We start from the raw sequence: 144179 nt of genomic DNA, 5'->3' as shown, positions 1-144179 counted from the left end.
AATAGCAGGAACCCTTCTTTGTACAAAGCATTCACTTTTAAAAATCTATAAACACTTACAAGAAAACAATACATTAGACAAAGAGCACAATGAGTCTGCCACAGAGTCTCAGGTATATAAATAACGTCACCAATTCAGTAATTATTAAACAAGTACCATGATGTTTATACTGCTTCTGTTATTACCACAAAGCCTTTGACTCAGACCCATACTCATCACTTATTCATGTACTACAAATAAAATGGAGCCAAGTATGGGCTCCAGATTGATGTGTACGTGGAAAACTATTCTAGAGGAACACTTTGTGTGGGAGAGGGTGCAACACGGCATCCCGCAGGGGCCAGTTTTAAGCACGTGAAGGTTAGTTTTATCAGAAACCTAGGACTGTGAATTGCCCTGTATGGGAGGAGGCAGGGATGCTCTGAGATCTAGCTCCCGGGGAAATCACAATCAAAGGGGAGGGAGTCAGGAAGTGAGTAGCAGGGAAAATAAGGAGGTGGGGAAATGACTGAAAGTACCAAAGATTTCAGGGAAAATAAAACCCAAAGACTTAAAATATAAACAGATGAATCAACAGGAAGAGCAGTAACAATACAGGGAAACATGGCCTCCAAATCTACTAAACAAGCTCAGGCTTTTATGACCAAGTACTACAAAATGAAGGAAAGCGACCCAGCACTTAATGAGGCAGACAGCCCTGTGGAATTTGAGAAGTGGAGCTATAACATGCTGTCCCTGAGTGGTTTAAAAGAGGAATGAGAATTATGAGAACAGAATTTATATTCTGCAAAGTAAAAATAACAAGCAGGATAGAGAAATCCACAAAGGCCATTTGCTAAGAAAAAAGCCCCATAAACTCCAAAATAGCTGTAACAGAATTTTTATGGTAGCTAAAAATGAGAAACAAAGTAGCTGCCCATTCTTTGGGGAATGGCTAAACAAATTGTGGTACATGGATGTAATGGAATGTGACTGGACTATAGGAATTGATGGATGTGATGACTACAGAGAAGCATGGAAAGATCTATATATAATTATGCAGAGTGAAAAAAGTCTGAGCTTGTTGTAGTAAGGATATTTAGTTATTAAATACACAAGGCAAATGGAAAGAATAATGTTCACCCAAAAAAAAAGTAAATGTAAATTTTCACCAAAGAAACAAAGAGAGAAAAAAAAATTGGGAATGTAAATACTTACTTGAAAAGCAATGTGGAAGAAAAGAAAAAACTTTAAATAAAAATATTCTTACTATATAAGCAAAACATACTTCTCTCAAAGACAGAAAGCATAAAGAAACCTAAGAATCCTAGGTCCCCCAAAACATGATGGGACAAAAACCTAGCCATTATAATAAAGAAAATCATGAAAGAAAATTGCCTGGAAAATTTAAATACAGAAAATGAAATCTAATTGAAATAATTCACAGATCACCTCCAGGAAAAACCCAAAGGTGCAAACACCAAGGTATATAGTGGTTAAATTTAATGATTCAACTGAGAAACAAGTTCTACAAGCCACCAAGAGAAAGAAAGATCTTCAAACACAAAGGAAAAAAAACACCGAAAAATTAAAAGACTTGTCTGCACAAAAGGAGGATGGAATGGAATGATGTGTTCCAAAGAGCAAAGGAGGTCAGGATGCCGCCTAGGGTGATCTGTCATGCAAGTCTGAGCTTGACCATTTAGAACAAAAGATGGACATTTAATAATAAAGAAGAGTTTGAAACTTTTTAGAGAGAAAACCAGAACTAAGATTATTTGTCTCTTAGACATCTCAAGCAACAGAAAAGCAGAAGCAGCGAATAAATGCAGCAGGCAAGGACAATAACAGGAACAGACTGACCACAGAGAGATCAGTAAGGGACTTCTTTCTATATATACACAAGCAAATAGGGTAAAGGCAGAAATCTGGTACAAGTAACCATGAAGAGGCAGATGGAGGGCTTTATGGACCGAACCTGGCGGCACCTTGCCTATGAGGAAATGCTTCTTTTGGGGGGGACTATATTATGACATGAAAGGGAGATAAGGACAGAGGAGGGAATGATGGCCTAGGGTCATATCAAGAGCTAGCAATGAGAGGAAAGTGATCTTAGTGATTCCAGAAAGAAAAAAAGCCAACATGAGCATGTGTGAGGAAGAGAAGGAGTGAAAAGAAAGGGAAAGAAAGGAAGCCTTATTTTGGAGATGGGAGTGAGTTCTCCTGACAAACATTCCTATGAAGGAATAGAGATGGTGTAAAGGAGGCTTTACATTGGAAGAGATCTGGGGGAATCTAATGCTCAAGAAGTCCACTTGTCCTTAGGCAAGAGGAGTGAGAAAGCCTGGACACATGGAGGAGATTTCCAGGCAAATGCAGGAAGAAAAGATCTATAAGAGACAGTATAGATCAGTGGCCAACTGCATAATCAGGTACATGGTGGGGAAAGGCCTTACCACTGAGCAGTGTTAGGTGGATTAAGCATCAGGTCTAGAGTCAGAAAGGCACTTCACCTCTTCTTGCTTCCTTTCCTCATCTGTAAAATGGAGATAATAGTTGCATATACTTACCAGAGTTATGAGGATCAAGAGAAGGTAGTTGCAAAACTGGCACCTAGTAAGTTTTATATAAAGGTAGCTATTATTATCTGTGTTAGTAATGATAATAATAATAGTAACAGTAATAATAATAATAAATAAAAACAATAGTAACAACCTGACATTGTTAGGTAAAGGAGGAAAAAGAATGCTCAAGACAAATCCTCCAAAGCACCAACAGAAAAAAACATTAAAGAAAATCTGACAACAAATATCTGAAAGTTTCAATGTTCTGAAGAATACAGAGGAAGAATTCATTAAGAATAAGGAAGAGTAGATAGTTTCAAGAGACATAAAGCAGAAAATGAGGGACTAAAATAAACAAGAAGAAATGATGGATAATGAAGAGAGTGAGAGAAATTCTTTTAAGAGATTTAAGATTTAAAGAAGAAGAAGAAGCACTCACAAAAAGAAGTTTTCAAACTATAAAACAGGACTAGCTAAAGGGAAGAGAGGAAGAGGAGATATAAAATGAAAAGAAGGGAATAGGATGAGGGGATGGGAACCAGTGGGAAAAGGGTCATCTATAAAAAAAGATTAAAGTAGAGTAATTGAAGTGACATGATATTGTACCTATAACAGAAGAAGAAACTTGAAAATGAAAAGTTTCTGTGTAAATAGCATCAATGCATCTAGGAACAGTTCTAGGTGGTAGTCCAAATTGGGGGGGGGATCTTTTTCTCTCTTTTCCCCCTACCCCCTCCCTAGATGGCAAGCAATCCAATATATATCAAACACCTGCAATTCTTGCACAGATATTTCCACAATTATCATGCTGTACAAGAAAAACCAAATCAGAAAGGAAAAAATGAGAAAGAAAACAAAATACAAGCAGATGACAATAAAAAAGTGAAAATACTCTGTTGTGATCCATACTCAGTCCCACTATCCTTTGTCTGGGTGCAGAGGGCTCTCTTCATCCCAAGATCATCAGAACTGGCCTGAATCTTCACATCACGTCCATCAGAATGGATCATCATATAATCTTGCTCTTTTCAACAATGAGGTGATTGAAGGCAATTCCAATAGTCTTGTGAGGGAGAAAGCCATCCACATCCAGAGAAAGGACTATGGAGACTGAATGTGGATCGTACCATAGTATTTTTACTTTGTTATTATTTGCTTAATTTTGTTTTCTTTCTCGTGCTTTTTCCCTTTTGATTTGATTCTTATTGTGCAGCATGACGAATGTGGAAATATGTTAAGAAGAACTACACGTGTTTAACCTATATTGGATTGCTTCCTGTCTTGGGGGGGGAAGGATAAAAGGGGGAAAAATTTGGAACATAAAGTTTTGCAAAGCTAATTGTTAAAACTATCTTTGCATATATTTTGAAAAATAAAATGCTATTTAAAAAAAATGATTCCTGCCCTCAAGGAGCTTACAAGTTAATAGGGGATACAACATATAAGAGAAAATTAAATACCTTATTCCCCCCAAATGATTACTTGGTATGTATTCGTGTATTTTTTTCCTTTACTAATCTGCATGCATATTGTTTTTCTCCAATAGAATGTAAGCTCCTTAAGACCAGGGCCCTTTTATTTTTGTCTTTAGTTATATATTTAAATACTTTATATACTCAGCCCCTAAGATAATCCCAGGCTAGAGGAATTGAACCACCAGAAAGTACTTTGAGGAATACAACAGAGATGAAGAAGGGGCTTAGGTCTAAGCTGGGTTAAAGGTTTTCCCTCTACTTTATCTTGGGCCCCTGTTACCAGCATCTCCTGGAGTTTACGGATTCCTTAGAATAATGTATTTAACTACATAAAACAAAATTCATAATATTATAAAGAAAATCAATTCCATGGAAATACAGTTATCAAAATAATTGGAAAAGAAAAAAAAAAAAAAAACAAGGTCACGGACCACTGGTTAAGAACCCCTAGTGAAAGAACTAAGAATGTCTGACTGGAGGCTGGGTGGAGGTAGTTTGGAACATGACAGATTTCTTCAATTATTTGAAAGTAGGAGTCTGCGGGTAAATATTTAACAACTGCTTCTCTGGAGAAAAAATAAAAATACCAGCAGCATACTTTATTCCAACCTATTTCTCCCAGCTTTCTCTAATTCCGGGGGGCCTGGCTGGCGGTAGACGGCCACTGAGGTCCCTTGCAATGCCAAAATTTTGTGATTCTGGGAACCGGAATGGAAGAATGGATTCTATGCTATTAGTCTTATTGCTACAAGCCTCTCAGAAGCCATCTATTCCCTTTTACAGAGGGGGAAACTGAGGTCCAAAGCGGCTTGCCTAAGTCCACACAGCTAGTAAATGTCTCTGGCTGCCCAGAGCCAATTATTGTAAAAAAAAAAAAAAAAAAAAAAAAAAAAAAGCACAAGCAACAATAGAAGAGACAGCCTCCTCTGGATGCAAACATGGGAGTGTTCGTTTCAGTCATTGGAGAATCCAGGGGAGCACCTGCCTTCCACCGGGTGTTTTTATAAAACCGCCCTTCCCCTCCCCGTCTCTCATGTTAACCTGGCACAATTTCCCAGCTGTGTTTTTCCCAGGGCCCAAAGAGAGTAGAAATCCCCCAGTGTTTCCCTAGTTCCCCAGAGGTTCCAAAGCCCCCGATGAATGCTTGGGCTTTTCCAGGACAGGAGACAGTCCATTAGTGCCCTCCCAGCATTAGCCAGAAATGGGGCAGGGCTCCCTGCCCCTCCCGGGTGGCAAAGCCCAGGCCCTCTCCCAACAGGAACAAAGCTCAGTCTGTCCCACCCCTTGGCTTCTTTCTTCCTACTTTTTTATTTATTTATCCAGCTCCAGCAGCCTGTGGGCTGCCAAATATGTTTGTTTACCTCTGGATTTCCTGGTGCTGGAGAAGTCACAAGCAGAGAGGGGGAAGAAGAAAGGTATGGAGTCGGGGTGACAGAAGAGTTGAGAATACTCAACTCTTTATACCCCAAGGGGGCCACTCCACTCCCCATCTAGGACCACATCTGGAGGCCGCATCTGGGAACAGCGACTTCCCTTGCTTTTTCCAGGAAGGAGGGCAAGGCTGGATGTGTGTTGGGGAAAGGGTGAGAGAAAGGGAGGGGAAATGTGTGATTCATCCCAGACCACCCAGGAGGCTGCAGTCCAAATCCACACAGAAACTGGCCCCCTTCCACATCGGTCACCTACTCACTCTCAGATGGTAGGTGCCCATCCAGGGCTGCTGGTACCCATTCTCTATGTGATGAACCCCTTTACGCGCTGTTCTTCTCCACTCTTGACCTCAATATCACAGCATTTTTTTTTTATTTTTCTCCTTACCTCTCTAATGTCTTCTCTGTCTCCTTTATTCTCTGAAGTGAAAATAGGTCTGGATTTGGAGCAGTTGGTTCAAATCCCAGATCCAGCATTTCCTAGCTCAGTGAGATAGGGAAGTGGCCAGGGAGCTTTCTGAGATCTTTGTTCCTGAACAAGTGCCCATCTCTACTGGTAGAGGGAGAGTTCTCATTGGGAGCTCTTTCTACCAATGAAATAACATTTTTAAAAAATTAATTGGGCATTGCTAAAGCTTCTCTGTTCTTTACCTTGGAGAGTTATCCATTCCCAGTCTCCTTGGGGCACAGCATTAAAGTTTGGGCTAAGAATCCCAAAAGAGAGGCTCGGTAAATGCTTGATTCCTTCCAACCCCAGCTTCTTCCTGCATTGCTATCTTCTGTCCCAGCAGCTGATTCTCCAGACCTTTGAAAAGTTCTTCACCTAAAGTCAGGGAAGAAGAAACGCAATAGAAACCAAAACAATAGAAGCTTCCCACTCTATAAGTCTCAGTTTCTTCAACTGTGAAATGGCAACCACAACGTTTAAATGTTGCTTCCAACACTCTTTATTTGTCTTCCCAGTTTTCTCTGTGTGTATCTATTTCCATGTTCTCTCTTTCTATTGAGTGAGAGCTCCTTGAGAGATTTTGGCCTTGATTTGCACCTTCTGTACTTAATAAATGCTTGTTGACTGACTGACTTCATCTCTATGAATCTTAGTTTCTTTATTTTTATAAAAGTCTGCAGTACATTTCTCCCAGGGTGCCCACACTGAAGAATCTCCATGAAGAAAGCCTATTCACATCATAACAGGGGTATAGAAGTGTGAGTGAAAAAATTAGAATTGGACAAATGGAAGTGAATGACTCAAGGAGACATCAAGAATCAGTCAAACAAAACTGAAAAAATAAAAGAAAATGTAAAATACCTCATTGGAAAAATAACTGACCTGGAAAATAGACCCAGGAGAGATAATCTAAGAATTATTGGACTATCTGAACACCATGATGAAATAAAAAAGAGCCTAGACAAGATCTTTCCAGAAATCATCAAGGAAAACTGCCCTGATGTCTTAGAACCAGAGGGTAAATAAAATAGCCATTGAAAGAATCCACTCATCATCCTCTGAAAGAGACCCCAAAATGAAAACTCCAAGGATGATTGTAGCTAAATTCCAGAATTATCAGGTCAAGGAGAAAATACCACAAGCAGCCAGAAAGAAATAACTCAAATATCAAGGAACCACAATCAGGATTACCCAGAACCTAGAAGCTTACACATTAAAGAAACAAAAGGCCTGGAATCTGATATTCCAGAGTGCAAAGGAGCTTGGATTGTAAAAGTGTGAGTGACATTCACCTACTTCACAGCCAATATATATTATACATAGGTCAAATAGCTATTGAAAGAATCCACCTATCACACCCTGAAAGAGACTCCAAAATAAAAACCCCAAGGAATATTGTGGCTGAATTCTAGAATTATCAGATCAAGGAGAAAATACTCCAAGCAACCAGAAAGAAACAATTCAAATATGAAGGGATCACCATCAGGATTATCTAGAACCTAACAGTTTCCATACTAAAGGAATAAAGGGCCTAGAGGGCAGAGGAGTTTGGATTGTAAAAATGTGAGTGACATTCACCTACTTTACAACACATGAACCAATGTATGCTGTACATAGGCTTTGTAACCCTAAAATCTGATATACACATTTATTAATAATAACTACATATATTTATACATGTGTGTGTGTTGTTGTTGTTGTTGTTGTTGTTGTTGTTGTTGTTGTTGTTGTTGTTGTTGTCAATATCTCAGTAGCCCAGCATCTGAATGGTGACTGAAGAAATTCAATGGTAAAACGTGGGTCCTATGTCTCAGGACAGGGTGGTGGACCACAGGGATAGAATGAGTTATACCTTTTCAGACACGGTCAATGTTTTCTGTGGCTCAGACACACCTCCATTATTGTGTGATTCATCTCCTGGGTAAGCTTCCATAAGTCTCCCACTAAGCTGATCAAACTTCAGGCTTTGCTGAATAATATGTAAACTTCAAGGACACACACCTGTCCCCCACCCCCTCTAAGTAACTAGTGCATTGTCACAGGCACGTTCTGGAGACCCTGTCCTGCCTTTGCTATCAGACCCAAGACAACTATTCTAATGGGAGATAATTCCAGGGGGAGAAGAACAATCCCAGACAGGTAAAATAGCACACTCTGCCTATGAGGAGGGTGATGAGGAGAGGGAGAAAGAAAGAGGATCCCTTTAGTTTCACCATTTTCTTGGGACTCGGGGATCTCTCTGACTTGCTGTCCTGAAAGTGGTTTTCCAACAAAAGCTCTGGGAAGCAAGAGGCCGGACGAAAGCAGGAGCGGGCGGGATGGGCCGATGCCCGACTCTCCCTCCAAGCTGTGGAAAAAGCCGTCCGGGTCCAGTGTGACTCAGTCCTCCAGGGATCAGGGCGCTGAAGGCGCCAGATGAGTCCCAGACTTCTGGCTGAACAGTCCCTGAGCAGACCCTGGATCTCTCTCCACACTTTCCTGGCCTGGGAAAGCCCCCCAAATGGTGTGCTCTCCTCCACCCTTCTACGGTTCTGGCTGCCCCTCAGCCTTCTCCTTTTCACTTTAATTTGTCTCTCTCCTAGCAAGTCTGTCTGGATGAGCCCCAGCTCATTCTGCAATCCATCTTCCCCGGCTCTGGTCTCTTCCCTGGCTCTGGTCTCTTCCCTGCCTCTCGATGAATTCTTGGGACTCTGACGTTTGTTCTATGGTTTCCTGCCTACTATCTGGCCCAGAAAAAGCTCTAGGGCCAGAAGGAACTTCAGGCTCCTGGACCAGCCCCTTCATTTCACAAATGGGGAAACAAAGGTCCAAGGAGCTCAAGCTTTTTGCTCAGCCTTGCAGACAGTGAGCCCAGAGGCGGGATCCGAACCTGGGTCCTTTGTCTCTAGAACTGGTCCTCTCTCCACTGTACTTTCCCACCCCAGGGATGCCCGAGTCTTTGTCCCCCACCGACCCAAGACCAGGCAGGGCCAAGGGACCTGCTCTCCACTCATTACTATATAACCCACAAAAGGACTTTATGTGAAGTCATCTTTGTCAGATAATTTGAAGAGGAAATGGAGGAGAAATAAATTGAGGAGAAAAATCCAAGGCATCCCCCCATGGGGATTTGGGGAGACGGGCAGACAGGGTACCACTCTCCAAGCTTGAGGGCTCAATGATGCCGAGAGTGGCCCAAGTGCCAAGCGGTCCCATCACAGCTATTGGATCTGAGGCAGAATCCAAGGGGTCCCTACCAGTCTGCGCCCTTCTGGCATCTTCCCCCACCCTGGCTCCCCAGGGGCATCAGGAAAAACACCCTCCCCCACTTTGGGGCAGTCCAACCCTGCTCTTGGCTCTCCCCTCTGCCTCCCCCACCCCTCCTGACTTGATCCTTTCCTACCCAGAGGCAAAGCAGCCTGGGGAATGGGCAGAAGTATTACCTCTCCTGGACAGCTTCCTCCAAAGCCGCTGCTGCTCCTGGATTCCGTGGATACCATCCGAGAGCACTTCCAGATGTGGGGGTGGCTGGGCCCGCTTCTTGGCCACAGTCTCGGGGATCTCACATGTATTTCACATTCCCACTGCTTAGAGAGTGATGGCAGCCACCTTCCCAAGTCCCACTTCCGGACTACTCAAAGGTGGCAGAAATGGTCTGATGGGACAGACCCCCGCCCACCAAAATAGGCGGCTTTCATCCAAAACAAAACCCTGACTCTACTGTTCCTCACACAAAACTTCCATCTTCCAATTCTCGTTGTTTTCACTGGCTGCCCCCCATGTCTGGAACGTTTGCCTCCTCTCCATCTCCTGCCTTCCTTCAGGGTCCTGCTAAAATCCCCCCTTCCCCAGGAAGTCTTTCCCAGTCCCCTTCATTCCAGGGCCTTCCCTTCCAGATTTATCTCCAAATTATCCCCTAGTTAATTTGTTAATTTGCATGATGTCTGTCCCAGTAGACTAGGAATTGCTTGTGGGCAGGGGGCAACTGTTTTTGTCTTGCTCTGTATCTTCAGTGCTTGAACACTTGGTACATTGGGGACGCTTAATAAATGATAGTTGGCTGATAGCCTGACCGTTAATAAAAATAACTCTAATAACAATGACTCACTTTTATAGCCTGAATGCTATCACAAAGAATCATTTCTTTTTTTAATTAAAGCTTTTTCTTTTCAAAACATATGCACGGATAATTTGTCAACTTTGACCCTTGCATGGCCTTGTTTTTCAGATTTTCCCCTCCCTCTCCTAGATGGCAAGCAATCCAATATATGTTAGATATGTTAAAATATATGTATATGTAGTATATTTAAATATGTATCATATGTAAATATAAGATATATTTAAATATATATTTAACATACATATATGTTAAATCCAATATATGTAAACATAGTTATAAAATTATCAGATCAAAAAGGAAAGAAAATGAGTAAGAAAAAATGCAAATGAAAAACAACAAAAAGTGAGAATGTTAAAGAATCATTTCTTAAAAAAAAAAAAAAAAAAAAAAAAAAAAAAAGGCTCCTCTCGTGCCTGTCTTCATGCCTGAAATCCAACCATTACAGCTTCGTTTTTTTGGACTGCACACAGTCTCCTCCTAGGCATTCTTTTAAAGGCAGCATCTCCCCAAGGAGTCAGTTTGATGGGAAAAAAAACATTAGACTGGGCATTCGATGCCCTTCACTGGGATCTTGGCTGTTATTTACCAGCTACCCTGACTTTGGGGAAATCCCTCCACTTCCTTGAGTCATAGTTTCCTCCTCTGGAAAATTCCAAGGCTCCTTTAAGTTCTAAATTTGAGGATCTTAAGATATTCTACTCTTAATTGCAATACAAATGTAAACTGTCAATCTAGAAAGTATTTATTAAGCTCCTACTGTTTGCAAGGTCCTGAAGCTTTCAGTAATCAAGGAGAATAAACATTGAAGGAATGGGACCTTTCAGAGGGGAGAAGCAAAGGAACAGATCATCTCAGAGGTTTTTGGGAGGGGGGATTATTATTCATTATTATGATTATAATGATGATGATTATAGTTTGTATACTGCCAGTATTGCTGCGTGGCAGAGACAGTGCCTGGAATACACTAGAAACATTGTGGGGAATACAAGTGTCCAAAGAAGCGTCCCAGAGAAGAGTGGTTTAAGATTTAAAAGCCCTTTCTTCACCACAGCCCTGTGGGTTGGGCAAGTATTATCTTGCTCATTTTTCAGAGAAGGAAACTGATGTTTAAGAGGGGAAGAGTTTTGCCCCAAGTTAGTAGGAGAAGCAGGTTCTCTTTCCTCCTAAGCCCAGTGAACATTTGCTTCTTGGATATTTTTAAAGAGCAATAAAAGGAGTATTTTAACCAGTGAAGGAAGCAAAGCCCAGTGCTCTGGGCTGGAAAGAGTTGCCAAATGCTTTCTCTCTTCTGTCCTCCCATCCAGTCGTCCCTGAACCACCTGGGTGATCAATCTGGGCCCTTTCTCCACTATCCCAAATCCCAAAGGGTCCATTATTGTTGTTCTTGCATCACAGCCACATTTAGAATCGATTGTAGCCATGGGAGACATTGGCACAGGACCACCCAATGGGGTGTGCCCTCATCAGAGAAGGTATCGTGCCCTCTGGGCAGGGCAGAAGTGAATTAGCCCAGCAGAAATGCAATCTGTGCCCCCAAAATGTTCGAGGGACTGTTTGGGTCCAACCTGTGCCAGAGCATCCCGAGCTCCTATTGGTCTGACCCGCCACAGTCGGACACGCTGTAATGGGACTCTAACCTAGGAAGTCATTTTGGTCTCTTCAAGAAGGGCAACAAGCCTTCCAAATGGCGGCACTGTCCTAGGTGCTGGGAAACTGTCCCCGACCTTAAGAAGCTTACAGTCTGAGGAAGGGAGGGGATGGAGACCAAGAGAGACAATGCAAGCTATGTACAGGATAATTAGAAAATAATTAACAGAAGAAAAGCAGGAGAATATTTAAATTCATTATAAAGGACATATGAAGAAAAATACTACCTGCCTCCAGAGAAAGAACTAATAAATAGAAAGATGTGCACAGAATGTATAGAATAATTTTACATATATATGTATATATACATTAAGTCCAATTAGGTACATATATGTATATGTATGTATCTGTATATTTATGTGCCTAATCACAGTAATTTATGAGGAGAAAAGTGGAGGGAAGAAAGAAAAAAAAGGAAATTTATATAACTTTGTTGGATATTTAAAAGAAATAGCAAGTTGTGCATAGAGAATTTATGCTTTTAGATATAATTATCTTTTTGTTGCACCATATTGTGGAAATTCTTGTTTTATTCCATAAATTTAAGAAAAGAAAGATCAGGATGGCTTTTACAAAGTGAAATTTTAGTAGGGAGTTAAAGGAAGGCTGGGGAGGTCAATAGAGCAGAAGAGGAGGAGCCTTCCAGGAACGGGAACTGGGCAGGGTGAATGCCCTGGGCCAAGAGGATGGTCTTGTTCACGGAACAGCCAGGAGAACTGCCAGTCTGTCGGGCAGTAGGGAGTAAAGAGACTAAAAAGGAGGCGAGAAGGGAGTTAGGAGGAGCTCTGAAGGCCAAACTGAGCATTTGGTGTTCAACTCCCAAGGTGACAGGGAGTCGCCGGAATTTAATGAGTTAGGAGTGAGTGCTACATCAGACTTCGGTTTATTAGTGGCTAAAAATGGAGGGGGGAGAGACGTGAGCTTGGCAGGACCCCCACCCCACAGCCAGGGCAGTAAGTCCAGGTGTGGGGTGCACCAGGTTAGGGGCAGGGGCAGAGGAGAGAAGGGGGTACGTGGGAGAGATATTGTAAGGGTGATATCGACTGGCCTTGGCAGCAAGTTGGATGTAGAAATAATGCGGAATCCAGGCGACTCCCAGGCCCTGGGAGGATGGGGTCCTCTCAGGAGCAGGGAGTAGGACGGGGTGCTTGAGGGGACAGATAATGTTGTCTGCTCCAGTGGGAGAGGTCCGAAGGCCGTTTTATTGCTGTTTGTCCTTAGTTCTCGAAAAGGGCCGTGACATGGGCGAAGTGATCCACGAATGGCCTGAATCTAGAACTGCTCCTCCCTTTCCCCTCCAGAGCCATCTGGGTCCAGTGGCCAGAGAGAGATGGAGATGACTAGAGATGGCCCTGCATGAAATGGGAGAGCTTGGGCTTTTTAAGCTTCCAAGGGTCTCAGAATAGGTCACAGAGAAGAGACCAGGGGAGAGATTGGGGCAGAATCACCCTCACAGAAATAATCATTAAATGCCCGGGAGCTGAGGGGGTCCCCAGGGGAAGCAGAACTGGGGAGGGAGGAGAGGAGCCAGAACGGATCCCCGAGGGACCCCTATGATTAGAGGGTGGGATCCGGGAGCAGATCCAGGCAAGCAGGCGGAGGAACATGAGTGAATTTGTTACTGTTGTTGATGTGTTGTGCCATTGTGTCGTGTTGTGGTTGGGATGCTGTTTGTAAAATGCTTAGCAAAGTGCCTGACTCCTGGTAAATGCTAAATACTGATAGTAATTATTTTATAATGAATACTTAGTCCCTTTCCCTTTCCTTCCATTACAATATAACTATTAGGATGATTAATTATGGAATATTTTATTAATTATGAAAATTTAATATGGAAATATTGCTCTAAGTTTTTCAAAGCACTTTACTATGTTAACTTATTTGCGAGGATGGCAGTATTTAAAGCTGGAAGGAACTTGGAGATCCTCCCCTGTAACCCTCCTCGCCCCACTCCCTTCCTCCATCACACGCACAGTACCAAGGCAACGGCCCGAATGTCTGGCGGACGCCCAACGCCTCCTTGGGGAAGAAAGCCAAGAAGACAGGAAGAAGAAACCATTGGGGAGAAAAGCCACTTTTTGAGGCTCCTGAAGCCCTTTATTCTTTTGAATATGGCGGTGATGGTGTACATGCCCTGTGGCCCAGGGAGGCCTGTTGGACCCCCACTCTGGGAGACCCCCTGATTTTACAGAGTTCTTTTTCTGGGGACAGAAGACGAGGGGACAGGAACCTTCGCCAAAGAGGTACCAGCCTCCAGGCAAGCTGTTGGCTCAACATGGTGTTTTGACAAGATTCTGGACTCAAAGCTGTGTCCAATCTGGCTGGGTCCCCTTTGGAACTCGGGGGCACTCAAAAAAGTTCCTGTTCCAGGCTGTGAGAGGCTATGGGAAAATGATGTTATATCGGCCGACTCTGGGGGTGCCACGGGCCCTGCTGGGAATTTTTAAGGGTGCTATTTTTAAAAATACTCTGCTGCAGAGTAAGAGAAGTCATGAGGCTTCGGGGAGGCTGTACAAATCCACAGGAAAATAAAAGCCTTCCCCACGGCCGACCTGCCAGGTGTGCCAGTGTCCAGACTCAGGACCAGCCCGAGATTTAGCAACGGGGTGATTCCCGCCGGCCTAGAATCAGGAGGTCCTAAGGACAGACTCACTTTACCAAAACGAAGTCACTTCCCCTCCCTAAGACTCAGTTTCCCCAAGTGTAATGTGGGGGATGTGGGAGAAAATCTCTAAGACTTCTTCCCCAAATACATCTGAAGTATTTGAATGAGTGCACAACCTGACCAGAGGCTCGATTCATGCTATAACCCTTCCCATAATCTGCAGTCCAGTCAAACTGCCCTGGTTGCTCTTCCCTGAGTTCCACCCCCACTTCCCATCGCCTTCCCTAAGCCGGCCCCCTTGCCTGGCGTATATTCCACCTCTCAGAAGCCTCATCTCCATCAAGGATCAGACCAAGGGTCGCCTCCCAGAGGAAACCCGTCCTGATTCCCTGCTTTCAGCAGGCATTTAATAAGGGCCGTCATCCTCCGAGGGACCAGGGGTCTTGCTACCGGAGACACAGCTGGAAGGACCTCCGTATCCCCCAATTTTGTGGACCAGAAAACAGGCCCAGAAAGTCCCAGCTGGCCCTGTCCAAGCTCACCCAGGCAGTACATGTTAGGGTCAGAATTCGTTCTCTTCTAACTCTGAAGCAGCTGGATGACTGTGGGCAGAGGCTGGGCCTGGATTAGGAAGCCCTGAGTTCAAGTCTGGCCTCACACTAGCTATGTGACTCTGGCAAGACACGGCACCCTGCTTGCCTCGGTTTCCTCCTCTGTAAAATGAGCTGGAGAAAGGAAAGGCAAAAAACTTTTACAAAAAAAATCCACAAAAACTAAATGGGGTCACAAAGAGTCAGACACAACTGAAACATGATTATATATGCCAGCACTTGGAACCGTGCCTAGCACACAGTAGGCACTTAATAAATGTTGATTGGCTGATTTATTGTTAATAGAATGGAACCTCCTTAAAGATAGGATTATTTGGGGGTTTGCCTTTGTATCCCTAATAGTTTCCACATACAGTAGACACTTAATAAATGCTTGCTGTCGTTAATGTTTGTTAGATTTCAGTTCTAAGCCCTATTAATCTTACAGACGTAAGGCTCTCAATCAAGCGACTATGTGATATTTTTTAGAATCAGAAGAAATAATTTTAAAAATTTCACTGGAAGAGTAAGAAGTCTCAAATTTCAAGGGACATCATGAGAAAAAAAAAATGTGACTGAAGGAGGAATGGTATTGCATCACTAGGCCCCAGGCTCTATCATAAAGCTGGGCTACTTTAATACTACTGGAGATACAGATAAGCATCTTGGGGTAAATGAAATTTAGACCGTCATCTTATACTATATACCATATATCCATATAGTACATGTATACCATAATAAACTCAAAAAGGATTCAGATTCAAATATAGTCACACTATTTTTTAAAATGAAAAGACATGACGATCAAGAACTTTTCACAACCATAAAAAAAATCACTAAGAATGCCTTCTTTTCAGTGGTCTTTTCATTTATGCCATTGTAGTCATTGTATAAATTCTTATTCTTATTCTTATTCTCCTTCTCCTCCTCCTCCTCCTCCTCCTCCTTCTTCTCCTTCTCTTTCTTTTCCTTCTTCTCCTCTTTCTCCTCCTCCTCCTTTCTCCTTCTTCTCCTCCTCTTCTTCCTCTTCCTCTTCCTCCTCCTCTTTCTCCTTCCCCTTCCCCTTCTCTTCCTTCTCCTTCTTCTCCTCTTTCTTCTTCTTCATACTGAAGAAGAGAAAATGAGTCCTTCCTCCTCATGGCAGAGAGATCCAGGGACCACTGGCACAGCGGGGCTCATGCTGTCAGATGCATTCATTACATCAGAGGTAATGGTTTATTATTTGCCTTTGTTGCCCAGGAACGATAAATGTGAGGAGAGAACGGGGAGCTCCCAAGAAATTACTGACAGACCTGAACCATGGGGTATTCAGGAGAGCCACACCTCTGGTGTAGGGGCTGCTCCCCCACCTTTGGTGCCCCCTTAGCCCCCACATCTCACCTGGGGCTCCAGAGGCTGCCCCGTATGCAGGGACCACACAGATTCAAGGGACCTTTTTACACTCCTTAACGAGACGAAGCAACAGCCCTTACCTCCATTGGTGAATTAGAAGCGTGTGGGCGAGCAGGCTGTTGAGGACAGTCTGCTCCAGGGCCACGAGCTTAGAGCCCGGCCCACTCCAAGGTCATCCCCCCACGGCAAGGTCATCCCTCCACCCCCCGATGTCACCCTTTGCTTTGCCTCCGGACTGGGAGCCGGACACCTTTGCACAATCCTGCGTCCCTTAAATCCAATTCACACACAAGTCTGGGCTTGGCCAGTGATGTCCCTGGTGAAAATGAAAGGCAAACAACACATGATATACCCCAAAAGGCTTCCCTTGAAGAGGAGTTTTAAGAAATAAATACACACAGAAATGAGCCTGAAACAGAGCGACTGTGAGCTGCTTTAAAGTTACTCCTTTCACCTGTGTAACAGTTGAAATAGATGACCTTCTGTACACATATTGCACACTTTACATACAATTGCATCTATTATTATGAATATCTTCAGAGCAGGGACTGTTTTTTGCCTTTCTTTAGGACAGAACGGGAAATATGACAATAATAATAATGATAATAACAAGAACCACAACGAATCGAGCATTTACAGGTACGTTAAGGCTCACCAAGTGCTTTACAAAAATGATCTCATTTCATCCTCACACCTGAGAGGTAAGTGCCATTGCTATATTCCCATTTTACTAACGAGGAGACTGAGGTAGGCCGGAATTAAATGTCCAATGTCACACAGCTTGTATTGTCATAAAGAAGGGGAGAGGGTCCAAAAGACAAACTTCCCTGTTTTGTCTCGTGCCCATCTTGCCAAGCAAAGCCAGAATAAGGCACTGGCCTGCCCAGTGCAAGGTTGTGAAAGCCTCACTCCCATACTTAAGATAGAACACCTCGATTTACCTCGGAATCACTTAACCCCGACTGCTGTGGAGAACACTGTTGTTTTGGCAGGAAGCCACATATAATTTCAAAAAAAAATCATATTTAAAAATGACCAAACCTAATCCTAAATTCACATCCAAGAGCAGAGAATCGGTCGGAGCCATAATTCACAATTTTTGCATCTGAAATAAAAAAAGAAAGAAAGAAAAAATGCTCAGGGCAAAGCAGCAGGGAGTGGTGGCGTAGCATCCTGCCAGGGAGACGGATTTTTGGGGTGGGGAGAAGGGTGAGGCCTTGGAGGAGTTCACCTGGGGTGAGGCTGCTTGAGGAAGGAAGGAAGGATCATCTGGGAGCTTCCAATTTTAATCAACTCCTCTTTAGTAAGGCCAGTTTCAGTTGTCTCTATTTACGACTCCACATACTATTAGCGTTATCTAAATGTGAGTGCTCTGGGGCAAAGCCCTGGTCACCCTGACCTAGTTACGGATCTGGAAATTGTAGGCACAGAGGCAGAGGCAGAATATCTTCAGGGCTCCCAGTAGCACAGCCCGACAGAGCAAAGGGCCTTGGGAAAGGCGCCTAAGATAAGGCAAATAACCCAGGGTCTGTCTGAGGGGCCCTGACTCTCACGGTAAGCAGAACAGACTGTGTGTGGCAGAAAAGCAGAGTCATCCATGGTACAAACATATCAGAATTAGCACCAGCCGCGGGACAGGGACAGGGACAGGCCGATTTCAAAAGAAGAACTGCCATCATCGACAAGCAGGTGAGAGGTTTGGGAAGGGCTTTGTTTTGCTCGGGGAATCCATTGGGGAAGAGGGGGAGGCTAGAAAGGAGAGAAGGCTGATCGGGGCTAATTGGGACAAATTTTAAACCCCAGGAGAGAGTGCTCCAAGATAAATACAAATCAAACCATTCTGAGGTTTTCTTCTTACCAGCAAATTAACAAAGCGGATAAAAGAGAGGAATAGTCCCCATGGAGAGCAGGAGGACGGGATGACAGACACTGAATTCTAAGTCATGGAGAGGGAATCTCCCACTCCCTGTGGAAAATAATATGTAATTAAGCTTTTGAAAAAGGCACTAAATGGTACGTGCTCTTTGACTCAGCTGTCATAAGTAGGTCAGACAGATGTGGAATGAAGGGAGCAGAAGTAGGGAACGATCTAGATGATGACATGGATATTATAAAAAAAAAAAAAAAAAAAAGGAAAGACTCTGACAGACGTAAACACCCATCAACTCAAAGATTGACAGTGATTCCAGGGCCTTGGTGATGAAAAATCCCGCCCACTTCTGGCAGAGAGGTGGATTAATATTCAGAATGAGAAAAGTATTCCCAGACATGACCACTGGGGGAAGATGGTTCACTTGACTGTGCTCGTGTGATGTGAAGGGGTTTGCTTTCTTTTCAATGGGTAGAAGAAGATTAATGACAAAATTCGTAATAATAATGAATAATAATAGCATTTATCTAGTGCTTTACAGTTTCACAAGCACTTCACAAATATTATCTCATTGGATTCTCACAATAACCATGGGAGGTAAGGGTCATTATTAATCCCCTTTTTACAGATAAGAAAACTGAGGCAGAAAACAATGCTTGATAAGTAAAAAAAAAAAATTGTTAAAAGTGGAGAAAAAGTTCCCAAATATACAAAAATATTTGTAGTAGCATTTTTTGTAGGAACAAAGAACTGGAAGAAAAGTGGCCATTCTCTGGGAAATGGCTGAGCAGATTGAGATTCATGAATGTGATGGACTGTTCCTGAGCTGTAAGAAGAGATGGATAGGAAGCGTTCAGAATTTGAAAGGGAACCCAGACAGAACAATTAAAATTTAATATATACTTTTAAAATTTAATAGAAACTTAAATTTAATTATAACATATTATATTTTTCATTTAATATATACTTTTTTAAAAGCCAATCCACACAAATTCATGGTTTTCTTTACATTTTTCTTCTTGGTATATTGAAAGGACTTTTTAAACTTGCCAGTCATTAGATTCATTTTTATAAAATCAATTTTATGTTTTCACGTGTAATTAGGGGAAATAAAATATCATATATTAGAAAAAATAAAATAAAATCAATTTTAAAATAATTCAAAGAAACTTGGAAGGACTTGCATGAACTGATACAAAATAAAGTAAAGCAGCATTTAGGTAGAGTTTCTGCCCTAGAGTCAAGAGGACCTGAGTTTGAATCCGAGATGTTTGGATTTGGGCAAATCACTTCATCCTGTTTGCCTCGGTTTCCTGACACTCCTGACAGATGTCAAATGAATTGGAGGAGGAAATGGCAAACCACACCAATATCTTTGCCAAGAAAACCCCAAATAAGGTCACAAAGATTGCACACGACTGAAACAATTGACCATGACCAAAACCAAGTAAACAAAAGCCAAGATCCAAGACAGCAAGTTACACGAAGAGCCTGAAAATGTACAGGAAATTAACATTGAAAGAATTCAAAAATCTAATCAATGTAGTGATCAATATTTGACTTTCAAAGATTACTGCAAAAGCTTGCCCTCCACCTCTTGGCAGTGAGGGATGGCCTCTGGATTCAGAATGAGCCATACCTTTTCAAACAAGACCAATGTGATTTCTTTTATTTTACTGTATTTATTTGTTACAAGGGAGTGTTGGAGAGGAGATTATGGGGAAGTGTTGGTAAAGCCGAAACAAAGAGCATCAATGATCTTTTAGATCACTTAAGGCCAGGGTAGACCACACCACAGGAAATAAAGGGCAAACAGCTACGAGTGCTGGCCAAGTGCCGGTCCGGGTGGTACATAGCCAGTAGGAGATGAGGTAACCAGGAACATGAAATCCAGACCAGCAGGCCAGAACAGAAACCAAGCATGGTTCGGGTCCAACCGGCCACCAGGCGGAGAAAAGCAGCCCAAACCAGACGGACATCATGGGAGACACTGGAATGCAGTGGCCACGAATTAAAAACCAGGAAGCAGCCAGAAATTTTGTAATTGTAAAAAATTGTACCAGAAAACTGGTACAAATAGAGGTCATCGGCTTGACTGGGAGCTGGGCTGTGCCCTCCACACTTTCTCTGGGTCTCAAAGGTCCACCTTCTTCATCAGATCCATAACCTGGAAGATTAAGCTGATGGAATTACTGTGTTAGAAGGTTTGGAGGGATCTCCTAGAGACAAAACAACCATTTATTCATTCGATAATTCAGTTGGCGTTTTTAAGTCTCCATTGTTGGGAAAACCCTATCCACCCCTCAGGATTCAGAAACCATCTGCCATCGCCACCCACTGCCAACCAACTGTCACCCACAGGGCAGACAAATAAGCCTGGAAGGGAAAGTGCCAGTCAAGTCAAACCCACCACTGCCATCTTGACCCCCTTTTCCTTCAGGCCCTGATGGAGACAACCCAGGGTCCTTGGGGACAGCACTATGCCCCAAACCCTGAGTCCTGCTTCTATCCCAGCCCCTGCAGCAATCACTGAAGGGGGGAATCATCATAGAGAAGGGGCCACTTTCCTCATCAGCACCAGCTACAACTGCTAATCCACTGCCACCCAAACACCATGTAACCTCTCATACAATAGTGGGGAGAGGGGAGGTACAAGCTAATTTTTTTTACCTAACAGAGCTACATGGTCCAACTGCTCAAATTGAATTTTCTAATTTCTAATTGAAAACATGTAATTACAAAAACAATCTAGAGAGCTTTCCATCAACATCTATATATCTTGAACAAATGAGTAGTCTTCAAGCTTTTATTAAGCATCTACTGTATGCACTGGGGATACATAGAAACCTTAAAAAGGCAGCTCCCATCCTCACAATCTCACAGAAGCAATGACATGTGAACAACTATGTGCAGACAATTTAGACAGAGGATAAACGGAAGATAATTCACAGAGGAAATGCAGGAGATTTAAAAAAGAATTGTGGATTGGACCCAGAATTCCACACAATCACCCAATCTGTCAATCAACAAACATTTTTCAAGCATCTCCTGTGTGATAGGGCCAGAAAGTACAAAGGGAAAAAACACCTCCATTTGTGGCTAAATGTCCCTCAGGAAACTGCAAAGCTCCTTCAAAGAGTCCAAACTTCTCCCAGAAACAAAGACTCATCCCTTTTAACACAATTAATCCAATTTTCACCCAATTCTCTCCCTCCTACCCTATGAGCAGGCTTCCAGTTACAGAACACAACCATCTCAGAAGAATTAAGAAGGAGAACCATGCAGATGGAGAGGCAATGAGGGATGTGAACAGATCGTAGCCCAGAATGAAGAATTTCAGAGAACAGCTCCAGAAAAAGGGAGTAATCAGGAAATACATGATGATGAAAAGGAGAAAATGGACTTATCAGGTGACAAAGCAAGCAAAGGGATCATAGGGAGATGACCTGAGTGCTCCCTGAGCTATCAAGAGAAAATGACTCTGTGTTTGAAGGAGACTCCCTCTGACAAGCTCGTGGGAGGACAAAAAAACAAGAACCATTCGGGATAGGAGAGCAAGGATAAGCTGCTATGTTCTTTTCTGGAGACAAAAGTCAAAGTAATCATGGCTACATCTGAGTGTCTTAGTATAAGAACAGCACGTTCAGAATTATGCAAACACACTATTTAATCCTCATAAAAGTCCAGTGAGATAGATGACAGCTACACAAGCAGATTTTAAAAAAAGATATCCAAGGGATATAAATGCAAACAAACAAGATGGTATCTGCCCTCAAGGAGTGTACATTCTACTGGAGAAAACAAAAAGGTAAGCTGGGAAATAGAAGATGTTTGGTGAGGAGAAAAATTGTGGACAATGTGAAACAGGGTAAGAGAGTCCCTCCTAAAATAGTAGTCCCAGCAAACAGTTGCTGGATAAGAAGAATGGGACTTCAGGGCAGAGATATCTCCTGAATGGAAAGGCAATTAGAAGAGGAAAAATCCAGAGAATCAAGTCATGAATGGGCAGTGCATCAATCAGCAAACACTAATTAAATCCAATTAAGTGCTAGACAACAAGCTCAGAAAAGTTCCAGAAAGAGATGAGAATCATATACACAGATGTGGGAGTAACTTGTACATAAATGAAAAGTGAAACCATTGGAACTAATGAAGTTACCAAGAAAAGAACAAACAGAGAAAAAAAGATGGAAGAGGATTTGGGGAGAGGGGGGGAAACTTCGATGAGAGGGAAGGATGTGGAGACTTATCCAATAAAAGGGACTGGAAAGTAAGAGAACCAAGAGAAAGCAGTGTCAGAACCCTCAGGAAAAGGCTCCAGTCCCATGTGACAAGGCTTCAGCGGGCTGCCTATAAAAAGGGAATGACATAGAATCCTTATGGTGAGGAAAGACATATTGTTTCTAACTTCCCAGTATTACATTATTTTAAGAAGGGATAAGGCTTGGTCGAGCTCACAGGGCTCAAAGAATCCAGAATGAAATGGAAAATTTGAGAGGACTCAATGGATCATCTGGGGCAGTCACTAAGCTCTGCCCATTTTAGAGAAGGACATTTAATCAGCTAGTGTTCGAGCTGGCAGGAGGATCTATCATTCCTGTCTCCTCGGAGTGGGGAAACAAGTGTGTAAGTTCAATGTCGGTCTTCAGGAAGAAACAAGGAAAAGCAAAGAAGAATTAAATGGCAATGAAAAGGACCAGGAAAACAGGGAAAGGGGAAATCTTTCCCTCCAAAGGAACACCCTTCCCCCCAAAAAAAACAACCTAGAAGTTATCTCCAATGGGGGGGAAAAGAAACAGCCTGTGCAGCCCCCGGGAAATGTGGACAATTTCATCTTTGTATTTCTGTCACATACATAAGCCCAACACCTAGCCTGGTAACGCTTAATCAATGCTTACTGATGATCTGATTGATTGAGATCTATAGAGAAGTAGGAGAACATTTATAGAGAAGTAAGAACATTTAAACAAGGGAGGGACAAGGAGAAACAGAGATGTTAAGGGAGCCCAGTTGAGAAATCTCCTGAGATCTCTATCTAGGGAGATAATGGTTTTTCACTTCAATCAATCAATCAGCATTTATTAAATATGTTTAACTTATTTATTAAATATTAATATATTAAATGTGCCCATGAATCATCTGACCAAGATGTAGTGAAAGAATGGAAAGAATTAAATTAGGAGTCAGAAGCCATGAGTTCAAATTTTATTTGGAATGTGCCACTTGTGTAATCTTAGGCAAATCATCGCCCTGTCCTGACCCAGTTTCCTCCCCAATAAAATGAAAAAGTAAAGAATTTTTAAGTTCCTTTCCAGCTCTAATAATCTATGCAGTGCAGCTTGGGAGGTAGAATGGGAAGCACCTTAAATGCTCACTGAAGGGTCAGGGGTAGAAAGACCAGGTCCTGATCCTGGGCACTGGCAAAGTGATTCAGGTTGGTTCTGGTCAGGACCACCCAAACCCACCCATTAAGTGGATCAGCAGCATGACAAAATGGAGAGGGGGCTGGACTTGGCAGCCAGAAGAGTCTTCCTTCAGATAGCTTACCTCAGTTTCCTTGGCTGTAAAATGATTCTCATCATCTCATGTAAAATGAGAATCATACAGCACCTATCCCAGAGGGTTGTAAGGATCACCAGAAATGAATATGTGAAATGCTTTCAGATTTTAAAATAGTTATGGAAACGTTAGATCCTATTATTGCTATTATTAAGCCAAAGGAAGAGTCAGGATTTGGGATGAGGACATGAGTCCTTGAATTTAGGAACAGGGGATCAGGACTTAACAGAGGTCATGAAGTAAAGAACATCTAGCTTTGGTGTCCAAAGACCTGGATTCAAATCCTGCCTGACACTCAATATAATCTCAAGTAAGTCAACTAATCTCCCTGAGCTTGTTCCTTCATCTGCCATAACACTGATAATAACAATAGTTAATTATAGAACTTTATGGTCAGAAAGATCCTGACATGTATTATCTCTCCTGACCCTCGTAGTAACAACTGTGAGATAGGTATTATGGTTATCCCAATCTTACAGTTGAGAAAGCAGAGGGAGTTGGACTAGACATCCCGGATCAGAGGTTCCTTCCAGTTCTGTCTAGATCCATGACTCACTGAACATAGCTCAGTTAGAAGGGCTCTCCAATTCCCTGACTAGAAAGAAGTCTTCATAAAGAACAAAGGGTGGAAGCAAGAGCCAGAAGGGAATTTTTTTTTAAATGAGTTCAGAGGGAGCCACCAATGAAATCCACTCAAACTTAGTATGACAGACCTCAAAGGAGGAACACGCAGCAAAAACCGGTTAGACTAGATGGCTCCCGAGGTCTCTGAAACATTGACATTCTGAGATTCTATAAAAGTCTGAGAAGAAATGGAATGGGCTCTGGGGAAAGGGGCACAAGAGCAGCAGAAAGTGGGAATGAGACCTGGAACTCACTAGGCTTGTGAGGGTAAAGGTGGACTTGAATGTAGGGAAGGGAGTTTGCCAGCAGATGGGAGGAGAATTGTAGAAATGTTTATGCTAACACTCTTATAAAAACACACCTAGCATCAAATTGATCAATCAGTCAGCCAGAATTTATCAGTTGTATACTGATTGCTGGACACTGTACTAAGCACTGAGAATCCTAACTATTATTTAATATTACTACTATTACTTCTACTACTACTACTACTATCACTACTACTTCTACTACTACTACTACTATTACTACTGATACTACTACTAATGTCATTACTACTACTGTTACTATTACTACTACTATTATTTCTACTATTACTACTACTTCTACTACTATTGCTACTACTTCTACTACTACTACTACTACTACTACTACTACTACTTCTACTATTATTTCTACTACTACTACTACTACTACTACTTCTATTACTATTATTACTACCATTAGTACTACTACTTACTACTGATACTACTACTAATATTATTACTACTACTGCTACTACTACCACTGTCATTACTATTACTATTTCTACTACTATTACTACTACTGTTATTACTATTTCTATTACTACTATTTCAACTACTACTACTACTACTTCTACTACTATTATTACTACTACTTCTACTACTACTACTACTACTACTATTTCTGCTGCTACTATTACTACTACTTCTACTACTATACTATTATTACTACTACTTCTACTACTACTGTTTCTACTACTATTATTATTACTATTACTACTACTTCTACTACTACTAGTACTTCTACTAGTGAAGTGAAAAAGCACCCCAAATGGGACCATGAGAAACATAATCTTGAATCTTTGTAGGTAGAAGTCTATTACTCGTTTTTCACTCCCTAATGCAGATGGTATTTTTAACAACCCAGTTGGACTGTCCTGACAAACCCGAGACCTTGACAACCTGATAAGCTTAAAGAAATACTGCTTATTGCTGTCTGGAATGACCCCCTTAGAGTGATAACTTTTTGCCTCCTGTTTAGAATAGAAATTCCTTTATTATGACAAATATATCAAGAAACATTTTGATGTCTCTCTTCTTTCTATAAATATGTGGCCTTGAGGCCACTCATTACTGACCCTTCCCATCTTGGTGTTGGGGTTCAGTCGCTAGCTAGCAATAAACGCTCTTAAAACTTCATTATTTTGGTTGCCCTGTTTTTCTCTCACCTGAGTACTTCACTACTACTATTATTACTACTACTTCTACTACTACTATTACTACTATTTCTACTACTATTATTATTATTACTACTACTTCTACTACTACTATTGCCACTACTACTGCTACTACTACCACTGTTGAGTACTATTATTACTACTGATACTACTGCTAATGATGCTATTACTACTACTACCATTACTACTACTGCTACTTCTACCACTGTTGAGTACTGCTATTAATTACTACTGACCTCACTGCTGCTACTGCTGGTACCGTCACTACTACTGCTTATGTAACATTTTAAGGTTTGAAAACTTTAGCTTCACTTACGTTACCTCATTTGATTCTCACTACAACTCTGAAAAATATGCATTCATTTTACATCCAGGGAAACTAAGGCACGATGTCAGTGACTTGGCCAGGATCCCGTGCTTAGTGTCATAGGCAGGGCTTAAATTCAGCTCTTGGTGAGTCTCAAGCTCATCGAAGTTTTCCCACTCTATCATCCCAGTGGGTGTGGATGTCATCGTGGAATGTAGTTGGCCGACTGCTGTTTGGTGCTCCTTGCTCCCTCTCTCCAGCTCAATACAGACAGAACTGACTCCTTCCCAAGCCTTTCCTGTGTGCTCCCTGGAGGACAGTTCAGGACAGCATTACCAAAATCAAATAGAAATGGGACCGACTTCATTGCCAGAAGCATCCCTACAGGCCACGTGTTGACTCAGAAAATGAGGATTAATATTATCTATGTTCTGTTGAATTTGTATTTATTTGGTTCACTGTCTCTAGTTAGATTTTAACCTGTCTGGATTGCACTCTGGAGTGGTGCAGGGTGTGAGTCAGACTCCTTTGGTTAGGGTGTATTTTTCCTCCAGTCAGCTGCTCACCCCTTTTCTCTCTGAAGATTTAATCAGCCACATCCAACTAAAACAATAACTTACTTTTTCATCTAGGAGCAGTAGAAAGAGCCTTGGGTCCCGTTCTCCTTTGTTTTATGGACCATAGCAGAGGAGTTAGTAGCACAATCCCCTTAGCTCAGAGCCCCCAATTAGGGAAATTTCTAACACCCAGGCTTTGACTCTCTGACCTAATAAACTTATTTTATCTCTAACCACTAGTCTCCTGGGCTTTGAAACAAAAATCAGGATATAGAAAACGTTTGAAGATGAGAGCAGAGTATATTCCAAGGTCTTTTACAAGAAAAAGGAGAGCTTCTTCTCTGGGTAGAGAAAGAAGCAATCAAATCTTCTACACAAGATCCCGTAAAAGCCTGCCCACGGCTTAGCCCTTTCACTTTCTTCCTTCAATCTCTATTTTTGTTTCCTCCTTTAGCCTTGGGAAACCCCCCCCCCAAAAAAAAAAATCAGTTCCTTAAGTCCTGGGAGAGGTTGTTGGTGAGAATTTCCCACTGCTACTGGGGAAGTGTTTCTTTTCCCCACTCAGGAAAGACCTCATGTGGAAGGGGGTACAGGATTAGAATTCTGGAAGAAGCTAAGGTTTGTAAGAAGCATGGATGAGGAGGACATTTCAAATCTATCTGCGAAGATCATAGGCTAGAGATGGAGATGACAGAGACTTTCATTGGTACAGCATGTCAACATTGACCGCGTACTTTCCTCCTGATTCCTTAAGATGCGTAGAATGAATAGGACGATCTTCATTTCACAGAAGAGGAAATTCAGGCTCAGAAAAAGTCAGGGGATTCCCCGAGGTCACACAACCAACCCAGCCTTTGGAGCCACCATAGACACCATAGATTGACCAACTATTGCAAACTGAAGATTATCTAAGGAGAAATTTAAAAAAGAAAGGTCAGCTATCACATTTTTGTAGTGAGTCAGACCTGGTCACAGGATCACATCGGATTAGCGATTTAGGCCTGGAATATACCTCCTTTCCACTAAGATGAGAAAGTGCCGTGGAAAGTATAAAGTGTATTATATAAACATGAGGGACTATTAAATAATCTGGGAATTTGATGGTTGGAAAAGAACAGGGAGTCCAGAGGCTGTTAAAATTGACAGGGAGTCATTATTACTTGTGTGATCGAGGGAAAATCTCTTAACCTCTCTGGTTTGTAAATTAAATCCACACAAATTCAGGATAAGGAAGGACTTTACTGCCTGAAACTGAGGTGGGAGAGCTGTATTTGAAAGGATAATTTCATTCTTCCCTACTTCTGATTAGAGGACTCCCATAACTTCCTCTATCCCTATTTAACATATATAGGACTGCTTGCCATCTTGGGGGGGGGGGGTGGAGGGAGGGAGAGGAAAGGACGAAACATAAGAGAGTGCAAGGGATAATGTTGTAAAAGATTACCCTGGCATGGATTCTGTCAATACAAAGTTATTATTAAATAAAATTAAATTAAAAAAAAAACTTCCTCTATCCCTTTATTACTTAGCCCTCTTCCCCTTTTTAAATTTTTATTTCATTGACATAATACCTCCTGTGGGCAACTTCTCCAATTTGTATTTGAATTCTCTCCAGTTGGATTTCCACAAAGTACTTGCTGCTTTCAGATTGTAGTTCTCTAGATGCGTCTCACCTCTGGACTACCAGGATTTACTTCCTGATAAGTAGCTGAACCCGCAGTGTTCTATCAGGGATAAAAACAGAGATCCTTCAGCTAAGACTGACAAAAGTCTTTTTAATTCTATCCCATGAGGTCTTTGATTCTGAGAGGCTTGCCATCTCCTAGACAAGAGGTGGGAGAGCAAAGGATCAGGATTTCCTTTTTTACAACTCTTCCTGCTTTAAATGGCTGGGTCCCCTTAATGAGAGAGCTCACTCTAAATGATGACTCTCCATTATATTTCTCAACTCATCATCTGTCAGGCTAAGCCATAACCAGGCAATATCCATTTGCCCAAGAATTCCCAAACAGCTTTGGGTTTCAGGATTTCCCAGTTTATTTTAAAATGCTAAACTCCTCCCAGACAAATGGATAGATGGGGAGAAGAGAGGCAATCTACTTTATCTATCAATAAATCAAGGCTTTTCAGAAAGGCCTGGAGAGACTTACATGAACTGATGCTGAGTGAAATGAGCAGGACCAGGACATCATTATATACTTCAACAACAATAATATCATATAATGATCAATTCTGATGGATGTGGCGCTCTACAACAATGAGATGAACCAAATCAGTTCCAAGGGAGCAGTAATGAACTGTACCAGCTACACCCAGCGAAAGAACTCTGAGAGATGACTATGAACCACTACATTGAATTCCCAATCCCTCTATTTTTGTCTGCATGCATTTTCGATTTCCTTCACAGGCTAATTGTACACTATTTCAGAGTCCGATTCTTTTTGTACAGCAAAATAACTATGGACATGTATACATATATTGTATTTAATTTATACTTTAACATATTTAACATCTATTGGTCAATCTGACATCTGGGAGAACGGGTGGGGGGAAGGGGAGAAAAAGTTGGAACAAAAGGTTTGGCAATTGTCAATGCTATAAAATTACCCATGCATATAACTTGTAAATAAAAAGCTATAATAAAAAAATTTATATTAAAAAATAAATCAAGGCTTCTCATTTTGATAGAGAAGGTAGAAAAATGCATTTTCTCAAGTTTCCTCCAAAACCAAGCTTGGTCATTTTAATATATAGTTTAGATTAGGTTAGGTTTTTTTCCCCCTCATTTACATTATTGTAGTCACTGTATCCTGCTTACTCCATTCTTAAAAAAAAAAAAAAAAAACTTAATTTTTCCCATTTTTTGTTTCTTGTGACCCAGAAATATTCCATTACATTCACAGGCCACAGTTTGGCTACTCATTCCACAATCAATGCTCTCCCCCATTTAAATCTTTCCCACGTTGTCTGCTTTCTCCTTCTTTTCTCTTCCTTCAAATGTGTAGGATGGTTTCTCGCACAAGCTTAAGAGATGGAGACAGAGACAGAGAGAGAGAGAGGCAAGAGACACAGAGACAGAGAGAGGGAGAGAGGGAGAGGTGAGTGTGTGGAACAGAAGGTATCCCTCAGATCAAGAGCCTAGGAGACAGAAGCCCTCGGGAGTTGACATACACAGAGAATCATTAGATCTTCTAGTTGAGAAATCGTTGGTCCCTAAAGAAGATTAAATTAATTAAAAACAATTAACCCGGCCCAAGGGAAGAACCCTTTAGAGGAAAAGCAGGAATCAAAGGATATGAACAGTCAGCTTTCAGAAGCCTGTCTGTAGGTATATGCAAAAATGCTCTAAATCATTATAGATTAATATAAATTAAAACAACTCTGAGCTACCACCTCACACCTATCAGATTTTCTAATATGATAGAAAAAGAAAACAATAAATGTCAGAGAAGATGTGGGAAAATTGGAACATTAATGTATTGTTGGTGGAGTTGTGAATGGATCCAACTATTCTAGAGAACAATTTGGAACTTTGTCCAATGGGCTACAAAACTGTGCATCCTCCTTGACCCAGAAATACTACAATTGAATCCCAAAGAGATCATAAAAAGGGGGGGAAAGACCCACATGTACAAAAACGTTTGTAGCAGCTTTTTGTAGTGGCAGAGAATTGGAAGTCGAGGGGGTGCCTGTTAGTTGGAGAATGGCTGAACAAGCTGTGGTATATGAATGAACATAACAGAATAATATTGTTCTATAAGAAATGGCGAGCAGGGGGATTTCAGAAAAACCTAGGAAGACTTAGAAGAACTGATGCTGAGTGAAATGAGCAGGACCAGGAGAATGTGGAACACAGGAACAATAACATTATGTGATGATCAACTTTGACTTAGCTCTTGCCAGCTTTAGGATATAAGGATATAAGACAATCCCAAAAGAGTTGATATGGAAAATGCTATTCCTGTCCAGAGAAAGAACTGTGGAGTCTGAATGCAAATCAAAACATACTCCTTTTTTGGGTTTTGTTTTTTCTTTCTCGTGGTTTTTCCCTTTTGTTCTGATTCTTCTTTCACATGACTGATATGGAAATATGTTTAACACGATTGTACATGTAGAATCCATATCAGATTGCTTGCTGTCTTGGGGAGGGAGAGAGAGAGGGAGGGAAAAAAAATTGGAACTCAAAAGCTTATAAAAAGGAATTTTGAAAACTACTTTACATTTAATTAGAAAAAATACAATACTATTGAATAAGTGGAGGAAACAGAGGAAAAGGGGGGCATGGTCTCAAGTCTAGCTAAGAGAATAAACCAGTTATGTTGGGCATTTAATTTTTTAAAAAAGCAGTTGGGGGAATAATTAAATTCAACCAGCATTTATTAAGCACTTTCTGTGTACAAAGATAGAAGGACATAATGAATATAGAGGGATTTGCAGTCCTTAAGGTACTGGATAAATGTGAGCTATTATTAAGAGGCAGAGAAGCAGGATTGGTCATTGGTGATGAGCTCTACTAGAATATTGTCGTTCAGTTGTTTTGTGTCTGTCCTACTCTCCATGATCCCATTTGGGGTTTTTGGCGAGATCCTGGAGCTCTTTCTGAAAGAGCACAGATGTGAGCTGGAGGAGGTGGGGGATACAGCTGCTGAGTGATACAGTGGTTAGAGCACCAAGCCTGGAGACAGGAAGGTCTAAATCCAAATGTTGCCTCAGGCCTTTACTACCAAAGTGACCGTGGGCTTCTTATCTCTGTCTGCCTCAGTTTTCTCATCTGTCTTGGTTAAAGTGCCTTTCAACTCTTACAGCACTTTTACAAATTATTGTTACTATCTCAACTTTGGATTTTCCCCCAATGCTGAGCACAAGACTATAGAATAGGCGCTTAATAGTTAGTGAATGAGCAAATGAAAACAATCAAGCAAAAGAGCAATTATGCTTATTTGTACTGGGTATTGTACAAGGGCAGGGTATACCAGTACAGACTTGTTATTGTTTTTCTTCTTCAGTCGTGTCTGACTTTGTGACTCTATGTGGGGTTTTCTCAGCAATTATACTAGAGTGGTTGGCCATTTCCGTCTCCCATTCCTTTGACAGATGAGGAAACTGAGGCAAATAGAGTTTGGTGACTTGCCCAAGATCACACAGTCAGTGAGTGTTTACAGCTAGATTTGAATTCAGGAAGATGAATCTAAGATGGTGTCTAAGAATCTATCAATCCACCATATTTTAAACTGTAATTTAAATTTAAAATAGAACATAAGTTATTAAAATAAATATAAATCTTTAAAAATAAACAAATATATTTGCCAGTCATGGCGACAGATATTTGGAACACAAATATTAAAGTGAAATCACCCTAGCCCTCCAGGAGCTAATAATCTACTGGGGAATACAGTTGGTATCTACTAGGAGATGTAAAGGGGAGGTAATCAGTATGCACTAGAGGAATACAAATGGTATCTATTAAGGAAGCCATAGCCAGACAAGGGAACTTTGGTCTTCTAAGCACTCATGGGCATTGGGAACTGTGCCACAGGGGAGGAGATGGACGAGCTCTTTCCAGTAGAAATGGTTATTGATTTCTCACATGTTCTCTGAACAAAGCTTCTCAATAGAGAACAGAACAGCTAGTACAAGATAAGCAAAAAAGGAGCCGAGGCTGGAAGTATGCCAAAAGAACAGAAGAATAGGATGGCAAAAAAAAAAGAAAGGAAAAAATGTTAAAAGCTAAAACTAGGACTTTAGAGATCAAGTCAAACCACCCACTTTACAAAAGGGGAAACTGAGGCTCCGTGCTTAAGTGACCTGCCCAGGATCATCTAGGTAGTGAAAGACCTGAGATTCAGACCCATTTCCTGGAACAGCAAGTCTGAACTATAGTTTAGATGTTGACCCAAGGGATGAATGGGAAAATGCTACTTTAAACACTGGGAAGTAAGCAGCTTAGGTGATCTCAGGCAAATTGCAGAACCTCTTTTTTCCTTATCTGTAAAATGGGGCTAATTATAGCTATGGGGAGGGGTGAGCAATCTTTACCCTCTCAATAAAGAAGCTTGACTTCTGAAAAAGCAGAAACTGTGATCTCCCTGCTCTCCCTTTCTCTTGACATTATCTCCCATCATCCACTCATAAGGACGTATTCCATCCAGTCTCTGTTGAAAATGTGGCTCTTTCAATCTGGAACTATGCCCAAAGGGCTATCATACTGTGCACACCCTTTGACCCAGCAATGTTTCTACTGGGCTTGTATTCCAAACAGATCCTAAAAGAGGGAAAGGGACCACATGGGCAAAAATGTCTGTGGCGGCCCTTTTTGTAGGGGAGGAAGCTGGAAATTGAGGGGATGCCCATCAGTGGGAGAAAGGCTGAATAAGTTGTGGTATATGAATATTATTGTTCTGTAAGAAATGACCAGCAGGAGGATTTCAGAGAGGTCTGGAGATATTTACAGGAACTGAGGCTAAATAAATAAGCAGAACCAGGAGATCATTGTACACGGCAACTGCAAGATTATACAATGATCTATTCTGATGGACGTGGCTTTCGTCCACAATGAGGTGATTCAGGCCATTTCCAACGAGCTTGTGATAAGAGAACCATCCACATTCAGGGAGAGACTGAGAATGGAGTCAGGAAGACTCCACACTTCCTAGCTGCAGGACCCTGGGCATCTCTCCCTGCTGGCTCCTTCCCAGTTGCCTCCAGAGAGCCCTGAGCCCTTTCCATCCTGTAAAAAGAAACAACCCACTTTTAACCCCACCACCCTTTCCACACTTTCATCCCATAGTCCTCCACTCTCCCACAGCCAACTTTAGAAAAATAGAATCTATCTTCTCCCTTTGCCTCTACTTCCTCTCTCCTCCATCCTCAGCAATCTGGTCCCCAGCCTCATCACCCAACTTTACAGCTCTCTCCAAACTCATCAGTGTCCTCTAACTGGCCAGATCCAACAAGCTAGTTGATTCCCAGCCCCCTCTGCCATATCTGACCCGGCTGACCCCTCTCCTCTTGGATTAGCTCTGATCTCTTCTGGCTCTTTTTTAACCTGTCCAGCTTCTCCTCTGCCCGGACCATTATCCCTGACTGTGGGTGTCCCCTAAGGCTCTGTCCTGGGCCATTTCTTGACTCTTACTATCCTCACCCACCGGGTAACCTCATCAGCTACCATGGGTTTAGTTACCGTCTCTGCCCAGATCTCTCATTTTAGTCCAAGTTTAGTCCAACCCTGAGGATGGAGTCAGGAAGACTCCAGGACTCTGGGCATCTCATTTAGCCTCTATTTGTACCACATATGTTAATAAAAGCATAGTAGATCCATAATAAATGCTCATTTTCTTCTAGTTCTTGTCCCGAGCTCCAATCAAGAATCCCAAACTGACTGTATACATTTCTGACCAGATATCAAATAGGAATCTCAAACTCAATTATGTCCACAATAGAACTCCTTTTCTTTCCCCCTAAATTTCCCCCTCTTCTTAATTTGCCCATTTCTATGAAGGCATCGAAGCAGCTCGGTGGATAGAGTGCTGGGCTTGGAATCAGGAAAATTCATCTTCTGGAGTTCAAATCCAGCCTCAGTCACTAGCTGTGAGATCCTGGGCAAGTCCCTTTATCCCGTTTTCCTCAGTTTCCTCATCTGTCAAATGAGCTGGAGAAGGAAATGGCCAACCACTCAGGTGTCTTTGCCAAGAAAACCCCAGAAATGAAAGTACCGCCATCCTTTCCATCCCCCAGCTTCATCCAACATCACTGAGCAGCAGGAAGCACATTTGTTCCAAGGGCTGGGCTGGTTTCTTCTTGAAGGAGCATCCTCGGGAGAGTTGCCTGGGTGGAGGAAGAATACCGGGGCTGATGATGATCATTTCCTGGTCACCTGGCAAACAATAAAAGGCCCAGCCTTGAAGAGACTCCGTGGTTCTCACTGCTAAGCCAATCAACACACCTCTCTGACTCAGTCTGCTAGGCAGAGGGAACACAATTTCAGCTGAATTAGAGTTGTATACTTATTGAATTGCCTTTTAATTGTTAAGTAAGCTGCTTTTTATTGAATGCCAAAGAGTCCACAGCTGTTTCATTGGGATCCAGTTCCTAACTAACCATCCTCCCTCCCTTAAGTGGGAACTAGACCAGGCTTAGTTAGGAGAGTCTCAACAATTGTGGTCCTTCTTTTCTGGCCGGGTCCACAATAAATCCGGTTTCTCCACCAATCTAATGTTCACGTCCGATTCCTTGCTCCCAGGAGTTTCTAGTGATGTCACGGAAAGAACAAGGGCCGGGGAATCCGAGCCGGCCTTGTAGCCCTGGTTCTGACGTTCTAGAGGTGAGCTCTTGAAACCCAATGGGTATGATGCCAGCCCCGCCCTATTCCCTGTATGTATCAAGGCAAACATACCTGGAAACTGGCCATTCCTCCCTCCCGTGCCCTCCGCCTCTGGCTCTTGCTTGTGTGGAACAGAGTTAAATGTCCTGAATCCCTGCCCCTCGTTTCTTATTGCTTGTTTGGCAATCCAGAAAATACCTTCACTTCACTGATCCTGATAAGCCCATTCTTCTCCCGTGGGTGATGGGGAAGTCTCCCGTAAGTGCTTTTGTCTTCAGGTAAAATTCTAAGTTTTAGCCGTGAGTGCCTACTATATACCATTGCCCAGTTGGACACCCAAACCCCCCCACCCCCCGGTGTGTGCTGTTCTTGGACTAAGGGCAATGGAGGCTGCATAGTGAAACCATCCCCCTTAAGGGTCTTCTGTCCTCCTCCCATCTTGGACATAAATGATCTTCTACTTCAACCCTTCACCCAAGGCTGGAATCCCTCTACAACAGCCCTAAGAGGTGCTCACTCAGTTCATGGACATTTCCAGTATCAGAGAGCTCACTAACCAGAATGCACAAATGAGCATTCATTAAGCATTTACTGTATGCAGGGCTCATTCTCTTTTATGGACAGCTTTGTAAGCAAGCTTTTCTTCAATGGAATCGCCATCCGTCTCCCTGAAACTTCCTCCCATCCATCCCACCCATCTGCCCTTTGGAGCAAGTCTACGACCTTCAAACACATGTCTACAGTCAGCCAAAATCAACACCTCTGGTTTTTTCTGTATTTCTTCTTCAAGGATGACTCTTCGAGGTCCCTCTGATGCTGTGGCGCCCAGAGCTGAAGGCGGTCCTCCCGAGGGGGTCTGACCAGGGCAAAGGTAACAGCTCAAGTTCTGTGGGAAGCCTTTCCCGGACCCCCAACAGCCGGTAGTCAGCGTCTTTGGACTTTAACCCTTTATTCCCTAGGCACTCACAGCTATCCCCATGGGTTTGCCATGTAGAATATTAATTCATTTATTGTATTTACATCCTCGGTGCCTGGTACAGAGTCTGACACATTTAAAAAAAACATGTTGAGCCAGGTTCAGATTCTACCCATGACTAGCTGTGTAACTACAAATAAGTCACTTCAATTCTCACTTAAGACTCAGTTTTCTCACCCATAAAATGGGGATAAGAGTATCTCCAATACTACTCCACAACTTGGAGTAGATCTGTAAAGATGTAGGTTCCCATCATACAAATGCTCCGTACTATCCTTACCATTGTCATTATTGACATCTGGGAGAAGGCACACAGGTGGTTTCTAAGGAGCTTGCCGTCCCCTCCCTGCAACACCCATTGTTTTTTCTTTGCATCTTAAACTACTGTCTCCCCAGGCTCACAGGAGGCTCCTTCTGAAACGGTCCTTCCCTCGTTCCCTTCCCCAAGCTTCGCCGCCCTTGCAAGGTTACCCAGGATGCACTTCTCTGTGTCTGTGTGCTCGCGCTGCCTTCCCCCGTGATTTGTCCTTTTGTCTTTGTCCATCAGTTAAGTTGGTCACCGCCTTGACGGACCCCTCTCTCGGGGAATTTTTTAACCAGCCTCAGGAGGAACCGTCCCACTTCATCCTTCCGGCCTGTCATGGAAGGGCGTTTTAAATCACGGCGGTAGGAAACATCTCCCGGCTGGGTGCCGCGTGCAGCGGCGAGAACGCTGAATGGGACAGCGGCGGACGGACTCAGATAATGATACCTGGGATTCTCGGGACACTTTCCTAGTCTTTCAGCTTCTCCCTCTGCATAATGAGGGTGTGTTAAGCTCCTCCGCTGGTAGGACAGCGGACAGAATTCTGGGACTCAGCTCGGGAAGACGCACATTCGAATCTCCCTGGCTCTGCTGCCTGCCTCAGTTTCCTCAGCCGCCCCCCGGAGGGAACAGCAGCATCTCTCCCAGGCCCGCCGTGAGCAGCCAGTGAGACCCTATGTACAAGTTGCCCCTGCACCAGTAAGTGGGTGCTTCGTGACGTTCCCTCCTCTGCCTCCCCTTTCCTGCACAAATTTGACAGACGAGGCTGCTTTCCTCACCTGGCAAGGAAAGATGCCCTGAACAAGCGCCGAATTTGGGCAAGATCCTGCCCCTGCTCCTCCCCCCACGTCCCCTTAGGGCACTTCGCCATCTTGGGCCTGTTTCCTCGGGCAGACGGGCTCGTGGCCTCCGGGCTCTAAAACTGGGATTCTGGGGCCATGGGGGAGGGATCTTGGAGGGAGGTCCGGAGGTGGGGCGCCCGCAGACAGGGGAGCTCCCTTTCTTTTCTTCTCGCCGGCTGTAACCGTTGCACCCGGAAGGGGTCCCACGCAAGCAGCAGCCTGGACCCGGCGGAGATGAGAGAAGTTCCTGAGGGAGATGGCCCTTGGGAGGCCCAGAGGCAGCCAGGTGTGCTGGGAGCGCGCGCTAACACGGCGCGCGCTAACACGGCGCGCGCTAACACGGCGCGCGCTAACACGGCGCGCGCTAACACGGCGCGCGCTAACACGGCGCGCGCTAACACGGCGCGCGCTAACACGGCGCGCGCTAACACGGCGCGCGCTAACACGGCGCGCGCTAACACGGCGCGCGCTAACACGGCGCGCGCTAACACGGCGCACGCGGGGCCCTCCTGCCTCTTTAACAGCCTCCTCCGTCCCTTCCCCCAAGCTCCACAGGGCCCTCTTTAACGTTCCCCAAACCCTGCCTCGGAAAACATTGGTCTCACTGTCCGCTCGTCGCCCTCCGCGGGAAAACCCGGGGGTCTTCTCAATGGGAGCTTTGTGGAGCCCGGTTACTCCGGCCTCCCGAGGCGGCTGTGGGGGAAGGAAGGGACGGGGGAGAGGGCTCGGCCAAAGGTTAAGCAGAGACCGTCTGTGTGGGTACCAGTCACAGCGGGACCCTTCGCCGCCCCCGCCACCGGCCCCACCAGCATCCCCCGGCACTCACACACCCCATCTTCCCACCGGGAAAACACTGAGACATTGACGGGCGGGACGGCCGGGTCCCAGCTGCGGGGGGCCCAGCGAAGGCAGTGACGAGAAGCGAGGCTGGAGGCTAGAAGGGAAAGGGCGAGCCTGGGGAGGACGTCTCCGGTGGGCCCGTCTCCCCCACCCCCTTACAGAGAAAAAACAAGTCTTCCACTCATTGTCAAGTTTCAAATGTTTCCTACGCTGGGGCCCTCGCTAGTGCTAGGGATGTACTGGGGCTCCCGCCTTCAATAACGGAGATTCTATTGAAGTTCTCCCTCCTAAGACGAGGAGGAGAAAATTGTCTTTGAAAAGCCTTAAAGGGAAAAAAAAGACATTGCCCCATATGTAAAGGATTCCTAAGAGATTTTCCCAAACTCAACGGGGCAGAAACTCCAATAATGGGCTTACGGAACCGGTGGAGGGCAATGTATTTGGGACCCCCATCAGGCCATGGCTAAGACACAGTCACAAGCTTCAGGAAGACAGACTTGGAGTTAGCTGGGGAACAAAATGTTCCCCCCTGGGAACCGCTGGGAATTCATCTCTGAGCTTCAGGGCCTCACCTAGAAAATGGGACAATGACCTCTCAGAGCTTTCTGAGGATCTGACTGGAGTGTTCTAGAAAGCCAGCGAATACAGAGGAAAGGGCAGTGTGGTGGAAGGAGCTCTGGGGGGGAGCCGGAAGCCCCGAATCAAGCTGGGGGCCTCAGAATCGGCTGTAAAATGGGGTATTCCCACAGCCTGACTCCCAGGCGGACTGGGAGAAGAGCGTGTGGAAGGATCTCCCCTGACCCGCCACCTGTCCCCAAGCAGCAGGGACAGAAGGGCTTTGGTGACTGGCTCGGGAACTTTTCACACGAGCCTTTTAAGTCCCAGGACACTGAGTCTCTGAGCACAAGGGCATGAAAAGGGGGAGGGATGTGGTGTGTGAGAGGAAGGGAATAAGGAGGGAAGGAGAGGAAAGGGAGGGATATTGCAGGGACGGGTGGGTCGCCAAGACCCAGAGATGAGCTGCTCTGGAGAGAAAGTGAGAGCGGAAAGTTTGCTAAAGCAGGAGGGAGTCCTCAGGAGAAGGGTCTGTCACCAAGGGAAGGGACCCCCTCAAGTGAGAGTGTGGACCTCTACAACCCTGACCTGCTCTATATCCTGAGAGATTATGAACCCTGAGTCCTAAAACCAAAGGCACGGGATTCTCCCATTGTCTCCTGTCCTACTACTGCCTCGTGTCCAGGTCTGATGGGACTGACCTTGATCCCCCAGCTCTTGCAAAGGCTTGAGATCTAACCTTGACCATGACCTGACCTCAAGCTCTGGCTGGAGACGGACTCCTCCCTCTGCTACAGCCTGAGCCCCCGAGAAACGCCCGGCGCCGGACCTTGCAGATTACTTGTATGTGGCACGTGGCTCACAGCAGACGTGCGGGGAAGGAGAACTGGGACAAGCAGACTCCTGGGAAAAGCCTTGTGAGAAGCCTCCAGGCCCATCCCCACGTGGTCCAAGCTGCTAAAGACACTTCTGGGAGGGGAAGAACACGAGCCAGATGGGAACATCCATCTGGGCTCAGAACACGGAGCATCTCTTCTCCCCTCTGACTTTGGAGAGCGGGCAAGAGCCTTGGAGAACGATCCCTGTGGCTGGCGCAGTCGAGTCGCCGGCAGGGGAGAGGAGAATCAGATCACAGGATCTGGGGCTGGAAGGAATCCTAGTCCCAGTGGCCCTCCTCCCTCGTTTCACAAAGAACTAATGACTCACCTAAGGTCACCGAGGCAGGCAAGTGCCAGGCTCCCAAGCCGGATTCTCCGGGCCAGCTCGCCAGCAGTCACTGGATTCGGACTTGGGGCTTCTTGTTCTTGTAGATGCCCTCGATCCATTCAGGCTAATCAGCATGAATCCCCAAATCTTAGGGACCAGACCTTACAACCCCTATTTGGGCAGATAAGTGATCCCATGGTGCACAGAGTCTAGGGGCAGGAAGGCTCCGTTCACTGAGATCACATCCAGCTTCAGACATTTCCTAGCTGTGTGTCCCTGTTTGCCTCGGTTTCTCCATCTGTAAGATGAAGTGGAGAAGAGAATAACAGATCCCTTCACTACTTTGGCCAAGAAAACCCTAACTGGGGTCACAAAGAATCAGACACAACTGAAAAACTACTGAGACAATTATGCCCCCACCCTAATGGATAGATCGGCCTAAATGGGATCCACCTGAATAACTCCATACCGAAGAGCTCACTACCTAGCTGAGTGCCCCACTCCATATTCAGAAAGCTCTGTTGAGTCATTTTTTTAATGTTAGCTCAAATCCCCCTCCCTGGGATTTCTGTCTGCCTCAGTTTCCCCAATATGTAAATTGGAGATAATAATAGCATCCGAGAGTGACCCTGGGCAGATTATTTAATCTCTATCTGCCTCAGTCCCTCCATATGTAAAATGAGGATACTAGGACCTGGCTGAGAGTGACCCTGGGCACCGCTATCTGCCTCAGTTTCCCTATATGTAAAATAAGGATAATAATAGCATTGACTTTGCAAGGTTGTTGTGAAGATCAAATATTTGAGCTTCATTTGGGTTTTTTATTGAAGCTTTTTATTTTCAAAACATATGCAAGGATAATTTTTCAACATTGACCCTTACAAAACCTTGTGTTCCAATTTTTCCCTCTCTTCCCCCTACCTTTTCCCCAGATGGCAGGTAATCCAATATATGTTAAACATGATAAAAATATAGGTTAAATCCAATATATGCATACATATGTATACAGTTATTTTCCTGCACAAGAAAAATCAGATCAAAAAGGAAAAAAATGAGAAAGAAAATAAAATGCAAGCAAACAACAACAAAAGGAGTGAAAATGCTTTGTGGTGATACACTTTCATTTCCCACAGTCCTCTCCTGGAGGTAGTTGGCTCTCTTTACCACAAGATCATTGGAACTGGCCTGGATCATCTGATTACTGGAAAGAGCCAGGTCCATCAGAAACAATCATTGTATAATCTTGCTGTTGCCGTGTACAATGATCTCCTGGTTCTGCTCATTTCACTCAGCATCAATTCTTGTAAGCAGGAGATAACATTTGTAAAAGCACTTAGTGACTGACACATAGTAGGTGTTATGTAAATGATTATTCTCTTCCCCTACCTGAGGATAACATACTTGGCAGAGATTCCCTCCTGCTCCATTTTGTGACTTCTGAATTTGGCAACATTGCCTATTGGTTAGAGCATTAATCAGGATCCAAGAGGACTTTAGTTGGAATTCTGCTTGATAGGTGATCTCAGAGAAGTGATTTACCCTCTCTCTCAACCTCAGTTTCTTCATCTGTAGAATGGTAATATTTGTGTCTCCAAGGAGAGAATGTGGGTAAAGTACTTTCCAAACCTTAAAATCCTATAGATGCATTAATGTCCTTACTAGCCATGTGATCCTGAGCAAATCATTGAGTTTTGAGGAATCAGTAACTATATATATATATATTATTATTATATAATAAGAGCTGAAGCACTTAGCTCACAGAATGTCATCAGAATCAAAGGAGATCATGTATAATATGAAATATAATTCAAACAATATGTTATAAATATATTATGAACTAGAAAGTCCATTAAAATGTCAGTTATTAAGTTTGGGATGAATTCTTCCTTCTGGAATTACCCAGAACCAGCTAAAATCCCAAGAGTCGGGGTTTTCCGGGACAATTGTGCAGCATCACCTGAGTAAATAACAATGTATTGAAGGGGAATGCACCTGAGTGGCAGGATTTCCAGAAAAATGAAAGTAGGGAGGGAATAAAGAGGGGATGATCTCCTAGAACTCCACCCAGACCACACAAGCAAGAGATCTGTGTTCAGATCCAGGCAGTAGAGTAGGTGGGAGGGTTTGGGGAGGGTCACTGGGCTGATGAAAGGTCTTCTGTCTCTTCCAAATAAGAATGAAATGGGAAAAGTTAGCTAGTTAGCGTGGAGCTAAGACTTCAGGGGACAGGATAAAGGCTGTCCTAGTGGAAAAGCACTGGTTCTGGGCGGCCCCAGAAGATACCCCTAAGAGTTAGGAGGGATGGATGGTGTCTCTGTCCAATTGACTCCCACACTCTAAGTCATGCTAGAAAGCAAGAAATAGGGAACAAACCGATATGTTTAAAAGCTTCTTTAAGACTTATGATCCAATTCTGATGGACGTGGCTCTCTTCAACAATGAGAGGATCCAAACCAGTTCCAATTGTTCAGTAATGAAGAGAATCAGCTACACCCAGAGAGAGGTGTGAACCACAACGCAGCATTCCCACTCTTTCTGTTGTTTGCCTGCATTTTCTCAGTTTTTTTTTTCTTTCTAGATCCGATTTTCCTTGTGCAGCAAGATAACTGTATAAATATGTATACGTATATTGGATTTAACATATACTTTAACATGTTTGACATGTATGAGACTGCCTGCCATCTGGGGGAGGGGGTGGGGAAAAGGAGGGGAAAAGTTTTGCAAGGGTCAGTGCTGAAAAATTTTTCAGCTTACCCATTCATATTTTTTTTAAATAAAAAGCTATAATTAAAAAAATAATAAAATAAAACGTATGATCTCCTTAGGGATGGAAATTGGACCTGGGATTTCATGGATGTAGGAAACTCCCAGGGAAGGAAAGTCCCTTCCACCCAAGTAAGTCAGCTGAGCTTAAGTGACTTGGTCGCCCAGTCCCAGAGTGCTAGGCAAGTCTGGAACTCAGGTCTTCCAGGCAGCAGATCCCTGACAGATTAATTGTGGCAGGTGGCTTATTATCGACATTGGCAAACATTTCTTCCTGATGCAATTGGGGGGAGGGGGGGACAGCTGCCCAGCCACACCTGTCATCCCTGTGAAGATGCCGCCGGAGGAGGGCAGAGCCCAATGGGCAAAGCCAGCTCCCTCATCCTGGAAGTAAGCAACCTGATGTCTCATTACATTTTTGGCCTCCACGTCACGCTGCTGACTCATCTGCAGCAGCCAGGCCGGGAGAAGGCCCTCGTCAGGGAAAACAATCCCTTGGCTGCCTTGGTGTCCCAGAAGCCGATACTCCCACATTCTGCTGCCCGGGCCAGATGTCAGACCCTCCCCTCCCGACCGTGGTCAGTCTCCAGCCGAGAACAAGGCCAAGCACGGGATGATGGAGATGAAAGGAGTAAGACATTGTTTAATCCCAGAAACAAATAAACAGGATATGTCAAGGACAAACAATAAACCGCAGGTGGAAGGCTTAAGAGTCAGGGAGGACTCGGTGACAATGGCCTCCTGGCTGCTCCGATTCCAGGCACTTCCCTTGGCTGTCCCTCCAAGCTCAGGGGATCCCCATCTCAGTTTCCTTTAAGTCTCAGCAGAAGCCCAGCCTTCCACAAGAGCCCTTTCCCTCTCTTTGCCTGACATCCTTGCATGGGGAGCCAGATAGAGAGGAACACATCCTTGCCCCAGTACATCTGGAGGGTATTTTAAGAGATCAGCCGTGACAAGGCATTCTAAAATATGATTCATTATCACCATCTAGCCCCATCCCCCCTCTGGTTTTTCAGGTGGGGATCATGAGGCCCCGGGTCCTGACAAGGAAGAATAGCTGAGTCTGGAGCCCAGAGCTGCCCACTCTCAAACCCAAGCTGGGTTCAAGTACGTAGGCTTTGTCTCCCCCCAAAACCCCCTCATCGAGATGAGAAACTCCTTAAGAGCAGAGACAGTGAACTCATCTAGTTTTTTCCCTCAATAGCAACACGCCTTCCCCAGAGCAGGCTCTCAATATATCAATATGGAGCAATCAAGCTTGTAACCCACGATGGGATTTAGATCCCACTTAGTCCTTTCCTTTCAGTCTCATCCGACTTTTCACAATCCCACTTGGAGTTTTCTTAGCAGAGACACTACTATCTATACTATATATGCTATATTATATATGTTATATATAATATGTATATATAAAATACACATATGTATATATATAATATACCTATTATCTATGTATGTATACATACATGCACATATGTGTGTATTTATATGCATGTGTAAATACATGCATATATTATGTGTGTATGTATGTGTATATATATAAGGATCTTATATACGTTGTTGTTCATTTTAGTCAGTTCATAGATCAGCAAGCATGTATTAAGCCTTAGTAAGTTCCAGCCACTGCCAGAGATATGTAGAGTGAAAAGAAAGAGGCCTGCCCTCAAGGGGGTTACATTCTATTTGGGGAGAGCAAAATATAAACGGAGGAGCTAAATTAATGCAGAGTAATTTCAGGAGGAGAAGAGGGGCTGGGGGATCCAGATCCTGGTAGAAGGTACCATTTTGAGCCTCGCCTCTTGGGGGTAACAAAATCTGGGGAAGCTGGACCCCCAAGAGATCAGGAGACTTACCTCCAGTCAGAAGGATTGCAACCGCCTCCTAATTAGACTATAGGCTCTCCCCTCTCCTGAGCATCCATCCCACAGCCAAAGCAATCTCTCTAAAGCACAAGATTGACTGTGCTCCAGAAATATCAATACCTGCCTATTGTCTCTAGGATACAATACCGATTCCTCCGTTAGGCATATAAAATCACTCAAGATCTGTCTGTAATGGTCTTTTCTGGACTTGTTGTACATTCATACATCCACTCAAAAAAAAGTCTCAAGTTCTTATATAGTCAAGCATGCTAAGGCTAGGAATACAAAAAGAAATAAAGGTAATTCCTAACTCCAAGGGACTTACAATCTAACGTACATAACTTCCCTTTATTCTTTGTCCCAGAGAGGGATGTGTTGGTAAGTGTTTTACAACAAGCTAGAGGGGAGAGTACCATCGACACTTTTGAGTTCCCCCAAAATGATTAACATTTTCCTCCCTCTCTTTCTTAAATCTCAACAATCAATAAAACGATCAGTCAAGCCTGATTCATAGCTTGCCCATTTCCAAATGCTCACAAGGCAAATTTAACTATCAGCTGATACTGGCTTATCAGCTATTCCCCAAAGTCAGTAGTCTGGCTTCTGTGCTTTTCTATAAGCTGTGGACCCTTCTTGTATGGCCTCCTTTCCTCCTTCTGGCTTAGTGTCCATGTTATGCTTTCTGACAAGCCTCTCCTAATTCCTTTGGTTTGATGGTTCGCCAAATGTCCTCCAGGCCACATGGGTGCACTTTTAGTTTTGTTATGAGGGACATAAAATTTTGGAGATTGGGTTATTCCTGTTCAAATAAAATTTATAAAATAATTTAGTTTATATAATTTTTTTTATCCCTATCCAGTCTATGGAGTTGAGTAAGCACAGAATTCACAAAATAAACAAAACTCTTCTATTACACGTATGATCTAACCTCAAAACATGTTAGACCTTGAATTCCCCACAGACTCAACAAAAACAGCTTTTGTTGAAGAGAAACCACAACTGCAGCTCCCTTAGGGTTGCCAACTTTAATGTTCAGAGAGCTGTAATCTCCCATGGAAAAGAATACCATGCCATGAGCAATAAAAGTTCAAAAATCACTTCTCTGATTAGTGTTAGATCCTTGCAATTTAAATTATCATAATAGTTCATAATAATAGAGAGCGTCGCTATGGTACCTTAAAGTTTGCAAAGGTCTTTACAAAAATTATCTTATTTGATCCTCACAACAACCCTGAAGGAGTGGGTGCTTTTAATATATCTATTTTCCAGATGAGAAAACTGAGTCAAGGGAGGGATTAAGTGACTTTCTCAGGATCATACAGCTGGTACATGCTTGAGAAAGATTATGAACTCAGGTCTTACTTACTGGAAGGTCTAGTACACTGTCCCCTGTGCTACTTAGCAGCTAAATCATCTCTGGGAGGTAAGTGTTGTTAGTATAATTTACAGATGTGAAAACTGAGTCAGACAATAGTTAAGTGACTTATCCTTATCCAAAGTCATATAGCTCCTAAGTATCTGAGACAGGATTTGAACTCAGATCTTCCCGACTCAAAAGTCTAGTACTCTATCTTCTATAATACATAGCTTCCAAGTTTTTATGTATATGTACTTAATATATATTTTATCATAGTATATATTTATATGCCATATATCTTATCACATATTTATAATATACCATATATCACATGTACGTAACATTTATCATATATTTTGTTGTATACATGTATATTTTGCACATCACATATGTATCACACATTGCTTACAAATAATATATCACATATCACATATGTATATCGTGTTCCATATCTCATATGTGGGTATAATATCTATCATCTATATTTCTTGTATACATAGATTTTGCATATCATATGTGTATCACACATCACATATATAGCATACCTCATATCATGTGTTACAGATTTCATATACTTGCAGTGTATGTGATATTTGTATGTCACATATATGTTGCATGTCATGTGCCACGCGTCATGTGGAATATCATTTTTCATTTAGTCGATTGCTTTTATTGAGCTCACACTATGTGCCAGGCACTGTGCTAAGTATCTGTTCTTCTCAATCTCATCTCTCCTTCCTCCAAGAGAAAAACAAAACACTTGAAACAAATAAGCATAGTCAAAAACCCCAAATTCCCATATTGATGCACATATGTGACATATTCCCTACATAATATGTTTGCAGTATACACACTATATATTCTATACCATGCACATTTATCATATGTAATATTTAGTACATCATATATATGTATCAGTACTCACCTCATGTTTGTAGTATCACACCACATATAGTTACATAATACATGTATATATCATGTCATATACACGTATAGTTTACCCTCAATAGACCATATGTTTATATATAATATATGTATATATCATATGTCATGTACATTTCTAGTTTACCCTTGATAGACCATATATTTATATACTATATGTATGTATCATATGTCATGTATGTTTCTAGTTTACCCTTGATAGACCATATATTTATATACTATATATAAGTATCATATGTCATGCACATTTCTAGTTTACTCTCGATAGACCATATATTTTTATATATATATGTATGTATCATATGTCACGTATATTTCTAGTTTACCCTCGATAGACCATATATTTATATACTATATGTATGTATCATATGTCATGTATGTTTCTAGTTTACCCTCGATAGACCATATATTTATATACTATATGTATGTATCATATGTCACGTATATTTCTAGTTTACCCTCGATAGACCATATATTATATACTATATGTATGTATCATATGTCATGTATGTTTCTAGTTTACCCTTGATAGACCATATATTTATATACTATATATAAGTATCATATGTCATGCACATTTCTAGTTTACTCTCGATAGACCATATATTTATATATATATGTATGTATGTATCATATGTCACGTATATTTCTAGTTTACCCTCGATAGACCATATATTTATATACTATATGTATGTATCATATGTCATGTATATTTCTAGTTTACTCTCGATAGACCATATATTTATATACTATATGTATGTATCATATGTCACGTATATTTCTAGTTTACCCTCGATAGACCATATATTTATATACTATATGTATGTATCATATGTCATGTATGTTTCTAGTTTACCCTTGATAGACCATATATTTATATACTATATATAAGTATCATATGTCATGCACATTTCTAGTTTACTCTCGATAGACCATATATTTATATATATATGTATGTATGTATCATATGTCACGTATATTTCTAGTTTACCCTCGATAGACCATATATTTATATACTATATGTATGTATCATATGTCATGTATATTTCTAGTTTACTCTCGATAGACCATATATTTATATACTATATGTATGTATCATATGTCACGTATATTTCTAGTTTACCCTCGATAGACCATATATTTATACATAATATATGTATGTATCATATGTCACATATATTTCTAGTTTACCCTCGATAGACCATATATTTATATACTATATGTATGTATCATATGTCATGTATATTTCTAGTTTACTCTCGATAGACCATATATTTATATACTATATGTATGTATCATATGTCACGTATATTTCTAGTTTACCCTCGATAGACCATATATTTATACATAATATATGTATGTATCATATGTCATGTATATTTCTAGTTTACCCTCGATAGACCATATATTTATACATAATATATGTATGTATCATATGTCACGTATATTTCTAGTTTACCCTCGATAGACTATCTTTTCCCTGGAAGTACAAATTGTCTTTCTGTTTTGTTTTGTTTCTGTGTCCCTAGTACTAGAACAGAGCCTTTGGAAGCGATTAGTTAACGTCTGTTGGTTTGTTTGGCTACAAAGCCACATTGCCTCATCTAAGTGAGGTAACAATCAAGGGTTCAAGCTAAGGCAGGGGAACCTGACCTGGCTCACCTGTGGGAGGCAGTCCTGTGATCATGAGGTCAGTCACGGGGCTCTAAGTCTAATGCACAGTGGCAATGACGGTGAGCCCCTGATCAAATGGATGAATCCCCCAGTCAACAAGGATGTGGTTCTCCATCTGAAGAGCTTCTCCCGAGGAGGTGGACACGTGCTCGTAACAGGGATGACACAGGGATGCTGCCCGGTGACTCAGGGGCTGATCAGGCACCTCGTCTGCCCTACCCTTTGCTATGGAGGTCAAATGGAAGGAGAAGGGAGGGAGGAGAGAAGTAAAAGCAGAGAGGAGGAGGAGGAGGAAGAAGAGGAATGAGGTTTCAAGTGGGTAGTGGAAGGAATCCAAGACTTGGGAGCCAGAGAGTTACGTGCAAACCCTAGCTCGTCTATTTGTTTGGACATTACTTAGAATTCATTTTCTGGACTTCCGTGGCCTCCTCTGTAAAAATGATAGGGATAGATCAAGTCATGTTTTTCAAACTTTTCTGATATACACCCTTTCCTTGAATACAATTTTCTCCCTGGTCATTATATTGAGGAGTAAAAGTAGGGATAATTCTCTTTTTTCAAAATGAATTTTTTAAAAATTGCTATTCAGAAACCTGAAAAGTCATCCATAAACTCAGGAAAAATGAAGTGTTCTATGTACAAAGTAATAGCAATGTTGTGGGATGACCAGCAGTGAATGATTTTGCTATTCTCAGCAATACAATAATCCATGACTATTCTGAAGGATTTATGATGAAAAATTCTATCCAGACCCAGAGAAAAAACTGATTGTGTCTGAATACAGATTGAAGCACGCTCTTTTTCTTGAGGGTTTTTTTTTTGGGGGGGGGGGCAGGGTCTATGTTTTCTTTCACAGCATGATTTTTATGGAAATATTTTGCAAAACTCCACATGTGGGGGGTGGGAAAGAAGAAAAAGAATCTGGAACTCAAAGTTTTAAAAACAAATGTAAAAAATTGTTTTACATGTAACTGGGGAAAATAAAAATATTAAATATAAATATAAAAAAATTTTAAATGTTATTCTGTTAGTCATATATTAAGTTCCTACTATGTGCCAGGCATGTGCTAAGTATTTATTCCTCTCAACCCCATCTCTCCTTCTTCCAAGAGAAAAATAAAACTCTTGAAACAAATAAGCATAGTTTTAAAAAATGAATTTCCATGTTGGTGCAAAAACATGTGTCTCATTTTACATGTTACATTAAGAACTAACATTTCTTATTGTTGTTTTTGTTCGGTCACCTTTCAGTTGTATTTGTTTCTTTGTGACTTCATTTGAGGTTTTCTTGGCAAGATATTGGAGTGATTTGCCATTTCCTTCTTCAGATCACTTTGCAGATAAGGAAACTGTCCAGGATCCCATAGCTAGTAAGTATCTCAGGCAGAATTTGAATTCAGGAAGATGTTTCCCTGCTTCCAGGAACTGTATTCTATCTACTTTAAGCACCTATTTCGCAAGGTTGTCCTGATGATCAGAGGACATAATATTTGTAAAGTACTTTGTGAACTCTTAAATATTATACAAATAAATGCCAGTTATTGTTATTATTAACTAGTGGGTAAAAAGTAGAGATGATTGTGTTGGAAGCAAGCCCCATGATTGGCTATTTCCTCAGGGAGGAAAGGATGTGACCAAGCTTCCTTCCTTCCCTCAACTAGTTAGTTGATCATGCATCCCTTGGGATAAAACCATAGCACCTCCTACCCTTTACCTTATTTTGGAAACCACTGAACTAGAAGATCTCAAAGACCCTTTTCAATTCCCAATCCCAGGATTTCGTAAATCACGATTTTCCATCCCAAACCAACAGCGGAGGGAGAGATTCATGACTTACTTCATCTCTTTGAAACCAAGGGTAATTACAGGCATGATGGGAGAATTCTCCAGGCTAAGAGGGCTGCGTTGTTTTTCCTGTGCATTGTCTCAAGTCTGTGAGCTCACTGGGTTGGTCTGAAGGTGTTACTTGGAAGGAGTCCCCTTTTATTCATGCACTTCTCTTTGCATCAACCCTTGGCTGACCTGGCATTTCAGAAGGAGGGGGAGGAGGGCTACAGTGAATCCTGAGGCTAGAACTCCCTAATCTGAACTTAAGCAACCCACAGAGACTATTTCTCATGGGCCCCTCATTCAGGGTGCAGTTAGCCACTTCCTACATTCAGTGCATTTGGGATATACAAATTAAAAACGACACCATCTCCATCTTTGCGGAGTTTATAATCACACAGAAATCAGTTATTTCACAAGCACAGATTAAGTCTTTAAGCAATGAATATACAACAAAAACAATTCCCAGCTATATGGCGTGCATGTTCCAATGGAGAAGTCAACATATAAAAACTACGTACATTTAAGACACATGTAGGGGAAATGTCTGGTCATCTGAGGGAAGGAAGTAGTATGAATGCTAAATGCAGGAACAACAATGGACCTCCTGCAAAAAGTGGGACTGACTGAGTCTTGAAGGAAGTTAGAAGGGGAAGTGAGGAAGAAAAGGATTCTATGGGCAACTATGGAGATGTTATAAGATTCCTGCAGGACACCATTAATGGATCAAAATAGAGAGGAGTCAATCAATGACAATTCATTAAGCACCTGCCAGGCAAAGATTTATTACGCACCTACTATGCGTTAAGGACTATGCTAGGTACTAAGACTATAAAGCAGTTCCTGCCCTCAAGAAGCTTACACTCCATCAGTGCACATAGAAGTAGACACAAAGCATATTTAAAGGAAAAACAAGATAAAATCCTAGACTGAATTGAAGCAAAAGGCGGAGTCCTGGCAAGTATCCCAGTGCTCTTGCAGAAGATGAGCCCAGTCTCCTGGCCAGGCTTGCCAAAAAGACATGGAGACAGTTTAGAGTCAAAGTGAAATGTAAAATATTTAATCAGCAGCTCTGGAAACTGCTTCATGAGCTCTAAGCAGAGGATACCAGTTGTTACTTCTTGCCGTTTTTCAGTCTGGTTAGTTTGTTGCTCGTTAGTGCCTTGTGTTTAGCATTTCTTTAGTGGGTAGGAAAGAAATAACTGTCCCATACCTGATTTATATTGCATGATGATGTATTGGTCTACTTGCCATTTGGGGAGGGGTTGGGGAGAAGGAGGGGAAAAGTTGGAACAGAAGGTTTTGCAAGGGCCAATGCTGAAAAATTACCCATGCATATGTCTTATAAATAAAAAGCTATAATAAAAAAATATTGCATGATGAGTGTCTCCCTACTCCTCCCTTTTGGGGAGACCCTAAACATAAGCCAACTAAGCTTTAATGGAAAATGACCTCACCAGAATGAGGAGTCTTAATGAGCCAAGGAGCTGGAGGATAAAAGGAGCCTGATCCCTCTTCATGACCCAGGCCTGGAAGAGACAAAAATAAAGAGGTTCCTTAGTGGAAGAAATTGTCCCACCCCATTGGTCCTAGCAGTTCTTTATGTTAAATAAGGCAAATAAAAAAAAATTCATAGAATATGATTTCAAACGTGACCATAACGAGAGAGATCAGGGAAGGCTTCATATAGGTGGGAGAACCTGAATCATGCTCTAAAGGAAACTAGGGATTCTAGGAGGTGGAATGTCATTTGCAGAGAGAAGCAGCAACCAAGCTAGTTTGACTAGAATGAAGAATGAGTAAAGATGAGTAATGTGAAATAACACTAGAAAGGTAGCTGGGAATTTGATTATGAAGAGCTCAAATGTCAGACTGAAGATTTTGTATTTTATCCTCGAGGCAAAAGGAAATCAGCAAAGATTTCTGAAGGGTGGCAGGCTCACGGGGCTCTTGTTTGAAACAGAGCTCATGTTTCCTCCCCAGACCCATCCCTGTTCCAAGCAACTGAGGTCTGGGTTTTAGGAACATTAAGGAGGCAAAAAGCTAAGGAGCATTTATTAAGTACTTCTTACAATTCAATCTCTGTGTTAAGCACTGGGGATACAAAGCAAGGGAAGAGACGTAGTCCCTGACTTCAAAGAACTTCCATACTAACATGAGGGAGAGTACATAAACTACTAGGCACAAACAAGATAGATCCAGCATTGTTTTTGTTCTTTAGTCACGTCTGACTCTTGTGACCCCATTTTGGGTTTTCTTGGCAGAGGTACTGGATGATTTGCTATTTCCTTCTCCAGCTTATTTTACAGATGAGGAAACTGAGGCAAACAGGATTAAGTGATTTGCTCAGGGTCATACAGCTAGTGTCTAAGATGGATTTGAATTCAGGTCTTCCTGACTCCAGGCCCAGTGCTCTATCCATTGCTTGATTTAGCTGTCCCAGCATAGATGGAAGGTAATCTGAAAAGGGAGAGCATTTGTATCTGGGAAGACCAGGAAAGACCTCCAGGAAAGATGGGCTTGGAGCTGGGCCTTGGAGGAAGCCAGGAAAACTAAGAAGGAGAAATGAGTGGGCAGATAACCACAAGCATGGCTCCCAGCCACTGACATCAAGACAGGAAAGTGAAATGTGCTAGGGAGAGACATCAGGGAATGGAAAAAACGGAAATTTAGAAAAAGGAGCCAGGTTTTGAAAAGTCTGCAATGTCAGAGGAAACCAGGGAGAAGGCTAGATGATAGTCCAGGTGAGAGAGGTGATCAAAGCCTGACCTACCTTAAAGATTGTATTGCGATGGACAAAACTTGACAACTCACTGGAAAGAAGGTTCAATGGAAAGGGAAACAGTAAAGATGAGTTGAAGTTCTGACCCCAAGGGTGACTGGGAAGTTTAAAGTATCATCAACAGAAATAGGATGGTTTGCACTGCATAGAATTCCCAATCCCTTTTTTTTGGTCCGCCTGCATTTTTTATTTCCTTCACAGGTTAATTGTACACTATGTCAAAGTCCGATTCTTTTTGTGCAGCAAAATAACTGTATGGACATGTATACTTGTATTTAATTTATACTTTGACATATTTAACATGTATTGGTCAACCTGCCATATGGGGGAGGGGGTGGGAGGAATGAGGGGAAAAACTGGAACAAAAGGTTTTGCAATTGTCAGTGCTAAAAAATTACCCATGCATATAACTTGTAAATAAAAAGCTATAATAAAAAAAGAAATAGAATGCTTTGGGGTAACCAAGAGTCTGGGAAGGAAGCTCAATGACTTCTGTTCCAGACAAGGCAAATGTGAGATGCCCACAGGCAGCTTTAATATGGGAAGAGGTTGGAAAAGACATTAGAATTAGGTCTGCAGACAGGGAGATGATGCGCTTATGCATTTCTGGTGTCCCTTCTTCTCAGCCATCTGGTTCATCTTTGCCTCTTCCTACTCCCTCAAGTCCCACTTCCAATTCATTGCCAAGTCTGGTTCATTGTCTACAACTGAATCAATGGCAGCACTAAGGAAGAAAGTCCAGAGGAGAGAGAAGAAACAAGCTTGGGTTAACCGTACTCAGAGATCAGGAAGAAGCTGATCCAGCAATGGAAACTGAATAATCAGAGGTGGACAGAGAGAATTAACACTGAGCAGTCACTTAAGGAATCGAAAGGAACAGGTTCAAATCCCATCTCAGACTTTACTATATGTACAATGGCAGGTGGTTCAGATCACTTAACCTTTGTGGGCCTCAACTATAGAATGTGTCATGACTTCTGAATTTCCTTTCTACTCTAGACTTAGGATAGTAAGGAAGAGAGATTATCTAGAAATAAGGTAATAAGTTTAAAACTGCAGAGGTTCAGAAAGAAGAGCCCTACAAAAAGGCCGTTGGATTTAGCAGCTAACTTTTTGTGGTAGCAAAGAATTGGAAACTTGAGGGGCTGCCCATCAACTGGGGAATGGCTGAACAAGTTGTGGTATATGAATGTAATGGAATACTATTGTGCTATAATAAATATGAGCAGAGTGCTCTCAGGAAAACTTGGGAGAACTCATGAACTGATGCAAAATGAAATAAGCAGCACCAGTACATTGTACACACTAATATCACATGATAATTAACTGTGAATGACTTTGCTATTCTCAACAATACAATGCTCAAGATAATTCCAAAGCATTTATGATGAAAAATGCTATCTACCTCCAGAGAAAAAACTGATGGAGTCAGAATGCAGATCAAAACATAGTTTTTAAATTTTTTCTTGGGTTTTTTTTTGGGGGGGGGTCTGTATTTTCTTTTGCAACATAGCTAATATGAAAATGTTTTGCACGAATGTATATGTATAATCTATACCCAATTGCTTGCCTTCTCAAAGAAGGGAGAAAGAAGGGGAAGGAGGAAAATAATATGGAACTCAAAATGAAGGGGGAAAAGAATGTTAAAATTTTTGTTTATAGGTAATTGAGAAAGAAGTAAAGATTAAATGTATTTAGCTGCTAAGGTTATCCTTAGTAACCTTGGGGAAAGCACTTTCAATTGAATAATGAAGTGGGAAGGAAGATAGCAAGGAATTGAGAACTGAGTGGGAGGTGAGTAAAAATCAAAGTGAAGTCTGTCTAGCAGTTCAACTGTGAAAGACAGGAGAGATCCAAGTTCCTTTCCTTCTCTGGGCCTTGTTCTAAAAATTTCCAGAGTTGTGATAGATGATGTCTAAGACCCTAGATCAGATCTTTCAATGTGTTATTAAAAGAAAAAATAACAAATGTATTTCAATACAATGTTTCCTTGGTAATCATGTATTTTATTTTATCCATCTAAAAATATTATTCTGAGAAGGGATCTATATGCTACACTATACTGGGAAAGGAGTCATGACATCAAAAAGGGCAAGAACCCTGCTCTGGATAGTAAAGAATCATCTCCACGATCAATCCAAAGGCTTTAGCAGAATTCTCTGTCTGGGTGTGACTCATCTCTAGCTATGGACCATGTGTCCCCTCTCTAAGGAACTGGGGGGTGAGTCACTAACACAAAATGAATGAACAGGGGTCCTTTACACTGGTGACCTACTTAGGAGCAAAGGAAGTAGCCAGGTTCTGGCCTGCTGCCCAATAACCTAGAATTAAAAAAGAACTCACCCAGTGTTAAAATGCAAACACTCCGAGGACAGACAGTACACTCAGTCCCTAATAACCTTGGCACGAATGAGTTGGTGAGATCCCTCCATTTCTTGACAGGTGGGGGAACAGCCAACATACTTTCCTATCTTGGAAAAGAGGAGAGTGATTTATGGAAAGAAGGGAATATGAAAGAAAAAAGAAAAAGGACGTTTTTCTCTACAATTTTACCCATAAGGGGACTCAAGAAATAAGTTACAGAACTGGAAGTGACTTTAAAGATCATCCGCCCCAACTGGGCAGATGAGGAAATGGGACAGACCAGAGAGTATTCTCATGCCCAAGGTCACACAGATGACAAGCCTAAGATCCCTGGCCTTGACCTTGGGGTTCACCACTAAGCACTAGTCTAAGCTACAGGGCCTTGAACATGTCGGACAGCCTGCAGCGCGGGTAGGACACTGACCACAGCTTCTGAGCGTGAGGGGTCACGCGTCCAAACCACTGTTTTACTGAGGAGCAGAATCTGGTTAGCCTCGAGGCCGCCGTTTCTGGCTGCGAGTTAGTGCATCTGGGCCTGCTGACTGACCTCTCTGACAGGAGTACCAGAGGCACCTGGCCTGGTAGCCGGCAGTTCCAATGCAAGCTTGGGGCAACCATAAATTGTGGGAGGCTAATTGACATTGATTTATTAATCCCTGGGTAGCGAAGGATCGAGGCTTTATCGCTCCCGGCCCCCGCAGGATCTGCTAAGGGACTTAACAAGCATGTGAGCAGCGCGCATTCAGGGCACAGGACGGTCCGTGCCGGAGCTCGGGAGACAGGGCCAGCGCCCGGGAGAGCAGGGCCAGCGCCCGGGAGACAGCGCCAGCGCCCGGGAGACAGCGCCAGCGCCCGGGAGAGCAGGGCCAGCGCCCGGGAGACAGCGCCAGCGCCCGGGAGACAGCGCCAGCGCCCGGGAGACAGCGCCAGCGCCCGGGAGATAGCGCCAGCGCCCGGGAGCGCAGGGCCAGCGCCGGCTCGCTTCCTTCCCCGTCTCTCCCTCGGACCACCCAATCAGCACGAAAGTATAGAGAGGGCTTGGGGAGAGCTAGCACCCAGTGCTCGCCCCGCAAAGGGAGGATTTCCGGAGCAAAGTGAACAAAGCCAAGAACCTTCAGGAGGGAGGGTTCCCCAAATTCTGCGGCGCCAGGGGTAAGGGAGCCCGGAACCGCCGCTCCAGCTGCCGCGAACAGGGGAGGGGGAGGCGGGCCGAGGAGGTTGCGCAGTGAGCCCCAAACCAGCGGTGGCTGCGCAGGCGCGCTTCGGGGCCTGACGCCGCTTCTGCCCTCAGCGGCCCCAGAGCATCCGGGTCCCTCCTCCCTCCAGGAGCAGCGGCTTCGGCCCGCCCCCACAGGCCCCGCCCCCGGGAGCCCCCGCCCCGCCCCTCGGCGCGAGGGAGCCCCAGACAGAGGCACCGGCGCGGGAGGAGGAGGAGGAGGGGAAGAGGAGGAGGAGGAGGAGGAGGAGGAGAAGGAGGAGCGGTCGCTGCTGGAGCCGAGGAGCCGGAGCCCGGCCCGACCCCGACCCCGACCCCGATCCGCAGCAGTCCCGGGCCAGTGAGTGAGGGAGGGAGAGCGCGGGGCCGGAGTCCGGGAGAGGGGCAAGGAGGGGGCGGGGAAGGGATGGGAGGGAGAGCGACCGAGGATGGGGACAGTGGTGAGGCTGTCAGGAGGGGATGGGACAGTGATGGGAGGAGGGTCTGTGAGAAGGGGTGCGACAGTGACAGAGGGTCTGTGAAGGGAGGGGTCTGTGGGAAGGGGGTGCGACAGTGACAAGGGCTCTGTGAGGAGGATCTGTGAGGAGGGGGTGCAACAGTGGCAAGGGATCTGTGAGGGGCGTCTGTGAGGAGGGGGTGCGACAGGGACAGGGATCCGTGAGGGGGGTCAGTGAAGAGGGGATGCGACAGTGACAGGTCCGTGAGATGGGGCAGAAGGGACGGAGTAAGGAGATGGGACAATGGGGTGCTCCAGTGAGGGAGGTCAGGGAGGAGGGGATGGGATAGTGAGGAAGAGTCAGTGAAGAGGGGCCAGTGGCGAGTGAGTGGGACTCTAAGGGAGTCTGGGACAGTGGGGGCGGAGGGTCTGTGAGGAGGGGATGGGACAATGAGGAGGGGTCAGTGAGGAGGGAATGGGACAGTGGGGGGAATGGGATCGTTGAGGAGGAGATGGGTCAGTGGGGAGTCAGTGGGGGAGGATCGGACAGTGAAGGGGGTCAGTGAGGTGGGGTCCGTGAGGAGGGGATGGTCAATGAGTGGGGGATGGGAGGGGATAGGACAGTGAGAGGGGATCAGTGAGGAGGGGATGGGTCAGTGGGGGGGATGGGACAGTGAAGAGGGGATAGGACAAGGAGGGGGTCAGTGAGGAAGGGATGGGATCAGTAAGGAGGGGATGGGTCAGTGAGGGGGAGTCAGGAGGGGGGGTCAGTGAGGCAGGCATAGGATAGGGAGGGGGGATGGGACGGTCAGGAGGGGATGGGCCAGGCAGGGGGGTCTCTGAGGGAGTCTGGGACAGTGGGGCGGAGAGTGTGTGAAGGGGCATGGGGACAAGATGGGCAGGGGAGGACCCTCCGAGGGCAGGAGGCAGCCCGAGGGAGCTCTCTGAGGCTGGCAGTCCTGGGCGGCGGGGTAAGAGGAGGGGGGTGGGGCCGAGGCGGGCGTGACTAAAAGGAGTAAGTGGGGACGGGTGCTGTGAAAAGCGGGGAGCAGAGGCGAGGGGGTGAGAGGGCTGAGAGGGGGGTTGGAGGGAAGTCGGGAGGGTGCTAAGGAAAGGTGCCCCCGGGACCTCTGAGCCCCGGGAATGTCGGGGAATCCCGCTGGGTGAGCGAGGCAGACCCGGCGCAACTCGTGCGGCTGGGCCGAGGGGTCCTGGGAGAAGCTGCCCCTCGATCCCCCGCTCCCCGGCTCCCCAGCCCCTCAGGCAGTCCTCGGCTCCGAGCCCCCTCGGTAAGTGAGCCTTTCCTCTCTCCGGCCCCGAAAGGCACCGTCCGGGCCCTTCGGAGAAGAGCCGGAGCGAAGGCGGGGCTGCACTTGGCGTTAGCCGCCCCTCGGGACCGCTGGTGGGCGGCGAGCCCCCCCTCTGCGTGGGGGCCGAGAGCGTGCTTCCCCAGGAATCTGTGTCATCCCTGCACACGCATCCCGAGAAGCCGCCGAACCTGTCGTTCCGCAGAGGTCACAAAAGGGAGGCTTTCTGGTCCCTCCCTCCCCTCCCCTCCCAGCCTGGGACCCGAGCGTGGGGCCGGGGCTGCCGCGGGGGGCGGGCCGGTGCCCTGCCTTATCTCTCCGGGATCTGCGCGGAAAGTTTGCGGGCGGGAGGGGGCGGCGCGGCCCGGCCCGTTCTGGGGACTCCGGGGAGTGCGGGTGGGGGTGGGGGGAAGGGCCTGTAGATCACCTGTGAGCGTGCAAATGGATGTTCACTTGCCCGAAGCTGGGGGCTTTTCGTTTCCCTGCAGGTGCCGCAGGCCCCCTCCGCCCCTTTGGGAGCATTTGCCCACTCATTGGCCAACAGTTCGCACAGCCCGTGTCCGTCCCCCCAAATGCACCCACTTAGCCTAATTTTGGGGTCTCTTATTTTTGTGGGGACACACATTCACTTACACTCCTGTCAGTGAAACACAAGTCTCTCGCTGCGCGCCCCGTGTGGGTGGGGTGGGGCCCTTGGGAGAGCCGGCGGAAGCAGAGGATTCTAAGTGGGACTAAAAGTAGATCGTCCACCCGTGGTACCGATCTTGTCATTCGGAACCGTCCCGGGCCGTTTTTGCTGCTATTACATCAGTACAGCACAGCATTTGCTTAGTAGGAACATCATCATAGACCCAGGAACCCTGTGCCTTAAATTGCTGGGCTTAGTTGGATGCAAATACATTTACATCCTTTTTTAGTCCTTTGCCAGAGCGGCAAATGTAACTTTAGCTCCTTCCCATTTCCATGTGTTCCAAGAACAAGGTGGTTTCTTTTTTTTCTTTTTTGAATTTAACCTTTAGCAAAAGGTTTTCTTACGGGTCCCCTTTGCTTTGCTGGGAAGTTGCCCTGTTTTTAATACTCGGATAATGCAGCTCAGCTCAATGGCTCCTCTTACAGGACTGCTGGAAAACAGAAATGTCAGAGTGCATTTTCTCATTGTCCTGATTCTCGGGGACCTACATTCTTGCAGAATTTCGTGTTGTCAGGCTGACTTCGGCTTACTTTGTTGTTTTATGTGTCTGGGGGTGAATTTTACTATAAAGGGAACCCTTTACTCCCTAGACAGAGATCATGCCGGCGTGCCTGTCTTTTTCACTGTTTTTAATCTTTTTTCAGATTGGGATTGTCAGTTTTTAGAACTGTTTCTATAGGGACAATCATATTTTCCTGTATGTTTGCTTTAACCAGCCTCCTCAGCTACAAGAATAGGAAATGTCTCCGACGAAATTTTTGGCTTCACACTTTTGAAGGGGGAGAGTGGTAAAATATACTAATGACAAATAAACTGCCCAATGTTAAAAAATTATCTAATATCAGCCAGTCCCTTGATGTGGCTGAGTATAGATTATTAATTGATTACTTTTTATGATTCTTTTTTAGCTAAATGTTTTTGAGTCCTTGAATCTTTAAAAAAAAAAAAATTAACCATGATCTAAAAAAAGATTTATCTTCTCCTATAGAAAACAATTACTTTTCATAGAGGGTAAAAATTATTCATCTGTATAGTATGCATTTTAGAGGCTTACATATTCACCTTGGGTGTGTCCATAATCAAATTCTTTTTTTATCATGGTTTAAATCGGCAAAGATTGGACTTGCCTCTGTACAGCTTTCGGTTTTATGTTGTACCATTTAACAAGAATCCTTTTCAGTACCTTAAATATCAATGAATCAACTCTAGGGAATCAAATTTTTCAAAAATTAAAGAACTTGAATTCTGAAGGATTCCAAATGTATTATTATGAACCGTTTCTGACAGTTGTTGATGCAACATCCTTGATCGCTGCTTGAGAAGGTTTTAGAATCCTGTCAAATCTAGAGATTTTTGGTCAATAGAAAGACACCTGACAAAGCCACTTTGCCTATTATCTAAGAGATCTAAATCCACTGAACTTTCTGCTCTTGATCCTATTCTTCTAAACTGTAACTTTACATGGCTGATGATGTGATAATGTTCATGGTGATGTTACGGGAATACTGAAGAATCATGAAGTTAATTCTGGACTATCACAGAGATTTTCTATTCAGAAACAGTATTAGATGTATTTTATTATATTCTCATTCTTTAGAAATGGCTATCCTTAAGTGATTTATATCTGGATTTCTCACCTAACCAATTCAGTGTCCTGTTTACTACCCTCTTACCCTTGTTGTATTATTTAGCCCTTTATTCTTTTGTTCAGAAGAGTATAACAGGTTTTTGTGAAAAGAGATGCAGCTTTTAATAGTAGTACAAATAAAATGGAGGTGAAATTTGAGGCTGCTGGTATGCTTCAGTAACTATTTCCTAGACTATTTGAATGGAGGACCATCATTTCCCCTTAATCAAACCAGATATATTTAAAGTTAACAAGCAGATGAATTCTATAATTGTTTATTCTAAAATTAGTCGACCAGAAAACCATTAAGCAACACCTAAAGGGGATTTATTATGGATTAATAAATTAAGAATATTTCTACCATTTAAAAATTTATAATCTGTAAATTCACGATTTAAGAACACTTTGTGACTGCCTGATCCCATGAATCATTGGAAACCACCTGGTCCTGTGTAGTTAAAGGCAAGAGAGATTCCGCTGCCAAATTGTTCTTTTCATTCCTATAAACCCCTCCTGACACCATAGTATTCTTGATTAAAAATTGAAAGCCTTTTCAGAGTAATCTTAAGAGTTTCTCTGCCTGACCTTAATACCAGTTTAATTCTTGGTTTTTCTCTTAATGGAACCTTTTCTTCAGTGGTCACAGGTTCATAGATTTAAAGCTGAAAGGGGCCTTTGAGGTCATCTTTAGAATACTGATTCCTAAATTTTGCTGGTTTTAGTACAAAATGTGCAGGCAAAGTAGATTTACTTATTTGCAAATTATATTCATGCTGCTGTCCTAATAATTATCTATATCATAAAACGTACACCGAAAGTAGGCATTTTAAAAAGATAAGATAAATGAAATTGAATGGAAAAACATTTATTAAGCACTTTTTAAGTGGCAAGACTATGCTAAGTGCCAGGAATGCAAATAGATAATCAAGGTAGTCCCTGCTCTCAAAGAATTTTATTTGGGGGAAATTGTGTGTGTGTGTGTGTGTGTGTGTGTGTGTGTGTGTACATAGTTCAGCTGTATAATAGAAAAGCCAGGAGGTCCTTGGCATGCCATGGCAGGACAGGTGATTGTGTAAGTGACCCCACAGCCAGGGGACTAGGCCTTGGGAAGGAGAAAACTCCAGTGGCATTTAACCAGAAGGCTGACTGGGGAATTGGGGAAAAGGTTCCTAGGCTGGTTTGTGTCAGCGCCTAGAAGTGGGAATCAGGTTTATGTCAGTGACAGGCAGGTGAAGCTAGGGCCCTTGGGGAAAGGGATTCTGTGATAACCTAGCGATCTGATCTGTTGTCCCTGTGACCAGTTTTTCAGTGCTTCGAGGAACCATGCTTAGAAAACTGAATGGGAATTCCATAGCAGAGGCAGGTTTCTATCTCCTTCTGCCTTAGCTGGGCTTTAGCTGGGCCCCCCATCACTCTTTGGATGGTGATGATGCAGGACCATCAGGGAGGAGAAGACCCATTAACTGGGGGCTTCTCTCCCTGGGGGCGCAAGGGCCACTTCTACAGCAGCAACACTTCCCAGTCCTGGTGCCCTTTTCCTTATCTTTACCTAGATGAGATAACATTTGGGCGGCTATTCAGAGGAGGGGTTGGAGAAGGGAAAGGCTTGGAGAAGGGAAAGGATGGGAGAAGGGAAAGGCTTGGGGAAAGGAAATGATGGGAGAAGGGAAAGGCTTGGGGAAGGGAAAGGCTTGGAGAAGGGAAAGGCTTGGGGAAGGGAAAGACTTGGAGAAGGGAAAGGATTGGGGAAGGGAAAGGATTGGAGAAGGGAAAGGATTGGAGAAGGGAAAGGATGGGAGAAGGAAAGGCTTGGGGAAGGGAAAAGATTGGGGAAGGGAAAGGCTTGGAGAAGGGAAAGGCTTGGAAGGGAAAGGATGGGAGAAGGGAAAGGATGGGAGAAGGGAAAGGCTTGGGGAAGGGAAAGGCTTGGAGAAGGGAAAGGCTTGGGGAAGAGAAAGGATGGGAGAAGGGAAAGGCTTGGGGAAGGGAAAGGCTTGGAGAAGGGAAAGGATTGGAGAAGGGAAAGGATTGGGGAAGGGAAAGGATTGGGGAAGGGAAAGGCTTGGAGAAGGGAAAGGCTTGGGGAAGGGAAAGGATTGGAGAAGGGAAGGGATTGGAGAAGGACCAGTTGGAGGCTTTTACAGTCATGTCAGGAAGAGGGCCTGAAGGCCTGTGGGAGTGGAAAGAAGGAGAAATGGTCAGCTGATTAGAGATAGGAGGTGAGCCAGGGTGAGGAGGCAGGGGTGGATAAACTGGAAGGATGGTTGTGCCCTCCGAGGAAGAGAGGTGAATTTGGAGGGAAGGTTAATGCAGATTACAGGCCATGTCTTGTCCTGCCCTAGAAAGAAAAGGGGGAAGGGAGAAAGGGGTAGGCTCTTTGTTGTGACTCACTCATAGAGCTGACTATCAGGATGCTTGGGGTGGCGAGGGTTGTACCAATGGCACCTGTTCAGCTGCTCTTGTGAGTACCCAGAGAACATTTGGGAAGTTAGGAGTTCTTAACAGACAAATTGAGCTTTCCTTGGTAATCTCTGCATTTATGCATGTACAGATATTTTGAGGAGTGCATAGATTTCACAAGACAGCCCGAAGTCCATGACATAAAAAAGCTAAGAACTCCTGAATTAGATTCAGATCTCCTGGAACTGTTCTGGGGTTCCCACTCTGGTTCAAAATCAAGGACGTGGGGACCTTGCGTAGAAGAGGGAGATGAGAGTAGGGTGTGTCTGTGGTAGAAGGGAGAGTAGGAATAAGTTGGGGACAAGTTTTAGGATTGGCAGTGGGATCCTTCTATTGGCTGCTCACTGGCCCCTCTTTGGAGACCACTGAGCCCAGAGGAGTTAAAATTAACAGCCCCACTTTAAATGTACCAGTGTCCACGAAGGATTTCAAGGTACTTAATGTATTTTATTCCTTAACCTCACTGCATTCATAAGCTGTGAATGGTATGATAGGCGAGACAGTATGTAAATCACCTTGCCGGTAGCGGATCCGGGATTTGTACAAAATCGGCCTTTTGGTTTCTGATGCAGGGCTCTCGTGTTGTATGACCTCGTCTTGTACAGCATCAAGTTATCCACTCCAGATAAACTGTTCTTTCTAGCATCACAGGGCGAGAAACAGCAGGAATAATCAGAGCCGCTCCGGAAGGCAGACCTGTTATCAACAGGAATAAAACGGCTGTTTTTCCACCTCATCAGTGACTATCTGAACCATCTCTTCCCTCCCAACCTTCCCCCCCACCCCCTACACACACATCTGTAAAGGCCATCCTCTCCTGTGAAAAGAGGCAGTTTCTTTCTAGTGATATTGCTGATATCAGTTCTTATCTTTTCCCATCTTTCCAAGTCCACAGCCCAAGAACTGGGTTTCTTTCTCTGGCTACAGCCCACAACCATCCACTGGGAAGTAGCTGCTCCCGCTGTCCATCCCTAAGGCGTTTCATTCAGATTATGGGAATGCAGTCTGCCTCGCTGTAGCTATTTAAAGCCTAGAAAGAGTTGTTTTTTTTTTTTTTTTTTCCCCAACAGTCCCATGAGTAGGCTTGCAAGTGTTACTTTATTTATCAGATGAGAGAGCTGAGGCCATCAGAAGCTGTGACTTGTGATCACAGAAGTTAGTGTCAGGCAGAATTTGAACTGGGGACTCCTTTCTGAGACAGATGGGATGGTGTGATGGAAGGACGGGGGTCTGGAGGCAGAGGGCTTCAATCCAAATCCAGCCTTCCTCCTTTAACTCTTCTAGAACTTTTGGCAAATCCTCCCCTCTCCCGGGCCTTAGTATCTGCTATCCACTGGTGTTCCTCAACAGTGTGAAGTTTCCTTGTTAACCTCCTTGCCTTCTCTCCTTTATTATTGCTTGCTCTGTGCAAAGGACCGTTCTGCAGTCTCCGACTGAGCTTTGTAGTGGTCCATCTGACTTCCTTTTACTGTCATTATCAGGGACCTAGTTTAAAGGCGTCACACAGGCCACTTTCAGGCGCAAGGGTGCAGGGAAACGCTTTATGAAAGAAAGAAAAATACAACATAGAAAATGGGGATTTGTGGTTTTCTAAGTCAACATGCGGCCCAGGGACCAGGGTGCATTCGAGCTTAAAACAGAAAAGAGGGTTAGGTTTCAAATTAAGTGACATCTGAGCTCAAATTCCACCTGAGAGACAAATGAAATGAGTAAGACCTTTCTTTACACTTACCTCATCTGTGAAATGGAGTGGGAATGCCTGTGGGACTTAGGTGAGGGTTGTTGTGAGAATTAAATGAGATGATGTCTGTCAGACTTTGCAAACCTTAATGAATGGCAGCTAATACTAGTCTTTATTATTTCTTTTGTCTGGGTGGCCGTAGTTCAAGAGATCAAGCATGATTCTTTCCTTCTTCTTCACAAATTAGTTATAATTGATACGGCCTAGCCCAATTTACGGGCTGATTCTGCCTTAGTCACTGAAATGTTTTTCTTAATAAGAGCAGTTAATGTTTACATAGCACTACGTACCAGGCAATGTGATAAGTGCTTTACGATTATTATCTCATTGGACCCTCACAACAATCAAAAGAGGAAGGTGCTATTATGACCTTCATTTTACAGATTTACAGAGACAAGAAGCAGTGATTAAGTGACATGCCCAGAATCACACAGCTAATAAGTACCTGAGGCTGAATTTGAACTCAAGTCTGTCTGACTCTTGGCCCAGTGCTCTATTCACCATCCCAGCTGGCTGCCTACTTCCTATAAAGAAAAATTGACCTATCCTTACTATGTTACATTACTTTTAGTTATAACTAGATTGTGCTTGGGAGTTCCATCTTATGCTTCTGTACTATTTACTTTTCTATTCATTATATTAAACCCTTTAATTTCTAAGTTAGTAGAACTATCTTCATCTGACAAAGAAACTGAACTACATCACAGCCGCTGAATCATTTGTCTGATGATTTGCTTTAGAGCCAAGCTTATGATTCAATGCCATTGTCCAGTGGTTCATATTCCCTCCTCATTCCTCTCCAGCCAATTTTCCCTAGTACATTGTAAGGGCAGAGACTTACTTTTATATTTGTGCCCCTAGCATGGTGCTTAGCATGTAGTTGATAATTAATAAATTCTTGTTAATTAGTAAATTGAAATAAAATTCTTTAAAATATTGCAATCTGACAATAAATTCTTGAATGGCTAAAATATATGAGCATATGCTAGATGTACAAAGCAATGTAATGATAAGAATAACTGGCATTTCTTTGGTTCAATAAGGTTTATAAATGTTTTTTTTCAATATTATTTGAGCCCAATAACTCTATAAGGGAGGCACTATTATTAGCCACATTTTACAGGTAAGGCTCAGAAAATTTAAGTGATTTTTATAGTGGTTTTATATTTAGCTCATGTTGGAAGTGGGAATTAAATCCAATTTTTCTGGCTTCCCTGCTATTCCAAACAATCCCAGCTTACACTTCAATTGGAAAAAGTCTAAGATATGCGTATGAAAATAATAATAATGAAAATAGACTAAGAATTTGAAATTCATTCAATGAAAGTTTGCCCTCACTTGAGGAACCCAAATCCTAAGCAATAAGCCCCCACTTGATATTACCAGGATACCCTTTTTCCATTCTTCCTCATGGAGCTTTCTTTTGTCCTTCTACTTTCCCCAGTTACATGTTTACATATAAAAACTTTTTGGAGGACTTTTGGTTATACATGTATATTTTTTGTTGTTGTTTTGGGGTTTTGGTTATATATGTATTTCCTTATGAAACATGTTGGGAGGAAAAAAATCAGAGCAAAAGGGAAAAATCACAAGAGAAAAATAAAACAAGAAAAGGAAAAAAAGTGAACGTAGCATGGTTGATTTAACATTCATTCCATAGTTCTTGCTCTGGATGTGGGCAGCATTTTCCATCCAAAGTTTATTGGGATTGCCCTTTTTCAGTGAAACATTGAAAAGAACCAAGCTGTCATAGCTGATCATCACACACTCTTGCTGTTACTGTGTATGCTGTATTCCTGGTTCTTTTGTTTCATTCAGCATCATTTTGTATAAGTCTCCCCAGGCCTTTCTGAAATCAGCTTGTTCATCATTTTTATAGAACAATAATATTCCATTACTTTCATTCCCCCACTGATGGGCATCCACTCAATTTCCAGATCCTTGCCACTACAAAAAGGGCAAACATTTCTGCACATGTGAGTCCCTTTCCCTCCTTTAAGATCTCTTTGGTTTATAAGCCCATAGAAACACTGCTAGATCAAAGAGTATGCACAGTTTGATAACTTTTTGAGCATAGTTCCAAACTGCTCTCCAGAATGGTTGGATACATTCACAGTTCTACCAACAAGAAGCTTACTCAATTTTCATAACCTCCTCAGTCATCCAACTTGTGTAGAGCATCAGGATGGTCTCACACCATCTCTGAATGCCAAGATCTAAAACTTTGAAATTCTCCTTTGCAACCATAATCCCTTGCTACGGAGACTGTTCTCTCAAAAGTCAAAAGTTACTAGTGACTTTCTAGGTGCTAAATCTAATGACTTCTTTCCAGATCTTAACCTTTTTGAAAAATGTGTAGTTTTTGACACTAATGCTTCTTTTTAATACTGGCCATTTTCTTCTTTTGGCTTTGGAAACAGCACAGCTTTGTCTAATATATGACATTTATATAGTGTTTGTGGTTTCCAATTTATTTCATCTACGCTGCCTTACTTGAGCCTTACAACACTCAATCGGTCGGCAAAATCAATAAAAATATATTAAGCTCTTATATGCCAGGTACTATGCTAAGCACTAGAGAAACAAAAAGAGACAAAAGACTGCCATAAGTAGCTCATGTTCTAAATGGGGAGATAACATTCAAACAAATATGTATAGGGTAAATAAGAAATAATTAAGAGAGGGAAGGCACACAGTTAAGAAAGATTGGGGAAAACTTACTCTAGAAGATGGAAAGGAGATACTATTTTGTTATCGTTCCGTCATTTTGGTCATGTCTGACTCTTCATGACCCCATTTGGGATTTTCTTGGCAGATACTGGAATGGTTTGCCATTTCCTTTTCCGGCTCATTTTACAAATGAGGAAACTGAGGCAAACAGGGTGAGGTGATTTTCCCAGGGTCACACAGCTAGGCCTGATTTGAACTCTGGAAGATGAGTCTTCCAGACTCCACCCCCACATTCTATCCACTGTTCCACCTCAATGATGCCCCAGTAGATACTATTCGTGTTAATTAATATCTCTGTTCCGTAAGAGAGAAAATTGAGATTCAGAGGAGTTCAATGAAGCATAGAAATATCAATTATTATCATGATAAAGTGATTTGCCCAGGATCACACAGATAACCAATATTAGAGGCAGTATTTGCACCTTGGAATTCTGGTTCTGAGTCTAAAACTTTTATCATTTACTTTTGACTGTATAAGACCAATGATGAAACATGTTTCCAAAAGATCTCATCACAGGGCTGATGGACTAGAGGTAAAGAATGAGATGTTATTTTTCTGGATATGGACAGTGTAGCAATTTATTTTGCTTGACTTCTTTATTGACTATAAGAGTGGAATTAATTTTTTTTTAGGAAAATAGAGGGTAATAACAGTAAAGCAAAAAATTATAGCATCAATGTAGCATCTTTAAGTACCCAGAACAGGGAAACAAACAATTGGGACAGCCTTGGGACTAACATGCCAAATGTATTATATATTTTATTTTTAAAAACCAAGTTATATGTAATGAAGACTCACTATTTCATGCATAGTTGTTAATTTTTTTCTTCTTTGTATATGGAAATGCTCATTTTTTTCTGGTATTTGTTGACTATACAAAGTTTACGTGGATGGGAATAAGGGCCTTTCCTAGAAGGGAGGGAGGGAGAGGGAGGTGAGAAAATAACAGATGTTTAAAAGAATCTTTAACTATGTTGCTTTAGTTCTTATGACTCTCTAACACCTGTTTTTGTTGATCCTCATCTTTCTGAACCTAAAAAATAAATATGAGAGCCCCTCCAAGGCCTGTCCTCAGTTTACTTCTTTTTCTGTCCTCTCCAGAGAGAATCTCATTTATTCCCACAGCTTCCATCTTTCTTCTTCCAAACTCTAAGTCCTAACCTCTCTCTTGAGCTCCAGAATATCCCTCCACAGACTTGGATTTCCAGTGGATTGTTCCACCCCACCTTTAACCCCATGTATCTACAACTGAGCTTACTTCCCTTTCCCCCGCCTCTTTCTTCATCTGACTTCCTCTTTCCATCTGTGGGACCACAAGCCTCTTGCTTACCAAACCTTAGTGTTTTTCTTTGTCTTGTCTCCTTTAGCCTTTCTCTGCCATTAGTGAAGTCCCATGGAGTCCCCTTCACTTTTCTCACCTCCCTCTCCCTCCCTCCCTTCTAGGAAAGGCCCTTATTCCCATCCACATAAACTTTGTATAGTTGTCTCCTTTCCCATCAGAAATAGTGACAGTGAATAGAGCTGGGCTTGGGGTTGGGAAGAGCTGAGTTTGGATCCTGTCTCAGACAACTTCTGACTCAGCATCTTTATTGGTAAATAATACCTACTTGGATACCAGCCTTAATATCCCAGGATTATTATGAGGAAACATGGAGTTAGGATGTGTAAAGTAATTGGCAAACCTTAAAGTGCTCCATAAATGCTCATCTTTATTATTGTTATTTCTTCAACCTTCTTCCTTCTCCAATCCATTAATGCTCTTGGCAAATAATCATCCTAAGGCATAGATCTGCTCAGATTATCTCTGCTCAGGAACCTTCAGCCACTCTCCCCTGCCCCTTTGCCTCTGAGTCAAAGATCCCCATCAGATCTTCCCTGGCCGATTTTCTGGCCCTGCAGTGAAGAGGTGGGCTCTGATGGGCAAATGTGAATGGGCAATCACGCCATCTTCCTGAGCCTCAGTTTCCTCATCTGCAGAGGGCCAGTTATCAAAAACGTTTGCCTCAGTCAACAAATACACATTAAGAGCCTCTCCTCGGTGGCACTGGGGATACAAAGATTAAAATGGGCAGAGTTGGGGGGAAATGGTGAAGGTCTACAGACCTCCTGCAAACACCCATCAAGCTCCAAAACCGCAATAAAAATGAGGATGGAGAAAACCAAAGCAAATAGCTCAAAACTCCTTCTTCCAAGCCAGAACAAGACTGTCAGGAGCCCAAGGACGGTGTCACACGCCACAAGACCAGGCCAGAGGAGCACGCCGGCCCCCAGCTTATAGCTGCCCGGGGTCTGGCCAGTGGATGACTAAGCCGCAAGTGAGCCCCCAAAGAGAAAAGGCCAGTAATCAAGCAGGAAGCACTTAGTAAGCTCCTACTGCATGCCAGGCACTGCCAAGAGGGATGGAAGATAGGGAAAGTGGAGAAGAAGTTACTCTCAGATGGCCTTGATTCTTTCTGTAATATATGAGGCAGAGTTCTCAGCTGAGCTCTGGGGCTAGGAAGTCATGGGAGGCTTGAGAAGGGGAGAAGAAAACTGGAAGAAGTGCTGTGGAAAGTGCAAGAGTGAGTGAGGAGGGGGCAAGGTAGCATTGCCCAGCGGGGGTTCAGCTGAGCTGGTCTGTCATGGAGTCGATCAACACAGTTGCATGACTTTCTCCGGGTTGCCTCGGTGTGTCGGTGGGCAGGTGATGAATGGCTGAGGGCTGGCGAGGCTATAATTGGCAACAAGATCCGGGAGCCAGGCTTTCAGGGGAGGAGGCAGCACGGACTTGTTCATCTAGGAGCCCGGATGGGGAGAAGAGGCGGGAGTGGCTTGTGCAGAATTCTTCCAGGCAGCGCCTCTGAGGATGATGGCAAGAGCAAAGGTGGGACCCCCATGTGTGGTTGGGGGGAGATGGAGGAGCCAGTCTCAGCAGACGAGAGACTGAAGAGCAGAGTGATGGGGATGTTTCAGGGAGAATCAATGTATATGTGCCAAAGTCTGCTGTTGGAATCCTTACTAACTGCTAAGTAATTAGAGTTGATCTAATCTTACAAGAAGTTGTTTTGGCCAGAACCTGAAACAAGGTACTAAGTAGAACTAATCAAGACAAGGCTTGTGTTCCCACCTTTACTCAAAGTCCACACCTTAAAGCTCTTTGGGCCAGAGAGCACTATGGGAGAAAACCCATAATCCCATTCATCTCAGAAGGACCAAGATCACTCTAAATGGGCAAAAACAGCAGGTTTCCTTGCGTAAGTTGGAAATGGATTCCATGGATGAAAGAATTTGACCTGTGGACCCCATTTGTCCTTGCCCAATGAATTGCCATGGAACTATAGCCCAATTATAATCTTTAGGATGACCTGCTCTGAGGCATCCTTTAAATTCCTCCATCATTGAAAGGATAATTTCCTTTGACTAGGCTTCTTGGAGATCCACAATCAGGGTGAAGACCCTTTTTAACTCGCGAAACTCATGTTGAGACTGACTATGAAAATTGTAACTAAATTTGACTCACTGTGGTCATCCCCAATTTGAACTAGTGTTTCTTCTTTTTCTACTGAAACTTAAGACTATTTATAAGTTGTTAGAGTTCAAATGTTGGAGTTTGTTCTTCTCAGGGCACAGCCGGTTTAGAGGCTTAGAGCCCTTCGGATGTCTCCAAATCCAAAGGTTCTGTCCTTCAGCCTCTGCCTCTGCTTTCTTCTGCCTCCAACAAAGATGGAAGATCTCTCTTATCTCCTTCTGGGGAGCCCAGCACCAACTTGCCGCGGAGAGGGGCTTCTGACGTAGCTCCACTGAAATCCCAAAAGTGTTCTCTGCAGCAGAGTCGTTTCTCTCGAGTCTAGCGCGATCAGCCAGCCAAGAGGAAAAAATGTATTCTGGAATGGCTGTCTCGCCTTATATGTGAACCTTCTGAGAGAATGGGATTATGGGTTTTCTCCCATAGTGCTCTCTGGCCCAAAGAGCTTTAAGGTGTGGACTTTGAGTAAAGGTGGGAACACAAGCCTTGTCTTGATTAGTTCTACTTAGTACCTTGTTTCAGGTTCTGGCCAAAACAACTTCTTGTAAGATTAGATCAACTCTAATTAGTTAGCAGTTAGTAAGGATTCCAACAGTCTGCTGATTGGAGGGCCCCAGCCCCTGGAGGAAGGGAATGACTTAGAGGTCGCCAGGATTGAGAGATGATGAGCATCAACCTCAAATCTGAGGCAACTGAGTAATGGGGATGGGGGAGAATTCAAAACCAGGGTTGGAGTTGGGGTTAACCCTGCAGCTGAGAGGGGAATGTGTGCAGGACACCCCCAGCGGAGCTAACCTTTTCTTGAGTCATATCAGAGTCCTAGCCCGGGCAAAGTCCATTTGGATCTGAGACTATTCTAAAAGGGAGAAGGTAGAAAAGAGGTCAAGATCAAAGCCCCCGCTGAGGCACCAAACCTAGTATCCTTTCAGCCGGAGCATCGAGGAGCACGTAAAGCCTACAGCTCCTGCCACCCAGAAACACAAAAGGGAACAGCATCTGACCCCCAAACAAAGCCTGGTGCAGACACTGAGATTCAGTGAACGGGAAAAAATGCCCCACTCAAGGAAGAATACCGCGGCCCGAGAGAAGCCCAAGAGGTAAAACCTGAACAAAATGTAACTGCACAGCAAGCCCTAACAAAGCCCTGGGAAAAGAACATTCTGTACCCAGGGACTATAAGAGAACCTGCAAGAAATGAAACAGAGACCTGAAATGAAATGTTAGATGAAATGACAGCGAGGGAGGAAAGATTGACAAGGAGAATTGATAGCTTAGAATATTTAGTGATAAATCTTACCCAAGAATTGAACTCTTTAAAAATTAGACTAGACATCCTAGAAACCAGGGACTCTGTGAGATGACAAGAAATAATGAAATTTTTAAATTGGAAAAGCAAGAGAAAATAGAAAGCATCTTTTTTTGTTAGTATTTTATTTTCCCAAATACATGGAAAGAGGGTTTTCAGCATTCATTGTTGTAAAATTGTGTACTGAATTTTTCTCTCTCCCTTCCTTACCTCCCTCTTCCCCAACACAGCAAACAATGTGACTCCCCAAGACAGCAAGCAATCTGATATAGGTTAAACATGTGCAGTCCTTTTAAACGTATTTCCATGTTTGTCATGTTGTGCAATATATATATATCAGACCAAAATGGAAAAAACCATGAGGAAGAAAAAAACAAACAAACAAAAAAATGATTCGATGCTTTGATCCACATTCAGTCTCCATATTTTTTCTCTCTGGATTCAACTGTCATTTCCATCCCAAGCCTGTTGAAATTGTTTTGAATCACTTCATTATTGAGAAGAGCCAAGTCCATCACAGTTGATGAATCGCATAATCTTGCTGTTACTATGCACAGCATTCTTCTGGTTCTGCTCATTTCACTCAGCATTAGTTCACGCATGTCTTTTCAGGCTTTTCTGAAAGCAGCTTGCTCATCATTTCTTATGGAACAATAATATTCCATTTTCATATATCATAACTCAGGGGTCCTCAAACTATGGGCCGTGGGCCAGATGTGGAAGCTGAGGGCGTTTATCCCCCTCACCCAGGGCAATGAAGTTTCTTTATTTAAAGGCCACAAAACAAATTTTTTGTTTTTGCTGTAGTCCGGCCCTCCAACAGTCTGAGGGATAGTGAACTGGCCCCTTATTTAAAAAGTTTGAGGACCCCTGCAACTTATTCAGCCATTCCCCAACTCATGGGCATCCATCATTTCTAGTTCCTTGTCACTACAAAAGGAACTGCCACAAACATTTTTGCACACATGGGTCCTTTTCCCTTTTTTATTATCTCTGGGATACAGACCCAGTAGTGAGACTGCTGGATCAAAGGGTATATATTACTCTCCAGAATGGTGGAATCAGTTCACAACTCCACCAACAATGCATCAGTGGCCCAGTTTTCCTACATCCCCTCCACAATTATCATTATCTTTTCCTGTCATCTTAATTTGAGCGTATCCCAGCTTAATTTGCATTTCTCTAAGCAATAATGATTTAGGTCATTTCTTCATATGACTAGAAATGGCTTTAATTTTTTCATCTGAAAATTGTTCATATTCTTTGAACATTTCTCAGTTAAGGAACAAAGCCTGTATTCTTATAAATTTGAGTTCTCTATACAGAAAATAAAAAGCATCTTACTATTAAAAAAAGAAAAGCTGATCCAGAAAACAGGTGAAGGAAAGACAGTCTAAGAATCACTGTATTACCTGCTCTGCTCCTATTCATTTCTATCTCCCTCTCCCTAAAAAACTGAAAAACCTCGAATACCTTAATTCAAGAAATCACAAATAAAAATTATCTATCAAAACCACAAGGCAAAGTGAAAACAGAATCTATCTTTCTCTCTTCTTGAAAGAAACTCCCAAATAAAAACTCCCAGGAATATCCTAGCCAAAATTTGGAGGTTCCAAGCTAAAGACAAAATAGTGGAGACGTACAAAAAGAATTCAAGTACTAACGAGCCACGGTCACGATCACACAAAATAATGCAAGAGAGGAGAGCCTGGACTATGAAAGATAAAGGCTTACTGTGAAGAACAACCGACTTTACTCCTACACAAAAAATCCTGATGAAAATGCCAGAACTGGGTAAAATCTGTGAAGTAGGAATTTAGGAGTCAAAAATAAGATAGAAATGTTTGATCAATGGAAAGAGACTGCTTTCTCTGTATTCCAAAAGGAATAGAAGAAATATTGCCTCTCAGAACCTAGAAGACAAAAATGAAACAGTCCCTGCCCTTGCATTTTATTGGAAGAGACGTGAACATATGTACTAAGTATATACAAAATAAGCATATAGAGTAATTCATAATGGTAGAAGGCCATTAGTAGCAGAGGAGTTCATGGAAGGAGGGTTCATGTATAAGCCATCTTGAGTTGAACTTTGAAGGAAAAAAGATATTCCACAAAGCACCATGGAGGGGATAAGCATTGCAAAGTTAGAGATGGGAAACGAAAACAACAGGAAGAGTAGCTTACCCGTATAGTAGAATAGTGAAAAGGGAGTAGTGGTACAAAGGGACCAGGTTATAAAGGGTTTTAAATGGCAAAAAATATTTGATCCTAGAGGCAATAGAGAGCTACTAGCATTTATTGAGTAAGGCAGTGACATGGTTAAAACTCCACTTAAGGGAAAGTCACCTTGGCAGTTGAGGATGAATTGGAGAGGGGAGAGATTTGAATCAGGATGAACAAGAGGTTAGAAGGTCGTACATTAGGGTGGTGATGTGAGCTGATTGGGTGCTGTCCATCCCGGGGACCAAAATGACAACGTTATCTTCGAGTTCAGGTACGGTGTGTCCAGCTACGGCTGATCAGACAGATATGGGCTCAGAATGTTCTACTACAGGTCAGGCACAAATGGTCCAAGGGCGTAGATTTTCTAAATTTGCACATCTCTTGTTTCCTTTGAGCTGCTTCATTCCTCTTTGCTCACAGCACCTTTTCTGATGAGGACATGCCATGATGGACTGTCCCATGTCAGTGTCTCCCAAGTCCCACCACCTACTCCAAAGTCCTTAAGAGAGCCTTTGAGATTCCCCCTGTCTCCCTTGTGGGGGCTCCATAAGAGTCTTTTTGCAAGCACATGTGTGGCCAGGGCCACGGAGTCGTGCCCTCTGCCGTAGAGTCAGAATGCCGGGCAGCTTGGTTTGAGAAAGGCCCCCGGGGCCTGGTACCTTCTCCTGCCAGGCGACCTTGGGTATCTTCCTAAGAGAGTTCCCGTGGAAGCAGTTGTTTCCTGGCATGGTACTCATAGACTGCCCAGGCTTCCCAGGCCGACAGCAGTGAGGTCGAGGAGGGCTCTGCAGACTTCAGTCTGGGGGTCGGTCCCCCCACTTTCCTCCGGAGCCTCCCAAACACCGAGCTAGCTCCGGCAATGCACATGTCCACCTCATTATCAATGTGTACGTGTCTGGAAAGTCTAGCCAAGGGAATGAATTCATCTACAGCTCCCAGAACTTCTCCACTTTCTGTAACGGGGCTTCCACATGTGGCTGGCGGGGGACCTGAGCTTTCTTGTGCTCATTGTTGGGCCAGAGTGGCACAAGCTGCGGAGAACCCGCCATAGTTTGTCGCATCCCAGCTTCAGAAGCCGCCCTGAGTGCAGACCAAAAGCCACCGTCCCCTAAGACTCCCTCCACTTTAGGCTCGCCTTGTAGCCTTTGCAGGGTGAAGAATTTACAGCTCACCTCGATGCCGTATTTGTTCTCAATGAAGGTGGTGGGAATCCAGAGAACAAACAAGAATCAAAAGATTTTTCTGGAGGTAGAAATGACCAAATCTGGCATCTGACTGGTTATAAGGGCCGAGGGACCGTGAGGAGTCAGAGTTAGTGTCCTTAAGTGAGTGCAAGGATGGCAGTGGTCTCATAGAAACGGGAAAGTTCTGAAGAAGAAGGGGCTTGGGGGAAGAGAAAAGTTCTGCGTTAGATTGTCTGAGACGGCCACAGGACAGCTCGTGTGACATGCCCCAGGGGCAGGTGGAGGGAGCCAGAGAGATTAGGGCTGGATATATCAATCTGAGTCATCAGGATCAAAAAGATCACTGAACCTCACAGTGAAAGGGGGGGTGTGGATAAAGAACCAGCAGCGTAAACAGAAGCTGTAGTCAAACAGGAAGAAGGAAAATCTAAAGAGAGCAGGTCTTGATAATCCTGAGGAGAGTCTCCAGGAGGAGATGGTCAGCAGTCACTGCAGCAGAGGATTGCCTCAGATGTGGCAGTCAGGTGATGAGGTCAGGAACCAGGTGGCACGCACTGGAAATGAGCGAGACAAGAAAAAACGCGTGCAGTGAGTTCATAAAGAATTATTTTTCTAGTTTTGTCTTGCAAAGGGAGGAAACATTTAATATGGGAGCGCGAGTGGATAGGAACACTTCAAGAGAAGAGAGACTCAGCTGCCCAGAAAGAACCAGTAGCTGGGGAGAGAGTGAAGATGAGAATGAGGAGAATGACTGACGGGGAGATTCCATCTTCAGGAAGAGAAAGCTGGTCTTACAGTGAGGAAAAGCATTTTATGAACCTTAAAAACATTTTAGCTCTAAAGATGGTGATAATGATTATGTAATTTCATTCTTATATTTGCACTCTGCTCCAGCTCACCTGCAATAATACCTTTGCTCACACTCTCTTTATTAAAGCTAGAATTGCATTCTCTCTCCCTCATAATCTGTTTGCTTCCTTTCCAACTCTCTGCCACCTCTTTCATGAACCTTTCCCTGATCAGCTTCAGACATTCCCCAAAGATCTCAACTAGTGGCTTGTTCTATGCAGCTAAAACGCACTTAATCTCTTATGTAAAATAGTTGTATGTTTTATATATGTTGCTATTTTATCCCCCGTCTTAGCTACCTGAGGGCAGGGACCAGGCCATATCCAACTTTTTCTTTTCCATATTCCAGAACAGTACTCAGCACACAGTAGGCATTTAATATTTGTTGAATGAATATGATAGTAAGTGCTATGGAACTTTGGAGGAAAGAGAGAAACTCAAAAAAGATTCTTTAAAAAAAGCGATATCAAAATATAGCCAAAGGGAGTTTATGATTGTTTATATAGTTTATATTTATTTTTTAGCTTATCCTTATCCCCTATACTTTTTTGGCATGGGGTTTTTTAAGTGTCATTTACAATAGGCTTTTAAAAAGCTATTTATGATCAATTAGTCTCTCATTTAAACTTTAAAAGAAAATATTTCCTTCATTTCTGTTTCTTTTTCCCTATCTAGAAAGGTAACTAGAACTATTGAACGACAAAGTAGCTCCCTCAGATATCAGAGTGTCAGGTTGGGTAAATTTAGGGTTCTAAAAAAATACCAGATGGCTTTGAAGGGATTGTACGCACTCCAACTAGTCCAGTCCATTGAGAAGCCAGCTGGCTGCAACCTGTCTACTGTGGGAGTAAGAACCCGGAGTGCAGCCACTTTACTCTGTGCCAGCTGGCCCTGGAGAATTTGGTTGGCATCCTTTGTTGCAGCTGGCTACTCTTGGGGAAGCTGGGTTTGGCCTTCTATCTGCCTCGGGGACAATCCAGAATCATTGAGTGGTCCATGGCCTTGTCTCTGGGGAGTCAGACCACGCTTTATAATTGATTCTAAATACATGAATTAGGAATAAAGCCACTTTAAATAGTATTACAAGTATTCCTCACTTCTAAACAACAGGATTCCTCTTGACAAGGTTAATGTAAATTGAGCACTAAGAGAGCTCCTTATTTGAAAGAACGCTATATTTTAATACTTTGGGATTTATTCGGCCTCCCTTTACCATTTTGAAAGTCCTGATTTTTATAGATCAAGTCTTCCTAAAGTGTAGTTCAAATTGGTCTTGTAAAGAAATAGTCTTTTGGAGCAGTGATATTCATTAAGTCTGATTGTTAAGATTAAACTGGGTTTTTTTATTCACACTCCTCTGGAAGGATGGTGTTTGAAAACTGATCTCTCACTTTATTCCCCATGTGTTCTTCACTTAGCAGAATCCTTGCCTTTCCATCAGTAAACTCTCTGACATGTTAATTTTGGAGTGGGGACAAAAGCAGTTAATAGGGTACCGCCAATGGAATCACTTTTCTGTTTATTTGATAATGAGTAATTAATATTGATAATGATAATGATCTCATTCTTAAGATCAGTAACTCAATCATGTCCATTAAGTTCCTTAAATTCTCTCTTTCCTTACCAATTTCACTTATTACACAGTGTTTATGTCATATATAGGAGATCAAAAAGCACCAAACAGATGTAATCCCTTGTCTTATATTTAGGGATTTGGAAAAATAGAAGTGATTTTTTTTACCCTGAAACAGAATCCAGGTATCTAATTCCAGGGATGGGACTTTGAATTGTGGATGTGATTGGCTGAGAGAAACTGGAGCCTTAGTGGAATTGTTTGCTGGGGCGGGCAGGGAGATAGAAATCAGATTAGCTCCATGGTCCTGCCCTCTTGGAGATCATCCAGTTAGAAATCCAAGTGATGTCAAGGCCCTCTGGGGTCCGTGGTCAGCCTCACCTTGCCGTTCCTGTCAGAACTTCCAGTCATGTCCCTGAGGTGAAATCTTGCCCATAAACCTGCCGAGGACCCACGCCATGCTGGCTGCCCTCCTTTGGGTCAGTCTTTCCCCTTCCCCTCTCCCAGGCCACATGATCTCTCTCCTAACCCCACTGTGCCTTATGGTGTCTCCTTACAGCTAACTCTTTTAGGGTGATAGAGCCCTTTTAGGGTTTAGCCTGCTCGGTGAGGAAATGCCCCGACCCCATGGGGGTGTGCCCTTTCTGCTGGGTAATGGTGACTTCCGCTAGGAACTTTTCTTTCCTATCCTGACTCATTAAGATCCTTTTCTTGCTAAGTGTATGCTCTCCCATTCTGTTCCATAGTCACCATGGGTCCCTCCATTCTGTCTGTAACCTCTTCTCCTAAATAAACCCACCTTTTGCCAGAGAATGGCCGTGGTGAATTCTGACCGAACCCCAGCCCCTGGTGCTCCCCTGCTCTGGGGCCACATCATTTGTCTACATCGGGCACATCCTCAGTGTACTGTGACTTGGAGAAGCACTTGGCAGGCCACGTAAAACCCAGGCCCGAAATAGTATAGTTTATGGGAAGGCTGGAAGGGAGCCTGAAGAAAGGCCAGACATTCATTTTCTTGCTTTCACTGGAAAATAAATTTTACGAAGCTTCATAAGAAATGTGGCAGAAAGGCTAGTGAATACTTTACCATCACCTGTGAAAATGAAGCCCGTTTAACTGCAATTTGATCCCTCTGAGACAATGCAAAGTTATAGGAAGGAGGAAAAGGGCGGCAGGAGGATAACTGCGTGCACGTGGGCTGCCGGCAGGGATGGGCAGACAATCCTGCTGAACATTTCCTGGGGACATCACTCAGATGCACACCCAGATGTTCATAGCTCTCTGTTGTCATAGGGATCATGGAAAAATTCTTAGAGAATAACTGGAGAGAAGCAGGATCCCCTCCTGAAACGATTCCCAGATGCCTTAGTGCTTCCTTACTGTAGTAACACTATGTTTAAAAAAGAGAAAAGGCAATTTCTAGATTGTGATGAGAAGGAAGACAGTCTCAGTAATAACTCTGGATTTGTTGATCTCCCCCATCCCCTTTGGAAATGTAATTAAACACCTTGTTTGGCTGCCACTGGATTCAGGCTGACCTAAATACCAGGTTGAAATAAAGGTTTCTGGCCACATAAATGCTCTTAGAAATCAATCAGATTGATGCCAGAGAGGTGCCAGAGGACTATTTGGTGATTTTGTATGGGTAAGAAAGAGTTACATTCTTTGCGATAGAATTTAAATTTCCCAACTCTATTTTTGTTGATGGCGTCACCATCTTCCCCATGACTTGGCTTTAAAGCTTCAGAGTTATTTGTGATTTTTCTTTCTCCTCCCACAACCAATCACATTTGCCAAGTCTTGTCTATAACTTTTCTGAATTATCCCTCACAGCCAATCTCTTGCTAGCTCACAGGATCACCATCCGGCTTCAGCCTTCCATTACCCTTCACCTGAGCTAGTGTAATACAGACCCAAGTGGGTCCCCCCCGCTTCTCTCTCCCCTTCTAACAGTCCTAAAATAATTTTCCTAGGTTTCCACAGGGCCCCTCCTTTGATCAGGAATTTTCAATAGCTCTTTGTTGTTCACAAGATTGTATTTAATCCTAAACTAAGCACTTAAAAGTCCCTCCAAGATCTGATGGCAGCCCTCTCCCCACACACCCCTGTCCCCAACCCTTACCTTCATTATTTTGTGCAACTCATTTAAATACATTACAATCCTGCCACACTGGGAAATGGACATGGAAATGACTGCCTTTTCCATCTTCCACTTTCTCTCTAAGACCCAGCCTGGAGGACAAGGCTTTCTCCGAGTCTCCTCAGATGCTCAGACGTTCTTTCACAGTTCTGATATCGGCCAGCGGTCGGCCCGTTCTCTGCCATTTATGGCTCACAGTTGGGATCTGTCAGAAATAGAACCCAGAACCCGGGCTTGCTGGCTGAGGCTGGCTCTGCATCCACTCCACCCTGGAGCCTCCCAACATATGCAGAAGAGCCAGTGATCTGAAACTGTCATAAAGGGGTTAGCCCAGAGGGCCCTGGAATATGAATGCGGCCCATCCTTTAGTCGGTACTTTCAGCATCCCTGATGCATGTCGCTTCCTAAAGGTTGCCTTGTCATCCTTCCAGAGAGGGAGGATGAAGAAAGCAAGAGACAAGTATTCAGATCTTTGTGGAAAAGAACCCCTCTGGAATCAGTGCAGATCACAGCTGTGGCTTCCTTTTTTTTCCCATGTCTCATTTTTCTCACTGTGAATTTATTGTCATCACCATTTGAAGTTCCAGAACAGTACAGAAATATTACACAGTTAGTTGGGGGATGAGGAAGGAAGGATATAAAACCAGCTGCCATATGGAAAGCAAAACTGAAAACTATTCCTTAAATTTGTATTTGTTTCCTGAGGTAGATCTATTAGATTATTTTAAAAGAAAGTAGGATTCATTGTTAAATATCTAACCATTTCATGTAAGCTTTTTTAATCAATTTAGTTAGCTCAGAGCAAGTCCCTTCACCTCTTGTGGCCCCCCACAACTCTGAGACTATAGATTACCAAGCCAGGCATCCATCAGAATAGTTTCCCTACACAATTGAAATCCAGGCACATTTCTTCCCTCCCCACACATACTCCCTAGGGAGTTTAACCGAGAGAAATCAAACAATAACAAATTTTAAATTATCTTAATGAAATGTGAACTTGTTTCTATAACAATTTAAAGTAAATAGAGAAGGCAAAACACTGTAGTTAAATCTTAATGTTAGATGGAGATTAAGCAAAACTTTTATAGATTAGAGTTCATTTCAATAAATACTTGGAATCTTCCAACCAGAAGAAGCCTTAGGAGATTATTTGGTTCAGTGCTTTGTACACTGAGGCAAGTGGGTTTTTATTCCAGTGTTTGCCGAAGTCATTTGGCCACAGAGCATTTTAAGGCATCAAATATACTGTCAGAATTCATAGAAGCTGGTCTGGAAGAGATCTCGGACTGGGTTAAAGAACAACTGGAAATTCTAGAACTGTGCTTCTTAAAACTTTTCCCACTGGCAATCCTTTTTCTTCTGAGAAAGTTTTACACAACCTCAGGTATAAAGGTATATAAGATAAGCTTGCAAATTGAACACTTACTGTTATTGAATCATAAAGAAATGTATTTTAAAATAATTCTTTATATTGTTACATATTCTATATATAATCTTACCATTTATTGAAGATGAAAATGAATTTGGATATTGATGAGATGGATGTGCTTGTTTATTTTTACACAAAGAATTAAATCTTGGTGGAATATTTGATCCCTTTAACTGTTTCCAGATTTTTCACGGCCCCTACATTCAGTTATATGACCCCCATATGGGCTCGTGACCCATAGTTCTGGAAACTTTGTTCTAGAACAGAACAGAGAAGATTAATCCTGTTATATTTTTTTTTATCCCCCAATTGTTTCACATACTTTTTTTGATGTCCCGATTTACATTGTGCAAACTAGCAGAATTCCATGGGAAAGACAATCTAAACCATTCCTAGCAATAAGAATAACAGATGGAAGTTATAGAATGGCAGATTTCAACTCAGCACAAGAAAAAACTTCAAAAACAAGTATCCTAGAATGGAATGGGCTGCTCTGGAAACCTTTAGGCTGTGAGTTAATTACTGATCCAACTATTCTGGAAAGCAGCTTGGAATTATGCTTAGAAGAGTTACCAAAATGTCAATACAGAGTTCCCACTGCTCAGTGCCGAGGGATGTTCGAGACAGGGAAAAAGGTCCCATTTGCATCCAAGAATTCATAGAAGCTCTTTGTGTGGTAGTGGAGAAGTGGAGATAATGGAGATGCTCTTCCAAAGTGTGGGGTGCCAGGGGAGATCATGGCACAACTAGAAACAAATAGGAAGGGTTCAGGAAACCATGGTAACTCACAGGAACTGAGGGGAGAGAGGGAAGCAGAGCAGAAAGAATTTCTGTAGGATTCTATGGTTTGCAAGGTGCTTTATGGGTGTTGTCTCATTTGAGCTTCACAACCCTAGGAGATTCACAACCCTTTTATCCCCATTTTACAGATGAAAAAAAATGAGGCAGCAAAAAATAATATTCAGATGAGTGGGATATTTGCAGTGACCAAAAAAAAAAGCAGTTCCACCTCCTTTCAGAATTCAGCTCATAGTGTCCCTTGGAGGGATTCCGGGTCGTGCTCCGAGCATCTGTACCTTGTGTGTACGTTTCTTCCCGTGAGAATGTGGACGCTCGGGGAGGGCAGAGCTGGCTTTGGGGTGGGCCTTTGTCACTGTTTCTTGGCGCTTTTTATTCCCAGGGCCCAGCCCCGGCCGGGCAATAGGGCTTGTTTCATGGACGCTGGTCCGTTGGTTACATCATTTTTCCTCTGGTCTGCCCGCTCAGGCTCTCGGGGGCTCTGGGGGGTCCTGCTTTCTTGGTCCGGGGTACGCCCAGCAGGAGGCTCTCCGGCTCAAAGGACAGGCCCGTTAGGGAGTCTTCTCTCATAATTGCAAATTGTTTTCCATAACGGTCAGACTGATTAAAGGCACAACCAAAAGCCCGTTAGTGGGCCTGTCTTCCCGGGCCTGATAAGGTCACCAGTTGTGGGGTGTGAGCGGAGGCTTCCTTGGGGGGGGTTTGATGTTCATTTGTTCTATTACTATCAGTGACTTGGAGCAGGCTTTCCTGTGGCCATCAGTAGTTTGTGGTGCTTATTAAAAAACAAACAAAAAGGCCAAGTTACCTTCTCTGGTATCTGATCTCTCCCCGGTATTGGGTCTTTTGTAGTGTAGAAAAGGGAAATTAAATTAGGGTCACTTTGCTCTCCAAGAGTGCACATTATTTTCCTTGTTCTAGGACTTTATGGATATCACTATTAGAGGGTCACTCTCTAGAAAAATTGCATGATCGTTGCCCTTTGTTTGGTCATTAGAAACCTTTCATGATTTCTTGAGCATCAATACTTCTAAAATGACTTTTTCAAACTATTTTCCAATCTAGTATGTTACCCGGCTGTGTGGTTCATTGAATGAATATCATTGGTTCGGGTTTTGGGGGGAGGAAAGGATTGGGAAAGAGAGGATTTTAGTTTTCTCCTTCTCTATTTCTATTTCATTTTGCATCCTTCCATCACAGGTTTTCCTGAGCACTGTCTACAAACGATATTTTCCAAAAAGTTAGAAAGCAAAATTGTTTTTTAAGCTTCAGCCTTCCAGCTGACCTTTATTGCTTGCTCCTCTTTTCTGTGTATTTGGATAACAAAATTTTCTGTAGTCTTCCATTTATCTTGATATTGAGAGATGATTTTTTATTATTATTTTTTCACATGGTTGTCTTATACAGCCTTAGCTTGAGACAGAGAAAGCAATTTATGAGTTACAGGTTTGTTTTTTTTTTTAATATTGACGTGTATAAAAAGTGGAGATTTTAATGAGAAAATTACCTTTCTTAGGATGGGTCCCTCAGCTTTTTTTCTGATGTTAATACTTCTTGTGTGGCAGCAGTCTCCATAGTTAGCCTGTGTTCTGCTATTCTTTTCTTACATCTCTTGACATTCCTATTCAGTAAAACTAATGAAATGTCTTAGAGATTCATTCTGATCTCTCACAGTGAGACCAACTCAGAGGATTACTGGCTCAACATACTGATAAAATTACAGGGATTAGATAAAACTGGATTTCATTGTGCTTATCCAGCATTCTTTGGGATACACCCAAATGGTGAGAGTTGAGAAGAGACTGGTAGGGTATTTTTTAATTGAGGAAGAAAAAGCTGGCATAGAAATAAAGGGAGTGTTTAAAGTATACTCTTTATCTGGTTTTTAAAAGAAAACTCATCTGCAAGTATATATGACAAAAACAAGATTTCTATTATGGATAATTTCTATCCAAATTTATTATACAAATTGGTCTTGGTATGGGTTTTTTTATCTCTAGAAGTTTGTAAGGAAAAGATGAATTTTCAAAACCAGTTTTCTGCTGCTCTGTTTTGTCTGCTTCTGTATTAATAACAGAATCCTGCGGTTCTAGTCTCCGACTGAAATGGGAATATTATCTTGAGGAGCTCTTGAACAGTTCAGCTCGCAGGCTATCTTGTTGCTGATGGGTTTTGGCAGTTGTTCTAATGTACTTGGTTAGAAGTGAGGGAGGAGGAGATGCTGGAACTGAAAGTTTAGTCCTTTGAAAGCCAGCCCTCAAATGTGGTTTCTTGAAAAGAATGTGAAATGACAACTTAGCCATCTTGAGTCCCACTATGCTCTGGGTTTATGGGCAAGAGCACAGGGTTTCTTAACACTGTCCTGCTTCACCTTACAAATAAGCAAACCCTAAAACAAATCAGAACTTCAGGAACAGAACTCAGGGGAGCAACTGTTGCTAACAACTGCAGATTCTCTGCTCTCTAGGAAGGATTCTCACAGCAATTTCACCAGTGATTGTTTATATGTTCAAGCCCTACCCCTTCATCTTAGATTCCCATACAAAAACTCTGGCCAGTCCTGCCCAACTTGGATCAGGGATGAAGTTCATTCAGAGATGCTTTTCACCAGGCTGACTGGAGAGCCATGAACCTTTTGGCCAAACTCTCTAAGAACTTCTGCTAAATTTTAGAAGGGGCACAAACCACAGGGTATCGTATGATCACGGATGTAGATTAGGAATGGAGGCCATTCCTAATAAAGAAACTGAGGACTGGAGAGGCTCTGGGGCTGGTACAAGCCAGGGGAAGTCCTCACTGATGAATCACGACTCCTTCTAAAACTTCCCAGAAATCTTGGAAGATAGCCCTGAAAGAAAACACGTCCAGAAGTGAAATGAGTTTCCTTGGGAGGTCAGTGTGTTGATGAGAGGATGCTTGTTCAGGTTTGATTAGAGGACGATGGAGGTTCCTTCCTACTGTGAGATGCTGAAATTCTATAAATTACTAAGCCAAATATTATTTATAAAAATTTGGTATGTAGGCAACTTGAGCAATAGCATGCCCAGTTTATAAAGATCACGTGCCATAATTTAAATTATTCATTCTGTTTTTAAAAATGTTTCTAGCACAATGAACTAAAATGCCTCACTGAGTAAATATTGAGTGCCTAATAATTAGACTTATTAAGCCAGGAATTTACATTCATTAATATTGTGTTCAAATAGATCTAACATATTTTGAAACTGTAGAGATTTAAAAATAAATATACTTAAAAGAATATCCTTTGGATTGTAACCTAGTTTAGGGTTCAAAAATATGGTTTCTCTACCTGTTAATCACTAATTTAGCATGATGTTTTAAAAACTTTGTAATTTTCATCATTTATATTGGATAATATTAAAGTATTTTATGATTGAAGTGAATAAGATATCCGGAAATTTTACTTCAGATGCCTTCAAATTATAAATTTCAATTTCTAAAGTTAAAAAGAAAGAAGGACTAATCTGGCAGAATTTTGCTTTATAAATGAAAATTAATTCCTTGAACTAGAGGTGTTAAACACTCTACAACACTCCCAAATGCAGCTAGAGCTAATATGTAATTAGAGAAATCTTCAACAAAATAAGTAATAATACAATAAAACATAGATATGTGGCTTTCTAAGTCAGTATGCCTTTTCAGAGATTTTTATGAATAGTTAAGTGGTTCTCATTCCTGTTTTGATTTAACACCATTATCTTAATATATATATTTAAACCTAAACTTCTCTCCCCACCCCAAGGAAAAAAGCGTTCCATGTAAGCTACAAAAGATGGTGACTTTAGTCAAAATTTCAACCAAATCTCAGGCATGATTCTTTAACATCTGTCTATTTAAATATTATAGAAATAACCACATTCAAAGCACCTAAATTACTTTGGTCACGGTTAATAGGCAATCAGTCTCTGCTTTCTTATTTCCTTTCTTTGATTCATTTCAAAGTACTCCCACCCTCCTCCCATTTTCTCTTAGTGTTTTGCCTAGACCTGTCTCTCCTGGGCACTAAGCACATTCATCTAATGTTCACTTTGCCCTTTTGGATACTCTGTTTTAATCTGGTTTGAGTTTAAATCATGTACTTTGAGCTGTTACCTGTTAGACTTTAGAAAAATTATATTTTGATAGCAAATGAAAATTAAAAATCATTTCCTCAGTTAATAACACAGAATTCTGACATTTTAGACAGCCCTATAGAACGCTAAATGACAAGTATCCCTGGGGAGAGCATTGGATGAGAAAGAGCAGTTTCTTAAAATAATTATTCAAGTTTTCTCTGAAAGATAAAGATGGCTACCACAGCAAAATGTCACAAAAGACGGAGCACGTATGCAGGCGGCGCCTGTGCACACACACACACACACACACACACACACACACACACACACCTCCAGCTTCCCTCTTTTGAATCATTTGCACTGAAAAGTTAGCATTCAGCTGTTTTCTAAGAGCCAATAGACAGCTAAGTGTTAGCAATTACCTTTTTTTGCACTTAATAATATTTTATTTTTTCCAATTACATGTAAAGATAGTTTTCAACATTCATTTTTATAAGATTTTGAGTTCCAAATTTTTCTCCTCCCCTCCCCAAAACAGTAAACAACCCAATAGAGGTTATACATGTATAATCATGTTAAACGTATTTCTATATCAGTCATGTTGAGAAAGAAGAATCCGTATCAAAGGAAAAAGCATAAGAAAGAAAATACCAAAAATAAAAATTTTAAAGTGAAAATACTCTGCATTCGGTCTACATTTGGACTCCATAGTGCTCGCTCTGGGTGTGGATGGCTTTGTCCACAAGTCTTTTGGAGTTGTCTTGGATCACCGTATTGCTGAGAAGAGCCGAGTCGATCATAGTCGATCATTGCCCAGTGTCGCTGTTACTGTGTACAATGTTCTCCTGGTTCTGTTCATGTCACTCAGGATCTGTTCCTGTTGGTCATTCCCACCTGCTCATCATTTCTTATAGAGCAATAGTAGCAATTACCTTTTCCTTTAAGTTCTTACTGGGTCTAAGAACCTGGAAAAATTGACAGACTGAGCAAGCTCATCATCGGGGTGATGCTGCCCCAAATAACATTGATAAAGAGGGAAGAGACTCGGGTTCCACTCTCAGTCAGACCCCCAAACCACTGCCAAGTGGTGAGAGTTGGAGAAGATGAGCTGGGGGATCCCTTTAATCTGCAGAGTTCTGGAACAAATGTGAGGTGGAGATGGGGGATGGAGTCTCATAAAACATAAGCTTTATCTACACCTGGGGAGGGGGCACACACACATCTCCCCTCATAAAACATAAGTTCTTGAGAGCAGGATTTTGTCTTAGTTTCTAGCAGGACCCCTGACCTATGGTCAGCCCTTCTGAACTGCCTGTTAACTGCTTCCCACCTTGTGTGATCTTAGGCAAGTCATTTAACTTCTGGGGGTCCCAGTGTCCTTATCCATAGAGTAATGAGGACCAAACCCAATAGAGTTGTCAAAGAATCACAAATATTAGATATAAAAGGTTCTTCACAGGTCACTTAGCTACACAAAAGTCACCCTGCCTTTGCTTAAAGACATTTAGTGAAAGGGGATCCCTCTTCCCCGTGAGACAGCCCATTCTATTTTGGTTTGACAAAATTTTCTCTCTCACCAGCTGGTCTCTAAGGTTATGGTGGGAGTGATATTCTGAGATGAGCTTCTCCCACACTATCCTTCTCACTCTGCCCATTTTCCTGTTTTATCCTTTCATCTCTGATGCCCCAATCAACTTTGTCCTTCTCTTTTCCCTTTCCCCCCTCTTTTCCCTCAAGCCCATTTATGTCATTTTGTTGTTAGACCCAAAATGCTGTTATTTGGTTCCCCAGTAAAAATTACATTGAGAAGGAAATCACTGTTATACATTTCACGGAACATATATCTTGAGGGTGAATTGTGGGCCAATTCTTCTCGGTTTCACATATCCTAAGCTCAGTACATTCCTTGAAACTCTTATGGACTCTTAAACGAGTATTTTATCTTCAGAAAGTATATTTGACTGTGGTGGGAAACTAATTTAGATATGAAATGTTAATTTCCTTAACTATATCATATATTGGAAAAAAAATCCTATGTAATTAAATTTTTTTTAAAAAGTCTTCCTCATGACAGCATATAAAACATCTCCTTGTCATTGTAAATGTCTCAGGGACATGGACCTGGGATTGATGAATTTCCTAAGAATGTTGTTACTCTTCCTAAGAATCTCAGGAATCTGTCCCTTGTTTTTAGTATTTCCTGGAATATTTCCTATACGATTTCCTGTAATAGAGAAGGCAAGCTTATTCTTCCTGTTTTGGGAAGAATATAGTAGCTTTCAGGTTATCTTTCCAACCTCTGTTCTTCAAATCCAGTGGCTTTTTTTTTCTCTAACATTCCTAGAACTTTTTATTTGGATTTTTTTTTTGCTTGTTTGCTTGTTTATAGGGGAATTGGGGGGGGGGGGTCTCATTCTATAATCTTGAGCAAAAAAATGTTTTTTTGTTAAAGCCTTTGTTTTATTTGTATTCTTCATATACTGTTCTAAACTGTTGTTTCAGGTCATCTTGAGCCTTCTTAGTTACATCCCATTATCATTTTCCTTTGCTTTTGTTTCCTTCAATAACTTATTTATTTCTGTAAAGAGTACCACCTCTCTAGTTACCCAGGCTCCTTATTCTCTCTCACTTTCCAAATCTTATCTGCTGAGGGGTGCTACTGATTCTTCCTTCGCAGCATCTCTGGTGTACCCCCCTGCCCTTACCTCTTCTGCTACCCTGACGCAGGCCCTCCGCACTTCATATTGTGCCTGGACTTCTGTTTGTCTCGTACCCCAAGGCTCACTCACCCACGTTTTCCTAAAGCCGAGGTCTGGCCATGTCATTCCCCTATTTAATAAGCTCTGGTTGCTCCTGATTGTCTCCAGAATCAACTATTAAATCTTCTGGTTGGCTTTTAGAGCCCCTTTTCAAAGGGTCCTTTCCTACTTTTCCTGCACTTTCCTCCATTCATTTAACCTGAATTCTGGGATTCTCTCCCTCCTCACCTCTCTCCCTCCACTTCCTGACTTCCTTCACCTAACATCCCACCTTCTGCAAGAAATGTTTCCTATTCCTTCTGAATCTTTATGCTTTTTTCTCAAATAATCTCTAGTTGATGTTGTCTGCATCTTGTTGGTCTAGAGATGCTTACAGGTTGTCTCTCTCCTTAGACTGGGAACTCTTTGGAGGCAGGTTCTTTTTGTATCTTTCTTAGCATCCCCCCTGGTACACGGTAGGTGCTTAATATTTGTTGACCTAACTTTTACCCATTTTGGTGTTCTTAAAAACAGTTTTAGCTTCCTTAAAGGAAGTTTCAAAGTTCACTTAATTGTCCTTTTATTTCAGCTTCAGTGCCTTTAAACCATAGTACGGCTTGTGTTAGAACAGTCCTTTTTTTCTTTCAATTTGCTCATTTCTTTGCTTTTAAAAAGGAAATTTTGTTTGAAGGATGTGGTAGCTCCATTTTTTTTTCCTTCTGATTCATTTTTTTAATTGTCCACTAGAGTCACGCCACATCCTGCGGGGCCAGTGGTACTGGGCCAGTGAAGCTCTGTGCCAACAGAATCTGGGCTCAGGCCGGCCCCTGCCCCGCAAAAATGGCTCCCACTGGGCTTAGGCCTGGGCTGATGGCAACCTGGGGGAGCGGTCAGACACGGTTATCTCATGTGGATTTTCAGGGAATAAAGGTTTTATTAATCACTTTTAACGAATATACTCTGCCATTGTAAACAAAGTTAAAAATACATGTTTATATAATTACTCCTTCTGCTACCTGCTCCCCCATGAGGTGCTCAATATAGAAGCCCCCGTTCCACCTGGCGAGACATCAGTGTTTGGGACCACATCAGTTGACGGTACCAAGGTGTGGTTTTCAGCTGGTCATTGCCCGGCTCCCACTCCAGTCTTTCCCACAGGCGGAGCATCCCCGAACACAACGGAGGGTGGCATTCTCTGTGGAACTCTGGTGTTGCCAGCTCTCCCAGTTTAAAAATGCAGAGTACCTGTTCTCCACAGGGGCAGGCCCATTATAACTGCAACCTCAGCCATTCTCCAGGGCTGTCTATGGGCTGTATTGTAGAGATGCCGATTTGCATCAGTGGAGGAAGCCCTGATGCCAATGAAATCATAGACCCTCTGACTACTGAGGCAGGCAAGCAGCTAAAAAGCCTTTATTACGCATCCCCTGTGTGCCAGGCACTGTGCCAAGTATTAGAGACACAAATAAAAGCAAAAGAAAGGTCTCTGCCGTCAGAGCTTAGGGGAAGAGAAAGGGGAACTGAAGAGGCCGGACCCATCCAGAGCCATGGCCTCCGAAGCCAGGCCTGGGGGCCTACTCCCAAAAGGGCAAATTATCCCCCTTTACATGCCCACAAGCGCGCCTCCCTCCATCCCCCACCATCATCCATCCAAACTGGGCTTGTTCCTCACAGGGTTTATCCCAGCTCCTGCTTTTTGCACCTGGACTGTGTTCCCTCCTCCTCTCTGCCTCTTAGACTCCCTAGCTTGCTTCAACGCAAGGGCCCTTGCTGTATACAAGAAGCCTGTTCTATTCCCCACCCCAACTGCTAGTGCCTGCCCCCTCCCATACCCACCTCGGCCCTGCCAAATCCCAGTGTGTCTATTTAGCATAGACATACATATAGCTTCCCTTATTTATTCCTGAAGTTTCCCTTTCCTCATTTGTGCTTGGCGCATAGTAGGTGCTTAATAAACGCTGATTATCTGAAATGCTCATTCAACTTCAACTTGAAGACCCTCAGTGATAATTCTCTGCCTCCCAAAGCAGCTCATTATTTTGGAAAAATGATAGTATAATACTATACATATTATATATAAATATTAAACATAAATATAGCATAAATACTATAAACATTACATAGTAGTATTTCTAAGGTTATACTACAGGAAACATATATATAAATTACACAGGCATTCAAAAATTAGATTGTAGGAATACAATTCTTTTTTAATGGATCTTAGAAAATAACCTTCCATCATGACCTTTGGGGCTGATTTTTTTTAAAGGAAAAATAAATGCAACTGACATTTTGAATACCTCAGAATTAGTAATGCCAAATGGATAATAAAAAAGTTGAAAAGAGCAGTTTGAGCAAATATGTTTTGTGAGGCTATTTTTGACTTGATGTTCTTTGGTTTTCTGATGTTTCTGAGACATACATAACTTATGTGTGACTTAAATGACTAGTCATTTAACATAAAATAAAGCTGTGCTCTCCTCTTCCTTCCACCAGTAGATGGTAAAAATCTTAGTTTTGTGGGGAAAGGGGAGAAATAAGCTAACTTCAGTGAGCTTCAGTTTACCTGGTTACAAAATTGTGCCTTGTATGAAGGGTATTAATTATTATCTTATAAAATATTTTAGAAGAAAAGAGACTGCCAGTACTAATTATCTTAAATGTATCTTCATGACTCAGTTACAGTAGAATTATTCCTTCCTTGTGGAATGTCTGTGACCTGTTCAGAATATTTGAAAGCATAACAACGGCAGAAACCAGACACACCCCAGAATGTTGTATTGTATAATGTATTTCAGCTGTTTTATTGTCTCAGCTGATTCATTATCTGGCAGAAATAGGCCTCATAATGAATCCATCTGGCTACAGTTCAATTTAACACAGTAAAACAAGAAGGGTAGGCAAAGAAAGAACTCTGCTTCAGTAATGTTATACATAACAGCCCCAGAAATTGAAAATACTTTTCCTCTCAAACTACATCCAACATGACCCAAGATTTTGCTAGACTGAAGAATACTGTCTAAATTGCGGGAGTGAAAAGGCTATTGTACAGTAACATAGGCAGGCAACTTTTTTCACAGAGACCGGAGTCTAAAATGATGGTTACCGGATACAAATTTAATTCACACGAGTTGGCCATAGATTTCCATTAAAGAGTCTATGGTCTTTTGTCAGAAGTACCCCTCTATTCCTCATAGCTCTAGAAAATAGTTTTGGTTCAGACCTCCAAATGTGGCCCTGGATAGTCTCAGTTCATTCCTGTTTCAAGAGAACTTAAAAGCCAGAACTCATTAATAAAAAGCTCAAATCTGATTCGAAGTAAGGAGGACTCTTGCTCTGAAAAGAGAAACCTGCAATAACAAAGAGCAATAAACAACCAATCCCTTGTCTCCAAGCTAACGAACCCTACATAATCTAAGGCAGATCATTCGATCACTTTTAAAACTCTAATAATATAAATTCCAGAATTTCCTTCCTTTGCGCTGTTAATAATTCTCCCTGTTAATTTCTTTCCCACTAAACAAACATAGACGTTGTCTTTTATTGCTAATTCTCCTATCAAGCAAGTGGCCCAAAGTTTAGATAGGTGGAAACTATCTGAGTGTCTGGCTGCCATATTCAAGCCATCAAATAGAGCCAGTTCACATCCCTTTCTTTATCTTGGGCGCTTAACATTACAGTTTACAATTTGGAGAAGGGAAGTTTTCTTTTGCCTATAAACATTCCAAGTAATAATCTTTGGTCTTTGGAGATGGGAATTTATAATGAACAGATGGTTTTATTTGATCTCCTTAGGAATTCTAAAATAATCATTTAGATTTTGGGAAAATCTGGAGTCTCTCCAATAGCTAGGGATTTCCCAGGAATTAAGATACCCAATCTTGGGTTTTCTACATCAGAAGTTAACCTAGATCTTCAGAGGACCCTCAATTGTGAACTGAAAGAGTTGTAGAGATTACGGATCTATTCTAGCAGTTAGAGCGTAAATTGAGGCACCCAATAGATCTCAGTATCAAAATCAGACTCCTGATTATTTCTATTGTCCTAGATAGCTGCAACTGTTTTCTCTTAAAGAGAAATATCTTTTTTTTTCTAATTTCAAATTCTTCCCTCCTTTCCCCTTTTCCTTACCCATTAAGAAAGTAAGAAAAACAAAATCCATTACAAATATGTTCTGTTATGTAAAACAAATTTTCAGTTAGCTATGTCCCTCCACTCCCCCCCCAAAAAAAAAAAAAAAAAAACAAAAAACTAATGCTTTAAAAATTGCTTCCTTCTGGACTCTGGGTCCATTATCTCTTATCTAGAAGTGGATAGCATGTTTCACCATAGTCCCCTGGAACTGGGGTTAGTCATTATGTTCTTCGGAGTTTCTAAGCCTTACAAAGTTAATGACCTTTATTAAATTAAATTGGTCTGCTCTTTCCTCTTCACTTTGCATCAGTTCGTCCATGTCTACCCAGGTTTTTCTGAAACCATTTTCTTCATCAATTCTCTTACCACAGTATTTTATCACATTCACATAACGTAACTTGTGTGGCCACTCTCTGTCCATCAGTCCCTCAGATCCCATGTCTTTTATCACCACAAAGAGCTGCTGTAAATAGTTTTGTACATATGGATCCTTTCTCTTTGGGCTGTAGCTCAGTGGAACGGTTTTAGGCACTGACAGTTTCAGACACCACTGAGATGGGAAAAGTTTGGACGCAGTAGGAGTTGGTACCACTAAGAGATGAGAGCCTGTTAGGCCTAACAGGGCCAGACAGAGAGTGTAGAGGTGGAACAGACCAGAGATTGGGTATGGGAGAGTGGTCGGTACGCCTGGGCCGTACTGAACCTGAAAATATAGAATATCCAGATAAAGGCCAAAGCTGGTAACCGTTCCTCTGGCCCTCACAAGAAAATTCACTGAGAAGCTGATATCTATGGACTTTGGGTGGCCATGTTTAAACTGTAATTTTGACTTATTGATAATAAACAGTGCTTAACACTATAAGTTCTGAGCTGTTAAACTATAAACTCAGAGTTACCAGAGAGAGTTACTCCATAACGACTCTAGAGTTGGTATATCTAACACATGTAAACACTCAAAGGAATCTCTGGTTTCATAGATAAGCATTGAGTCTTCCTTGCTTTCCCCCAGCAATAAGGGGCCACTGGAGCATTCTGACTGCCTGCCATCTCTCACTCTTGCCTGTCCACCACCTCTTCCTGCTCGACATTTCCTTAAGGATGCCCTTTCTTCCAGTTCTTTTCAGAGCTCCCGTTGCTCGTGGGGTGCAGAGTGCTGCGTTCCTCTCCATGGCCCTCTGGATGGCCCTCACTTTTAGTTCTTTAGAGGTTCTGGTGATCCAGGTCTTGCCACCATGAGCAACATGAGAGTTGAAAAGATGGGTCTTTACTTTCATGGAAACTTAGGGCTAGTAAAAAGCTTTGCAGTTTCCCAAAGCTATAGCCGACTCTTATTCTAGACAAGGCTCCCTGTCGGTCTGTGCTCTCTGCCCCAAGCAGATGTACTCTTGGTCCCGCCGGACTGTTTAGGGCAGTCATCTAAATACCTACTGAAGTCTGGGCAGCAGAATCCACTGCATTTGTTCTTTCCTGTATAGATGGAGGCCAAACTCCTTTGATTACGGATCTCTTCTGGGAGGCTCTTCAATATCCTGGAGCTTATAACATTTACAGATAAGATCATCTGGAGGATCTCTCCCTCCCATCTAATAGAAAATATATCCTTGTCACAGATTCTGGAAGGAATTTTTTTTTTCACAGTGGTGAATGCTTTTGGCAGGCACGCATTTCTTTGCCAGGTGTTTCCAAATTGTTGTTGAACAAGGTTATTTCCCTAGTTACATTTTGCAAGAAATACTGAGTAACCCTCTATGTGGATAGAAGACATTTTTGTAAAGAGGTGTTTTATTCTACCAAATCAAATACTCATTCATAATGAATAATCAAGTACAGTGAGATATAATATTCTTTTACATCTTTCCTTTAGTTTTGAGATAGTAGCTTTTGTTGATGATTGCTTAAGAAAACTTTCTTGTTTCCCACTAATATCCTTGATTCATCTATAGATGATTCCCATAAAATTTTTTATGCATATATACATTCATTTTTATAGGTAGGAGAGTAGATATAAAGGTCAGTAGCTATTAATATTCTTTCAGTTACCATTTTTAAGCATTAAGGCTCCAGATTTTTCCCGACATCTTTTCATATCTTATTCTTGATACTTTGTATGTTGGTCCTTCAGTGACTTCACAGCTTTATCATCTTCAGCCTGTGTCTCTTTTTTTCTCAATGCTATTTTATTTTTCCAATTACATGGGAAGACAGTTTTCAACATTCAGCTTTTGTAGAATTCTGAATTCCATTTTTATCTCCCTTCCTCTCTTACCTTCCTCCTCCCTAGGACAACATGCAATCCAATATGGACTACTCATGCACAATTATTTTAAACATATTTCCATATTTGTCATGTTATAAAAGAAAAATCAGAACAAAAAACTGCAAAAAAGAAAAAGCAAAGAAAAAAAATTAAAAAGTGAACTTCAATCTGCTTTCAGTCTCCATAGTTTTCCCTCTGGTTGCAAATGGTATTTTCCATCCCAAGTCTATTGGAATTGTAGTTGATTATTGCACTGCTGAGAAGAGCTAAGTCTACCATAGTTGATCATCACACAATCTTGCTGTTACTGTGTACATTGTTTTCCTGGCTCTGCTTACTTGACTCTGTACCAGCTTACACAAATTTTCCCAAGCTTTTCTGAAATCAGACTACTATCGTTTCCCATAGAAAAATAATACTTCATTATATTCATATACTACATCTTATTCAGTCATTCCTCAATTAATGGGTATCCACTCAATTTCCAATTCCTTGCCATTAGGAAAAAGAGCAGCTACAAACATTTTTGCTCATGTGGGCTTTTTTTCTTCTTTTATGATCTCTTTGGGATACAGACCCAGTAGTGACACTGCTGGGTCAGAGGGTATGCAGAGTCTGGTAGCCCTTGGGCATAGTTCCAGATGGCTGGATCAATTCACAACTCCACCAACAAAGTATCAGCGTCCCAGTTTTCCCCACATCCCCCCCAACACTTATCATTATCTTTTCCTGTCATCTTAACCAATCTGAAAGGTTTGAAGTAGTACCTCAGAATTGTTTTAATTTGTATTTCTCTAATCAATAATTATTTAAAGCATTTTTCTTATGACTATAAATGACTTTAATTTCTTCATCTGAAAACTGACTATTCATATCCTTTGACCATTTATCAATTGGAGAGTACCTGAATTCTTATAAATTTAACTCAGTTCTCTATATATTTTAGAAATGAGACTTGTATCAGGAATACAGGCTTTAAAAATTGTTTCCCAGCTTTCTGCTTCCCTTCTAATCTTGGATGCATTGATTTTGTTTTTGCAAAACCTTTTAAATTTAATGTAATCACAATTATCCATTTTACATTTTATAATGTTTTCTAGTTCTTCTTTGGTCATAAATTCCTACCTTCTCCAAAGTCCGACAAATAAATTATTCCTTACTTTCCTAACTTGCTTATATTATAACCCTTTATGTCTAAATCATGAACCCATTTGGACATTCTCTTGGTATGGTATGAAATGTTGGTCATTGGTTAGTTTCTGCCTAACTATTTTCTAGTTTCTCTAGAAATTTTTGTCAAATAGTAATTTCTTACTGGGAGTCTTTGGATTTATCAAACAGTAGATCAAACAGATGACCATTGATTATTGCTTATGTACCTAACCTATTCCATTAATGCACACTCTTTCTTAGCCAATACCAAATGGTTTTGATGGCTATTGCTTTATAATATAATTTTAAGTCTACTGCGAGTAGACTACCTTCCTTTGCATTTTTTTCATTAATTCCCTTGATATTCTTAACTTTTTGTTCTTTCAGATGATTTTATTGTTTTTCTAGCTTTATAAAATAATTTTTGGCAGTTTGATTGGCATAGCACTGAATAAATAGACTAATTTAGGTACAGGTGTCATTTTTATTATATTAGCTCAGCCTACTCATAAGCAATTGATATTTTTCCGAATATTTCGCTCTGATTTGTTTAGTATTTTGATCTGATTTTTGTGAAAACTATTTTGTAATTGTAATTCCTGGATTTGTCTTACAAAATATTTTATATTATCTACAGTTATTTTAAATGGGATTTCACTTTCTATCTCTTGCTGCTAGGCTTTGTTGATAACATATAAAAATGAGGGTGATTTATGTGAGTTCATTTTATATCCTGCAATTTTTCTAAAATTGTTAATTATTTCAAGTTTTTTAGTTGATTCTATAGGATTCTCTAAATATAAAGGGTCTCTTCTTTATATACTTGGGTGAATCTGGTTTTTCCCATCTCTGTTCTCTTTAGTTTCATATATATCTCCTCTATAAACACATTGGGGGATATGATGTTAGAATCTAAGTGTGATAGTTCCACCAACTTTAATTAAGAAAAGTTTGTTAAAATAGTTTTTGCAAATATTTTCCTTTTTTTTTGTTTGTTGTATAGTACAGTTTCCATTTTCATTCTTAAGTCTTTAGGAAGACTGCACAGTTGGCTATCTTGCCATGCTTTCTTTAAATTGATATACCCTTCACTGCTTCTCTTTGCTTTGAAACATTAATACCATTCATAATTGTATGCTATCCTTCTTTGTAAGATTTTACAAATGAGTTTAAGTTCAAAGTGTTACCTTTGGCAGTAGATGTTTGCTCATTTTCTGGCTCTTTTGGTCTCCTTGTTTCAGCAGCTAATTTAAATTGGTTAAGCTTCTGGAATAAATCATTATATCAATATTGATTTCATTTCTTTAGTCCATTTCCCAGTTTTGATTTTCAGTTAAATAATTTATGATTATTAGTCTTTATTCTTCTTAACCCAATCTTAGCTCCGATGACTCTGTGGTCTGTGCACTTACAGGTATAACTTCTCTGTCAATAACAAGTCTTTTCTTGTTCATTAAAATATAATCTGTTATTTGGGTCTCACTGTGTCCAGTGCCTACTAAATTGTTTTAAAATGCTCATAATTTTTTAAAGTGTGAAGCTTCTGTGTAATCTCTAATTTCTGTGTGAAATGAAGTAAGGCTTCATTTCATTGTCTCAGATCCATACTTTGCTGCATTTCTCCCCAGAAATGATCAAAATCTAATAAAAACACTAGTTAATTTCCATTAATGTCAGTTCTTAAATTTTCATAAACCATTTATTTGTAAAATCTTGGGTAGCATTTTGCTATTTTTAAGAGAGAGAAATCCAGTCAAATCTGGCTTTTCCCCTCCCAAACTGATACTAGGAAAGCATTTTCTCACTGAAAGAATTAACTGGGGAGGAGCTGTTAATCTGGATCTATCAGGCAGTTTGGGCTTGGTTTTTTTATGGTTGAATGCAGTTTTGTCATTTTGTTTTTTCCATTAATATCCTTGAAGTTGTTGAATTTTAATCCTTAACGTACAATTCTGGTGCATATTCATTCATCAGATTTTTAAGTCAGCACAGGGAACCCTCCTGAGCCTCTGCCAGACTTAGACTAGGAGGTCATCATTATATATTATACATATTATTATATCACTATAATGATCATCCAGGCTTTTGGCTCTTCTTCAATATAAAATAAGCATCTGTCAGAGCAAGGGTAGCTTCCGTCTCAAGGATGCGGTGGCTTTTCTTCCGGCCTGTTCCCCACGGTGTGTGGACCTGCTTAGCGGCTAACGGGTCTGGCCACGTCCGTACAATAGGCAGAGCTCCTCCGGGAGATGTAGCCTTCCTGGGGTTTGGGGCCAGCGGTGATCACAGCGCTCCAGGCGGGCCCTGACCAAGCCTGGGTTCCACAGGACGATAACCTCCCTCCTCCGGGGTTCTAGGCCTTTAACCCCAGTTGGAACTCACCTGCTCCAAGTACTTGCTATTGAAATTGTGTTTTCCCAAATCCTAGGAAAATTATATTATAAATAAATAAAATAAAGTCTCCTGTCTGTCAAGGTTTGCCCGTCTTGTCTCCTTCAGCTCCCTGGATACTCCCGTGAGGCAGGCTGGCATCAGCCCCGTTTCCCGGCTCCCAGAACGCCCGTCCCCATCTTTGTACCGTGGGGGTGTAGCTTGGTTCCCTTCTGGGGCTCTGGGCAGGGCTCTGGGGGCCCAGAGCCAGCTCAGGAGGGAGCTGCCATTCTCCTGGGGCTCTAGGAAGGCAGAGAGACTGGCAAGTCCGGCCTCCGAGGCGCTGGTACCCGGGGCTGCCCTTCTCCAGACATGCTGTCTGCTGGCTAGTCCAGCGGCGAGCGGGTTGTGCCGGCAGCAGCTCAGACACTGGGCCAACAGAACTGTCTGAGGGCTTATTCCTGATCTGGCCGGCCCTGCCCTGAGGTTTGCTGCCAAGTCCCTGCTTCCCTGCCCCAAGGAGGGGAAGAGGCTGTCAGTACAGAGTAAGTGCCAGCTTCAAGGCAAGGAGGCTAATGGTTTTCACCGAATTGTGTGCTGGGGAGCCATTAATCCTCGTAACCTGTAACGTTAGACACGAAGATATTTGTGGGCTTGGCCGGGTCAGGGCAGCAGCGATTTGCTTCCCTCTGGTTTCCTTCCTTTAAGGAGGAACGCACAGAGCTTTGCTGAAAGAAAAAGCTGCCTTCTCTTGGAGGCTGCAGAATGAGCCAGAAAGCCCGGCTTCCCTTGGGTGCTGGCGGGGTAGGGATTAGGGGCCACTTCCTGAGGCTCCTCAGCAGGGGGTAGGAAGGGCGGCCCCCTCTTTCTCTTTTTCCCTCCTCATCTCCTTTCTTCATTTTGCCCTTCTCCTGCTCACTTCAGGCTGTGCATTCTGGGCTTTTCTCTCAGCTAGGGGAAATCTGCCCCAAAATGCTAATGCAAGCACCTCACTGAGGGACGTGATTAAGACGGGGGTGTCCGATGGTAGGGGTCATAAAGTCTAGTCTCTGGTCATTTTTAGACTAAACGTCCATGAACAACTCATGTCAGCTTAATTAACCAAAAGTGGAGACTCCTCACAAGAAAAGAAATGCCGGGAGTGGGACTTCTTAGTCCCTTCCGAACTGACCCATTAGCAGCCCCGGGCAGACGTCTCTGTCGCCGGCCGCTTGCCAGGGCCCCATGGATGTCTTGTCGGCCCCTCAGTTAACTGTGTCCAAGCTGAGCTGATGCTTGCCTTTCCTGAAGCCTCCGTCTCTTCCAAGTTTCCTTGGTCTTTACCGAGGCGCTCACTCTCCTTTCTCCCTCCAGGTTTGTCGCACAGGAATCACTCCGGCCTCCCTTAATCACTGGCCAGACTCTGTCCAGCCCTCCACGCTCTCCCTACTCTGCTCTTCTCCCCTCCTCTGCCCAACCCCGCAAAAGCCCTCTCCTCTTGGCACTTCTGGTCTCCCTGCTTGGCCCCTGCAGCCCCTCCAAGGTGTCTCCCCCAAACCTACCCAAGGAATCGTCCTGGTAGCAGGTCTGGCCATATTGGTCCCCTCGCCCCAGGGATGAAACGTGTCCCCCTACTTCGCTCCCAGCTTAGATGGACTAAAAGCTCCCTCCGTGCCCTGCACTCCCACGAAGCTTCTCTGTGTCCACAGTAAAGTCCTGCCCCAGGCTCACCTGAGAATCTCCTCCAGGAACCCTCCCCTCCCTGGCTACTTACCCCTGCGCCCCCTTTTCTCCAGCTTCCTGGCCTTTATTTTTCTATGGATAGAGGACCATATATCCCAGGAGAATAAGGGTTTCTGGAGAGCAGAGACTGTCCTACTTCTGTCTTTTGACTAGAGCTAGGACATCAATTCAGAATGGAATCAAATATTTGCATTCTTCAGGTTTTGTGGTCAAAATTAGTATAAACTCTGTGGGCCACATTTCCAGTTTTTTATCTTGTGTATCAAGGATGAAGCATTGTTGAATAGAAAATAAGATTTCCCCAACTTCAGTTATTTTATAGATGTCAGAGCAGTTTTAGCTCCCATGTTAAATAAAAACCAGATGGTTGCTGGTAGTTCATCTACCTAATAATTAGATATTTTAAGCTGAAATGAAAGAAGAAAATAGAACAAATTTTCTCTGCCATGGGCTGTTACTTTGGGGAGAGAAAACATTTCTATGTCTTTTTTTATCTTCGAATCGATGGTCTACCTTATGGGCCTGTTTAAGGAATAATCAGTAGATCTAACTGTGAGCCAAGTTAGTAATAAGCTCTTGAATGTTCCTCATACAGATGCTATTTTTATAACTCAAATGTCTTTTGTTATTCCTTTTATTTGCTTTGGTGTCACATCAAAGCAGAGATTATTAGACATTTTTTATGTCCTAACCCCCTTTGCAGTCTGGTGAAGCTTGTTGGGTCCCTACTCAGAATAATGTTTTTAAGTATATAAAATAAAATGCAAAGGATTACAAAGAAAACCAAGGATAGTGAAAATAAAAATGTACTTTTTTCCCATTCAGGTTCCAGATCTCCTGAAATTTCTTCCCAAAATCTTGGGGGACCATAGATCCCAGATTAAAAAGTTTTATATTACAGCAAGATATTGGTGTTTTGTTTTGTCTGAGGAGACTTGCCCACCGTCACACAGCTAAGAAGTTTTGAATATCTGAGGTCAGATTTGAACGCAGTTCCTCCTGATTCCAGGGCCGGTGCTCTATCCACTGTACCATCTAGCTGCCGCTAAATTGGTCTCCCTGTTTCTTTTTTATTAAATCTTTTTATCCTTTGACAGCTGGGGTTAAGTGACTTGTTCAGGGTCACATAAGTAATATTAAGTATCTGAGCTGGGTTTGAATTAAAGTCCTTCTGACCCCGGGGCCAGTGCTCTATGCACTGGGTCATCTAGCTGCCCCCCTATAGCAAGATGTAAGATAGAAACAAAATGGAAAGTCACTTTACAAAAATTTCAGTGTTAAATCCTTATTTCTGTTCATCTTTCCATGAATAAGCTCCAATAGTTGATCATTTTTCTTAACCATTAATAGTACATTGAGTCTAAACCAATATATTGTTAAGGAGTTTTCTTTATCTTTTGTTGGAAAATTAATTTAATGGGGCAGCTGAAATATCATTCACTATTTACCTCTTTTGGGTATGCTGACTGATACCCTAGAGATCCAAAATAAATGGATATGTAATAAATATTTGCCATTTTGAAAAGTACCAGAAGGAAAATGTTTGCCTTTTGGGGGATAGGGGAGAGAGAAGAGGAAATAAATTGTTTTTTGCTAGGATCAGTTTATAAAACAATGCTTTTAAACTGATTATATTGAAAGAAAAATGAATTAACTAGGAATAGAGGTTCATTGAATATTATTTTAAAATTGCAAAACACTGCCCATCTAGAGCACAGAACAAGCTACAGTCTCTTTCTGTTACCCTTTTTGTCTATTTTCCCTCCAGAAAGACGTGATAGAGTCAGACAAAGACTCAAAAAAGATCACCTAAAATTAACAAAGGGATGGAGAAGCTGTCATATTAGCACTGGCTACAAAAACTAGGATTCTTCAGCTTGGAAAGATAAAATCTGCAAATCATGAATATGCTAAAATTAGATCAAGAAAAGCAAACTGAAATTGTAAATCATTTCAAAAGATCAAAATTAATTTGTTAACAACAAATTCCAAGAAAGTATTAAAGAAAAGGAGGACATTTTGAAAGATTGCTAAATTTTTCAAGATTGATACAATAAAGAACTGCCCATAACCTTCCCTTGGTGTCACTGTTAAGAACAGAATATTGAGCAAGATGGACTTCTTACCTAAATGCTTGCTGAGTGGACTTTGGTGTTCAAGCCAGTATGGTTTTTTTTAATTCAAACACAGTAATTCCCATATTTTCTAACATAAGGACCTGTTTTTAATATCACACAATTTTATAGACAAACACACACCATACACATGGTAATAGTTGTGTTATTAAAATGTATAGATTAAGAAAATACATGAAAAAGAAAAGAAAATACAAATTGGCAAAAAAAAAAAAACCCACCAACTATGGATTAATTAATAATGCTTTTATTTTCAGTTAGCAGGCACTTATTTTCTCTTATTGCCACCTCATTTTTTTTATAAAAGAGGAAAGAAATTTCTTATAATAAATATGTATATTCAAGAAAGATAAATTTTCCCATCATCCCATGTCCAAAGATGTGCATCTCATCCCGCATCTTAAATGATCACCACTTTGTTGAGAGCTGGATAGTGTCATTGTTCACCATCAATTCTCAGGGGCCTGTCCTCCTCTAAGTCACCCAAGTGCAACTTCAGTCCCATCACCCTCTAGTCACCAAACTCTAGCAGGTCAGGATCACTTTGGGGAGAACATATAAAATCCCCAACCTGGTGTCCAGAACCTTTTATAACCTGATCTATTCATGGATCCTGTGACTCTGGCTGTGTCCCTGGATTGGAATGTCTCCTCCCTCATCTCTACCCCGACTTCCTTTAAGTCCCAGCTAAAATCCCACCTTCTACAGGAAGCGTTTCCCAAATCCCTTTTAATTCTCATGCCTCTGTTTGTTTCCAGTTCCATATATATATATTAGGTCATTATTTGCACATCATTAGACTATAAGCTCCTTGAGGGCAGGACAGTGTCTGATACACAGGAGGTGCTTAATAAATGTTTATTAACCGACAGTAAGGGTTCAGAAAGTGTCAGAGGCTACCAAAAATTGGAAATGATTTCAAGGCAAAGGTGATATGAGCAAGACCTTAAAGGAGAAAAAAGTGGAGGACTTGGAGGCTTAGAAAAGGCATTTGAGGTAGGAAGAACATCATGAGGAAAGAAACTTTGGGAGGGAGGATTCAGAGAATGAATGGAATCAGTGGCAGGAGATAAGACTGGAGACTGTGAAGGCCGGAACAGGGAGTTCAGATACTGGCCTGTCCCCCTGGGGAGCCTTCTGAGGCTCTGGGACAGGGAAATCTTGAGCTGTGAGCAGGGGGGCCTGGGCCCAGAAAGTCTGGGGGCTGAAGCCGGACTAGGAGCCAAGCTCGGCCCAGGGCAAGGCCGCAGGAGTCTGGGGAAGTGAGAAGGAAAGGCAGGGTTTGAAAAGGAAGGGAGAGAGGAGGAGAACCGATCAGGGGTGGGGATGGGCCTGAGGAGCCTGAACTGGAAGCCTCTGTCTGCTCCGGCCCTCTCAGCACCATGCGCTTCTCTCCTCGTCTGGTTAATTATGCTAACCCGAAGTGTCAGCCTTGGGTCTACCCCTTGTGGGTGGGTGGGGGCTACTGTAAGGCAGCCAAAAGGGCCTCAGACACTCACCGGTGGGGGCCTGGGCCAGTTACCTGCTTGGGCCTCTGTTTCCTAACATGGGGGATAAAGGGCTTCCCAGGGCTGCTGGGAGGCTCAGAGATAAAGTTTGAAAAAGAACATTTGTGGAAAAGCCTGGAACATGGGAGGCGCTCATTCCCCTCCCTTCTCCTGCTTATAAATCAACTCTTACTGGAACAAATGTGAAGAAAGTGGCCCAGGCCCTTCTCTGGGAAAGAAGGGCATTGTCTGTTTAGGCTCAGAAACCCGGTTATATGGACATTTTTGTTACGGCTGCATTTGGTCTAACAGAGCTCCATCTTTAGTAAGAATATATTCCACACAGTCTGAAACGGCTAGAAAAATTAGTAAGATTGACTTCTAGAGGGTCAGGCACAGTGGATAGAATGCTGGGCTAGAGTCAGAAAGATCCGAGTTCAAATTCTGTTTCAGACCCTTACGAATTGTGACCCAGGGTCACAGTGACCCAAGTCACTTAACTCTGTCTCAATTTCCTCATCTAAAAAATGAGCGGAAGAGGGAGATGGCAAACCCACTCCCGTATTCTTGCCAGGAAAACGTTCCCAAAGAATCAGACATGAATCAAACAACAGCAACAACAACCACTAGTAGATATTTTGTCCTAGAAACGTACCCAACATGGCCAGTAGTTACCAAGATCACCTCCAAAAACTGGAATATGCAAAAAATTTGTGGGTTAATAGATTTATTTTTTGCCCAATCAGATAGTATTTTACGTTAGGATTTATAAGATATAATCCAATGATATTCTTTACAACACCATAGTTACTGTTTATCTCTTATTATAATAAGAGTTACTCCCTCTGGTTTCTCAAAGTAACTTTAATCTTCAGGGTATTTCTCATAGAAGAATTGCTTCTTTGAAATTTCCAGCTCTTCTTATTTGGACAAAGTCCATCTCTTGAGTTCAAGTCAAAGCATAAGACTCTTAAAAAAAATTGGGGAGGGGGTGGCAATACTTGCTGGCAAGCCAAAGTTCTGCTTTGCTGGAGCTTTATAAAAGCATTTAATTATTTGCAGATTTTAAATAAATAAATTTGTCTCACATCCTTGTTTCAAGAATTGCAATTAAAAACAAAAACCTGAACTTTTTTGTAGGAATTACTCATTTTTAGGAAAAGATATGATTGGAACTAGGCTCAAATTCGTTTAAAAAGAAACATAGTTTTCAGGCAATTGTCCCTGAAGATAAATTGGTCTGGTATGTATGATTCATTGGCCAAACTCCAAGCAGATAAGTCTCCTCCAGAAAGTCTCTTAATCCTGATTCAGTAATAAATTAATTTTATTATGTAATTTTCATCATGATATCCTCTCATAGTTTAGAAAAGAGTTATAGTTTAATAAACTTGGGGGAAAAATTAATGCTTTTACTCACCCTTGCCATCGCATTATTAAGCAGTTCTTTCCCCAACGTGTACTGAAAATGTACTTGTATGATTAAATAGGATAAGTTAAACAAAGTACCTGGATCTTGGTATTTCCTTTTCCTCTTACAATATATAGAAGGGATAGGTGGAGTTTTGTTTTTTTTTTTTTAATTCATTTTGTAATTCTTATTTCACGAGCTCTCAGTAGCCAAGTTACATTTCAGGCCATTTAAAATAGAAACAAGGCTATATTTGAATATAGAATTTTTCTTATTTTAATGCACTCCATCTCAATAGGCTTCCAACTTATCCAAACACTAAAATTAAAATGTGTCATTGCCTCTGAAGTTATCACCCATCTACTCTGTTTCTCTTGCATATTCTGATTTATATGTTGAATCCCCTATTTGAATATAGGTACCCTCGGGGGATAGAGACCATTTCTCCCTCTTTCTCTGTATAGGGCATTTGGTCCAGGGTCTTAAACACAGAAATCATTTAAATATTTTTTGATTGAGTTGCTTAATGAGATTTTAATATGTGCGAAAGGGCATAATTAAAGTATTTCATATTCTTTCCTTAAAATTTAGGACACAGCTAGGATGACAGACCCCAGACCTAGACAAAAGGAGGTGTGAATTTTAGCCCAGGCTCCACCAAAGCTAATTGTGGTTGTGGCAAGGTCATATTTACCACCTTGGAAAAGGTCCTGTTTCCTATATTTCAGATGCAGAAGTTATCCTAAGTGATCTCTCTGGTCTTTTCAGTTTAGCTACATCAGTCTTTCTGCCTTGTTTATTCTGCCTTAATCCCAGGTAGGATTTTTAAAAATATTTCAGACTGAAACTTTCTACATGGTTTTTGTTTTTAACCTGGTTCCTCTTCTTCCTCCTCTTGAGTTGCCTGACTTCTCCCGGCAATATCTAATCTTTTTTGTGTTTCTTTTTAAAATATTTTTAAACTTTGAAAGGATTTATTATAGTTTCAAATCTGCATTATCTTCCTCTCATTCCTCCCTCCCTCCTCTATTAAGTAAGCAAGAAGAACAAAACCTATTACAAAAATTTATAGTTAAGCAAAACAGTTCCCAAACTGGCCAGCTCATAATCTTTGTGTACTTAGTAGTATACAGATTTATCAGATGCCCCTGTATTGCCCAAGGACATGGAAATGACACTAAAGAAAAATGAGAACCAAAATAGCATTTGGATTAATACAAGCCCACACAGAAGCGGCCAAGGCCAGAGGAGATACACATGGTTTGGAGAGCCTCAGTGGCTGGTTTTCAACTTGTCCCAGAGGGGAAACTACCAAGGAATTTATTTTTTAAAAAAATGTGATGTGGAATGGTTGGATCGAGGCCCGGCCTGGCAGCCGGACAGCCCGGACTGTGTGTATGTGTGACCTCAGACCCACAGACTGACTGTGTGACCTGCAGATCAGTTAATCCCCATGCCCCAAGCTAGTCTATAAAACAAGCTGCAGAAAAGTCGGGGATCTGTATGTGTAGAGGGAGTCTTGTCGTACCAACAAAACCCCAGATCCAGATCAAGAGAAAAATGCTGGGCAAAAACACTTCAAAGACACCAAAAATTATTGACCCCTATGTCAGCTTCCTTATATCTATGTGTAGGTGTGTGTGTGTGTGTGTGTGTGTGTGTGTGTGTATGCTTTTTTTTTAAAAAATAACTTTTTATTGATAAAACCCATGCTTGGGTAATTTTTTACAGCATTATCCCTTGCACTCACTTCTGTTCTGATTTTTCTCCTCCTTCCCTCCACCCCCTCCCCCAGATGGCAAGCAGTCCTATACATGTTAAATAGGTTACAGTATATCCTAGATACAATATATGTGTGCAGAACCGAACAGTTCTCTTGTTGCACAGGGAGAATTGGATTCAGAAGGTAGAAATAACCCGGGAAGAAAAACAAAGATGCAAGCAGTTTATATTCATTTCCCAGTGTTCTTTCGTTGGGTGTTAACTGCTTCTCCCATCCCTGATCAATTGAAACTGAGTTAGGTCTCTTTGTCAAAGAAATCCACTTCCATCAGAATATATCCTCAATCAGTATCGTTGTTGAGGTATGTAATGATCTCCTGGTTCTGCTCATTTCACTCAGCATCAATTCATGTAAGTCTCGCCAGTCCTCTCTGTATTCATCCTGCTGGTCATTCCTTATAGAACAATAATATTCCATAACGTTCATATATCACAATTCACTCAACCATTCTCCAACTGATGGACATCCATTCAATTTCCAGCTTCTAGCCACTACAAACAGGGCCGCTACAAACATTTTGGCACATACAGGTCCCTTTCCCTTCTTTAGTATCTCTTTGGGATATAAGCCCAATAGAAACACTGCTGGATCAAAGGGTATGCACAGTTTGTTAACTTTTTGAGCATAGTTCCAAACTGCTCTCCAGAATGGCTGGATGTGTTCACAATCCCACCAACAATGTATCAGTGTCCCTGTTTTCCCACATCCCTCCAATATTCCGCATTATCTTTCCCTGTCATTTGTATATATGCTTTTATATATATTCATATATATGTGAACTTGACAAACATTAGTAAATATGAATAATTCTATATATACAGTGAACAGAAAAAGGTGAAACTATGATTCTCCATCTTTTTTTTAAGTTTGAAATTTATTTTTCTCACTAGTTCCAAAGTTGTCTTGCTTGTCTGTATTCCTCTAGGATATCCTTTATCATTTTCTTTAAGGATCATTATCATTAGCGTCCTTCTTCTTCTCTTCCATTGTTTCCCCCCTCCAAAAAATATCCCTCTTTTTAAATGAAGAAGCCTTGTCAAGGCTGACAGAACATGCCGGCATATGCCCACTTTCTCACCTCTTCAAAAAATCTTTGAGGAGGAGCTGCACATGTATCAGAAATATTCTTGATGAAGATATGAGAAGTTACAGAAGTCAAGCTTCCACAATTTTTATTTACAAATATTTGTTACAAACAAATTATAAAAATTTATTTACATGATTTACAAATTTATATTACAAATCTTTACAGTTATATAATTGACTGAAAGATACAGGAAATAGAAGATCTCACAGGTTTTGACTCTTTAAAAGTATTTCACTCAGTAGCTTACCCAAGATTCTTTGATGTAACACAACAAGACAAAAGAGGGATAAATAACTGTGCTCAACCCTCAGATTTTTAATATTGAGGGATACTCCGTAATAAGGGATACAACATATTCACTGCAGCTGCATGCCACTGATACGAATCCAAAAGGGAGAAAGAGTCTTGGGCTTGTGGCGTATAAATGATACTTAGCTAATTATATTAAGATTCACAATTCTACAGAGCTTTCTGAGATGCATAATGACTGCAGAATTTGGCCTAATGATCCATGCAAGAATAAACAAATAACCAACCAGACGAAGAATGTCTCTTTTCATCCTCTTGAATGGTCACCTCATTGAGCAGATGTAAAACTTTACATTTCTTGGACAGATACTACAAACAGGCAACAAGCCGGGACCAGAGCTGAATAGGAAAAAGACAGTGGGCTAGATTGCTTTGGGGAAATTGTAAATCAAATTGAAGAATGTGATGACCACGTTAGCTCCCTGGATACCTTAGAATCAGCCAGAGTCAGGAGTCTTTATTCTTGTCTTTAGATACAGGATTGAGTTGGATGGAAGCAGAATCTCCATGACCACCTTCTTCCTCGTCTACTGCCCAGAAGTGACCCTGGCTAGACTTACTCCACCCCCAGACCCTCCCACAATTCTCTGTATACACCAATTATCGAGCCAGCACAAGAAAGTGGGAAGGGCCATTTCCCAAGCAAATGCCCATAGAGTATTGTCCAATCGGTAGTTAGCCGTAAGTGCTCCAACCGACCTCAGTGCATCGACTCAAGAGCTTCAGCCCTTTGCAGAAGATAACCCCAAATTCAATGCTGTCAAGGGAGCTACAGCACATTATTGATGATAGTGGATGCAAGTGTGTCATAAAATAATAGGTGACTAGAAAATAGGAAAATGGTCATTGATGAGGAACAAAGAATGAGTAGTATTCATAGTACATGTTTTGTCTCAATACCGTGATTGACTGTCTCCCAGACGTGAGATGCACCCCCTCTCCCTTTCTGCTATTCTACTTATTGACGGTCTTAGAGAAGGTACTTTGTACACTCAGAAGGCAGGTAGGTGGTGTAGTGGACAGAGCACCTGCCCTGGAGTCAGGATGACCTGACTTTCAATCCGACCTTAGACATTTCCTGACTCTGTGATCCTGAACAAGTCATCTCACCCAGTTTGCTTCAGTTTCCTCATCTGTAAAATGAGCTGGAAAAGAAAATGGCCAACCGCCCCACTGTCTTTGCCAAGAAAACCCCAGATGGGGCCATGACTGAAATGACTCAACAACAACAATAAACTTTGTAGAAGAGTTAGTTGGTAGGAAAATACAGTTTGTGTCGAAACAAAATGTGCCAATAACATTCAAAAAATAAAATCTAGATGAACTCCATGTACACCACTCTTCTGATAGACTAGTCTGCCAGCCTGCCTTGTGCAGTTCAGCCCTCCTCTCTTCGAGCCTCCTCTTCTACCAGCTCCTCTCATGGAGCAAGATACACAAAGGTGAACCATCGAGCAGAAAGCCCGGTCACTTACTGCTGCGGGTTGTAGAACCCGGTGCTTCGATAAAGCAGATACTCGCTTTTATACAGCTGTCAAATATCAAATAAAACGTTACATGAATGACCGATTTCAGACAATCGGAGCCCAGTGAAAATCCCAGAACTAAATTAGAGTCATCATGATGATCATTTAATTGCCTTGATGGTTGAGTAAGGTGCAGCATTATCATATGAATGTGAATTATCCCTTACCTTCTAAATACCAGGTAAACATTCTGGTTGACAGAATGCTAGAGAAAGAGCCTATTATACAGAAAAGGTATTAAAATAGAGACAAATCGAATTAGATTATGCGTCTTGCATGGATGAGCTGTACGAATAGCATGGCAGCAAAGACGCTGTGAACACGTACATTGTTCACAGTCACTTGGCCTCCTAACAGCTATATCTAGCTCGAAATCATAATGATCTTTATATACTCTTGCATTTAAAAGCTCAGGGTTTCTATTCCGCTGAGCCCTTCAACAGGGAGGACCAAAACCCACCTATGCCTTCTTAATACGTAAGATCCTTCACGTCTTCCCGTAAATCTATCACGGGGTCCACCTCACACGCCAGGCCCTTAACCCAAAGGGTACAGTAGTGACCCATTTGTCCAGAATGTTTTTCCATTAGTACTGACTTGTATCGCCACAGTCCTGGTACGTGCTGTTCTTTTTCATTCCACGTTACTTTATCTGATCACTACATTTTTGTCCTAGGCTAGGGCTTGGGAGTGGGAGTTGGAGGCTCTGGTCCTAGAGTAGGGGACCTTGGAGCATAGAGCCCTAGTCGTGGAGATGGAGGATCGGGTCTGCAGGCCCTGTCAGTGCTGTATTGGGTCCTGGATATCCAGGGTTGATTTGATAAGACTTGACTTCAGTGCCTCAGAGTAAGGGAGGGGAAGACTTCCTTGAAGATTTGAAAATCATATTTAATGTACTTAAAGTTGAGCTACTATTTCTTTGTATTATTGTATTATTATTCTTTGTATGCTGCTCCTTTTGAAAAGAAGTGTTTTGTTGTTACCTGGCTGTAGTTTGCAAGTACCTTTTTCCTCCAAGGAACTCCTTCCTTTCACAAAAAAAAGTACCAGACTGACCATAATTGACAATATGTGCCTTATTCTGCTCCCATGGTCCGCCACTGCTCAGCCAAGAGTGGGCTTTGTTATCAGTCTTCTCAAGTCGGTTTTAGTCACAGCTTTGTGACTTTTTTTTTGTTACTCTTTGCATTATGTCTCCAAGGTCCGCCCAGCACACACCTTCCTCCGCCAAGCCCATGTGTGGCAGAGTCCTTTATGCGCAGACTTGTGGGGCTTGGCGAGGGCCTAGCACGCAGAAAGGACTTCATAAGTGCTGGCTGGTTTGTCCTGTATTAATTCTTGTCTCGTCCCAAGCTTCCCTGGGTCTAATCAGCCAGCCAGCTTGTGGACCATGGGGGTAGCTGGGGGGCGGGGGGCTCAAATCCGGCTCAGACACTTAGGAGCTGTGTGTCCCTGGGCAAGTCACTCACCCTCGTTTGCCTCAGATCCTCAGCTATAAAATGAGCTGGGAAAGAAAATGGCAAACGCTCCAAAGTCTGGCCCAACAAACAAAACAAATGGGGTCATGGAGAGCGACAGCCACAATGTATCGGGTGTTGTACCAAGGGCCGAAGAGACAAGGACAAGAGGAAAAGTCTCTCAGCCTTCCTCCGACCACGTCCCTTCCCAGCCTTCAGGAGAAAGTAGGGCAAGGCTATCCCAGAGCCAGAATCACAGAGGTCTCAGGCCCTAGCGTAATCTCTCTTCACCTTGCCCTCTGAGGCCTGAGAAGTTAAGGCTCCATCTTAACTCATGAAGGGGCAGAGGTGGGAGAATTCCGAACCTCATCTGGGTCTGGGAGGGAGGCTGTGACAGCCCAGCCTCCCTGACTCCCAGCCCGGCTTCTTCCCCCGTGGGCCACGTACCTTCCATGAAGGCCTTTCTTTGTGCCTCCTTGACATTAGCCGGCTCACAGCTGACTCAAGCCTGATGCTTTTGAAAATGATTAAAAAAAAATTTATTAAGCACCATCTGTTTAAGGGAGGAAATAATTTTCCCATTAAGCAGAGGGAGTAGTTTAAAGCTTAGTAATGGTTGCTTCAGAGGACTGTGAGACCACTAAAACAGTCATGAAAGTGGAGAATGTGCAGTGCAATTTTATGTAGCCGTAATTGTTGGCCATATGTATGATAAGGATCTCTTAAAATTGCTTGTTAACTCTCTCTCCCTGCCTTCCCGGGCAGATCTGAGAACAGGGAGCTAAAATAAAGGGGAAAATGCTTTGTAGGAGAAATCTGTCCCAACTGAGCCAAGATTGGGAAAAACTTAAAAGTGTTTGGGCCACCATTTTGCTCAATTTTTCTTTGTTTGCTTAAGAGGGGGACAACTGAAGAGGAGGATCCTTTGATACCTGCAGTTCTTGACATTCTAGTACAAGTGGCGGGAGAGTAGAAATGAAGAATCATTTCTGGCAGTGAGAGGGGCCTTGTGTAGGGCACTCAGCAACAGACAGATATATGGAGGGGGGAGTGAGGATGCTGTGAGCCAGGGCGACTGGGAGGCTGCTGGTGTCCTTGGCGATGATAACGGGGGGATAAACAAGAGGGGAAGGTTGGGCTGGTAAAGTCATGCGTTCAGTGCTGGACATTCTGAGTTTAAGAGATCAAGGACATTTCCCTTCGAAATGTGTAGTAGGCCATGGGATCAGTGAGAGCTGGACCAAAGAGATGTAAGAATCCTCTGCGGTGGAATAAGTTGAGAAACCTTGAGAGTTGATGGCGTCATTGAGCAAAATAATAGCAAAAGAGAGGATGAGAGGGGTCCAGGGCAGCCTTCAAGGCTCTTGCAGAAGACACTGAGAAGGACTGATGTGACAGCTAGGAAGAAACCTAGGGTGTAGCTGACCCACCGAAAACTAGAGAGGAATCAGGATCGAGAACTGACAAGGTGGGAAGCTGCGGAGAGGGCCCAAAGGGTGAAGGCAGAAAAGGCCATGGGATTTGGGAGGAAGGATCGCTATGGGGCTGAAGGATGAGGTCAAGTTGTAGAAGGTTTAGCAGAGATCCAGAAGAAAAGTGGAGGCGCCTGTTAGAGATTGCCTCCTCGGAACCAGCCAGAAAGGGATGGGGAAATGGGGATCTGGTAGTGGGTGGGGAGCTTGAGGAGACCCAGGCAAGGAAGCAGCCTGTAGTTGGGGGGAAGCCGGAGATCAGTAAGGAGGAGAGGAGGGGCACTCTCTGGGAGAAGTCGGATGGAACAGCGTTGCCGTGCGTAATCGTGGCAAGGAGAGAAGAACCATCTCTTTGGGTCAACAGTGGAAGGAAGAGATGGGGACCAAGGGGAGAGGAGGGATGGTATCGATTCTTTTTTAGTAAAATATAAGACAAGTTCCCCTTCTGAGAAGATGGGGGAAGGGAAGCGATCAGAATTTTGAAGAGGGATGAAGAGGTTTGGAAGAACCCCAGTGGTGAATGGGATAATGAATCAAATCGGGAGGTGGGAAAGGTTTGCCCCTGAAAGGTAGCAGATTTGTTGTGAGTTCCATCAGCGCGGTCTCCAGCTCAGTTCAGTGGCGAATGAGTAGAAGCACAAGCAGCAAATGGTCCAGGTCGAGGCTTGGCTGGTGACAAGATAAGGAGGCCAGGAGTTTGAGGACAAAAAATAGTGTAGAGTTAAGCTGTTTTACAAAGTGCCAAAGATGGCATCTTGGGAAAGAACTGAAGGGCAGAAGGAGTGGAGACGAGGATGAAGAATGGCAGTGGGGGTTATGAAGCAGAGGGAAAGACAGAAAAATCAAAGTGTGTGATCAGATACCGGAAATTCAAAGTTCTTGAAGTTGAAAGTTTCAGCTTAGGGGTGATGGCAAGACAAAGGGTATGTGTGCTCCTCCTCCTCACTGTGTGTAGCCAAGGTGGGTGTGAGGAGTCATGGGAAGGGAATAATTTGAAGAACTGAGGATTTTGTCATTTATTTAGTCATTCATTCATTTATAATAAGTTATCAAAAAGAAGGCAAAAGACCTCTGAAGAGGAGATAAATTTGTCAGTGACGCTTCCTATTGGTTTGCTCTCCATATCATTCTCTCTTCCTGATGTATTATAGTCTCTCTCTCCCTCTTCTTCTCCACCTCCTCTCCCAGAAAACCCCTTCCAAGCCTAAAATCAATGATGTTGTTAATCTGTAAGTACAGAGGTGCCTAAAAAGGAGCATACTCACAAGCAGACCTTTGCCTTTTTAAATTTTCCTTACAAAGTTAATGCTCCCTGATTTTTGTCCTCTCCTTAACATGCTATTGTCTCTCCCCTCCCCACTTTTCTTTTCCCTACAGCATATCCATGAGCTCCGATTTCCAGCATTATACTTTCAGAATGCCTAACATCGGGTTCCAGAATCTGCCTCTCAACATATACATTGTGGTTTTTGGCACTGCGATTTTTGTCTTCATACTTAGTTTACTCTTCTGTTGCTACTTAATCAGGTAAATTAATTTTGTACTTCCTTTCTGTGATATTTCAGCCTATTTAAAGCAATTAAATGTATTCCTTAAATGAAACCTTTCTGTAAATGGGAATGATATACTTTTAGAATTGATATTTGGCCACCAATATATATTACTCCTTTCCAACTAGGAGCTCAATTGTTTTGAAGATTAAGTAGTCTTTTTATTGGATTCTTCTTAGACACAGGGAGATCCATCCCCACGAATTTCAAATAACCTCCAGACTTCATCTGAAAATCAAAAATGATACAGAATCGCTGTTCAGGAATGTAGGATATTATCAAAAATGTAGAATTTTTGCTCAAAAAACAAGTTTCTTTTCCCTAAAACATTTAAGGTTTTTCTTTCTTGCCTGACAGTTTGAGTATTTTCTGTGGGCCTCTCTTTAATCATAAGCCACTGCATGAAAAGTGCATTGTTCTTTCTGCAGCACCAGCTACAAATTAGTTATATCTAGTTTTGAATTTCATTGAGTTGTTTCACCCCGATGTCCTGGCTTAAGATAAAATATGAGTCCTGATTTTCAAATCTAAGAGAGAGAAAATATGATGCCATTGAAGCATAATGAGTGAGAAGAGCTTTTATGGTAGAAGTGGAAATAACTATATTAGTTATTAAATACACTAAATTATATATTAAATTATATTATTATATGTAATATATTCTATATAAAAATATACTAAATTAGCATATTCATGAAGTATATATACATATATATGACAATAGTTAAATAATTATACAATTAATATTTGCTTCGTGTGTTGAAATCATAGTTTATAATGGAGAAAAAAGCCACTGTAAAAATTGCTTTTATAATAACTTATCCTAACAGTGCCTAGGTCCTTGTGAGTCCTTCTCAGGGTTGAATCTCTCTCCTTGATGACATTCGTGGTGTGGCTTGGGCTTTTCTGGTAACGGTGATTTCATACTATTCAGAGAAAAATCACAGAAATACTTGGTTAGGAATGTAAAAACTGTGTGCAGCAAGTGATTCCCCATTCTCTGAAGTCCTAATTCACATAAGCCCCTCGTTAAATGAATTTGTAGGCCTTGACACAGATGTCACTACACCACGAAGCTGGCAGGGACCCTGACACACGGGTAGATAACGGGGCCGGTCTCCAGTAGCATCTCAGTAAGCGAGGCCGTTGTCCTGAAAACAAGCAGATGAAGGTTATGGGGGTAACCATGAAGCCTTTCACTCGGGCTAGAAACATCAGCTTCCCAAGAACGAGATGGGAGAGACTCGTCAGGAAGCGGTTTGAAAAAGATCTAGAGATTTTTCCAGGCCATGGCCCCTTGTGTGGAGGGACAGAGGCAAGCATAATCTGCTGTGATCCCTCACACTGCGGCTGGATCCTCTCCAGACTAATTCACCAGCGAGCAAATGGGAACAAAGAGGGCCGAGGGTGGAGTAACCCAAGGTTGGGCCTTGGCGAGGCCTGATGGCTGCCGGGATGAGGGAGCACAGGCAGCCCAGAGTGGAGCCCCCAGTGTCATCGGGGACGGGCCGGAGGAGCCCAGGGAGGGGAGAGGGAAACAAGGGAGAGTGAGAGACCGGCCCATGGGAAGAGGAGGCCCTGAAGTTCATGGAGGGGAATAAGGTCGGGAAATGGAAGAATTAGGAAGGAGACAGTTGGCAGAGCAGACAAGAGGGGCCGAGAAGCAGCTGGGGGTGCCATGGGGCCCAGAGGGCCAGAGCTGGCATCAGGAATCTGGCTTCAGACACTCGTAGCCGGGTAGCCCTGAGTAAGTCACCTTGCCTTGTCTGCCTGCCATCTGTAAAATGAGCTGGAGAAGGAAATGGCGGCCCGCTCCAGCGTCTCTGCCCTAATGAAACCTCTGATGATCACACGGTCACAAGGAGTGGAACACGACTGGAAAAACTGAACCGCACGTGGTGGGGAAGAGGAGGATTACATGACCAGCCCGGTAGGAAAATGCTCTGGCCAGTTAGGAGGATGAAATTGGAGCAGGGGAAGACCGGAAGCAAAAGACCAGAGAGGAGTTCATCAGCAGGTGATGAGGGCCTGAGATCATATGATGGCTGTTGAGGAAGCAGAGGGCATTTGCCTTATAACTTCCCCCTTGTGCAGCCGGGCTCCCAGGGTAAAAACCCTTTCTCAGCCCCATTTACTTCTTAGCTTCCTTCCTTCCAGGGTTACCAGTGATCCCTTTTTTGCTAAATTCACTGACTTCTTCCCAGCCCCCGGGCTTCTTGCCGTCTCTGCAGCATTTGGCACTGTGACCATCCCCTTCTTCTTACCATTCTCTCCTTCCTGGATCTCCACGACTCTATCCTTCTCCAGACCAGTCTTTCTCAGCCACCTGTGCTGGATCATCATGTTATCCTCCCTGTCCCTCTGCTCTCAGTTATCTCCTCAGTCCCCAAGGGGTCGATTTAATAGTTGACCTTAATCTCTATGCAGATCCCCCCAAGTCTCTCCACCTTTTTTCTCTCCAAAGCTCCGGTCCCCCATCTCCTCAGGGTGGTCCACAGACGTCCCAAACTCACTCTGTCCAAACTGATGTTATATTTAAACCCATTTCTGAAAAGGGTGCCAGATGGTGAAGGGCTTTGAGTCCTACATGACAGTAACTAGGGAGATGTATCTTAGGAAAGCAAAAGAAAGGGCTGCCATGATAGCTGTCTTCAAGAATTCAAAGAGCTGTTATATGGAGGGAGGATCTGTCGTGTTTGGGGGCCAAAGGCTCCCAAAGGCCAATGTAGGCAGACTTGCTGACAATTAGACAAGAGCAGAAATGGCGTGGGCTTCCGATGGCTCCTTCAGAGAAAGATTAAATGATGCTTTTGGATACATACATTCTAGAAGAGACTCTTTCTTCAGGTCTGGTTTGGACCAGACGGCCTCCCAGTTCCCTTCCACTTGGGAAATTATTTGATTTTGTGACCATTTAAATAGAACTATTTCCAGGACCACTGTTATCAGAAGCAATATTTGTTATAAATGGCACTACATAGATTGTAGACAATTGCCAATTCAGTGTTTAAAAACAGAATTATTAATAAAGATGACAAAGTAAATTTCATATGAAGCATAAGGAAAATAAAACAATTGTTAAGTAAGGCTTAGGAGAATAAAGTATTTAATGTCACTCCAAAATGTCTAAGGGTCTATTATAGACTGTTTAATATTTTGTAAAAGCCAATAAGTCCTTAATCTTGTTAAGAATGCAAATATCCTAATGACATCTGTCAATCTCTTCTGTACTTCACTGGATATTTTTTTTTAAGTGGCAACAAAGGAAAAAGAGAAGTAAATAATCTTATTTCATTTACTATGAAAACATAAGCAAAGGAATAAAATTTAATTGTGCCCCTGGATAATTTTTTATTATGCAAATTTAATGCATTATATATTAAGGTTAGTTGATATTTTGAATTTTTTTAGTTATGTAGAAACTGGAAGTTTTTGTTTGTTCCTTTTTATAGCCTTTTAGATTCTAAATTTCAAAGAAACAAGTAACCTGTTGATCTGGGGAGCGAAATGCAACATCTCAGTTTGATGAAATACAAAAAATTCTATTAAAGAACATATGAGTGTTCAGGGAAATTTTGTAGTTTTATTTTCATGTTTTTTCATTATTTGAAAAACTGTCTTCCTATTTATGGGCAGTAAATAAAAATATATGAAATCTTCAACCTAGAAACAAGTTCTTGTTCTTTCTTATTTGGTGGCACATCAGATATTATGTCCAAAAGCTCAAGGGAATTGTTAGATTTTTTAAAAATATGATTATATCAAGAGTTATGTTCTGGCAATAATTATGACTTGCCATAGCATTTATGTGATGAAGTCCTGCTCAGCTAGCAGTTTAATTTTCAGTGTTCTGACCTTGAGACTGGCAATTTTATTCATCTCTGTATAATTTTTGGCACTTAGTTAATGGATATGACTTTGGGAAATAGTCTTGCTATTACTGAATACACAAACATTGACTATTTACTTTTAAATAAATAACTTGAGCTTTGAGAGAGTTTTGGAGAAGCTGAGGGGTTCAGAATCATGGACCATACTTCTAAGGTCCCTTGCTATCAATGTCCCTTTGAGCCTAATATCCTCATCTGTAAAATGGGTTGGACTGGCTTGCTTCTGAGATCTATTCTAGATCCAGACCTAGGACTCCTGTGATCAGTGTATTTTCAAGATTTCACCCTGAGAGATCTGAGTTAGAAGAGAAAAAGCGTAATGATGATAAAGACTACAGTTCATCCATTCAATGTCTTACATAAAAGATGTGACTTTTTAAGAAGTCAGGTGTATGCAGATCCCTCTGGAGAAAGCTACCTTCAGAAGGTTCGTGGAGATCATGATTAGGATGCTGCATTTTTAGCTTGTGGTTCTTGCCACCAGTTTAATAATTATACTTTTTAAATATACTTAATATTATTTATTACATTTATATTTATATACTTATATTTATTTTTATATTATATATTTTTATATATAAATATATATTTATATACTTAATAATTATACTTTTTTTCATTTTTATAACGTATTACCAATTCCTGAAATAAATCTTGGCAGTCTGCAGATTTTTAAAAAATAAAATATTATTCTTATCCTTTTTTCTGTTTAAAGAAAAATTAGTAGCACATTGTACAAAGAGTTCAATTTTAACTAAAAGCTTATACGTGGAGTTTACATATATTTGACTTGTCATTAAGCATGGAATACAGTCTATATTTAGAACCAAATACATCTAAGATATATATCAAAAAATATCTACTCTATCTAAAAGCTAAATTCAGGATCTGAGGGTTTATCCATTGTTCACCATTCTCCTCAGACAAAACACTCTGAGCTAAAACTTTACAGCTACTTGAAATTTATTTTCCATTTTTTCATTCTCTAAGCATTTCCTAATATACTTGCAGAAGTGAGAGGGTGATGTAATTCAAATGAAGGCAGTGCTAGGTGCTGAAGCAGTACAGATAGAGCTTTACCTTAAGGAAATTCAGTCCACAAAGATACAGAGGCCCATTAAAGAGGGATTGTTTGGGTTACAAAATGAGTCTTTGCCTTGTACATCAATCTCCTGCAATAATGCACTTCTAGATTCAGCTACAAGGAATCTTAGAAGCCTTTTGGTTCAACGACTTCATTTTGCAGATGAAGAAATGAGAGCCATATAGGGGAAGTCATTTACCTCAGGACACACAACTAATAAAAACAACGATGATTCACATTTATGCAATATTGAGGTTTACGAAGAATTTTCCTCAGCAGTCCTGTGAGGCTTGTACATGACCCAAGTATTACACTGGCTAAGGGAAGTGAGGTTCAAAGGGTCACATGACTAATAAGGGGCAGAGCTCAGGCCTTCTGTTCTTTCCACAAGCAAACTGCAAATAGTAGGGTAGCAGAATAGAGCCTCTGGGTGAGGGGTTTCTCAACCGAGCACCTGGCCCTTCTACCTGACCTCTTGGTAAACCGATGGTCAGATGTGTGTGTTTGGGACTCTACTCCCCACATCTGGAATTCCAGGAACCTGGGATGCATCTCACAAAGTTGCCGAGAGACACAGCAAAGTCTGCACTGTACCGATGCAGTCAGGTTGGTATAAAGAAGCATAGTCACAAAGCAACTTGAATATTCACAGCACGTTAGAGCCAAAAAACTGTAGTTTCTCGAGCACTCATTCTTGTAAAGGAGCAGTCACTTGGGTGAAATCAATCAGGGAACAAATCTCTGATTTGGAGACTTTTTTAGCCAAATTTGAAAGCAACAATGGGGTGGTCCAAGGTACAAAAAATGAATGTGGTGTGTTCAGCGGGCAAAGAACTGGCCCTTTTGGTTGGAGTGAGAGTAATATGAAGTAAGGCCAAGAGATATAACCTTCTGTGGCTCACTACTGATCACTCTGAAGTGATCAGTAGTGAGCCACAGAAGGTTACATCTCTTCCAAGGAACAGCCCAGGTTTTTTTTGTTCATACGAGAAGAACTCCCAGTGAACATGGCCTTCCTCTTTGCCCTTCCTTTGGCCCAGACCCCATCCCAGCACTCTGCAGGAGAGACCCGCTGCCCACACTGCTTGGACAGACTGGGATGCAGAAATCCATCCAGTGAGATGGGACCACCAGGCTCTGTCCAAAATCCTCCAGATGCCCAGGCCCTGCCTGACCCCAGCTCGGGCATACGAAGGAGCCCTGAGGTTTCCATCCGCCCAGAGGCTGAAACCTCATTTGTGTCGGCTGCCCCACTTGGAGGGGGGTGCATTTCTTGGGAGCAGGGACTGTCTTTTTGCAAATTTGTATCTTAGCCTTGAGCACAGCACGTAGTTGGCATTTTGTGATCTGAGACCATGTTATTTTTTCCATTCTTTTAGGCTAAGACATCAAGCCCACAAAGAATTTTATGCCTACAAACAGGTAAGATAATAAAAATAGTTTGTACCTTTTCTTTCATTTGGCTTCTTCCTTAAAAAGAAGAGCCAACACGCTTCTGCTGCCGGTGACTGCGCTGAACCTGTCAGAAGTCATGGGCTTCTTCCTACCGGTGCTGAGCACGTGGAGTGGGCATCCTGGGGGCACCATCTTTATTGGTTACCATTCCCGGGCCTTTTCACTCAGAACTTTAAGGCTACAGAAAACAAACAGCACAGCATAGTGACCTGACAGGAAATTGGCCAGCTAGGAATAAAAAGAATTATTGGGCCAATTGGGATGAGCTTTCTCATCTGTTAAAGAATCCTGTGGGATCTGGAGCAAAAGTCACGTCACCTTATTACATAAATAAATAGATAGATAGATAGATAAATAGATAGATAGATAGATAGATAGATAGATAGATAGATAGATAAATGAGTGAATGAATGAATGAATAGATGAATGGATAGATAGATGAATGAATAAATGAATAAATAAATGAATGAGTGACTGAGTGAATAAATAAATGGATGGGTGAATGAATGAATGAATAAATAAATAAATGAGTAAATAAATAAATAAATAAATAAATAAATAGATGAAGGGAATCTTTTGTTCCCACATTTAATTTTCTACAGTTGCCATTTGTAGTTGTTCCATAAATCTGAATTTGACAGTAAAAAAAAAAAAAATGTGTTTCAATCAGATGCATATCTGCAATGAGAATAGTTAAATGCAGAACATTTTGACTAAAAGCAGGAGGAGTTGAAGAAACTATGAATAAACCAATAAACTACCCATTAAAAATTGTGAAATTAGATTTATATAGTACATTTTAGATCTAAACTGAAAACATTTTCATTGAATGATTTGCAAAGGCTACTACAATTTCATTTGTCTCTCTATTTAACTATCCTTAAATGAGTAAACTGCTTCTTTCCAATCTTCCTATTTTATGAACACTCCCAAATCTCATGCATATGGATCAGTGTCTGCCTTTAAATTCTTTTGAAGTCTTTTGCAAGGAAATATATAAACGCTGTATATTTACCACTTTAAGTTTCTGTCATCCCAGAGTGAATTGACTCTAGCATTTGGCTAGATTTTTACACAGCACAACATATTCTGAATCTGTGTGAAGATATCACCATAAAAAGCTGTTAGGCATCCCATTAAGGGAACCAGGATAAAAAATGTTAGCTGAAGCTGTTTCATGTGGACTCTGTGGTTTGCATTGATCCTAATCGCTCTAGTAGCTTCTCGGTCTAGAATTAAAACACCCTAGCCTTTAAAATGGCGATTTTGCCAGTATCCATGCAATTAATCTTCATTTCGGCTTTGATTTCAGTGGAGCATCTCATGGTAGGAATTAATACCTTCTCAGATACCGCTTTATCAGCTTGTACATCCTTTGCTAATGAAGTATCTAGCAGACCATTGGACAGAGGTTTCCGAGGGATGATCTAGCCAAATGAACCCCGACCCCGATAAAGTCAATAGTTCTCAATTTTCTGTGTGAATGATCTTCAAATTTGGCCAAGAAAGCCCCAAAACGTGCTTTTATCTGTTAGCAATTGTCTCCTATTCTATCAAATATTCTTAAGGGTTCTTCAAAAATAACAGTTCTAAGTTCACAACTTTTTTTGTCTCGTAAACAAACAGTTGAAAATAATAAAAGAGACGTTTAGTAGTTCAACTGTATTTTTAGCATTGGTTGCCCTTTAACTGTAGCAAGTAACTCATAGAAATATTACTTTCTGTTCGTCTCCTCCGATAACGTTGGAACATCAACACAACAGCCGTATGTGGGCAGACTCAGAAAGTGAAACTGGACCCTGCAGTGGGTCAGAAAGCAAAACTGTCTCCAAAGGGGAAAGTAAACTTATCTTTGAGGGAGTGAGATTAGTAATATCATGTTGGAACATGGCATGCATTCCCAAGGCAGAAAATGGTAATATGGGATTGTAATGTTTTTAACATGACTTACCATCAAAGTCATTTTGCTTCTTTGTTGGGACTAGGGAAGAGATCTGCCTCAGTTCTAGAATTTTTATTCTCCAACATGACTTCCTTATTTTTTGTTTTAAATTGAAAAGCAATTTCTACAACATAAAACTAATTTTAGCCTAGAAAATATGCCCCCCTTTTTTTGGCTTCTTAGAGTTGAAAGGGACCTCATCATTTTGACATTTATTTTAACCATTGTCCCTTTTTTATATCCTTCAATTAGGAGAAACATTTAAACATTTGAATTCAATTGTCTTGGGAGTGAGTAAAGGGTTTCTGAACGTGGTTTATAAAATAATTAATTAAAATGCTATGTAATATCATTTCAAACAAAAAATTCTGATAAACATTAAATTGATGTTTATGAAATGAGCTGGCTGTGCAGAAGAAAAGCTGTTAAAACCTTGTAAATAGAATAACAACAAATTCTGGGAACACAAAGAGATCAGCATAAAAACTTAAGCTTTTCTTTTTCAGGTTATATTAAAAGAAAAAGTAAAAGAGCTGAATTTGCATGAGGTGAGTAGTGAATCTTGTGTGGTGGTTAACTAGGAGTATCCTTGTTTTAAACAGAATGGTTTGCTAAGGGTTCCTTTATGCAGTTTTACTTGTGGCTGCTCAGGAGCAAAGACAAATGTTGGGGGTGAAGGGCCAGAGCGGAGGGATGGGCTTGATGACCACGGACCAGAAAATTCACCAGCTCACAAGGACATCCTCATACTTATACTTTATTAGCATTACCCTTCAACCCGGAACTACAGACAGGAATTCTTTTCACTCCTATATCCTACCGCGGCTTTAAACCCAGCTGATAGACAATGTGATGATACACTCATCGTGATACACTCATATAAAGCATTTTTTAAAGTTTAACTGATTGGTTCTCCATAATACTTAAAACAGCTCAAGATTTTCTCTGTGCTTATTATAGCTGAGATCTTTTTTAAAAAATTAGTCATTTTCTTCCCCGTATAAACACTATGGAGAATAATCTCTCACAACAGAAAATTAAGCAGCCAAATAGCATTGTACCCTACCAGAAGGCCCTGAATTAGACCTGAGTCGCTACCCCAGGCACTAGCTGGGCAAATCACTTAATGTGTTCTGGCCTCAGTTTCCATATCAACAAAATGGAAATAATCATAGTACTTACCTCCCAGGATTATTTTAATATAATTCTAATAAAGTAATATTTGGAAAGTGCTTTGCAAACCTTAAAATTATATATATGATCATTATTGTATTATTATTACTTCCCCATAACTGTTATCTATTGCCCACTGTTTTGTAATTCAGATAAACAACTAATTTTAAAAGTCCCAATTTGCATAATTCTTAAAATTATCAAAGGTGGTCACTGGATTCTTCTGGTGAGTTTATTATCTCAGAGCCACTGAGATCAATTATTTTATATTAACAGAGAACTCATTGGGTAGATAGCACTAGAGAAAGCATTTTAATCAGTCATTAAGTATCTTCTATGTCTTGCTACTTTCTTATTATTTCATATTCAAGTGTTACTGGTTTGGAAGCAAGATGGATAAAAAAAAAACTAAGGGAAAAGATAATGAAAGAGAGTGATTTTAAGAAAAGAAGACTTAGAAACAGAAAGATAAATTCTCCAATTGGCAAATGGTCAAAGGATGTGAACAGGCAGTCTTCAAAAGAAGAAATCAAAGTTATCCATTGTCATATTTGGAAAAAAGCTCTAAATCACTCCTGATTGGAGAAATGCAAATTAAAACAACTCTAAGATCCTCCCTGATACTTATCAGATTGGCTAACCCAACAGAAAATGAAAATGACAAATGTTGCAGCGAATGTGAAAAAACTGGAACATTAATGCACTGTTTGGTGGATTCGTGAACTGATCCAACCTTTCTGGAGAGCAGTTGTCCTAAGGACCATACACCTGTGTATACCCCATGGCTCAGCAGTGTAACTACGAAGTCCGCATCCCAAAGGAATGAAAGGAAAGTGCAATGGATGATGAGCAAAAACACTTGTAGCCTTCTTCTTGTGGTAGCAACTGGACATCAAGGGCATTCCCGTCAGTTGGAGAATAGCAGAACAAGGCATGGGCCCAAGCCGGAACGCTGTGGGGCTGAGAGCAATGACGCGTAGGGCGTGCCCCAAAGCTCACAGGAAGACTTGTATGAACTGATGCAAAGTGAAGTGAGAAGAACCGAGAGCCACAGCAACACTGTGAATGATCAGCGGCTCCAAACGACCCCGAAGTGAGAAATGCCGCCCACTTCTGGAGGAGGAACTGGATGCAGACTGAAGCCCGCCTCCTTCCCTTTGCTTTTCTTGTTTTTCTTCTGCAGCACAACTGATATAGAAACAGGTTTGCACTGCTTCTTGTGGATAATAGATATCTTATTTCTTGCTATTCTGATGGGTGAGGGAGGAGCTGGAGGAGGGGCAGAATTCACAACTGAAAAGAAGAAAAGAAAGGGAGGGAGAGAGGGTATGAGCAAAGAATGAAGAGATTTCAGTCACCTGGCATTCCCTGGAGGCCCATATCACCCGATGGAATGAAAAGATGCCCAGGTAATGGCTGGTTGTCAAGAGATTACTGGTCACATGGGATAAAGTCAGGGTTACTTTTCAGCAAACCAGTTTGTCTCTTTTTATTGGCAAGACTATCCCTGCTTGTTGTTCAAGTTTGAGCCTACATTTCTCAGGACGACCTCTGAAATTACAGAAGTGAGGAGGTTCCGACATGGTACGAAACAATCCTTAAGTCATTAGCTTCCTTCAAAGCGCCTCCCCCAGGAAACTTTTTCTGACTTCCCGATGGCCCGGTCTCCCTCAGCTCCAGAAATCACACCGTGTTTACACTGAAGGTTTCATATCTTGAGGACCACGTCTCCTCAAGGATTCCTGCCTCGGTCTTGCTGCTGCGCTGTCCCGGATCTCTGAGTAATACCGACGCATGGGCGTTGGCAGATGGCACTTTGAAAATTATGTCAGCCCCCGGATATTGCAGATCCTCTCAAAAGAAATCTGAAAGCCCTTGAAGGAATTTGGCCCGTCCCTCCCTGCAGAATAGGGAAAAGAAGAATGTCTATTGCCCACATTTCAGCAGAAACTTGAATACGCTACAGAGCTTGTCCAACAGTTTGTGTATCTGGGACAGACTGTACAGATAGACGTGAAATGAAGAGAAACAAGGTGGCGGCTAAGTCGCTTTTAGGAAATTGCCAAGCTCTTTTACTGATCCCAAGCCCCCGTAAAAGCAAAGATCCTTCTTTTCAACATGACAGCCACTGTGCTGGTAGAACACGGTACACACTTCCTCCAAAAACCCAGAGTGAGGATCCAGTACAGGGCAATGGAAAGAACCGATGAGAAACTCCAAAGAACAGTGGGAAGGGGAACGGGACACATGGCAGGAGAGAGAAGGGGAGAGCCAGAAAGCTCCACTGGCATCCTTCTGATGTCAGGAGGAAGCAAGAGGGATGATCTGCAGTGAACAGTGGGCAGCACAAGGACGCGTTTCACTGTCTGTGAGCACTCAGAGGGCAGGGACATCTAGCACAGGACCTCGGCCATAGGATATACACAATAAACGCTCATTGGATTGAATTGTTAAATGTATGTAAAGAATTTCCAGGTTCTATTCAAATTCTTGTACTCTGTGTTCAGATCGTCAAATTTCTTCAGGGCCTCTATACGTGTAGGGCTCTGAATAAATAAATGAATATATCTTTAATTCGTGTTCCAGACACTCTGCCAAGTGTCAGAGATGCAAAAATGTAAATCCCTGCCCTCAAAAAAGCTTGCCTGCTAACAGGGAAGACAGCCCCGAAAGGAGAAAGGAAGGAGACAAAGCACAGATGCTGCCGCCCGGCTCAGAGGCCTGGTCCTGGACCGGGAAGGAGTGACGAGGAACAGAATTCAAGAGGGCTCCACGTTGGAGGAGTTTCCGTCCATCCCATGAGGAGAAAAAGGACCCGTACTGCATCCCTGGAAGTGTGCGCCGTCAATACGAGTCAATACTTTGTGGGAGGATCAAGGGCTTCTCCTGGAGGAGAAGAAGGCCCCGGGGGTCAATGGTCAGAGATACGGCCGGAGATGAATGTCAGGCATAAGGTCAGCAGTGAAGGTCTGGCAGGCCCGCTCATAATGTGTGCGAGGGACAACAAAGGGAAAACCAGGCCTGCAGATCAAGTGGGAAAAGGCTTTAGATGCCAAACAAGAGTTTGGACTTTTATCTTAGGAATCAACAAGAAGCCACTGACTCATTCTAGGGCAGGGGGCCCTCGAGACAGAGTTCAGCCTATTTCTGTCCCTCTGGCTGTTGTGTGGAAGAAGGATTAGACCTGAACCAGAGAAGCCACTTGGGAGACTAGTATAGGGATCCAAGGGAAGCTAGGGGATGGTCCCTACAAATTGAGAGCAGGGGATCAAGATTTGGACACCGAATGAATACATAGGAAGAGGGAGTGGTCTTCCCAAAACCCAAGTTGTTGGGTTAGAGTTTTTTAAGCTACCCATTTATTATACAACTTTTATCATAACTTCGTATTTGTAAAGGTTTCTGTATTCCTTCCCCTCCTCCACATTAAGCATGACTCCAGCCATGTCCTCCCCAAACTCAATTGATTCTAGAGAAATACAATATTAAGTAAAAAAAAAAAAAAATTGGAGGCTGTTAATTTGCTAATGCAGCTTATAAAATGGGCAGTCAGCCAAGGGGCATTTGAGTGAGTTATGACTTCATAGAGGGTTGGATTTTAAATGCGTTATTACTGACGAGCATTATCTGCAATAGGTTTTCAGTTAATAAGACTTCAGGGTGGAATCAGTAAGAAGTTCTGCTTCTAGCTCAGACTGCCAGCTCTTCTGCAGTTTATATTTTAGAGTTTCAGGGGCATCGAGAGGTTAAGTTGCCCAACAGGGATCAGAAACAGGATTTGAACTCAGGTCTTCAAGAGTCATCAAAACTTTGCAAAGTGAATTCTGTGAACTCCCTTTCCCTTTACTCAGATTCCTTTATCAAAAAGCTCATTTTCCACGGTTCTCTCCCAGCTCGTCAGGCCCAATGCTGGTTAAACAGACCCGGGTTTGAGACTCACCCTGATCTCTGCTGGATTCTAACCTTTCCACACCCAAATGCCTGCATCCTCTGAAACCTTCTGTGAGGGCCACGAGTTGGTTCTAAGCCGGCTTTCAGACTTAGGCGATGGTAGTGTTGTCCCTTCTGCTTAGGGACCTGCCTTTCTGGGGGGGTGCATGGTACATGGTTCTGCCGACGACCCCCGCCCTTTCCTCTGCCTCAGTGATGCCGCTGAGCCAGCCGGGACGTGGAGCCCAACAGAACCACTCGGCTTTTCCCAGGGATCCCCCTGTGGCTGCTTAACTTCCCCGGCCCATTCTCCCCCGGTCTCTCGGTGGCAGGAGTCTTGCACCAAAGTGTTTTCCTTTGTGCATTCCTGGAGCCTAACAAAACAATGTCTTAAACAATACTTGGCGCCGTGTGCTGATTAAATGATTACCAACGGAGCAAAAATGGTTACACATTGAATGTTGTTTTACTATTGATACTGAAACTAGTGAGCAATTGAACCGAGGTTCTGGAATGCCTGAGACCATGAGAGCCATCATGTGACTTCAGCCCCAGGGCAGCTGGGACAGCCAGCCCTTACTCCACTTGGCTCAGGGACCCATAGCAACTGGTCAGACAAGGACAGGCTGGCAGGACGCAGGTCTGGGGCCACAGAGTAGATAGAGGCACCCAGACTTTTTCTGGACTTTCATCTGTATGCGGGTTTTAATTTTTTACTAATTGTTTGCTATTGGTTGTTTTAAGCATTTCATTAAAGAGATGGTTGGTTTGAGAGAGAGAGACGGAGAATCAGAGAGAGAGACAGAGACAGAAAAAGAGAGAGAATCAGAGAAAGAAAGAGAAAAAGAGAGAATCAGAGAGAGAGAGAGAGACAGACACGCAGAGAGACAGAGAAAAAAAGAGAGAGAGAGACACAGAGACACAGAGACAGAGACAGAGATAGAAAGAGAATCAGAGAGAGATAGACAGAGACAGAGAGAGACAGAGACAGACAGAGAGAGAGAGAGAGAGAAAGAGAGAGAGAGAGAGAGAGAGAGAGAGAGAGAGAGAGAGAGAGAGAGAGAGAGAGGGATGGTGAACACTCAGAAAGGGAAGTCGTGGTCACAGAGCCCAGCTTGACTGCATCAAGAAGAGTTCATGACAGACTATTTCCTTTTTGACAGTTACTAAGCTTAATCGGATGAGCAGAATCCTCTGGATCACTAGATCTCAGCAAAAATTTGGATAAAGTAACTTATGCCCTTCTTCAGAGAAGGAAAACTATGGATCCAAGATGATAATAACATCAGATGGATTCAAAGCCGGTTGCTTGGCCAGACTCAGAATCACAGTAAATGGACCCCCGCAGGAAGTCTCCAGGGGAGCCACTCAGGGCTCTGTGCCGGCTCTGCAGTGTCGGGACTGGGAGAAAGGTGCCCGGTCCCCACGGTGGCAGGCGGCCCAGAGCGAGAAGGGAGAGAGCGCCTTCCAACAAGCTAAACCCTGGGGTGGGGGGAGAAAATGGAACTCACTGGGGTGGGAGGTCACGTTTTAAACTTGGACACCAGAGAACCACTTCATACCCATAAAGTGGGAGAGATGGATAGTCAGGAGCTCTGAAAAGGGTCTCTGGGTTTTGGCGGACTGCGAGCGTCCTGGGCGTCAGTCTGGTGGCCAAGAAAGCGAGTTCATTCCCAGTCTGAATTAAGGGAGACGGAGCTTCCAGGAAGCCTGTGGCGGCATCCGACCTCCTCTGGAGGCCAACCCCTCTCTGATAATCTCCCCGTCTCTCCTCTCACACCGGCCTCCCCTTGATGCAGACCCTCCTCCCTCCCTGGACTGTAGCCTCCATCTGCTTTGGGTCTCCTCCCCGAGGTTCCCACCGTTCAGCAGCCAAAGTCCGGCTCAACAGGGCTGCCCCCCCCCCCCCCAGTAAATTCCCAGAGCTCCCGGGGGCCTCCAGGTCCGGATACACACCCTCAGGTTGGGAGGAAAGCCCTTATAAGCCAGCCCCACCCCTGCCCCCGACCCGCTCGGGGCCTGGAGCGCTCTCCCTCCTCTGCTTCCCCCGCTGGCCTGCCCGGCTCCCCCAGTGCTTCTCCCTGAGCCTCCCCTCCCCGCTGGGGGTCATGCCCCATTTATCTCGGGCACCGCTTGCTGTCTTTATATCATCTCCACCACCAGACCGTGAGCCCCTCGAGGGCAGGGCTGCTTGTGGACCTTGGTGTCCCCAGCACTTAGCACAGCGCCCAGCACAGAGCGGGCACTTAATGTCCGGTGACTGGCCGCAGAAGGGAGGGCGGGAGCTTCAGGGCTGAAGCGGACGGCCGTCCCGAGGGGGCTGGGCCGTCCCGAGGGGGCTGAGCCATCCCGAGGGGGCTGAGCCATCCCGAGGGGACTGAGCCGTCCTGAGGGGGCTGGGCCGTCCCGAGGGGACTGAGCCGTCCCTGGGCCTGAAGCAGCTGGACGGCCCCGTCAGCGCTGACAGAATGGGGACTCCGCCTGGCCCGGGCTGCCTGGCTGCTGAGCTCCTTCCTGCCTCTGAAATGGCCCCAGCCTGGCTTGCGGAGGGATCGGGAGCCTGGGTTTGGTTCTGGGAGGACGGCTAGGAGGCAGCAAGTCACGGGAAAGGGCTGGCTCCGACCCGACGCCCCGAGGACACCTGGACCGGCCATGCTGCAAGTCCTCAGGGGGAGGGCCCTGGCAGGCAAAGGGCGCAGCCGTACCCAAGAGGAATACGGAGGCCTGGGGCACACACTGCTCTCCCGCCTTCCATCTTGTCGGCAGTCGTGGGAAAAGACTCGTGTTTGTGAAGAATACTGTGATTTTGGAAGCAGCGGGGCCGTCGGCCTTGTGCTGGATCAGGGGTCGTGACCTGGGCGTTCTTCAGCGGGTCGGGGGCTCCTTGGCGCAGCCCACTGAGCCCGACTGACGGACGAGGGGGGGCATTGTCTGGCACGGCTGTCATGAGTCACTCCTACAGGCACGGACACCGGACACGGAGCCGTCCTGAAGTCATGGCTGCCCTTCTGGGCCCTCTAAATGGAATCGAGCATTGAAAGCGGTTTCTCTCACTTCTCCGTTACTACAAGTCAGGACGAAGGTGCGCCAGACTGTCCCAAAGAAGGAAAAGGAAGTCTGAAGCCACAGAACAAACGGTTTGCCCAGAATTCTGTGGCGCGCCTGGGGCTGGTCAGCTGGGTCCTCCATCTCCGTCCGCTTCCATGCGATCCTGGCTCTAGAGAAGGAAGGACTTCAGCGACAGAGAAGCCAAAGCCTGGGGGAAGATGGTTTGTCCAAGGCCACGGGGACATCAGCGTCGTCAGAGGCAGAGGTGGGATTCGAACCCAGGCCCTCCTACCTCGTGGCAAGTACTTGGACTTCCTGGCGTGTGTCAAGTGCAGGACGGGACCCTTCCTGATACCTCTCCCTGGTCTCCTATGGACCCACGCCTCGGCATCCCCCGGGGCTGTAGGCTTTGAGACCCGAGGCCTTCAGATTGTTTTATCCAGAATCCTGGAAAAGGCCCGAGCATCCTGAGGAGGAGGAGGGGGAAGAGGAGGAGGAAGGAGGAGAAGGAGGAGAAGGAAAAGGAGGAGGAGGAAAAAAAGATGAAGATGAAGAGGAGGGAGAGAGGCAGCCTGTGTAGCGGAGGCTTGACCCTTCCAAGGGAAAGACTCTGGCCTCGGGGCCAGCCCTGAGAGAGGAGAGGCTCCGCCCGGCCCCCCTGGGTGCCCCAGGACCCAGATCTCCCCTCACCGTAACCCGGCTCAGTAGGACTTTTCTGAGCACGGAGTCAGCCACTTTAAAAACACTTTTTCTTTTGTGTCGAATGAACCCGGGTGAGGCGCCCGTCCCCGGAGGTGTATAGAGATCTTAGCGCCAGCCCACGGGCTGTGTATAGTGCTCCCATCTCAGCGGGAAGGAGACCAAGACACGGCCCCTGAGCCGGAGGGACCCTTTCCCATGACCCCTGAAAGGCTCACGTCCTGCCCTAAGATAACCCGCGCTCCCGGGCACTACCCGCCCACCTCTGGGCACCCCGGCGCCCCCGCCCCCTGTGGGCTCCCGGTGCTCTGCGGGGAAGCTTTCTGAGGGGGCTCCCCGCTGCCCCCCCCCAGAGCGAGAAGCTGGGCCCAGGGGCCTGAGGAGGGGAACGGGGAGCAGATTCCCACCCTCTGCTTGGCTGTTTCTCTTAGACCTTTTATGCTCCTGGTGAGGAAAGGGAAGCAGGAGAAAGCAGCTTCGTGCCCCCCTACCCCGTTAGCTTGCCCCCTCCCTCCCCCCAACACCACAGCCCCGGGAAAATTCTGCCACTGTTCCCAACAGTTGGCTTGGTTTCTCTGTTCCCTTTCTATGTTTTCAAAACTTTCTAAATTATGACGAATCAGAATCGAAGGCCCTATAATGAGCAGATGCACCGTGGGGTCCCAGCACTGGGCCTGCCCACAAGAAGACCTGAGTTCAAATCTAGCTTTAAATGAACACTCAGTAGTTAGTCTGCCTGGACAGTAAGGGACCTTGTGAGAATCCGATACCCGTGTGAAAAGTGCTTCGGGAAGGCTCACGGAACCTGGGGAGCCCAGTGAGCTGCTCCTTGCCTCAGGGTCTGGCTCCAGTTGAATTGTGATCACAGGACTTGAGTGGCCAGAGCCAGAGCCAGGACAGCCCCGAGCCCTCTCCTGGAGTGTTCCCCGACTCCTGGCTTTTGTTTCCCCAAAGCTTCAGTCATGTTTGAGAAAGAGCCACATTTGGGGGTGAGGGGGATGCTCCGTCCCTGCAGGGTGAGGAGGGCCCCGGGCTTGGGGGTCACCCGGGCTGCTGTTTCCAGCAAGGAGTCCCTCTCACTTGGGAATGTTTCTTTCAGATCTGTGCGGTCTGTTTGGAAGATTTCAAGCCCAAAGATGAATTGGGTATCTGCCCGTGTAAGCACGCCTTCCACAGGAAGTGAGTATGGGGCTCTTGCATGTTGTGGTGTACTTACATCAGTGACAGGATTGTGCAGCTTTAAATTAAGGCCCCGTGGGGACTAGGGACCCCCTCCACACTAATGCCATCGGCCAAGGTCAGATCCACCCCTCTGTTGCCCCTTTTATTTTGGGCTATGTTTACTAAATCCCAGAAAACCCATTTTCTATTCCCTACTCCCACCCCTAGATGGCAAGTAATCTAATATACGTTAAACACGTTAAAATACATGTTAAATCCAATATATGTAAACATTTATACAGTAATCTTGCTGCACAAAAGATGAGAAAGAAAGCAAAAAGCAAGCAAACGACAGCAGAAAGAGGGAGAAGGCTGTGCCGTGGTCCCCACTGGGTGCCGAGGTCCCTCTCCATCCCAAGTCCTTTGGAACTGGCCCGAGTCACCTCGTTGTTGGAAAGAGTCACAGGGACAAAACTTTTGTCTTTGACTCTTTGCTACATTTGGAAAGGAGATTTCCAGCGGACAGGAGGCTTCGCAGTTGGGTACAAAGTGAAGTTTATGGCGTGAGAGTAGATGGCAAATCATCAAGGGGAAAGGAAGGAAAGCACCCCCAGCCGCCCACACCCCTGCCCTGTTAGAGCCAGAGCAGCGGCGGCCCAGGGCCCGGCGCTGTCCGCTTGGAGGTCATGGCTCGTGAGCAAAATAATCTGGTCAGCGCGTGTTATGGCTTTAAACCGGAATCCGGGACATGGGGTTTGGAAAAATATACTCATTCTCTTGCTGAGCATTTTCCTGACGGCCTAAAATAATTGCATTTGCTCCGTTTTTCTCCAAGAAGAGTCCGTTCCACTTCCCCACCTTCCAAGACAATCTATTCCTTTAGGGAATATTGAGTGACCAAGAACCCCGCGCACAGGAGGGACTTTTACTAGACGAGGGCCGGGACGGGCGCTGGCTGTCTGGGATGTGGCCGCCCGGGGCAGCGCCGGAGAATGGGGGGACGGCCCGGTGCCCCCAGACTGAAGCAGAGCAGCCCCACTCTTGGGCTTCAGCCCCCGGGTTGGAGCCTTACGTGTCAGTGCCTCGGGAAGGCCGTCAGGAAGGTGTGGGGGCCGCCCCCCGGGAACGGGCTGCCGCAGGGCACTGACGCCCCTTGTCCCTTTGTCTTTCACTTGCAGGTGCCTCATCAAGTGGCTGGAGGTCCGGAAAGTGTGCCCGCTGTGCAACATGCCGGTCCTGCAGCTGGCGCAGCTGCACAGTAAGCAGGACCGCGGCCCCCCGCAGGGCCCCCTCCCCGGGGCCGAGAACATAGTCTAGCCCCGCCCCCAGGACGCACTCGGGCACACGATATCGCGAAGAACCCCAGGCGGAGGGCCGCTCGCCCCCCACCCGGCCGCCCCGCACAGATGCACCAGTGATCCCCGGCCCTCCCGAAGAGCTGCTCCTTTGGGTCCCGAAGCCACCGGAAGCCTCGGCCGCCCTCCCACGTCCTGGCACGGAGGGCCCGCGGATGGGGGGGGGGTCACCCCGCGTGCGGCCCCAGCCCCTGTGCCCGCCCAGAGTTTGCCTAGGATAAGCAAGAGTGGGGGAGGGTAAGTGTGGCAGGAGGGACTGCGGGCTGAGCCTCGGGGGCTGGACCCCGGACCGCCAGGCCGAGCCCCCCCAGAGAGCAAGCGTGAAGCTCCCCGAGCGGATGAGCCGGCCCGCCCCAGACCCACCGGCGCCCTGATCCTGGATCTCCGAATCCCGTGGTTCCGGTGAAAGTCCGGAGCCGCTGCGGGCCGGATTGGGCAAGGCCCCACGGCCCTCCGCACTGGATTGTCACCGGTGGTCGGCATTAAGGAGCCGGGGAAAGAGCGGGGGTGGTCCGCGCGGCCCGGCCAGGAGTCGGCGGGTTCTCACCGGGACTTCCGGCTGGCCCGAACTGAGTCACCGGACTTGGGGTGGCGATAGCCGAGACCCAAGGGCTCAAGGGAGCGTCTGGACCGGGGCGGCGCCCTCCCCGATGACTCAGTAAGCCTCCGGGAACTGGGCCGCCAGCGGATATACTAGTGACCGTGCGGTCAGATTGGACCCCAGCGCCCCTGAAAGTCAGCCCCCCAAAAAGCACCTACCTGCCCGGTCCCAGGCTGGGCCCACAACCGTTCCCTGCCCCGCTTCTCCCCAAACCCCTCCGTTTGACCCCAGTTCTACCCATCTCTTGTTCTGATTAGTTTCCAGTTAGCTCTCAGGCGCTGCTCGGAAACCAGCCCCCGGCGGAGCCCCCGCTCCGAATTTTAAAAAATATTTGAACTTGTAAATATTGTGTTGGGCAGCCAGGATTAAGGAGGCCTCGGTTGTGTGTTTAGCTTTGTACTTGGCCCTGGAAACATGAGCAAAAAGCGTATTTATAGAAGCCAGAGATGGCTCTGTCTCTTGCACTCAGACTTTTGTAGACGTGACCCAAAAGTAGCTGATCTTTGGGGGTACCAGAATATGTTGTAAGTTAGCTCTTAGAAAGAAGCGCACGGCCTCGCCGGCTCTTCCCGCAGCCCAGCCCAGCCCCTTCCCGGGCGAGGCCTTCCCGCCTTTATCATGTCCCCCACCCGCGGGAACACGGCAGCCAAGGCTGAACTGGAAGCAAAAGATTTCATCCTCGAGTGCTTCCCACGGCGCCCCCCTCCCCCCTCCCCACCACCCACTAGAAATCAAAAAGGGATTCCCACGGTTCGGGGGCTAGGAAAGGAAAAGGATGGGAACTGCTGTTCTGGGGAGCGGCGGACTCCTCCCCACGTCTGATCTGGGGGGTTCTGCCGGTCCTGTCCCGGTTCTTGAACAAGGGAGTGGAAGGGAAGGCTCTTTTTATAGTAGAGCTTTAACCTGTTGGGCTCCATGCTTATTTTCTGAGCCATTAAGGAAAGGATACCAGTTATAAGCACTCCCGCCTCCCCTCTGACTTAGCGCTTTCCTTGTCTGCATTTCTGGCAGTCCTTAAATGCCGGGAAACCAATAGATTCCCCTGAACTTGATGAAACAGGTTTACAGTAAAATATTTTTAGTGACCAATGTTAAAAGAGAATATTGGGCTTGTCTCTGGATCTATACAGTGTAGTTACATTGTTTACAGCCTAGAAATTTCCAGGAACATGGAACAGCTTTGGAATAAGTGCCATTTCTTCCATAGGGGGCCACGATCAAAATAAAAGGCAGAAATCTGGGGACGGGTGAAGCTTTTAGCTTGTGCTCCCCGTCCCCTCCGACCCCGCTGTCTGAAGGACTACACCCTTGGGTGCTCTTGCTCTGCTGCTTTGAGTAGGGACCTCAGCAAGGGACTGTTTTTTTTTTTAAGGGCAAAACATTTCAGTCCAATATCTCAAATATTCTTTCCAGCTGAAAGCCTGTTCAGACGTTGACTGTATGATTCCAACTTAGCTCCGCCCAACGAAGGCCAAAGTAGCAAAATCAAAATGTCTTCTCATTCGCAGATCGGACCGGAGTCCAAATGGGTACAAATGTCCCAACAGACTCCACCTGGTGTCCGTACTGTGTGTGTTTACACTGATTAAGCAGAAAGTCCGAGCCGTCCCCACGAATCCATCTTGACATTTGTCAATACGCAAAGTGGATGATGTTGAGCAAGCGATTGATCGGAAGAAATCTCGGCTCTGCTTCGTCATCAGCTCCTGTGATGGAGTTTGAGGACCCCGTGCCAAAAGCCAGTCACTTCTCCCGGTCCCTTAAGCCTCGTGACCCTGACCTAGCGGAGAAAGGAGGTATAGAGCCCGTAGTCTTTGTGAGGGAGAGACCCTCTGGGCCCAGCCTTGCTCAATGACCTCAGCCAGGGGCATTCCCTGCTCCTTCCCGGACCGGTTCTGACAAATACTAAGCGGACTGTGATCGTGTGCTCGGGCCAGAACAACACAGAACGTAGGTGTAGGCGCCAGTGCTGAATCCAAGAACGAGAAAGGAGGAATGAGGAAAGAATCCCTTTGATCCCTGAAATCAATCTGAAAGCCCTGGAAGTCACTGGTCGCTCCCCATCTCTTGGTGAAGATCCAGGGGGAAGTTTAGGCCTTTGGGGACGTTGGCCTACTTAGCCATCAGTGATTTGTGTGTTTCTAACTGAAATGTGAAGAAAGGAAGCTAAAAAATTGGACTTTCTCGACCCTTCACCAACCACTCACTCGCCTCCTCCAGCTGCTGACCCGGAATCTCTTGTACTCACTGGGGCTCAGGGACAGGACACAGGAACGCGGGGCCTTCGATGCCGGGCCTGGGAGGCAGCTGGGGCCTTCCCCGCTTTCTTAGCTGCAGAATCTGTAGCATTTTCCACTTCCTCAGATGAGACCCCCCCAGGAGGGATTTAGGGACAGTGAATAAACGAAATGAAAGAGTAGCCAGCACCTCCTCCTCTGGCCGGCGTTGTGCTGGGCTCCCTGCCCTCTGAGGGCTTGTGATCTAATCATGGAGCCCACCCCTGGAGAGTTCGGTCCAGAGTAAGAGCCCCCTCGTGTTTCCCTCATGAGCCCCCCATGACTAGGATCTCCCCTGTCAGATTGTTACCACGACCACGATGAGACCGCTCCATGACCTGCAGGGGTGGCCGGGGATGGTCACTGTGCCGGCGGGCTCCCAGGGCCGCCCTCGCCCCTCGGCCTCCCCCCTCACTGCCCCAGCCCGGCCACGGCTCCCAGAGCTCTCCGGGCTGGCTGACCGTGAGCCATCTCTCGGAGGGGAGCCCTTCCCGGCCGCGGTCAGTCCATCCGGAACCACAGAATCGCTCTTGAACCACATTCCTTTCCAGCAAGGCAGATCCTCGGTTACGACATAATGGAATTCCTTGTTTCTAGACAAACGGAACCTTCCACTCCCTCCCTCACCCTGGCCATAAAAGCTGAGATTTGACCTTTTAAGTGCCCAAACAACCAGAGATGGGACATGGACTCGTCAGGGCCCTCCTGTGGCCCCGGGCCCAAGCCAGCCAAACCATCCCCCTCCCTGACCGCCCTTGCTTTAGTCAGACCTTTTCCATCCGTGCTGAGACTCATTGAAACCTCCCCTTCTCATCAGCTCCTTAGAGAAGATGGAGCCCCAGGGGGCTTGGGGAGGAAAGGGTCCCATGGCTTGTGCCGGGCTGCCCGAGACGGGTGCTCCTTCCCTGAGGAGGGGCCGGGTGGGGAGAGCCGTCTCCTTCTCCAGGCGGTGGGCTGGGAAGGCCCAGGCTCCTAGTGGCGGCTAAACCGCCTGTAATTATGGAGATAGCATTTGAAAGCAGATCCTTGACAGCACATCTGAGGCATGTCCACTGGGGGCCGCGTGCAAAGTTCCCCTCCCCCCCAGCCCCCACCTTCTTGTCTTTTCTGAGTCCTGGACGGGCTGTCAGCTCTCCGTGGCCTGCCCGTAATATTGGGCTGGCCGGGCCCTGGGCCAAAAGCACTTGAATCCTGAGCCTTGAAGCTGAAACTTGAAAGGAAAGGCTCGGCAGAAGCACTTTTCAGACCTTTTCAGACTTTGTTCTCTCCATCCCTCTCTCAGACCCACATCCTGAGTCACTAAACCTTCTTTACCCAAACTGCAAACAATCGTTGGGGAAAGGAAAGGGTGTTGTGCAATCTTCCTGCGATGAACTTTGCCACCGGATGGCTTTGGGGGAGAATCAATCGCTGCTTTTTTTTTTCATAAATGAAGCTAAGAATCTCAAAGATTGGTGGGCAGGACTCGGACGCTTACTCCCATTCCAGAGTCTGTAAAAATATCTTGAAAACTACGTATTTTGGAGTTCAGATTTAGGATCGAGGTTTGTTACCAGTCGTTCTCATCAGCATTATTTAAGTCTCCCGTCTTCCCGTGTGAGTGGCCAAGAACCCTAAATCGGACTCTGATTTCCGCCCCCATGAGCTGGAACCGATTTCTCCTAGAACGGAACCCCTCAGACGTCCCTAGGACTTCTTTCTGATAGGACTGGAGCTGCCCGGGGCCTGACGCCAGCCCTTCTTTTAGCCTTTGGGCCCATTGGTGCCATCTGGTTAGCTGGGCACGGGGCTCGGCCTCCTGGTCCGTCCCGCCAGAGGACCGGGATACTGCTGTTCGGGGGAGCTCTTCCTGTTTATCATTTGTTGCCCCTCAGGATGGCCGGAACGTCGTTCTCCTTTAAAAGAACAATGAATCGCAAGGCAAGATATCCAGTATTAACGAATGGATAGACAAAGTCTCCGGTGAAAGAATAAGACAGTTCCCCCACCCCCGGGAAGGGGAGCACGGCCAGCCACTGGATCGGTGTCTCGGGCACTTCCTCGAGCTGGTCTCCACGTGGCGCTCGCTGCCCCTGGGTGATTCAAGTCGATATCGTGTAACTCCTGCAAAAGTTTATGAAACTCTGAGCCTCTGGTTTCATAGACATATTTATATACTAAGGATTCTGCAGCAGAATATTTTTGAAAACATTCGCTGTTTTTGTAAGCTCTATTTTTGTATATTTAATTGCTATTTTAAAATTCTAATGCATCTTTTGCTAATCACATTCTTGTTTTAAAAAAAATAATGTTTGCATGTGATTGACTTGAAATGTAAATAAAAGCAGATTTTGAAAATACATGTTGTCGGGACGCATCCCTCTCATTGTGGCGAGCCCCTCGGGGGCCCCGAGCAAGGTCCTCGGGGAGCAGAAGCCTTCGGTGGGCTGGAGCGACTAGGCAAAGGCTGGCCCTCAGTTTGGGGCCTCCCAGTGAAGGAGAAGCTGAACCCGGGGAATTAACCCAACGGCAACAATGCCCGAGCCCTTGGCAGTGAGCATCCCCCACCACCCCCCAGACACCCCCATGGGGGATGGCAGAAGAAATGGGAGAAGCCGCTTTCCGGGGCCTCTGGCCTCAGGGAAGGGCGGGAGATGGGCCCAAGTAACTAACAGCTATTGGGCAACGGCCAAGGCCGTAGGGTCCGACCCCTTCTGCACAGATGGGAACAGGAGAAGGCCTGCTCCCCAGTACATGGGCCTCTTATTCAGTGCCTTCTGTGTGCCAGGTGACTTGAGGGTTGCAACGACGGCAGGCCCAGCAGGTTCTGTGGGTGCTCAGGGGCACAGCCGAGACTGGCAGCAGGGAGTGACCCTCAGGAGGTGGAAGGTTAACCGTGGGCCAGGAGGTGGGGGCCTCGGGTCTGGGGAGAAAAGACGAAGTCCGAGGCCTTCTTGGGGCTAAACCTCAAAATCATCAATAAAACGTTCAAGTTACAAGTTCCCAGCATCTCAGTGATCCCAGGGCTCGGACGTCTGGAGCTGGGGGGAGCGGGGAACTCTGCGGGATTTAAGGCTCAGAGGCCCTGGAGCCCGGGACCGAGCCCAGAGGGGTGGGCGAGTCTGGGGCGGCAGCTCGGACCGAGGGCGGCTTTGTCCCTTCTCCTCCGGCTTTGGGAGAGTCTGGGCCCACCTGGAGGGTTCAGGGGCTGCCGAACTTCCCGCTGGTGTCCTAAAAGGCTCCCTGGGCGGCCGACACTTACTACTTCCTGGCTGTGTGACCTTGAGCGAGTCACCTAACCCAACTGCCTCAAAACCAAGCCAAAAAAGTCCCATGGAAGGTCCCGAAGTGAGAGGGGGAAAGGAGGCCCCTCCCCCCTCCCCACTCCCGCAAGGAAGCCTCCTCGGTGGAGGGCTGCAAAGATGCGTGCTCCCACTTAGAACTGTCTCCTTTCTCCTAGCTGTCCCCCGCCCACAGTTCTAGTGCACCGGTGATGTCACAGGCCCTTTGGCACGAGGTCCATAACCTGTTCTTGACCGAGACATTGAAGTATGGAGGCGAAAATGGGGTGGGGGGTCTTGACCCGCACCCTCCACTCAGCGGACACGCTCACTCCGGTCACAGGACACGCCCACCCCACTCAGCAGACACGCCCACTCTGGTCACCCTCCACTCAGCAGACACGCCTACTCTGGTCACCATCCACTCAGCAGACACGCCCACTCTGGTCACCCTCCACTCAGCAGACACGCCCACTCTGGTCACCCTCCACTCAGCAGACACGCCTACTCTGGTCACCCTCCACTCAGCAGACACGCCCACTCTGGTCACCATCCATTCAGCAGACACGCCCACTCTGGTCACCCTCCACTCAGCAGACACGCCCACTCTGGTCACCCTCCACTCAGCAGACACGCCTACTCTGGTCACCATCCACTCAGCAGACACGCCCACTCTGGTCACCCTCCACTCAGCAGACACGCCCACTCTGGTCACCCTCCACTCAGCAGACACGCCCACTCTGGTCACCCTCCACTCAGCAGACACGCCCACTCTGGTCACCCTCCACTCAGCGGACACGCCCACTCTGGTCACCATCCACTCAGCAGACACGCCCACTCCAGTCACCGGACACGCCCACCCAGTCACCTGCGGGAAGGAGCCCTCTGTCCTTACTGCTTCCGTTCCCCTCCCCCCACTACTTCCAGGCTCCTTTACCTGGATCTCCACAGGCCTTTTCTCGGCCCCCACCTCCCCAGGACCTCTGACCTTGGGTTCCCTTCCCGCAGTTGGCCACTGTCCCACTTCCTTGGCCGGATCTTCAGGTCCCACCCCCCAAGTCTCCCCAGACTCTGCCCTGCCTCCACCTTCCCTTTCCCTTGGCCAGCTCTTCCCAGAGGACTTCCGGGTCTATCTCCAGGCCTGCGCTCTCTCCCGAGGTCCCACATTAGCGGCTGTGTTCCCAGGAGCCCAAGTTCAAATCCCGCCTCGGACCCCGAGCCACAGGGGCCATGGACAGGCCGCTTTCCCGGCCTGTTTCCTCATCCCTGAAAGGCGTTAGGCGGGGTGGCCTCCGGTCTTCCCGTGAGAGGCCGAATGTTGCTGCCCTTGCCCCGACCTGGCCAGCATCCATCCCCGTCTGCACCCCCTGGGAGACTCGGGAGGCCTGGAGGGGCTGCTGAAGCCTGCGCCCAGCCGACCTCCCTGCCCCGCGGGCCCCTTCCCACCCCCGCCTGCCGCCCCGACACCTTCCGTGACTCTCCGTTGCCTGAGAAATAATCCCAAGTCTCCCCCGGACCTTGAAGGTCCAACATCGGCCGGTCCCGCTCCCGTCCCCCGCCCTCCGGTCCCGTGTGACGGCGCTTCCGCCCTTGCCCAGCCTGGGACGCTTTCCCTCCGCCTCTGAGAACGCCCTGCTCCCTTCCGAGCTCTCGCAGCCGCCTCCCCCGGGAGGCCTTCCCGGTCCCTCCGGACTGTGTGGTGACTGACCTACGTGGCATCCCTCCTACAGAAGTTCCTGAAGGGCTGCGGCCTGACGCAGAGTACCTGCACATAGTAGGCCCTTTATCAGTACTCGAATTGAACTTGACAGGGAAAGGAAGCATTTTCTGCAATGATTCAGGATCAAGCAAAGATTCTCCTTAAGAAAAAGAAAAATTAAGGGAAAAAACCAGACAGGAACATAATTGTAAATTTTTTTATACAAAGAAAGTCAGATTAAATAATCGGAGAAATATTTATTGTTTACAAGTGGGCTAAGCCAATATAATAAAATTTTATTTAAATTAATCAAAGTATTCAGTTTCAATTTCAATTAAATCACTCAAAAAAAGTTAATTGAATTAGAAAAAATATAATTCATTTGGAAGAACAATAGCTCAAGAATACCAAAGGAATTCATGAAAATGAGTAAAGGAAGGAGATCTAGCAGTCCCTTCTTAAATCTTAAGAGTCCAGATCTTAAATGCATCATAAGCTATAATTATTTAAACTTTCAGCTACCGACTAAAGAGCAGAATGGTGGATCAGTGTAGATATACAATATACAGTAATAAAAGACTGTAATAAGCTCCTGTTTAACAAATGTAAAGGTTTAAGCTTTCGGGATAAAAATTCACCATCTGGTTAAAAAAAAAATTTGGAAGGAAAACTAGAAAGCAGTTTGATAGAAACTAGGTATAGACCAATATCTTATACCATTTACCAAGATAAGATCAAAATGGATACATGATCTTGACATGAAAGGAGATATAAGTAAATGAGAAGAACATGGGATGGATCCCCTATCAGATTTATGAATAAGACAAGAATTTATGAATAAACAAATTAGAGAGCATTGTGGAATAGAAAGTGAATAATTTTGATCCCATTAAGTTCTGGTTTTTTTTTTTTACAAATAAATGTGTCCAAGATTAGAAAGAAGTGGAGAAATGGAGGCGAGGGATTTTATAAGAGTTTTTGGATAAAGGCCTCCTATCTCAAATATGTGGAGAACCTTGTCACCTTTTTAAGAATACAAATCATTCCCCAGTTGATAAGTTGACAAAGGAAATGAACAGGCGGTTTGGGGAGGAAAAAAATCAAAGCTATACATCGTCACGTAAGAAATGCTCCAAGTCATTATTGATTAGAGAAATGCAAATTAAAACAACTTTGAGATATCATCTGTCACCCATCAGATTGGCTAAAATGATATGAGAAAATGACGAATGTCTGGGGGGATGTGGGAAAAACGAGGACACTCATTCACCGGAGGTGGATCCATTGGTGGTGGAGAGCAATCTGGAACCTCCCCCAAAGAGTTATCAAACTGGATATACCCTTTAAGCCAGCAAGATCACTACTGGTTCTGTTTCCCAAAGTGATCAGGGGAAAAGGAAAAGAATTGAACGCTTCCAAAATAGTTACAGAAGCTCTTTGTGGTGGCAAAGGACAGGAAATGAAAGGGATGCCCGGCCATTGGG

The 144179-nt window shown here is 43.7% G+C and overlaps 1 protein-coding gene and 1 long non-coding RNA gene across 3 annotated transcripts; one reads left to right on the top strand and one right to left on the bottom strand.

Moving 5' to 3' along the window:
* Window positions 1-46046: 46046 nt before the first annotated feature.
* LOC127547419 (uncharacterized) lies at window positions 46047-56425 on the bottom strand. Of its 2 annotated transcripts, none has more exons than XR_007950175.1 (5): window positions 55220-56425; window positions 51552-53600; window positions 50105-50289; window positions 48256-49734; window positions 46047-46389 (listed from the first exon to the last, which is right to left on the bottom strand). It is a non-coding gene; the product is annotated as an uncharacterized LOC127547419 (long non-coding RNA). The 2 variants fall into 2 exon arrangements; XR_007950174.1 differs by having other exon boundaries at window positions 51552-51623.
* Window positions 56426-56672: 247 nt separating this feature from the next.
* RNF24 (ring finger protein 24) lies at window positions 56673-140075 on the top strand. The gene is made up of 6 exons (XM_051974332.1): window positions 56673-56796; window positions 114950-115099; window positions 121476-121518; window positions 124000-124041; window positions 133443-133522; window positions 134683-140075. The coding sequence occupies exons 2-6, from the start codon at window positions 114957-114959 to the stop codon at window positions 134819-134821; spliced, it is 447 nt and encodes a 148-aa protein (XP_051830292.1). The 5' UTR covers window positions 56673-56796; window positions 114950-114956; the 3' UTR covers window positions 134822-140075.
* The last annotated feature ends 4104 nt before the right edge of the window (window positions 140076-144179 follow it).

This window comes from Antechinus flavipes, chromosome 2 (genome assembly GCF_016432865.1).
Source record: "Antechinus flavipes isolate AdamAnt ecotype Samford, QLD, Australia chromosome 2, AdamAnt_v2, whole genome shotgun sequence".
NCBI classification, from domain to species: Eukaryota; Metazoa; Chordata; class Mammalia; order Dasyuromorphia; family Dasyuridae; genus Antechinus; species Antechinus flavipes.
The sequence above is the reverse complement of the archived record's forward strand: the minus strand, read 5'-3'. Positions and strand labels throughout refer to the sequence as shown.

What these genes read in the sequence shown, in the direction of transcription:
- RNF24 (XM_051974332.1), top strand. Translation starts at nt 114,957, where the DNA reads ATGAGCTCCGATTTCCAGCATTATACTTTCAGAATGCCTAACATCGGG. An exon ending in TTCTGTTGCTACTTAATCAG is followed by an intron (nt 115,100 to 121,475) that starts GTAAATTAATTT and finishes CCATTCTTTTAG; the next exon opens with GCTAAGACATCAAGCCCACA. An exon ending in AAGCACGCCTTCCACAGGAA is followed by an intron (nt 133,523 to 134,682) that starts GTGAGTATGGGG and finishes TTTCACTTGCAG; the next exon opens with GTGCCTCATCAAGTGGCTGG.